This window comes from Natator depressus, chromosome 27, assembly GCF_965152275.1.
Source record: "Natator depressus isolate rNatDep1 chromosome 27, rNatDep2.hap1, whole genome shotgun sequence".
Taxonomy (NCBI): domain Eukaryota; kingdom Metazoa; phylum Chordata; order Testudines; family Cheloniidae; genus Natator; species Natator depressus.
In genome coordinates, this window is record NC_134260.1 from 749,143 (window position 1) to 870,782 (window position 121,640).

A 121,640-nucleotide genomic window follows, 5' to 3' on the forward strand; every position below is an offset into this window, starting at 1 on the left:
CTCGCGCTAAGCGGCTGGGCTTCCTCCTCCCCCCGTCCCTGTCCCGACGGGCACTCGCTCTCCAGATGCCCCATCTCGGTGCCGCCTCTGACACAGATCCCTCCTGCTCTGGCCGCTGGCTAAGTCATGGAGTTGCTTCTCCAGGAGCTGCCCTTTGCCCCTGCTGAACCCCCGACATCTGTCAGCTGGATCACTGTAATGTTCTCCGTCTTGTGCCACTGCTCGGCTGCCTCCCCGGGTGCCCAAACCCCGCTGCTGCTGAGCTCCGGCTCACGCCACGTCATTCCCCCACTGGCTGCCGGTCTCCTCTGACATCACCTCTCAAGCCCCTTGTCCTCAGCTGCAAGGCTCCTGCGTAGTCCCACTGTCCATCTCTCTGCTGCCATTTCTCCCTCTCATTTCCTCCCCCATTCTCGTCTTACAGCTCCCTTTGTCTCCTTCCCCTGTAGCATTGTGCCCTATGTCCCATTGCTCTCTGCCTTGTCCCCCAAGCATCCTTGATCTCCTCCTCGGGTCCGTCTGAACTGGTAACTCCCACAGCCGTCCGTTTCCTGAACTGTTGCTCCATGCCTTGCAATGGGCTTGTCTGTGTCTTCTAACTCAGAGTGTGAACCTTCTAGGGCAGGAGTCTGGGCTTATCTCTGTGTGCGAATTGACTGCACGGTGCACACACGTGTTTTATAATAGCCCATGTCTCTCGTACCTTCCAGTCCACTCTTTCTTGCACTCTTGAGGGTTGTTCATTCCATGGGCAGAGTCCCCCATGGGACCAGGCTGCTCAGCAGCACACCCTAAACTCCACAGCAATGTCAGCGCCACAGACTAGCCTTAATCCTAGACCTCACCCCCACCCCAGCACAGCGGGTGGTCATCAGTGACACGGCATTCATTGCTGATGGAGGAGGTTGTGTCCGTTTGAACCGACAAGTGAGAGATCTGTGAAGTGCCCCATTGCACCCCGGCCTGGTCCGCGTGCAGAGCCCTGGCTTCCCAGGGATTTCATTGCTGCCAATAGCCTTCCACTTGACGTGTCACTCGCTAGGGTTCAATGCGGGGTTCCCACGGAAAACTGGACATGTACAATCCCAAAGTAGCATCTGCCGTGCAGGCATCTGCGCCTGTCCCACAGTAATGTCATGTCCCTAGGAGCTGCACCCCGCTCATTCCTCTGCCAGTGGGAGCTTCTCAGCCAGCGAGGTTTCATACACGCTGGTAGAATAAGTTGTCCTGAATGCCAGCCCTTTCTGCCCAGACCTTGCTGTGGCAGCAGCATTTACAGGGGCTGCAGCCGTGCCATGTGGGCTGTGAGCCAGCATACCCTGACCGGCTGCGCAGGTTGGAGGGGCTCAGTGCAGCAGGGAGGGGTCTGTGGTTATTCAGCAGGCAGAACTTTTCCTTCTGCTCCATGGTGCAGCATGGGCAAGACGGGAAATGGAGCACTAAGCTACCTGCTTTCATTAAGGATCCCATGACACTGTCTGTAAGAATAGACTCGTTAACCATCATACCTTGGCAAAATGCCAGCGAAGGTCATTGTATTCTGCCTAGCGACGTGTCTGGGTGCTTTGGGTTGGATACAGCATCCTCTGGCACTGCCTGTCCTGAGCCCTGCTGGGTAAGGGTGTCCCCCTGCTAGGAAGACAGGATTGTTCCCTACGGTACCTTAGCTGGGGGCTCATCCAGTGTGATTGTTACCATTTAAAAATCTAGTGAATTCTAGTGAGGTCAGTTGGGGCCTGGTCTATTTCCTGGGTTCGGGGGGGAAGCCAGCAGGGGGAACTGTGCCATGAGAAAGGCAAGGCTGGATGGCTGGGAGGAGGCATGGCAGATGGGTTGGAGATGCCCCCTTTCCACCAGGTGCCAGACCTCCCCACTCCCAGGCTAAAAAGCAGCAAGGGACAGGGGTGCCCAGCAGCGGAGTTTCTAGCAAGGAGCCAGGCGACTGCGTGCAGACAGGCCGGCCAGCATGCAGAGATGGGCATGGGGCATGAAGCGCTGCCCGGCAGTAAGGAGGCTCTCTCCATAACGTCTCACTGGAGGTGGGTGGTGGCGGCGTGGGGCTCTGCCGATCAGGTGAACGGGTTTGACTGGTCTCAGTTTGGGTGTGGTCATCACTGTGTATTTGAGTTACTCGGGGGAATGCACAGGGCTGTTTATTGGCTGGGCATTTTATTAAAGCTCTTGTGAGTCTAAATAATAAATCAGACCTGCAGCGGGGCAGGCAAGGGGCAGAGGCAAGACAGAGCTCCTCCTTATTACCTCAATGCACCCAGTTTAGTGTCACAGGAGCCACTCCCCCAGTGGAGGTTATTCCTCACCCTAAGAGCTTTCACTGTTGGGACATTTCCAAATATTCAGCTTAATTGCATCATGCTATTCCCCTTACGAGCCCTCGTTCCACCCTGAGCAGTGCGTCTCCTGGGCGTTTATACCTTCGGTGCTGGAGACGGCAGCATGTTCCTTGTTCACCGAAGTTATGTGTGTGGGCTCCTGTAGTTACTCAGCCCCCTGGTCCTTGTTTCTGACTCTTTGCAGAGCACCCTTCAACTGGTCAAGATCTGGCATAGCTGGTTTGCAGAGCCCCCTGTGCCCAGGGGCTCCGTGATGGGGCCGCTAGTCCGTGCCCTCAAGGGAAGCCCTTGAGACATGGGACAGGTGGTGCTAGCATTAGGCTCCATGCAGACAGGTGCTATGCAGAACTATGAGGCTATTGAGTAAGGGGATCTGCTGGCCTTGGGGGCTGAGCCACGACTTGTTCCATGGTGAGCTAGTCCTGACCCCTCCCTTGGGGGAGTCTGCCCTGCTCCCAGGGCTCTTTAGGGTTTTCAGCTAATGTGGGTGATTTCCCCACTCATGTTACCTGCTGAGACAAGAAGCGCTAAACATCTGGTACCATTTTTCCAGCCATTACTGCAACAGAGCCCTATCCTGTGAAATGTTCACAAGCAGAAGCTCTAGAAAGTGTCCCTTTTTGGAACCGTGCTGCATTGGCTGGTGGGGGTTTCGTATTTAGTGGCTCTCTTCCATCTCTAACTGCTGCAGCTGCTTGGCCGTTCCCCAGAGCCAGGGGGAAGCCCAGACGCCATAGGGATCAGATGCATTCCAGGATGGTTAGATGCTTAGTCACAATTGTGACAAAGTGGGACTGTTCTTAATGGTTCCTCTGCATAGTGTGGGGGTGCCTCGGTTTCCCCTATGCAGTTCTTAAGTATCTAGGGGGTGGGATAAGAGTGTATGATCACTGCAGAGCCCTAGAGGGCAGGGGTGTGCAGGGGTCTGGACACAGAGAATGGCCGACACCCTGTTTCCTGGCAACTGAGGGCCTGGGCCCTTCCCCCCTGCAAGGTGAGAGCTAAAGGGTTGGAGAACAAAGGAATCAGGTGACCTCCTGGCCCCAGGAAAGGGACAAAGCCCAGGGGAGGAGGGGCTGGAGGGAGTTTCAGTTTGGGACTGGCTGGGACATGGAGTGAAGTGCAGATGGGGTTGTCTGGCTCACTGCCCCCCAAAATGGACCCAGCTGAGGGGTCCTGTTCTCTGCACCTACAAGCTCTGTTTTAGACCATGTTCCTGTCATCTAATAAACCTTCTTTTTCACTGGCTGGCTGAGAGTCACGTCTGACTGCGGAGTTGGGGTGCAGGACCCTCTGGCTTCCCCAAGACCCCGCCTGGGCGGACTCACTGAGGGAAACGCACGGAGGGGCAGGGGATGCTGAATGCTCCGAGGTCAGACCCAGCAAGGTGGAAGCCGGGTGAGCTCTGTGCCCTGCAGACAGGCTGCTCACAGAAAGGAGACTTCCCCAGAGTCCTGCCTGGCTTCGTAGGGAGCAGTTCCAGAGCATCGCCCGGGGACTCCGTGACAACTGGTGGCAGAGGTGGGATGTACTGCACCCCGTGGATGGTGCTTCCTGCAGTTAGTGACTGGGGTGCAGTAAAACAAAGGGGGATTGACGAGGACCAGGCATGCTGAAGATTCAGAGAGAGACTGTTTCAGGGGGCGGTTAACCCCTGGGAGTGTGACCAGCGAGAAGGACTGTGCAGTAATGGGGTCCCCCTGGGGACTGCGATGACCAGTCTCAGGGGCGGAGGAGCCTGCGGCTTGGCCCTGGAAGAGAGAAGGACTTTTGCAGTAACAGGGTCCCCCGGGGGATTGCAGTGAGCTGTCCAACGGGCAGAGGAGTCTGCAGCTCGACCCTGGCAAAGAGGTGGTGACCTCGAGAAGGGCTGGCACACTGGGGGTTCTCCCTGGAAACCGTGGGGAGCTGAGAGCACACAGGCCTGTGAGTCCACAACAACTGGGGAAGAGCGGAGTGATGACCTGTCACCGTCTCCTGAAGAAGGACATTGTAACCCTGTACAGAAAGAGAGGGTTGCGCATTGGAAAGTTCACCGAAGCACAGTTCATCGTGCAGCTGGAGGAGGATGACCGCTCTAAGGAACAGATTCCTGACCCCAAATGGGGCTATGGCAGGATCTGGGAGCAGCTGGAGTGGGAGCCAGGCATCCCCAAGACTCCTGTCCCCGACCAGACGGGGGTCTTCACGATCAGGTTCCCCATCGGGGGATCGGAGACGGACGGGATTGGAGCTGAGTCCGAGAGAGCAAGAGGACTGTGAGAGACAGCGAGAGCCTGAGAAAGAGCTGCAGAAGCAGCAGCAGCATGAACTGGGGGTGGTGGAGCGGAGAGGCATAGGGGACCTCCCAGGGGTGAGTGGGGATAGGCCCCGGGGGGGCCAGTTCTGCAGGGAACTTCAAGACTAAATTGCTGCCCCTGGTTAAGGGGGGGGATGTGGATGCCCACCTCACTGCCTTTAAGCAGGCTGGAGATTTGAACCAGGGGGACCCTGCAGAAAAGCTTCGGTGTCTAGCTCCCTTGCTGGGTCCCAAGGCCACAGACTCCGTCAGCCAGATGGGTGGGGAGGTGGACAGGCTCCCACTCCTGGTCCCAGCCTATATGTGTGTGTGGAGTTTCCTGGGCTCGGGCCCCTCAGACCCCCAGTGGGAGCGGAAGGTGATGGTCAATGGGGAGACATTCCTGGGGTGGCGAGATCCTGGGACAGAGAGAACTGGTGTCAGGCCCTGGGTGGTGCAGCCTCAGATGCTGAGGGGCTGGGTGAGGGTCCCAGGGATGAAGCCCCTCGCCCTGCCTATGGCCCAGATCCCTGTGCAGACCCAGGAGGGGTGGGGCTGGCTGGTCGTTGGGGTTCTCCAGGATATCAGCTGTGAGACCCTGTTGTGGGGTGACTGTGTCTTTTTGGGACAGGATCCAGGCCCTGCTCCTGTAATGGCCAAGGGTTTGAATTTGAATCCAGGGAACCAATTGGCGGAGAGGGAAATGGACAGTGAAAATGCAGATGACCTGGCTGGCAGCAGGGAGGAGCTACTAGGCTTAGGCTACCTGCCTGCCTGTAACCAGACCCCTGGGGCTGGGTGGGACAGAGAGATGCACCCCAAGCCCCTTGCACACCGGAGAGGGGGCTCACACTGGCTCTGATGCAGTGAGGAAAGCAGGGAGCTCGCTGCCTACCCCACTGGGACAGCAAGGGCAGCGCTGAGCACAGTGGGAGCTGAGGCCCCAGCTGAGTGGGGGGAGACACAGGCAGGGCAGGGGATCTGTGGGGAGTGGCAAGGTGCTTGGTAAGGAAAGTCTGGATGAGCCTAGGCAGCCTTGTGAGCTGATGGCTGTGTCTCGTCAGCAGGGTGGGAAGGCGAGGAGAGTGGAAGATGAGTGTCCCTGGACCTTACCTGTTAGCTGGGTGGAATCATAGAATCATAGAATATCAGGGTTGGAAGGGACCTCAGGAGGTCATCTAGTCCAACCCCCTGCTCAAAGCAGGACCAATCCCCAATTAAATCATCCCAGCCAGGGCTTTGTCAAGCCTGACCTTAAAAACTTCTAAGGAAGGAGATTCTACCACCTCCCTAGGTAACGCATTCCAGTGTTTCACCACCCTCTTAGTGAAAAAGTTTTTCCTAATATCCAACCTAAACCTCCCCCACTGCAACTTGAGACCATTACTCCTTGTCCTGTCATCTTCTACCACTGAGAACAGTCTAGAACCATCCTCTTTGGAACCACCTCTCAGGTAGTTGAAAGCAGCTATCAAATCCCCCCTCATTCTTCTCTTCTGCAGACTAAACAATCCCAGTTCCCTCAGCCTCTCCTCATAAGTCATGTGTTCCAGACCCCTAATCATTTTTGTTGCCCTTCGCTGGACTCTCTCCAATTTATCCACATCCTTCTTGTAGTGGGGGGCCCAAAACTGGACACAGTACTCCAGATGAGGCCTCACCAATGTCGAATAGAGGGGAACGATCACGTCCCTCGATCTGCTCGCTATGCCCCTACTTATACATCCCAAAATGCCATTGGCCTTCTTGGCAACAAGGGCACACTGCTGACTCATATCCAGCTTCTCGTCCGCTGTCACCCCTAGGTCCTTTTCCGGAGAACTGCTGCCTAGCCATTCGGTCCCTAGTCTGTAGCTGTGCATTGGGTTCTTCCGTCCTAAGTGCAGGACCCTGCATTTATCCTTATTGAACCTCATCAGGTTTCTTTTGGCCCAATCCTCCAATTTGTCTAGGTCCCTCTGTATCCTATCTCTGCCCTCCAACGTATCTACCACTCCTCCCAGTTTAGTATCATCCGCAAATTTGCTAAGAGTGCAATCCACACCATCCTCCAGATCATTTATGAAGATATTGAACAAAACCGGCCCCAGGACCGACCCCAGGGGCACTCCACTTGACACCGGCTGCCAACTAGACATGGAGCCATTGATCACTACCCGTTGAGCCCGACAATCTAGCCAACTTTCTACCCACCTTATAGTACATTCATCCAGCCCATACTTCTTTAACTTGCCGACAAGAATACTGTGGGAGACCGTGTCAAAAGCTTTGCTAAAGTCAAGAAACAATACATCCACTGCTTTCCCTTCATCCACAGAATCAGTAATCTCATCATAGAAGGCGATTAGATTAGTCAGGCATGACCTTCCCTTGGTGAATCCATGCTGACTGTTCCTGATCACTTTCCTCTCGTGTAAGTGCTTCAGGATTGATTCCTTGAGGACCTGCTCCATGATTTTTCCGGGGACTGAGGTGAGGCTGACTGGCCTGTAGTTCCCAGGATCCTCCTTCTTCCCTTTTTTAAAGATTGGCACTACATTAGCCTTTTTCCAGTCATCTGGGACTTCCCCCGTTCGCCACGAGTTTTCAAAGATAATGGCCAATGGCTCTGCAATCACATCCGCCAATTCCTTTAGCACTCTCGGATGCAACTCGTCCGGCCCCATGGACTTGTGCACGTCCAGCTTTTTTAAATAGTCCCTAACCACCTCTTTCTCCACAGAGGGCTGGCCATCTACTCCCCATGTTGCGATGCCCAGCGCAGCAGTCTGGGAGCTGTCCTTGTTAGTGAAGACAGAGGCAAAAAAAGCATTGAGCACATTAGCTTTTTCCACATCCTCTGTCACTAGGTTGCCTCCCTCATTCAGTAAGGGGCCCACACTTTCCTTGGCTTTCTTCTTGTTGCCAACATACCTGAAGAAACCCTTCTTGTTACTCTTGACATCTCTTGCTAGCTGCAGCTCCAGGTGCGATTTGGCCCTCCTGATTTCATTCCTACATGCCCGAGCAATATTTTTATACTCTTCCCTGGTCATATGTCCAACCTTCCACTTCTTGTAAGCTTCTTTTTTATGTTTAAGATCCGCTAGGATTTCACCATTAAGCCAAGCTGGTCGCCTGCCATATTTACTATTCTTTCGACTCATCGGGATGGTTTGTCCCTGTAACCTCAACAGGGATTCCTTGAAATACAGCCAGCTCTCCTGGACTCCCTTCCCCTTCATGTTAGTCCTCCAGGGGATCTTACCCATCTGCTCCCTGAGGGAGTCAAAGTCTGCTTTCCTGAAGTCCAGGGTTCGTATCCTGCTGCTTACCTTTCTTCCCTGTGTCAGGATCCTGAACTCGACTATCTCATGGTCACTGCCTCCCAGATTCCCATCCACTTTTGCTTCCCCCACTAATTCTTCCCTGTTTGTGAGCAGGAGGTCAAGAAAAGCTCCTCCCCTAGTTGGCTCGTCTAGCACTTGCACCAGGAAATTGTCCCCTACGCTTTCCAAAAACTTCCTAGATTGTCTATGCACCGCTTATTGCTCTCCCAGCAAATATCAGGAAAATTAAAGTCACCCATGAGAACCAGGGCGTGCGATCTAGTAGCTTCTGCGAGTTGCCGGAAGAAAGCCTCATCCACCTCATCCCCCTGATCCGGTGGTCTATAGCAGGCTCCCACCACTACATCACTCTTGTTTCTCACACTTCTAAACTTAATCCAGAGACACTCAGGTTTTTCTGCAGTTTCGTACCGGAGCTCTGAGCAGTCATACTGCTCCCTTACATACAGTGCTACTCCCCCGCCTTTTCTGCCCTGCCTGTCCTTCCTGAACAGTTTATAACCATCCATGACAGTACTCCAGTCATGTGAGTTATCCCCCAAGTCTCTGTTATTCCAATCACGTCATAATTCCTTGACATCACCAGGACCTCCAGTTCTCCCTGCTTGTTTCCAAGGCTTTGTGCATTCGTATATAAGCACTTGAGAGAACCTGCTGATCGCCCCTCATTCTCAGTATGAGGCAGGAGCCCTCCCCTCACAGACGTTCCTGCCTGTCCTTCCTCCCGGTATCCCGTTTTCCCACTTACCTCAGGGCTTTGGTCTCCTTCCCCCGGTGAACCTAGTTTAAAGCCCTCCTTACTAGGTTAGCCAGCCTGCTCGCAAAGATGCTCTTCCCTGTCTTCGTAAGATGGAGCCCGTCTCTGCCCAGCACTCCTCCTTCATGGAACACCATCCCATGGTCAAAGAATCCAAAGCCTTCTCTCCGACACCACCTGCGTAGCCATTCGTTGACTTCCACGATTCGACGGTCCCTGCCCTGGCCTTTTCCTTCCACGGGGAGGATGGACGAGAACACCACTTGCGCCTCCAACTCCTTTATCCTTCTTCCCAGAGCCACGTAGTCCGCAGTGATCCGCTCAAGGTCATTCGTGGCAGTATCATTGGTGCCCACGTGGAGAAGCAGGAAGGGGTAGTGATCCGAGGGCTTGATGAGTCTCGCCAGTCTCTCCGTCACATCGCGAATCTTAGCCCCTGGCAAGCAGCAGACTTCTCGGTTTTCCCGGTCAGGGCGGCAGATAGATGACTCAGTCCCCCGGAGGAGAGAGTCCCCGACCACCACCACCCGCCTCCTTCTCTTGGGAGTGGTGGTCGTGGAACCCCCAGCCTCAGGACATCGCATCTCATGCCTTCCAACCAGCGGAGTCTCCTTCTGCTTTCTCCCCCCAGACGTATCGTCTGGTCCACTCTCCACAATGGTACCTGTGGAGAGAACATGAAAGCGGTTAGTTACCTGTGTCTGCGTTGCTGGAACCCGGACATTCCCCCTTCTTCTTCTGGAGGTCACATGTTGCCAAGCTTCTTCACTGGCCTCTTGGCTCCGCTGTGCAACCTGCTCTAAATCTTTAGAGCTTTGCGCCCGTAGAAGCATATCCTGACGTTGGTCCAGAAAATCCTCAGATTCTCGTATGCAATGCAGGGTCGTTATCTGTTGCTCCAGACCTTCAATCTTCTCTTCCAATATGGAGACCAGCTTGCACTTTGTACAGACAAAGTCGCTTCTGTCCTGTGGAAGAAAGACAAACATGGCACATCCAGTGCAGGTCACAACAGCTGAACCCCCCCCTTCCATATCACTTTCCTACTATGAGCTTCCTCAGAGAAGTTGGCAAGATGTAAGCCTCACTGGGCTCACTCCAGGCGAACTCCCAGGCGAACTCCTGCTGTGTGCTGCTCTGCTGTCCCCCGCTGCTCAGCTGGTTCGCGAAGCTGAGAATTGGGACAGTAAAGGAAACGTGCTTGTGTCTGTCAGGGGTATTGACTTGCCTATGGAGGGAGCTACCCTGATCTCCAAGCAGTTGTCTGTGACCAGCCTTGTGTGCTGGGACCAGGGGAAAGAGATCCCAAGCTGTGTGTCTGGGAAAGGAGAAAGTGTGTCCGGCTCTTCTTTGTCTGTGGAGCAGACAGAAGGGGCCTTTCAGCCTGTGATGGTTGAGGGTAGTGCAGTTGTCTCAGAGCTGGTTCTGGATTCAGCTAAAGCCCAGGAAGGGAATGGCCCTAAGTTTGTGTCTGCTCGGGAGAATGGCCCTGTAACTAGGTCGCATCCAGTCAGTGTCTATGTAAAACCCCAGAGCCCAGACAATTCTGGTGCTTGTATTTTGCCTCTTGCTAGTGTGTTGTTGGGAAAGGGTGTCGCAACTCTGTCTAATCAGGGTGAGATCCCAGCCAGGGCACAAGGAGAGCATGGAGGTGTGTGATTGTGTTACCGACTGAGGGTGTGGAAACCTGTCGCAAGAAGGAAGATTCCTGAACTTGTGTGTGGCAAAGGGAAGGAGAATGCTTCTGACCTTTTATCTAGGAAGTCTGTCAGTTTGCCTGAAAGGGGATTGTGTAGGAATCCTCCTGATGGGCCAGAGGTAATTCTGGGTGTAAGGGAGACCCAGAAAGAGTCTGTTGTTGCTCAGGAAAGTGTTCCTCTAGAGCAAGCCCTAGGTGAAGAGGGTAAGGGCAGAATTTCTGTGAGGGGTGAATTGTTGCATAGAAAAGCCCTAGGGAAAGGAATCCTCATGGAGTCTTTGCAAGCAGTTCACTGCAACTGAAGGGTGTGAAAGTGATTTAATCAAGAAAGTTTCAGTTCCTAACAGCCAGAAATTTTCTGTTGTGAATGGATCCAATAACTTTCCTGTTGAAAGATCCAGTGTGGATAGCTTTGAGAAGGTCTCAGATGAAATGAAAGCTGTTAAGAAAGTTAAACAGTCCTATAACCAAGTGGCTGTGTTTGGCCAGCTTGTTGGGGAGAAGACCCAATCCCAGTTTGACCCCCTGGGGTTTTGAGGTGGCCAAAGGGCACGGGCCACATAAACCTTCCCACATGCAGCCTGCGAGTTCTATCGACCGCCCCCGACCTAGGGGAGGGCGTGAAACTGGAAGGGCCTGGTATAACTCCTACCAAGGAATGGGAGAGATGCTGGGGCATCCATGGGAACATTGGTGGCTTCGAACTTCCCCAGGTCACCGGCTAAAGTGACCCCGCTCAGTTTGATCTCGAAGGGGGGAGAGATGTGACAAAGTGGGACTGTTCTTAATGTTTCCTCTGAATAGTGTGGGGGTGCCTCAGTTTCCCCTATGCAGTTCTTAAGTATCTAGGGGGTGGGGTAAGGGTGTATGATCCTTGCAGAGCCCTAGAGGGCAGGTGAGTGCAGGGGCCTGGACACAGAGAATGGCCAACACCCTGTTTCCTGACCACTGATGGCCTGGCCCTTCCCCCCTGCAAGGTGAGAGCTAAAGGGTTGGAGAACAAAGGAATCAGGTGACCACCTGGCCCCGGGAAAGGGACAAAGCCCAGAGGAGGAGGGGCTGGAGGGAGTTTCAGTTTGGGGCTGGCTGGGACATGGAGTGAAGTGCAGATGGGGTTGTCTGGCTCACTGCCCCCCAAAATGGACCCAGCTGAGGGGTCCGGTTCTCTGCACCTACAAGCTCTGTGTTAGACCATGTTCCTGTCATCTAATAAACCTCTGTTGTACTGGCTGGCTGAGAGTCACGTCTGACTGCGAAGTTGGGGTGCAGGACCCTCTGGCTTCCCCAGGAGCCCCGCCTGAGCGGACTCGCTGGAGGAAGCGCACGGAGGGGCAAAGGATGCTGAATGCTCCGAGGTCAGACCCAGGAAGGTGGAAGCTGTGTGAGCTGTGTGTCCTGCAGACAGGCTGCTCACAGAAAGGAGACTTCCCCAGAGTCCTGACTGGCTTCATGGGGAGCAGTTCCAGAGCATCGCCCAGGGACTCCGTGACAACAACACGCTGGAGTTTTCTATTACTTTCTCTGCTGGGTCATGAGCTGTGACCCTAGTTCTTATAGGAGCTGTTTTAACCTCTGGGCTTCTCAACATTCTGCTGTATGGGAAGTCTCTCTTCAGAGCCCCAAGCCCCCATCAGCTTTAGCTCAGCAAACTAGAGCTTCCTCTTTCATTTTTCAAGTGTGATCATGCCGCTTCCCATCTGTAAATAGCAGGGCGGCTTCCAGCTGCAGCAGGCAGGTTTCAGTCTCCTACCGCCACTTCCCTGTACCTGTGATGAGAACCAAATTCTCTTCTGGTCCAAGATTCACAGAACAAAGACCGGTTTCAGAGTAACAGCCGTGTTAGTCTGTATTCGCAAAAAGAACAGGAGGACTTGTGGCACCTTAGAGACTAACCAATTTATTTGAGCGTAAGCTTTCGTGAGCTACAGCTCACTTCATCGGATGCATACTGTGAAAAGTGTAGAAGATGTTTTTATACACACAAAGCATGAAAAAATACCTCCCCCCACCCCACTCTCCTGCTGGTAATAGCTTATCTAAAATGATCACTCTCCTTACAATGTGTATGATAATCAAGGTGGGCCATTTCCAGCACAAATCCAGGTTTTCTCTCTCCCCCCTCCCCCCCGCCCCACAAACGCATTTCTCCAACACATTATTAAGGATCTACAATCCTGAAGGATGACCCAGCACTCTCACAAATCTTGGGAGACAGGCCAGTCCTTGCCTACAGACAGCCCCCCGACCTGAAGCAAATACTCACAAGCAACCACATACCACACAACAGAACCACTAACCCAGGAACCTATCCTTGCAACAAAGCCTGTTGCCAACTGTATCTATTCAGGGGACACCATCACAGGGCCTAATAACATCAGCCACACTATCAGAGGCTCGTTCACCTGCACATCCACCAATGTGATATATGCCATCATGTGCCAGCAATGCCCCTCTGCCATGTACATTGGTCAAACTGGACAGTCTCTACGTAAAAGAATAAATGGACACAAATCAGATGTCAAGAATTATAACATTCATAAACCTGTCGGAGAACACTTCAATCTCTCTGGTCATGCAATTACAGACATGAAAGTTGCAATATTACAACAAAAAAACTTCAAATCCAGACTCCAGGGAGAGACTGCTGAATTGGAATTCATTTGCAAATTGGATACAATTAACTTAGGCTTGAATAGAGACTGGGAGTGGCTAAGTCATTATGCAAGGTAACCTATTTCCCCTTGTTTTTTCCTACCCCCCCCCCCCGACGTTCTTGTTAAACCCTGGATTTGTGCTGGAAATGGCCCACCTTGATTATCATACACATTGTAAGGAGAGTGATCACTTTAGATAAGCTATTACCAGCAGGAGAGTGGGGTTGGGGGAGGTATTTTTTCATGCTTTGTGAGTATAAAAAGACCTTCTACACTTTCCACAGTATGCATCCGATGAAGTGAGCTGTAGCTCACGAAAGCTTATGCTCAAATTAATTGGTTAGTCTCTAAGGTGCCACAAGTACTCCTTTTCTTTTTGAGAACAAAGACCAGAATGACCGTCCTGTGGGTGCGAGGAGCAACAACTGCACCTGGCTCTGACTGGACTGAAGAGTGACTCCATGTTTGCGCTTTCTCTTACCAGGCTGGTTTTGACCCTCTGTGATGGGACCCCCAGGGTACATCCTGGAACTATGGAACAGCTGTGCTCCCCCTTAACTCTCCAGCCTGAGCTATCTCTCACAAAGCTATGCCAGTGACAACAGTAACCCCCTCCAGGCACTGTGATCACTCAGCCATCAGCATGGGAAGACCCACACCCAGCTAAATTGCATGAAGGCTCTGCAAGCCACTCACGAATTGTACAGAGAGTGGCACCAGCCAATCACCCCAGAACTGCACCATCTTCCACGGCTCGAGACTCCCTTGGACAGCGCAAGCTCATCAATTAGTTCGCTGCTCCATTAACGGGTAGTGGACGTGCAGCAGCCCCTGTTAACCTCAGCTGAGATTCTCCAAGCACTGCCACCAACACCGCACTGATTTAGATAAAATATGACACAGATTTGTTGACTGCAGAAAGATGGATTTTAAGTGATTCTAAGGAGCAGGCGCTGAGACCAAAGTTGGTTACATAAGAAATAAATGTAAAAATGCAATCTAAATTCTACAGACTAGGGAAGGCTGGGTCTACACTGTGCTCTTTATCGCCGAGAGAGAGCTCTTCCGGTGACCAAATAAAACCACCCCCAATGAGGGACTTCCACCAACGAAGCGCTGTCCATACCAGCGCTTTTTGTCATTAAAACTTTTGTAGTCAGGGTGTGTTTTTTTCACACCCCCGAGCAACAAAAGTTTTAACAATGAAAGCGCCAGTATAGACATGGCTTAAGGTTTGAATCGAGCAGTTTCTCACCCTAATAGATGTTACAGGCAGCTCACAGTTCTTAATCTCCTGGATTCCCTTTCCGCCTGAGATCAATCTCCCCAGTTCAGTCTTTGTCTTCCAGACGATCTTCCAGGTGTTGAGAAGGGGGAGGAGAGAGGCCAAGTGGTGATGTCCATGCTCACTAACGCTTTCTCTCCAGCTAGAAAGATCCTTGCTGTGACATGTTTGGCCGCCTATGTGCTCTCTGAGGAGTCTGTGGGAGAGTGGATTGTTCTTGATGGGCCATCAATGCCTGTCTGGCCAATGTTAGTTGCTCCTTTGTTGCCACTGAAAGGCCGATTGTGGATGTCTCCCAACCTCATTTCAGTAACACACATCTAGGAAAACTTCCTAACTTCAGATACAAAGATACTACACACAATCCAACAGGATCGTAACACTCAACAGATCATGGCTTCTCAAATGGTACCTCACAAGGCATACTTTGTACAAAACACATCATCATCCTATCACAGTGGTGACTCGGGGGGTCCCAGGTGCTATTTGAGGTACAGAGCGCCATGCCTTCCCCTTGACACCTATAACAACAGATTCCTCCTGCCTGAGATGGTCTCCTGCCAGAGGGCTGTTTTCTTCTGCAGAATTTGAGGTGACTGGGATCGCTGTTCAGTCAGCTTTAAAAATCACCACAGGAAAAGTCTCCTGCTCTCTGTGCTCCTGCATATCTCTGAGTGCCGTGCTGGTTGCATTCGCTCAGAGATCGGCGCACAGGGATGTAATGGGAGACTTCTCAAATCCACGTGAGAAAACAAAGGCTGATTAGAGTTGGCTGGACAATGAAAATAACTTCCCACCCATTTTTTTTTAAATTTGGTCTTGGAAAAAAGATCTCGAATCGGGACAAACTTTCCTGCAGGGAGGAATGCCCTGTCCTCAGCCCTTTCTCCCCCTGAATTACTTCCTCACTGCTCTGGTCCTGTCTCTCCAGCTGCCTCTGGGGCTGCCCCTGCTAGAACTCTGCACTCTGCTGCCCTGTGGGGCTCGGTGGGGGACCAGGAGCCAGCTCCCAGGGGGAGTAGAGAGGTGCGGGGGCGGGGGTCTTGGTTGCCTGCTTAGAAGCCCTAGGAGCCACAGGCTGGAGGGGGGAACTTGGGGAGCCTGCCCCTACTAATGATCCTGTCAGAGAGCGGGTCAGCAGGGCCGGTGTGGGACTGGTGCCCGGCTGGGTGATGCTGTGCGCACCCTCGTCCCTGCTGGCTCAGGACCCCTTTGTTCAAATGGCTTCATGTTCCCCCCACCACCACCCTGAGTTCTGGTGTGAGGTCAATCTGGCTGGGTTGGTGGGTTGCAACAGCTTGGCCGCTGCTGTGCCTATGGGAGCTCCGGTCGGGCAGTGCCCAGGGATCGGGTCCTCAGTGCAACAAGGCAGCAGCCGTGGGTTGGGGGTGGCCATAGAGGCCACGTGGAACAGGGAAGGGATGGTTCCTGGCTCCTCTCTACCTGCACATGGCTCTGGGGACGCTGCCCCTGGGTCACGTGTTCAGTGCTGGGCACCGAGACCGGGGCGGAGCAGTGCAAGGGAACGCTGAGGCTGGCGGGATGGGCCTGACTGGAGCCTGCTGCTCCGGAGCGAGCCCCCACCTCCCCGCCACAGGCTTCCTGCAGCCGGAACCTCTCTTCCCACTGGAATGAAGGGGCTTCCTCTGCTCCTCCCCATGGCTGCTTCTGCGCGGTAAAGGGGCTCAGCTCGGGCAAAGCAAACTTAACCCCTTGTTTTCAAACACCACTGGAAGCAGCATTTGCAGCCCAGACCCTGCAGCATCCATCCTGCTGGTGTGAGCGCTGGCCTGGTTCCTTGTTGCTCACATGGAGCGGAGGGCAAAGGTGGAGAAACAGCACAAACAGTGCAGAGCAAACTGGACTTTCAGGCGGATCTGAGGTCAGCCAGCGCCAGTGTCTGCGGGAACCAGGGGTCCTGGAGCAGTCAGCGAGGGGCCTGCTGGACTGAATTCAGGCAAGCGCCTTACTGGGAAGTTGGGGGCTGAGCCTTGCTGTCTCAATCAAATGGCACAAAACAAGCCAGTGAGGCATTCTGCTGTCCTTCCCTGGCCCTGCCTCCATCCCGTGGGGTGGGGCTTCCTGCACATTACAGCTCCTGCTCCTGGAGGTGGGAAGAGAGAAAATGGCACCAACTTCTCCCCTCCCAGTTAAGCCCTGCACAAATCCTGCAGATATGGGACACAACTTGCTCCCCTGAGGGAACTCCTTCCCTTCCCGACCTCCTCACCCCGGCCCCTCTCCCAGGAGAAGGGAGAAGCTGCAAGATGCCCACCACATGCCAGGAGGGGAAGCAGGAAGGGAAATTCTGGGAGTGGCTGTCCATTGCTGCAAAGGGCTTTTGTTTTCTCCGAGTTACCTGGAGTAAATGTATTGCACACCAGAGGATCAGAGCCATTTTCCCTGTAGTCTGGTGCTGTCCTCAGACCTCATTTCTAATATGGTGTGATCACGTCTAGTTGTGTCGGGAGCTGGAGAGAAACTTGTGCTCCTTAGCAGACGAGGGTCTGATGGGATTCAGAGGAAACCGGCTCTCTTGGGGCTGGCCAGTATCAGTCTCCTAAGGAAGATCCGGGGCTGGGACGGGACAGGCGCGCAGTGTGGCTAAATGAAGAATTTTCTGCATTGCTGTCATCTCCCCCACTCTAACCTACAGATCCTCTTGATGTGAGGAAGTTGGTGAGAATCTTGGTTCTGTGAATTCGCTCTCTGTATTGTTCAACAGGAAACGAGGGAGTGATCAGAAGGCAAGTTGAGACCAGCTTTAGTCACCAACACGCGCAGCCAGAAACAGGTTCCCTGCGCCGCTCCTGCCACGGCAGGCATAGGGGTGGCTGCAAGCTGCTCTCAAGCAGTCGGCAAAGCTGGCACCAGAGTGCCACGGAAATGCAGAAAATGGAAACTGGTGCGACGTAGCTGGAGAGGAGCTAGCAAGATATGAGCCTGCAGGTAAATGCACCAGGCATTTCTGAGTGGGGCTGAGTGATGAACAACCGGGTTGCTGGATGACTCTCGGAAAGTTCCTGGGGTGGGAAGCTCTTTTCCAGAGCCTTGATTTCCCTCACACTCTTGAAAGAGAATCCGAAGTCAGGAAGGGAGTGTAATCTCCAAGGCAGCTGGCGGGGATCACTAGCTGTTGGTGGAGTTGAGACCATAGGGGTGTGTGCTTGTTTCAGCTGGAGTTCCTCTCAGACCTGGCGATCGGTTTCTCATTCGCCCTGCAGCTCCCATGAAAGAGTTTGACACATAGGAGCCGAATGAAGTCTGATGGTTTTCCAGGTCAATGGTCATAAGCCACTGTAGAATTACAGAATTGCAGAGCGGCTAATGCTAAACGACGGCTTCGTGGATAATAGTCTGACTTTACAATGGGGCATGCGCTTGAGTCCATTCAGTGCTACCACGTTCAGGCGTATTTAATCTTGGGCTGTACCTGGAGCTGAGACCCGCGAGTGAATGGCAGGTGCTGTAGCAAACTGGTTTGGAGGCTGCTGCGGGCTCTGGATTTGATCCTAGGATTTTTAAAGGGTTGATGCTTGTGCTCAGCTCCCCAGCCATCAGGGCAATTGTTGAGAGGCCTCCGTGTTGGGCTGGCCTGGGGGCTTCACGTCCGGCACCAGGAGCGGGGGTTTCCAAGGCTCCAGGTGTGGGGCTGACATGGCTCCCCCTTGAGTCACTTCTGAAAATCCCAGACCCGTCCCCTGCTTTGGGGAAGGGCTTTTCGAAGGATGCAGTGAGCCCAGCCTCCTGGGCAGTGTCACTGCAGCCAGCAGGCTGGGGGCGAGGCACAGGGAGGGGGCGAGGGGGTGCGGATTTGGAGCCTGACCCTGCTTCTGCTGGGGTCCGGACAGAACTCCCTCCCACTGAGGGCAGCAGTGCAGGATTGTGCCTCTGAGCAGCAGGTTCTGGAGCTGAGCTCCTGTGGACAAACACAGGCTCGCTGCCGGGGAGCAGGGGCATGTTCCCCGGCCTAGCTCGTGGCGGAGCTCCAATGAGATGATCTATGGTCCCTCCTGTCCCACTGCTTGGATCCACATTCAGCAGGGCTCCGTTAGGTCCAAGCAGCCCCATGCCTGGAGCACGCCCAGGTCGCCATCTCCTGCAGTATCTGGTGAAAAGGAGAACGCGGCGGGGGGGAGCAGAGTAAAGGCAGCTCACCCTGAAGCATCGCGTCTCTCTTGTGCACGTTTTATTGTTCTCCTTGTCGTAAGGAGGCGCTAGTGTGGGCCCTGCTTGCCTGTCTGCCATTCCCGAGCTCCTCAAGGTAGAGAGACAAATAGAGATGGGGCTGTCTTGGAAAACCGTCTCACAGACAGTGTGTGTCTAGTCCCCACAAACACTGCCAGGCTGGGTCAGACCTGAGGTGCCTCCCGCTCAGTGTCCTGTCTCTGACAGTGGACAGCACCAGACACTGCAGAGGAAGGTGCAAGAACCCTGTAGTAGCAGATGGGGGGATAATCTGCCCTCACATGAGTTCTCCTGGGCTCTGATAGTCAGAGATTGCATCTGAGTTTAAGCCAGGAGATTTAATACATCTCCCCAAATGTTAGTTAGCGTTAACTATTCTAACTCTGCGTATTCTTTTATGCAATCTCTTTTTTAATCTTGTTAAGCTTTCGGCTTGAACATCTTCCTGTGGCAGAGAGTTCCACAGTCTAATCACATGTTGTGCATAACAGATATTTCCTTTGATAGGGTTTGAATTTTAGTGGCATTTATTGTCCTCTTGCTCTCGTTCTTATGTGACAGGGAAAACAGATGCTCCAATCTCCCTTCTCTGCCAGTCATTATGCACAGACTTTTATCACGTTCCCTCTTATTTGTCTCCTTTCTAACAACCCCAATTGTTTCAGTCTCTGCACAGAGACTTTTCCCAGGCGCTCGATCATTCTCTGGGTCCCTCCGGTTCTGCAGTACCCCTTGTGAGATGGGCTGACCTGTGCAGCTCACAGCGTCCGGGCTCCCCAGTGAGCCATATCAAGCCATTAAGCTATTCCTTGTTTTATTCTCCATCCCACGGCTGATTCGGCCACATTCCTTGCTGGCTTCCCTGGCAGCGGTCGAGAAGAACATGTAGCTTTATTGTGATGTGGGAGGGAGGAAATGCCGTTTTCCCGTCATGATGGCATTGCCGCAGCGCTCAGAGACCCCGGGCAGGGCCCAGGCCCCACCGTGCAAGGTGCTGGATGAACACAGCAGGAGGCTGGGCTCTTTTCTGACCCCCATTCAAAGCACTAATCACTGTGTCGGCTCCAAAAAAAAACAAGGAGTCCGGTGGCACCTTAAAGACTAACCCATTTATTTGGGCAGAAGCTTTCGTGCGTGGTAAACCACTTCTGGTGCCACCGCACTCCTTGTTGTTTTTGTGGATACAGACTAACACGGCTCCCCCCCGATATGTATCAGCTCCGCAGCTGTTGCGGCCAGTTTGATTCATCGCCTGATTTACATGGCTGCCACTTCTCCCTCCCCTCCCCAGTGATGCCAGAGGCGCATGCCGGCCGTTCTGCAGCACACCGGCACCTTCTGGCACCAACCCAGCTCAGCGTGGGGGGCAGGAAAAGCCGCATTCCCCCATGCCCAGCTCCAGCTGCACCGAACAGCTGGGCCCAGCAGGGACCAAACCTGTAGGCTCTGAGTACCCCCCACACGTAGCTGTAGGAGGTGCAGGGAGGAGCGCTGGCTTAAAGCGAGGGCACGTAGGGATGCCAGCAGCTGTTCTGTGAGCGCCAGCCACAACCTGAAATTGTTTTTCTCTGTGTCCCTCAGCAAACTGTCCTCCAAGCAACAGTCATGTTCCCCATTGTTGCAGTAAGTCCCACGGGTCTGCAAATACGGGAGAATCATGCGGTCTGTATTTGTGGAGTTCATGAGAATGCTGCCAAGCTCTGTGAGCTCCAGGCCTCTGTCAGAGATGTTGGACACCAAAAAGTGCCACACAAGTTTGTGGGATTTTAAAAAAAGCATGACAATTATGGGGTACGGATGGCATTATGGGATGGAGAAAGTTACATGCTGAGAACTTGACCCCGAGCTCCCAGAGATCCCTGGGCGAGTCATTTCAACCCTACACCACAGTGCAAAAGTTCCCCAAAGCTATTGCACTGGACAGCGGTGCATGGCACCCTGGGATACCTACCGGTGGTGCACCACACTTTGCACTGACACAAGCGCTTCTGGTCGGTACACGCAGCGTCGACTCAAGCAGCCAGGTAGGCATGCGCACGAGCAATATACGAACTTTGGCTGCTGGAGGTCGGAGGCTGGAGGCCGACATAACTTGTTGTGACGAAGTGGGACTGTTCTTAATGTTTCCTCCGAATATTGTGGGGGTGCCTCAGTTTCCCCTATGCAGTTCTTAAGTATCTAGGTGGTGGGGTAAGGGTGTATGATCACTGCAGAGCCCTAGAGGGCAGGTGTGTGCAGGGGTCTGGACACAGAGAATGGCCGACACCCTGTTTCCTGGCAACTGATGGCCTGGGCCCTTCCCCCCTGCAAGGTGAGAGCTAAAGGGTTGGAGAACAAAGGAATCAGGTGACCTCCTGGCCCGGGAAAGAAACAAAGCCCAGAGGAGGAGGGGCTGGAGGGAGTTTCAGTTTGGGGCTGGCTAGGACATGGAGTGAAGTGCAGACGTGGTTGTCTGGCTCACTGCCCTCCAAAATGGACCCAGCTGAGGGGTCCTGTTCTCTGGACCTGCAAGCTCTGTTTTAGACCATGTTCCTGTCGTCTAATAAACCTTCTGTTGTACTGGCTGGCTGAGAGTCACGTCTGACTGTGGAGTTGGGGGGCAGGACCCTCTGGCTTCCCCAGGACCCCGCCTGAGCGGACTGGCTGGGGGAAGCACACGGAGGGGCAGAGGAGGCTGAAGGCTCCGAGGTCAGACCCAGGAAGGTGGAAGCCGTGTGAGCTGTTTGCCCTGCGGACAGGCTGCTCACCGGAAGGCGACTGCCCCAGAGTCCTGACTGGCTTCATGGGGAGCAGTTCCAGAGCATCGCCCGGGCACTCCGTGACACTTGTGTTGACCAAAGTTTGTAGCACAGACACAGCCTAATGTGGTGTCTTCATAGCCAAAGCTCATATGTCCAGGGAACTGAGGGCTCAGTCCTGTGCTTTTTGGTTCCATTGGCCCAGGGTGGGTACCGGCATCAAGCCCTTACATGAAAACAGGAAAGGCAAATGTGGAGACAAAGCAGCTCATTTCATATCAGAGACATGCACAAGTGAAACACATCATCAGCACTGCCAGCCTCAGACACTCACCTGTCACAAATCAGGCCTGCAGACGTCATGAGATTGGCTTGAAGATCATGAGTGTTTAAAAAATAATACATTTTGTGTCCTTTTTGTATTTCTTCTGGACTCTGAGTCTTTACAGGGTTCACGGGCCGTGTTTTCAAGCTTTTCTCCACAATTATGAGGACTAAAAAGTCCTTTTTTAAAAAAGCAGAGATTTTTCCCGTAATCCCAGGACTCCGGGAGGTGGGGCTTTAACACCAGACACCATGATACTCAAGATAAAAGTCACAAGAGCAGGCAACCTCTGGATTTTGGGGGAGGTAGTTACTGGCAAGGGACAGAGTTAAGGGGGTTTGAGCAGCTTGTTGAGAAGTGCAGTGCTCTAAGAGAGGAAGGATGATCAAATGGTCACTAGCTGGACTCATATTTAGTTTGTGATCCACTATGACCCCCAGATCCCTTTTCGCAGTACTCCTTCCTAGGCAGTCATTTCCCATTTTGTATGTGTGCAACTGAATGTTCCTTCCTAAGTGAAGTACTTTGCACTTGTCCTTCTTGAATTTCATTCTATATACATCAGACCATTTTTCCAGTTTGTCCAGATCATTTTGAATTTTAATCCTATCCGCCAAAGCACTTGCAACCCGTCCCAGCTTGGTATCATCCGCAAACTTTATAAGCATATTCTCTATGCCATTATCTAAATCATTGATGAAGATATTGACCAGAACCGGATCCAGAAGTGATCCCTGCAGGACCTCACTCGTTATGCCCTTCCAGCATGACTGTGAACCACTGATAACTATTCTCTGGGAATGGTTTTACAACCAGTTTTGCACCCACCTTATAGTAGCTCCATCTAAGTTTTATTTCCCTAGTTTGTTTCTGAGAAGGTCACGTGAGACAATATAAAAAACTAAAGTCAAGATACCACATCTACCATTTCCACCCCTATCCACAAAGCTTGTTACCCTGTCAAATAAAGCATTCAGGTTGGTTTGACACAATTTGTTCTTGACAATCCATGGTGACTGCTATTTATCACCTTATTTTCTTCTAGATGTTTGCAAACTGATTGCTTAGTTATTTGCTCCATTATCTTTCCGGGTACAGAAGTTAAGCTGATTGGTCTGTAATTCCCTGGGTTGTCCTTATTTCCCATTTTATAGATTGGCACTATATTGGCCCTTTTCCAGGCCACTGGAATCTCTCCCATCTTCCATGATTTTGTGAAGATAACTGCTAATGGCTCAGATATCTCCTCAGCCAGCTACTTGAGTATTCTGGGATGCATTCCATCAGGCCCTGGTGATTTGAAGACATCTAACTTATCTAAGTAATTTTTAACTTGTTCTTTCCCTATTTTAGCCTCTGATCCTACCTCCTTTTCACTGGCATTCACTATGTTAGACGTCCGATCGCTACTAATCTTTTTGGTGAAAACCAAAACAAAAAAGACATTTAGCACTTCTGCCATTTCCACGTTTTCTGTTGTTGTTTTCCCCCCTCATTGAGTAACGGACCTACCCTGTCCTTTGTCTTCCTCTTGCTTCTAATGTATTTGTAGAATGTTTTCTTGTTACCCTTTATGTCTCTAGTTAGTTTAATCTCTAAAGTTTGGGTCCTGGACGATTGGAAAAAGGCAAATATAGTACCCACATTTTAAAAAGGGAAGAAGGAGAACCTGGGGAACAACAGACCAGTCAGCCTCACTTCAGTCCCCAGCAAAATCATGGAGCAGGTCCTCAAGGAATCCATTTTTAAGAACTTGGAGAGAGGAAGGTGATCAGGAACTGTCAACATGGATTCACCAAGGGCAAGTCATGCCTGACCAACCTGATTGCCTTCTATGATGAGATAACTGGCTCTGTGGATATGGGGAAAGCGGTGGATGTGATATATCTTGACTTCAGCAAAGCTTTTGATATGGTCTCCTACAGTATTCTTGCCATCAAGTTAAAAAAGTATGGATTGGATTAATGGACTATAAGGTGGATAGCAAGCTGGCTCGATTATTGGGTTCAACGGGTACTGATCAACGGCTCGATGTCTAGTTGGTAGCCGGTATCAAGTGGAGTGCCCCAGGGGTCGGTCCTGGGCCCAGTTTTGTTCAACATCTTTACTAAGGATCTGGATGATGGGATGGATTGCACCCTCAGCAAGTTTGCAGGTGACATTAAGCTGGGGGGGGAGAGAGAGATATGCTGGAGGATAGGGATAGGGTCTAGAGTGACCTAGACAAATTGCAAAAAGAAAAGGAGTACTTGTGGCACCTTAGAGACTAACCAATTTATTTGAGCATAAGCTTTCGTGAGCTACAGCTCACTTCATCGGATGCATCCGATGCACTTAGGATGGTAGAATCCCATGCACCACTACAGGGTGGGGACTAACTGGCTAAGCAGCAGTTCTGCAGAAAAGGACCTTGGGATTACAGTGGATGAGAAGCTGGATATGAGTCAGCAGTGTGCCCTTGTTGCCAAGAAGGCCAACGGCATATTGGGCTGTATTAGTAGGAGCATTGCCAGCAGATCAAGGGAAGTGATTATTCCCCTCTATTCAGCACTGGTGAGGCCACCTGGAGTAATGTGTCCAGTTTTGGTTCCCCCACTACAGAAAGGATGTGGACAAATTGGAGAAAGTCCAGCGGAGGGCAATGAAAATGGTTAGGGGGCTGGGGCACATGATTTACGAGGAGAAGCTAAGGGAACTGGGGTTATTTAGTCTGCAGAAGAGAAGAGTGAGGGGGACGTTGATAGCAGCCTTCAATTACCTGAAGGGGGGAGGTTCCAAAGAGGATGGAGCTCGGCTGTTCTCAGTGGTGGCAGATGACAGAACAAGGAGTAATGGTCTCAAGTTGTAGCAGGCGTTGTCTAGGTTGGGTATTAGGAAACACTATTTCACTAGGAGGGTGGTGAAGCACTGGAATGCGTTACCTAGGGAGGTGGTGGAATCTCCATCCTTAGAGGTTTTTAAGGCCTGGCTGGGATGATTTAGTTGGGGATTGGTCCTGCTTTGAGCAGGGGATTGCACTAGATGACCTTCTGAGGTCTCTTCAAACCCTAATAGTCTATGATTCTATGATTTTTGTGCCTTGGCTTTTCTAATTTTGTCCCTACATACTTATGTTGTTTTTTTATATTCATCCTTTGTAATTTGACCTAGTTTCCACTTTTTGTAACTCTTTTGTTTGTTTGTTTTTGTTTTTGAGTTTCTGATCATGGAATCATAGAAGATCTCCTGGTGAAGCCAGGGTGATCTCTGGCCATACTTCCTGTCTTTCCTACACAGTGGGATAGTTTGCTCTTGTACCTTTAATAAATGTCCCTTTGAAAAACTTCCAAATCTCTTGAACTGTTTTCTCCCTTAGACTTGCTTCCCATGGGATCTTACCTACCGACTCCCTGAGTTTGCTAACATCTGCCTTCTTGAAATCCATTATCTTGATTGTGCTGTTTTTCCTCCTACCATTCCTTAGAATCATGAACTCTGATCACTTTCACCCAAGCTGCCTTCCACTTTCAAATTCTCAGCCAGTTCCTCCCTATTTATCAAAAATAAAATCTAGACCAGCTTCTCCCCTAGTAGCTGTCTCCACCTTCTGAAATAAAAAATTGTCTCCAATACATTTCAATAACTTGTTGGATCTGTGCCCTGCTGGGTTATTTTCCCAGCAGATGTCTGGGTGGTTGAAGTCCCCCATCACCACCAAGTCCTGGGCTTTGGATGATTTTGTTAGTTGTTTAAAAAAAGCCTCATTCACCTCTTCTCCCTGGTTGGATGGTCTGTTGTAGACTCCCAAGCATGGCATCGCCCTTGGTTTTTATCCCCTTTTGTCCTTACCCAGAGACTTTCAACCAGTGTCTCCCCTATTTCTAAGTGTATACATCTTTGATAAATAAGGCAACACCTCCTCCCTTTTCCCCTGCATGTCCTTCCGGAGCAAGCTGTACCTTTCTATACTAATATTCCAGTCATGCGTATTATCCCAGCAAGTCTGTGATGCCAACTATGTCATAGTTGTGTTTATTAACTAGCATTTCTAATATACTGTGACGGGGCTCACTCACTACATTGGCTGCCCTGTCTCACGCCATCTCTGGGTACAGAGGGGAGGGCCCGGATCTGGCACATACAGAGCATCCCAAGAAGGGGCCTGCGGGGGTGGCTTGCCAAGCACCCGGAGCTTGGGGGAGACACAGCAGCCACACACACAGTTTACAGGGAACAACTCGCAGGGGCAGAAACATAGATCAGTCCTCACAATATTTCCGCTAGCCCCCTGCCCCTTCTCTTCCTGGTCCACCATTCCTGGGCGGTGCTAGTAACAGCCCCTTTAGTTACGATTGCCTGATACTTCTCATTCTAAGACCCTGGTTTGGGTTGCTTATAACTTTGCCAAAATTCAGCCATTCAGGCTGAAATCTTCCAGGCTGGGTCTCAGTCTCAGGCTGAATTGTTTTGGAAAGTTTCACTCATTTCCAAAAATGAGATTAAAGGGTAAAAATATGTTGTTTGGCCTATGTTCAAAAAAAGTCTTATAACATTTCACTGAGAAGCTCGAGTGCCCCCGTTCTGTGGTGCCAGGGTATATGCTAAATAATGCATATTTGGGAGCGGTTCTGCAGGTTACACGCTGTGCAGCAGCTCCAGAGAGAGCTGGGCAGTGAATCATGGGTCTGGTACAGCAATGCACACGTACAGCAGCTGTAGGAGGTCATGCTGTATAGAATCATAGAATCATAGACTTTAAGGTCAGAAGGGACCATTATGATCGTCTATTCTGACCTCCTGCACAACGCAGGCCAAAGAATCTCACCCACCCACTCCTGCAAAAAACCTCTCACCTATGTCTGAGCTTTTGAAGTCCTCAAATTGTGGTTTAAAGACTTCAAGGTGCAGTCCAGCAAGTGACCCGCTGCAGAGGAAGGCGAAAAACCCCCAGGGCCTCTGCCAATCTGCCCTGGAGGAAAATTCCTTCCCTACCCCAAATATGGCGATCAGCTAAACCCTGAGCATGTGGGCAAGACTCACCAGCCAGACACCCAGGAAAGAATTCTCTATAGTAACTCAGATCCCATCCCATCACAGGCCATTGGGCATATCTACCTCTAATATTGGTTCACTGCAGTCAATGGCACGATGACAGATTACACCCGCTGCAGATCCGTCTCAGAACCTCAAAGGGCAACTCAGCTGGACTCGCCGGCTTTTATTACCCAAACTCTCAGGCTGGGCCCAAGTTTGCAAACCCCACTGGGGTCACTCTGAAAGCTTTGCACCGCTCCCCAGAGTCCAAAGGGGCTGAGGAGGTGATGCGCAGTCTGCCATCCAGGCTAGATTTGGAGAAGCTGGTGGTTAAGTCTGAGCTGCGTGTGTGGGGACGGATTAGGACACTCAGCTCAAGTTAGATGGTGCTCTTCTAGAGCGCTGTTCTTATGACAGTTTGGCCCCATCTGCCCTGAGTACCAGCAAACAGGCCCTTTCTGGGACAGGCTCTGGCTGACTAAGTTCTGAAACCCCCACCGGAAATTCAAAGGTGAGCTGAAGTTCCACTTTTCACCCAGCTCTGCTGAAAATATGTCCCCCGTCCCTGGTGAGCATCTGATACTGGTGCACCAGGGCTCTGTGCTTCCCTAGGAACAACAGGCAAGTCAGTGGAGCAAGCTCAGCAGCTGGCTCAGGAGGCAGCCAGGTGTGATGGAACAGGTCTGCGCAGCAAAGTGGTCCAGCTCAGCCCACGGGCTCAACTCGACTCCTGGTGACTCAGATAGGAATTGGCGTGGGCCTCAGGAGCTTAGTAGAGCAGTGGGTGGCCCAGAGGTCAGGGCATTAGGCTGGACCTGAGAGAGCTGGGTTCACTTCCCTCTTGTGGACCATTGTGATCATCCAGTATGACCTCCTGGATAACCCAGGCCAGAGACCTGCCCCACAATCATGCCTAGAGCAGAGCTGATAGAGAAACAGCCAGTGATGGAGAATCCACCACGCCCCTCAGTGAATTGCTCCTACATAGGCGGAGTTGGGGGGGGGGGCAATGGGAGGACATTCCCCCCCTCCCCCCCCCCCCCCCCCCCCGCAACTGCAAGCCTCAGGCAGGCAGCCTGAGGGTGCAATGTCATGAGTTCTGCAGAGGAGACAGGAGACTTCTCCCAGTTTGGGCCCCTGAGGTAGGGAGTCAGAATTTTGTTTATAAACAGAGTGATTAACAGGTGATTAAGATAAGAAAGGGCCTTTAGGATGTTTCCTACAGTTAAATGTTCTAAGCTTGATGAACTGCAAAAGGTAAGTAGCCTAAATGCTAGAAAGTAATTGTAGATTTTTCTATTATTGTTGCAATTGTTGGATTCAAGAGGTGGTAACCAAGGCCTTGTCCACATGGGCACTTTACAGCACTGCAAAACTTTCTCACTCGGGTGTGAAAAAAGGCCCCATGAGCGCTGCAAGTTTCAGCGCTGTAAGGCGCCAGTGTAGACGTGCACCAGCGCCGGGAGCTGTGCCCCTCGTGGAGGTGGGTTTTTTACAGCTCTGGGAGAGCTCCCTCCCAGCGCTGTGCCGCGACTACACAGCCACGTGGCAGCGCTTTAACGTTGCTAACGAAGACATACCTAAGTTAGTACTATCTTCTTTGAGAAGAGAACTGATTTTTTAGACAAAGGAAATGTAGTAGATCTAATCTCCCTGAATGTCAGGAAGGCATTTGATACAAATTTTACATGAGAAATTATTAGTTACATTGGAGAAGATGTGGATTAATATGAGAACTGAAAGATGGATAACGAAGTGGTAAAAGGGGAGACAACAATAGGTCACACTGAAAGGTGAACTGTCAGGCTGGAGGGAGGTTACTAGTAGAGTTCCTCAGGGTCAGTCTTGGGACCAACCTTATTTAACATTTTTATTACTGACCTTGGCACAAAAAGTGGGAGTGTTCTAATAAAATTTGCAGATGACACAATGTTGGGAGGTATTGCCAATATGGAGGAGGACCGGAATATCATACAAGAAAATCTGGATGACATTGTAAACTGGAGTAATAGAAATGGGATGATATTTAACAGTGCAAAGTCATGCATTTAGGGACTAACAATAAGAATTTTTGCTATAAGCTGGGGACTCATCAGTTGGAAACGACAGAGGAGGAGAAAGACCTGGGTGTCTTGGTTGATCCCAGAATGACTATGAGTCGTCAATGTGATGTGGCCGTGAAGAGGCTAATGCAGTCCTCGGGTGCATCAGGCGAGGTATTTCCAGTAGGGATAAGGAGGCGTTAGTACCGTTATGCAAGGCACTGGTGAGACCTCACCTGGAATAGTGTGTGCAGTTCTGGTCTCCCATGTTTAAGAAAGATGAATTCACACTGGAACAGGTGAAGAGAAGGGCTACAGGGATGATCTGAGGAATGGAAAACCTACCTTATCCGATGAAGTGAGCTGTAGCTCACGAAAGCTTATGCTCTAATAAATGTGTTAGTCTCTAAGGTGCCACAAGTACTCCTGTTCTTTCTACCTTAGGAGAGGAGACTCAAAGAGCTTGGCTTGGTTAGCCTAACCAAACGAAGGCTGAGGGGAGATCTGATCACTCTCTATAAATACATCAGAGGGATAAATATCAGGAAGTATATATATAAGAAACTGGAGTTCAGTTAAGTGTCAATGTGGACACAAGAACAAATGGCTATAAACTGCTTTAGGCTTGAAACTAGGTGAAGGTTTCTAACCATCAGAGGAGTGAAGTTCTGGAGCAGCCTCCCAAGGGGAGCAGTGGGGGCAAAAACCCTAACTGGCTTCAAGACTGAGCTTGATAAGTTTATGGAGGGATGTTATGACAGGACTGCCTACAATGGCATGTGGCCCATCGGTGACAGCCAGTAGCAAAAATCCCCAATGGCTGGAGATGGGACACTAGATGGGGAGGGCTCTGAGTTACTACAGCGCCCTCCCCAGGTACGGCCCCGTTGGCTTGACTGGAGCCTGCCCCCCAAATATAAAAGTCCAACTACACCTATGCTGGTTAATTCCTCTCCCTGTTAACAGATGATGGTTGGGTTCAGCTGAAATCAGGTCTTTTGGAGTAAAGAGACTGACTGGAAAGAGACTGCATCAGTGAGCAGGGGGAAGCAGGCTCTGACAGGGCTAGCGGGTTGTAAACTTGTTCCCCTGCTTCGTGTCTTTCAGGCGGAGGAAACAGGAACCGTTCACAGGAAGTAGCTCCAAGGTGCAGGGATTCCTCAGCCAGACATGGAACCAGCCGGCGCTCTGGAGGATGTGTGCGTCCTAGTGGAGTACGAGTTTGAGTACGTGGCTAAGGACGGGACGCTCATTTCCATAAAGCCCAACGAGCGGTACGTCCTGTTGAGAAGAACAAATGATCACTGGTGGCATGTTAAAAAAAGCAAGGACGCCCGGCCGTTCTACATCCCGGCAAAGTATGTGAAGGAGCTGCCCCCAGTCACCCGGCCCACCAGTGTGTTTGAGCTTCCTCCAGAGACCCCTGGAGAGCTGGTCTCCAGGGATGCCATGGAGACAACTGTCCTACAGCCAGCCAGAGCTGGCCAGGACCAGCCTTTGGCATACGAGTACAAATTCCTGAGCACTGCTCAGCAGGAAGAGCAGCACAAAGTGGATGCCAATGAATGCGACACTGACTTGGGGGCTAGGTCACTGTGCTCAGGGTCTGGAACTTTGGGGCCTGCTTGCAAAGACGCCAGCTTCGAAGGCGAGACCCTGACTCGAGCTGTAGGAGAGGGGAAAGACTCCCCTCCGGTGCTGAGCTCATTTCACAACCCTCACTATGCAAAGAGGAGCAGCCGCTCTCCGGCGCTGCACATCACCCCCATCGAGCACATGCGCCCGACGCAGTCCCTGGAGGACCTGGCCAGGGTCACCCCCAACCCCCGACTTAGCGTTGGTCACACGGGGTCACGCAGGGCGGGGACCGCAGCGGGCTCTTTGCTTTCCCCGCAGCCTCTCAGCAAGAGCCAATCTGAGGACATTTATGAATCCATCAGGGACCTGGAGAGACAGGAGAAGGCAGGTCCGTGGGCAGAGTCCAGCCGGCCAGCTCAGGTGAGTAGCACAGCTTCCTTCTGGGCTGCAAAACGGAACTCGTGGGTCCCTAGGCTGACTCAGCCACCTGGGGCAAGTGCCCCCCCCCCGCCCCAGGGTTCCCTCATTGACAGGGTGGGGGGGCAAGGAATATGCTGCTAATTTCAGGACTATTACCCACCTGGAGCGCCTCAGAGAAAAGGCGCCGACGACGAGCAAAGTGCTGCCGTGATCACACCTGCTTTGTGCTCCCGTCTGCGGTGCTTCTGCAGGGCGATGAGGAGACCCTTGGAAGGGCTGGTCTGGGGGTTTTAAGGGGCTTTTCTGGCCTTTCTTTATTTTTTTCAGCCCTGTGTCTGTCTGGTCTGTTTAAGGCCCAGTCCTGTAGCTTGTCCTAGGCAATCAGCTTCCTAGCTCCACGCAGCGCCCCGGCTGGCGAGGCTGAATAGCTGAGCTGGAAGGACACCAGCTCAACATGTTCTGCCTGCAGAGCTTGTACCGGGGGGCAGAATATCCTAGTATTTCCCTTCAACATCTCCGAGGAGTGCTCTGCCATTGCGGGGCGCGACCCAGGCCAGCAAGGGGCTACGGCAGCCCTGCCCTGCAACCTGGGGCGCCTCACAGAGCTTCGCTGCCATAGCTCCCACCCGGGCCACTCACAAACAGCGTGCGGGTCACACCCCAAGTGTGTGTCTGTAGCCACAGCCCTGGTCCAGCAGCTCCGGCCTCAGCAGACTGTCAGCAAACACCAGCCACAGTCTGGCTTCCAGCAGCCTTTGGTTACTACTCGCAGGGTGACCCCAACACGCTCCCGGTCCTGAATCCCCCCCCCCCCCAAGTGTTTTCTGCACTGGCCAGCCCTCTCCTGGGTAGTCCAGATACCCTAGGTCTGTTGCGCCTCTAAGGAGATCAGTGCATTGGTCTGCCACCCGAAACGGAGTTACCCCCACAATTCCCATCACTGGCTTCGTGTTAATTAAAGACTAAAACAAGTTGTGTGACTTACACAGAGAGAGACTTGAAGTGAGTGCAGGTCAGAAATAGTCACAAGAAAAACAAAGATAAACCGCTTCTGAAACTGAGCAAACTCGGCCTGGTTCAAGGTGAAGTCCCTTGCCGCGTGTGTCTCGTAGCGCTGCTGACCCAGCTCTCAGGCCGCGATCTGCTCCCAGAGGCCACGGCTGCTTGTTGCGTTGGCTGAGGCGAAAAGAGAGAGATGGGTGGGCTGCAGCTGCCCCTCACTTTTACAGTCACCCTGGGACATGGCTTTTCCCGAGAGTGACCCCTGGATAAAGTTCTTTGCAGCTGAGAGCAAAGAGGCATGGAGCTGGGGGGCGAGAGGGTCCATGCTGCTGCTTGCTAAGATGCAGAGCTGGTGTCCCTGCCCCTCTCCTTGCCAAAGAACGGCCACTTGGCAGGTGATGGCCCATCAGCTCTGATGGCACCTGGCTAGAGGCGTCAGCTTGTGCTTTGTCTTTGAGAAACAGGGTCACCCCTCCCCGGACTCGTCTGGCAAACACCCCTCAGTCCTGATTTCATCGCATGGTCCGAACTTTGCATGTAATGTTGCTGCACACGTTGCACCATGGTGTTACTGGCCAGCGAGTTCTTAATCTTCAAACGATGCCTCCCAACAGTGGCGTAGCTAGGAGTGGAAATGGGGGTGGATGGGCAATGACAGACTGTGCTAACTCACTTTCTCCCCCGATGCCCTCTTCCTCGCCCTGGTGCCCGAGACAGGGCTTCACCTGCCGAGCTGGTCAGGTGCATGGGGCGACTCAGACAACGGCAGGGCAGAGTGGCTGGAGCGTAGCTTTCTGCTGGGCAGGCGCAGAGCTCCATCCTGGCTTTCTGGTGCCCGAGTGATGCTCCAGGCCGCTGTGGGAGTACCACGCCCCTGCTCAGATTTGGGTGGGCCTGGGTGCTCAGTGGGTGGGCTGCAGACCATCCAGGCCCACCCGTGCTACGCCCCTGCCTCACTAGGTGTGTTTTGTACAAAGATCATCACAACAGTGTAGAGCAGTGGTCCACAAACTTTTTACCTCGTGCCCCCCCTTACCCCTGTCTGTGCCCTCCCACCCCCCAGAGCCAGGGCTGCGGCTCCAGGAGGAGGGGACACAGACGGGTAAGGGGGCTGAGGCTGGTGCCACAGCTGGGGTCAGGCACGGAGCCCTGGGCACAGGGCCAGCAGCCAGGGTTGGGAGCAAAGCCCTCAGCGCGTGGCCAGCAACAAAGCCCTGGGTGTGGGGCTGGCAGCCAGGACCCCAGGTGCGGGGCCAGGAGCAGACCTAGGTGGTGCTCCTTCGCCGCCCCCCCATGGGGGCTGGCCCGGGCCCCAGTCACGCCCCCCTGAATGGTCCTCGTAGGACAGCTCCTCAGCCTGGGGCATTCCCAGAGGTTGCTCTGATCTCACAGTCCCAAAACCAAGCAAAGTTGGATAGAAAATAACTTGTTTCAGAGTAACAGCCGTGTTAGTTTGTATTCGCAAAAAGAAAAGGAGGACTTGTGGCACCTTAGAGACTAACCAATTTATTTGAGCATAAGCTTTCGTGAGCTACAGCTCACTTCATCGGATGCATACTGTGGAAAATACAGAAGATGTTTGTTTTTATACACACAAATCATGAAAAAATGGGTGTTTATCACTACAAAAGGTTTTCTCTCCCCCCACCCCACTCTCCTGTTGGTAATAGCTTATCTAAAGTGATCACTCTCCTTGCAATGTGTATGATAATCAAGGTGGGCCATTTCCAGCACAAATCCAGGGTTTAACAAGAACGTCGGGGGGGGGGGGGTGATATTAGGAAAACAAGGGGAAATAGGTTACCTTGCATAATGACTTAGCCACTCCCAGTCTCTATTCAAGCCTAAGTTAATTGTACCCAGTTTGCAAATTAATTCCAATTCAGCAGTCTCTCGTTGGAGTCTGTTTTTGAAGTCTTTTTGTTGTAATACTGAGACTTTTAGGTCTGTAATGGAGTGACCAGAGAGATTGAAGTGTTCTCCGACTGGTTTATGAATGTTATAATTCTTGACATCTGATTTGTGTCCATTTATTCTTTTACATAGAGACTGTCCAGTTTGACCAATGTACATGGCATTGCTAGAGAGATTGAAGTGTAGTCAAACTGGACAGTCTCTATGTAAAAGAATAAATGGACACAAATCGGATGTCAAGAATTATAACATTCATAAACCAGTCGGAGAACACTTCAATCTCTCTGGTCACGCAATTACAGAGCTAAAAGTCTCAGTATTACAACAAAAAGACTTCAAAAACAGACTCCAGCGAGAGACTGCTGAATTGGAATTCATTTGCAAATTGGATACAATTAACTTAGGCTTGAATAGAGACTGGGAGTGGCTAAATCATTATGCAAGGTAACCTATTTCCCCTTGTTTTCCTAATCGCGCCCCCCTCCCCCCCCCCAGACGTTTTTGTTAAACCCTGGATTTGTGCTGGAAATGGCCCACCTTGATTATCATACACATTGTAAGGAGAGTGATCACTTTAGATAAGCTATTACCAGCAGGAGAGTGGGGTGGGGGGAGAGAAAACCTTTTGTAGTGATAAACACCCATTTTTTCATGATTTGTGTGTATAAAAACGAACATCTTCTGTATTTTCCACAGTATGCATCCGATGAAGTGAGCTGTAGCTCACGAAAGCTTATGCTCAAATAAATTGGTTAGTCTCTAAGGTGCCACAAGTCCTCCTTTTCTTTTTAGAAAATAACTTGAGTTCGGAGTCTTCCTACCCCTTTCACAGCAGCATTTCTACTGCCAGTGCTTCACACGCACTAATGCTGAGTGACTGTTGTGGGGAAACCTGAATTTCAGGCCCTGCCTGCCTTTCCAGCGCTGGAATTCTCTGACAACTGTGCTGTGGCATTAATACTTGGGCTTTTGCATTATTGTTTGGGAAGTTAGAGACAGCCCTGATCGGCTGTGACCTTTGGACACGTCACTTCCTTGCCCTGTGGCTCAGTTTCCCCATCGGTAAAGGGAGGTTAATGATACTTTCTGGTGCCTTTGCAAAGTGCTTGGTGATCTCTGGGTGGAAGCCTGGTGTCAGAGCTAGAACCCTCATGCTGCCTTGTTTAGTTATCAAATTCTCTCCGCCTGTCTGTGCTCACAGAGCGGCAAGGGACCAGCAGGGGCCGCTGTGACTCTGAGCGTTCTGCAGCGGGGTCCCTTGGGTTAACGCTCCCCCTCTCCTGCCCCGGGAGCCTGGCTGCCTTTTCAGCTGCAGCTTGTGGCTCATCAAATCAGCAAACGCGTTCAATTCCAGAAACTGCTGCAGCTCGTGGGGCAGTTTGAAGCTGCCGTATTTTCTCCAGACTCTTGCTCTCCTCTTAGTTCTTGAGGAAGTGGCTAGTAGCAACTCCCAGGTCAGCTTTAGAAACTACCCCGGCAGCATTTCCCATGCCAGGCATTCAGAGAGCGACAGCCAGGCTCCAAGCCGCGGGCGAGGGCCGTGAAAGCTGTCCGGTTTGGGTTCCGTTCCTTTGTCTCCCGGTTTCTGAGCTCACAAGCGGCTCAGTGTCCCACTTTTCCCGACAAGGCTAAGAGCTAGGTGCTCACTGTCTGTCTAATGCTGAGATTCTGCAGAATCATCAGGCTCCAGGAGCTGGTGATTTAGTAAAAAATACTAAATATTGTGAGACTGATAAAATCACCAGCAATGGGGGGACACTGGAGAACTAGGGTGACCACCTTTTCAAAAGGCAAAGTGGAACACATGCAGGAGCCCGCCCCACTCAGTGGCCACCCCGCCCTGCTCCTCCTCTTCCCCCTGAGGCCCTGCCCCCCAGCCAGGGCAAAAACCGGTGCTGGGCCATGGTAAGAGCTGCCCAGGGAGCCCGGGCTGCTATGGGGAACCCCAGATGCTTGGTGGCACAGACACCGACTCCATCAGCCACCTGCCAATCAGCTGTTCAGTGGCCCCTGTCGATCAGCTGTTCGGCAGTGGGTGGGAGGGGGCGGAGCAGGGGCGGGAAGAGGTGGAGCGGGGGTGGGGCACTGGAGGGAGGGGGCGGAGCAGGGGCGGGAAGAGGTGGAGTGGGGGTGGGGCACTGGAGGGAGGGGGCGGAGCAGGGGCAGGAAGAGGTGGAGCGGGGGTGGGGCACTGGAGGGAGGGGGCGGAGCAGGGGCGGGAAGAGGTGGAGCCAGGGCAGAGTGCTTTTGGGGAGGGGGTGGAGTGGGAAGAGAGTCAGGGTGATGATGGGGCCTGGGGGGAAGGGGCGGAGAGGGGGCAGGGTGGGGGGTGTGGAGCACTCACCCAGAAAAATGGAAGCTGGCACCTGTGGGTGGAGGGTCTGAGCTCCCCACAGCGGCCCAGGCTCCGTGGGGGGCTCTTACCATGGCCCAGCTCCGGCTTTCAGCCTGGCCAGGGGAAGGGCCTCAGTGGAAGAGGAGGAGAAGGGGCAGGGCCTCGTGGTGAGGGGGGCTAAGGCCACTTAAGCCCCCAACCTGGAAGAGGCTGGTCCCACCCCGGGGCCTCGGAAAGGCACCAAGCGGCGCCCCAAGGAATCCGGGACAAATGCTCTCCTGGAATCATTCCGCCGGGGACCAGGACTTGAACTCCACATTTTTGGAACTGTTCCACCCAATGAGGGGCAGATGGTCAGCCAGGGAGACTCCCATTTTCCAGCCAGCTCTGCCACTTCCCATCATAGTTACGGTGGTGTAACGCTTCCCTGATGACCCTGTGCAGTGCAGCTCTGCAGCCCATTTGCATCAGCTAGCCTGGTGTGAAGGGCTGTGGGGTGGGGGGACCCCCCTGGAATGCCCCCAGCACAGAGACCCTCTAGGCCCAGGCCTGGAACCAGTGCTGGGCTCCCTCCACAACTGACCAAAGTGCAGGGGGCATTGCGGGGATGGGCGGGGATGCCGGGGCAGGGAAGGAGCTGCACCCTCAGAGTCATTGCGGCAGCTGCTGGCTAGGGGACCAGCCTCCCCTTGTCCCAGCACCAGCCAGCGGGTGGATCCAGCTCGGTTTCCAGGGGGTTGTACAGTGTAAGGACGCAGCCAGGCTTGGCTTAGGCCACAGAGTCTGCTGGGGATCGACTGGCCTATCTACTGTCAGCATAACAGTCGCTGCCCTGTCCTGGCGCTCGCCTGCCCCATCTGCTGTCCAAACGCCCAATTCCCCGCCATCGCCTCCTGACGGGGAGCCAGCCAGGGCCCCACCGGCTGCCAGGGAAAGGGGGGCACCCTGCAGTGGCTGAGCGGGGGTGGTTGGGTTGTTGGACTCCACCCCCTGGGCACGCTGGCCCTCTGGGCTGCCAGCTACAGCACATCAGCCCTTGGTGGGACTTGTGCCCCTGCTTCTCTGCTCCTGCTAGAGGGCAGCCCCATAGCGATGGGAGGACCTTGCCTGGGGTACGGCTGGACTCTTAGCGTCTAAGGGCACGTCTTCCCTGGCAACGATAAAGCGCTGCCGTGGCCGCACTTTAACGTGGCTTGTGTCGTTGCGGCAGAGCGCTGGGACAGCTCTCTAAAAAACCACCTCCACGAGGGGAATAGCTACCGGCGCTGGGAGCGCGGCTACCGGCGCTGGGAGCGCGGCGTCCGGCGCTGGAAACACGGCTACCGGCGCTGGGAACGCGGCTACAGGCGCTGGGAACGCGGCTACCGGCGCTGGGAGCGCGGCGTCCGGCACTGGAAACGCGGCTACCGGCGCTGGGAACGCGGCTACCGGCGCTGGGAGCGCGGCGTCCGGCGCTGGGAACGCGGCTACCGGCGCTGGGAGCGCGGCTACCGGCGCTGGGAGCGCGGCGTCCGGCGCTGGAAACGCGGCTACCGGCGCTGGGAGCGCGGCTACCGGCGCTGGGAGCGCGGCGTCCGGCGCTGGAAACGCGGCTACCGACGCTGGGAGCGCGGCGTCCGGCGCTGGGAGCGTGGCTACCGGCGCTGGGAGCGTGGCTACCGGCGCTGGGAACGTGGCTACAGGCGCTGGGAGCGCGGCTACTGGCGCTGGGAGCGCGGCTACAGGTGCTGGTGCACAGTCTATACTGACACGTTACAGCGCTTGCTGCGCTCAGCGGGTGTCTTTTCACACCCCTGAGCGAGACCCTTGCAACACTGTAAAGTGCCCATGCAGACAAGCCCTAAGGCTCGAAGGCATTAGATCATCGTTAGAGCATCGCGTCTGACCTCCTGGAGAGCAAAGGCCTTCACCCCCTTACTCCTGTGCTTGTATTTGGCTAAAGTGGCTTCCAGAAAGGCGTCTAGCCTGGCTTTGGAGACATCAAGAGATGAGGAATCCACTCCCCACCCCGCAGCCCCAGGAGTTTGTTCCAGGGTTTTAATTCCCCTCCCTGGTAAACATTTGTGCCGAATTTCTAATGTGACTTTTTCTGGCTTCAGCTTCCATCCCCAGGGTCTTGTTCTGCCTTTTCCCTGCTCGGATAACGGGCCCTTTACCTCCCTCCTCACTCTGTGGAGGCATTTACACATGGCACCTCGCAATCTGCTTTGCAATGAGCTAAATAGACCAAGCTCCTTATGACTCTTCTGTGAGGCGTCTTCTCTCGCCCGCCAGTCGTCCTGGTGCCTTCTCTCGGCACCAGGGGCGCCGGAACGGGGCGGGCCAGCAGGCCATGGCCCCATCACTTTTAAAAGCCCAGAGTGCCGGGGCTCTGAGCTGCCAGGCCCAGAGGTGCTGGGGCCCCGCCCTGGCACAAATTAAGCCCTGGGTAAAAGACTGATATCACTTAGGTGCCTGCTGGGCACTTGGCTGGGAGACCTGGACTTTGCGGGTGCTGAGACAGTTTCAGTGGCCGAGTTTGGGAGCCACGCAAGTTTGAGTTGCTGGGATCCCTGTGAAGGACTCCGGCTTGGAAAGGTCGTGAGGCCCAGAGGAGGGAGCTGTTTGCTGTGATTCAGGGTGCAGGGCGGGGCGGCTCTCCTTCCCTTTGCTTGCTGCTTGCTGCTCCCGGGGGCAGGTTGGGCGGGGTGGGTGGATGCAGCCTGCCAGATGTTAGGCCATGGTGCTTTTCACATTCAGCCCCTCCCCAAGGCGCTCCGGGACTCTGTGCCTGGCACTGACGCTGCTGGTGGCTGGAGAGACGGGGAGAAATTCCAGCGCCGGTAATGGGGTTTCGGCATTGCTGCTTCACTCGGCCTGCCTGAAAGGGCCATGTCTTCTTCCTGGCCCGAGAGCAAGTCTCCCCCCGCCCCGTGCAGAGGGTCATGCCCATAATGGTCCCTTCTGACCTGCAAATCAATGAGCCGCGAAGGGTCAGGCCATCATTTCCACCTTTCCCTCCCGGGGGCGTTGGCCTAAACGCCACTAACTTGTGCAGCAGCCTCCAGTTCGTCCCTTGCAGCCGCTAACGCAGGTTTCAAACTGGTTCTGTGGCTTGCCGTGAAGCCGTCGTGCGTAAGTCAATAAAGACAAAGCCGGGGACAAGCTGTCCTGCTCTGGAGTAGCGCAGCCGGTGTGGGGAGTGTTATACAAAAGCTGACTAAGCTGGGAGCCAGGCCAGCTTGCCGGACCCTTCTCATTCAAACCCTGTTGTCAGCCACATGGTACTTTCTGACTGTTGTTCCATTCGTTCAGGCCTGGCTGCTCCTGCAGGGGAATGTTCGCTCCTGAGTGTTTCTAGCCGATGGGATTTTTTTTCTTGGTTCCGTGTTTTTTGAGCAGGAGAATGAGGGGGAGATTCTCTCTGTCTCTCCCATAAACAATCAAGTCTCGCAGTGCTCGTTCAAACACCTCTAGCACTGGAGGGCTCGAGGCATGATTGCAGTGCAAATAAATGACTAAACGTATTAAATAATAAAAACATATTTATCTACGGTACTTCTAAGGGCCTCCTCACTGGAGTTATTGCGCCCCTCACAGTCTTTAATGTGTTTATTAGTAGGTATTTATTTGGGCTTCAAAGAAAGAGTTCCAGAATGCTGTTTCATCAAAGCCACATTGTTTAGTGGAAATGTATCAAGCTTGACAGTTTTCAGGGGAAGGTGTCTGGTCAGAGACAGAGAGAGAGAGCCCTGCAGTGCAACCTTGACCCTTTGGATCTGAAAACTCATGTTCTGATACGTGTCCAAGGTTTGGTTCCAAGGCCAAACAAAAACAGATTTTGAACTCTTGAAAACTGTCGTGAAAGGGATTTGTTGGTCTCTGGCCAGCTTTGAGGATTTGTCTTCACACTCCCATGTGGGATGGGACAGGGCTGTTATCGCCATTGTACAGATGGGAAACTGAGGCACAGAGCGACCAAATGCCTGGCCCAGGAAGTCTGTGAGGAGCAGGGATATAAACCCAGCTCTCCCAAGCCTTTGGATAGTGCTCTGACCACTGGGCCATCCTTCCCCTCTCGCAGTTTAATAATAATAATATTAAAAATACTAAAAACACTCCACCGGTGTCTGGTTGGAAGTCAGGCAGTTTGGCCAACCCTGAGCATTCAGAAATCCTGGGTCAGGACCTCACAAATCATGAGGTTGGCTGAAAAGTCATGAGATTTTTAAAAAAATACAATCAAGTTCGGGTTCTCGTTTCTGAGCCGTCAGGGTCACACTCAGATCACGTTCCCAAGCTGTCCTCTGCATGCAGGAGGGTTAAAAACTTACTTAACAAAAAGAAAAGAGAGAAAGCTGGGAGTCTAACAAGCTAACATGACTCCAGGAGCTGGGGCTTTAAGAGCAACACCAAACATTGTGAGGCTCACAGTACATTGCAAGAGCTGGCGATGGTGTGGGGGCTACTTTGTGCTTGCAGGCTGGTTTTGCTCCTCTCTGAAGCCGCACATGGAGGGAGGCTGAGCTCTCCCGGAGCCCGGTTCCATTGAGTGGTCACTGGCTCGAGCTGCCGAAAACGATGCACCTGGAGCACAGGACAGGAAAACTCCCAGGAAGAACGGATGTGCTATCGGGGCAGGTAACAGAGCCAGGATTCCTACCCCCCAGTCAAGGCAGGGTGGAGAGAGACACCGGGTGACATCAGGCACAGCACTCAGCTGCCAGTCCGAGGGGAGGGGACAGGGTCTCACTGATGGGCCACCAGGGCAGTGGCAGATTAGCCACTGGGCCAGCGGGGCCCATGCCCAGGGCCAGGGTTTCCTTAGCACAAAGGGCTGGGAGCAGGGAGAAGCAGCCTGCGTCTGATCTGAGGCCAGGGGAGCGGGTGGCAGCGGGCGGTGACTGGGGCTTTTCTGCTACAGTCAATAGAAATGTCAGAGTAAAACCTACCAGCTTCTCCCTGGGCACCACCGCTACAGAGCACGACTCCTGCTGGGCCCTGCTGCCTCTTCTCCAGCCCACCCTCGGTTACAGAGACCTGCCCCATGCCAGGGATCTCCTGCAATCAGTTTGCTGCAGCATCGGCACAAATATTCCCCAGCCCCACAAGAACCAGGCCTCAGAATTAAGGGGTGCATTGCACAAGGCTGCCGCAGCACCAAGCTCTTCCCACTTCCCCAGCATTTGGGTCGGGGGGCTCTGAGCCCCCAGAAGGGCGCAGTCAGCGGAAGGCCTGTTGTGTGGTGGAGACCCTACCTCACCCTAAAGGCTTAGGAAGTCAGTTACACCAGAGCTCCGGCTCCCTCGTAAGCCCTGCAAGAGTTTGAGAAGTTGGGTTTGACCCAGAAAGCCTGGCACCGACTCATCTGAAAGACCTCTCTCTCTGCAGCTCCAATCAGAGCAGGGGCAGCGGAGTGGAGCCGTAAGCTTTGGCACTCGCTGCAGAGCCCTTGGATAGAAATAGCTGCCACACTGCAAGGCCATGGGGGACCTGAAAGGGGGCCTTGGCTTCTTCTGAGATCCTGTTGCTTGTGGCAGACGTGTCGATTCATGGTCGAGCGAGGTTTCAAGAGCAGTGTTGTTTCATGGGCGTGGATTACAGGCTATGTCCCCACAGCAGCTGGAGGTGGCTGCGCATGGACTAGCTCAATCAGAACTTAAAACAGCAGTGGGGCAACTCAGGCTAGTCACCCGACGACACCACCAGCTGCGAGCCGAGGTGCGTGCTCAGCTGGCCAGCCCAGGCCGCGGCAGCCATGAGGCTAAGTCAGAGCTAATGCACGTACATCTCCTGGCGCTCGGGGGAGGTCCCGGACCACTGGAAAAAGGCTAATGTAGTGCCCATCTTTAAAAAAGGGAAGGAGGAGGATCCTGGGAACTACAGGCCACTCAGCCTCACCTCAGTCCCTGGAAAAATCATGGAGCAGGTCCTCAAGGAATCAATTCTGAAGCACTTAGAGGAGAGGAAAGTGATCAGGAACAGTCAGCATGGATTCACCAAGGGCAAGTCATGCCTGACGAATCTAATTGCCTTCTATGACGAGATAACTGGCTCTGTGGATGAAGGGAAAGCAGTGGACGTGTTGTTCCTTGACTTTAGCAAAGCTTTTGACACGGTCTCCCACAGTATTCTTGCCAGCAAGTTAAAGAAGTATGGGCTGGATGAATGGACTATAAGGTGGAGAGAAAGTTGGCTAGATTGTCTGGCTCAACGGGTAATGATCAATGGCTCCATGTCTAGTTGGCAGCCGGTGTCAAGTGGAGTGCCCCAAGGGTCGGTCCTGGGGCCGGTTTTGTTCAATATCTTCATAAATGATCTGGAGGATGGGGTGGATTGCACCCTCAGCAAGTTTGCAGATGACACTAAACTGGGAGGAGAGGTAGATACGCTGGAGGGTAGAGATAGGATACAGAGGGACCTAGACAAATTAGAGGATTGGGCCAAAAGAAATCTGATGAGGTTCAACAAGGACAAGTGCAGAGTCCTGCACTTAGGACGGAAGAATCCAATGCACTGCTACAGACTAGGGACTGAGTGGCTCAGCAGCAGTTCTGCAGAAAAGGACCTAGGGGTTACAGTGGACGAGAAGCTGGATATGAGTCAGCAGTGTGCCCTTGTTGCCAAGAAGGCCAATGGCATTTTGGGATGTATAAGTAGGGGCATTGCCAGCAGATCGAGGGACGTGATCGTTCCCCTCTATTTGACATTGGTGAGGCCTCATCTGGAGTACTGTGTCCAGTTTTGGGCCCCACACTACAAGAAGGATGTGGAAAAATTGGAGAGAGTCCAGTGGAGGGCAACACAAATGATTAGGGGACTGGAACACATGACTTATGAGGAGAGGCTGAGGGAACTGGGATTATTTAGTCTGCAGAAGAGAAGAATGAGGGGGGATTTGATAGCTGCTTTCAACTACCTGAAAGGGGGTTCCAAAGAGGATGGATCTAGACTGTTCTCAGTGGTAGCAGATGACAGAATGAGGAGTAATAGTCTCAAGTTGCAGTGGGGGAGGTTTAGGTTGGATATTAGGAAAAACTTTTTCACTAGGAGAGTGGTGAAGCACTGGAATGTGTTACCTAGGGAGGTGGTGGAATCTCTTTCCTTTGAGGTTTTTAAGGTCAGGCTTGACAAAGCCCTGGCTGGGATGATTTAGTTGGGGATCGGCCCTGCTTTGAGCAGGGGGTTGGACTAGATGACCTCCTGAGGTCCCTTCCAACCCTGATATTCTATGGTTCTATGAATCTACCCAAGCCAGGAATTGTAGATGTGCCCTACGGGTCATCAGCTGTGTGTACAAACCTAAAGAAGTAAAAACTAGAGCACAAGAGGCCACACTTTTGTATCTGCCTGCAGAAAAAAGTGCGGTGTGGAATTGCACTGGGAAATAGTTGGTGATGTGTAACTAGACTGTCTCTGTATATGCACCGGGGCAGAGTTAATGTGGCACGACTAGACTTTTCTTCGCCATTCCTCTTGATTTCAGCGTCCTTCTTCAGGCAGCCTGGACGTTCCCTGAACCCAGGGTTTTGTTTATAGTGGAAGATGCATAACACGCATGGGACTGTCATGCACTGCCCTTCTTAAGCCAGAAGTGCTCGCCATAGATGGGGAGCTTTTTATTTCTGTGACATTTCAGGCTGGAAGGTGAGTCTGCAAGGCATTCAGCAAACCTGGCTGGAGGCCAAAACTTGGCAGGAAGCCACACGGTGAGGACTAACACCACACACAAAACACATTGACAGGGAGATTGTGAACTTTTTGCCTATGCATGTCTGTTTTCACTCCTAGATGTCACGCCAAAGGCATGCTAGCCTGTTGTTCACCTGTTTGTACTGCAGATTACCCGCTCATGCCAGTTTTACCTCTTGCCTTGCGCTGATCATGTTCAGGCTTGTTATTCGGGCTATGTCCCTCTTTCTAAAAGACCTGCTAGGCCCTAATAGATACATGTACGTCGCCACTGAGCTGGAATGGTCGTAATTCCTGTTGGATTGTTTTAGTATTATGATTTGTATTGTCATGTTAATCCCTGTGTGATGTGAAGGGCAATAAACTCTGCTGATATAAGGCACCTTTTCCCAGTATAACTCTGTCCACACGATGAGTGGTACTGGTCTGGTATAGCAGCCGTAGTTTATACTGGGTCCACATCTGGCCTAAACGCAGTGTTGTAAAATTTCCTTGTTGGCATTACCCCTCCAGCCGGCAGCGCCATGCGATGCTCTCCGCTTGCCCTCTTGCACTGGTGGTTTTGCACTGCGCTGTATTTACTCTAGGACGTGCCCACCCTGCCAAGCCCGCTGATCGCACGGGCAGAGGAAAAGGTTTTGCCTAGCGCAGGTCAACATTTAACAAAACATTGTCCCTGGAAGTGGGGCTGCATGGCAGCCAGTCAGCTTGGATGGCCTCTTTCTGAGGGGCGAGCAGCAGCGCTGCTGAAACGCTTTGACAATTTTGTGTTGGGTTTTCATTTGTTGTTACATTGAAAATTTTCAGTGTTTCCATTTGGTTTGGGGATTTTCAAGGCTTTTTGCCCTACTTTTCCCACTGGAATGAGAACGGGGGTGGGTCAAGGGGAGGTAAATAGGTGTGATAAAATGGGCAAACGCATTTCACACTTTTTTATTGTTTCCAGCGAGAAGGGGCCAACGTGTGGGAGAGTGGGGGTTCCCAGTGGAGAAGGGGGAAGAGCCCGGAAAGTCCTCAGAACCCACTTGGAAAACCAATGGATTTTTGTTGTTGTTTTTGTTTCCAAAAATCCAAACAAAACACAGGTTAGCAGGTTTCAGAGTAGCAGCCGTGTTAGTCTGTATTCGCAAAAAGAAAAGGAGGACTCGTGGCACCTTAGAGACTAACCAGTTTATCTGAGCATAAGCTTTTGTGAGCTACAGCTCACTTCATCGGATGCAACAGGTTAGCAGGATGTTTTCTTCTGACTTTTCCCAACTGAAGTGAAGCCAGTGGTGCTGCAAAGTTTTGATAGTTCAACCTTTCATCTAGCATCAGGACAAAACATGTGGGAATGTTGCAATTTACTGGGGACGAAGATTCCATTTCTCAACTGGCTCTGGTTTATCCCTGTGTCCAGGGAAACCCCGGCTGTTCTTTTGATGGTGGGCTCCAGGTCCAGTGTGGGGCGGTTCCATATGAGACCATACCATGATGGGTGGGATTAGGAAGTAGCACTGGTGGGCCTTGAGGGATTGGGGGACAGGGGAGAGGGGCAATCTCACTTTGATGCCTCTGGCTGGCTGTGAGCTCTCAGGCATGGAGCGAAGCTCGGGCAGTGGGTGAGAAAGCAGAGACTATGGGGGGCAGTGGGACACTAGAAGGGCTGTGCCCTATCCAGCTGCTCCCTGACAGGAGAAGGAGGAACGTCCCCCTGGGGTGTTAGGGAAATGAATCTTCTCTCACTGTGGGAAGGGGGCCAGTGGGTCTCTGCCCCTAGAACAGCTCCTGAGAAGGCAGGAAGAATCCCCAGGGCAGGGAGGTTGTCATCTGTGAGGACAGAAGATTGGAGGCACCTGAGACAGACAGGAGGGGTCTACACTGCAATTGAACACCGCGGCTGTTCAGTTAATAGCGGTGTTGACGTTTGGGCTCAGGCTGGAACTGGGACTCTGGGCCCCCGTGAGAGGGGAGGGTCCCCGAGGACTGGAGAAGGGCAAACGTAATGCCTGTCTTTACATGGGGGAACAAAGAGGAACTATAGACCAGTCAGCCTAACTTTGCTGCCTGGAAAGATACTGCAACAAGTGATTAAACAATCAGTTTGTGAGCACCTAGCAGCTCATAGGGTGCTAGGGAACAGCCAGCATGGATTTGTCGTGGACAGATCATGCCAGACCAACTTAATTTCCTGCTTTGACAGGGTGGCTTGCCTATGGATGGGGGGAAGCAGTAGATGTGAGATATCTTGATTTTAGTAAGCCTTTTGACACTGCCCCACATGACTCTCATAAACAAACTAAAGACATGTGGTCTAGATGAAATCACCATAAGGTGGGTGCACAACTGGTTGAAAGACTGTACTCAGAGTAGTTATCAATGGTTTGCTGTCAAACCGGGAGGGCATATCTAGTGGGGTCCCGGCGGGGGGGAGTGTCAGTCCTGGATCCAGTACTATTCAATATATTCGTTAATGACTTGGAGAGTATGCTTATACAATCTGCAGGTGACACCAAGCTGGCAGGGGTTGTAAGAACTTTAGAGAACAGGATTAGAATTCAAAATGACCTTGACAAATTGGAGAATTGGTCTGAAATCAACAAGATGAAATTCAGTAAAGACAAGTGCAAAATACTGCATTTAGGAAGGAAAAATCACAGGCACAATTTCAAAATCCAGAATAACTGGCTAGATGGTTGTACTGCTGAAAACAATCTGGGGGTGACAGAGGCTCACAAATTGAAGATGAGCCAGCAATCTGATGCAGCTGCAAAGAAGACTAATATCACTCTGAGTTGTATTAAGAGGAATGTCGTGTGTGTAAGACACGGGAGGTAATGGTCCTGCTCTGCTTGGCACTGGTGAGGCCTCAGCTGGTGCATTGTGTTCCGTTCTGGGTGCCACACTAGGAAAAATGTGGACAAAAATGATCAAAGGCTCAGAAAACCTTTGAGGAAAGGTTAAAACAACTGGGCTTGTTTTGTCCTGACAAAAGACAATTGACCTGGGGGCGGGTGGGGAGGACAGGACACCTGATAACTGTCTTCCAATATGTTCAGGGCTGTTATAAAGAGGATGGTGACCAATTGTTTCCATCTCCACTGAAGGTAGGGCAAAGAGTGATGGGTTTGATCTGCAGCAAAGGAAATTTAGGTGAGATATTAGGAAAATCTTTGTGACTCTCAGAGTGGTTAAGCTCTGGAACAGGCTCTGGAGGTTTGGAGTCCCTGTCACTGGTGGTTTTTAAGAACAAGCTGGGCAAATCCCTGTCAGGGAGGGTCGAGGTTTACTTGGTCCTGCCTCAGCGCAGGGGGCTGGACTTGATGACCTCTTGAGGTCCCTTCCAGCCCGAAGCGTCTCTGATTCCCAGGGGAATGGGGTTCCCTACATTTGTCCTAGCTGCAGGAGGGGTATCTAATCCCTCAGCCCCGAACTTAGTTCATCACGCTGAAAAGGCCTCCAGGATGCACAGCCAGTGCTGCCAGGATCCCTAGGGCCCCAGCATGCTGAGAGTAGTGGTCCTGGAAAATCCCAGCAAGTGCTAGCAGACGTGTGACAGCAGTCAGCCCACCAATGCTTCACTTAAGTGCACCGCAGGCTCCCCAAATCAGGGCCCCACTGTTCATCTCAGAAAGGAGAAAGGAGAGGGGACACGCTAAAATAATGACTGGGCTCAAGAAGGGAGCTCGGGAGCCACTGTTCTCCCTCTCTCACAGAACAGGGACAAAGGACTGGTCAATGAAATTAGTCAGTGGGAAATTCAAAACTGATACAAGAAAATGCTTTTTCCACACATAGTGTGATTAGACTGTGGAACTCCCTGCCACATGAAATTGCGGACTCCACGGACTTAAGGAGATTCCGAAAGCGATTGGACATTTCTGTGGATGAGGCTATCCAGCCTTCCAGCATTATCATAACTAATAATCACAAGTTCTGGGAGGGGCATTAAACTGCCAGCTACAAGGCTTCCATCAATCTCTGCCTAGCAGAGAACAGCATGAGACCTGTCAGGGGGGCAGATTATCCCACAGCTGCTACTGTAGGGTTCTTATACCTTCCTGTGGATCCCCCCCTTAGGCTGGGGGGGGGATCTTTTAGCCAGTCAGCGACAGGACACTGGCCTGGCTGACCCTTGGCTTTGATCCAGTCTGGCTGGTCCCATGGCACCGGGTGCTGTACATACACCTCTGCAGTGACTGTCCCTGCCCTCAAGAGTTTATAATCGGAGAGCAGACAAGACAAAGAGCAGGAGTGGAAAGAGGATTTTTTGGGGGTGGGGGATTGATTTGCCGAAGGTCACCCAGAAGTTGTGGCAGATCTGGGACCAGGAGCCAGCTCTCTTGACTCCCCGGCTGGTGCCCTACCCCCTAGACCACACCTGACACAGCTGGTTATCCCATTAAATCAGCCCACTCGCTGCGCTCCGGTGCAAAGGCTGCAGGCGTTCCGCGCGTGCTGCTATAAATAGCACCAGGAGGCGGTGTGTGCCAGATGGCTTGTCAGAGCCTCACCCGCCAAGGCCATCGGCTGCCACAGCCCTGCCAGCCACCCAGAGCCAGCGCGCCGGCTTCCTGCCAACACCGACCGGGCGGCATGAAGCAGCATCTGCAGGAGCCAAGCACGCCTCGGCCCCCTTTCGTGCCAGGCAGAGACCCGTTCAGCCATTCCGCTCGCCCCTAGAGCCAGGACATTCCCAACCATACTGCTGGGAAGCGCACTGCTTTCTGGGACAGCTGGGGAAAAGATCCTTCCAAAAACCCGACCGGGAACTGTGTAAATCAGAACTAAAATCCGCACCGCTCCTGCCCTGCACCACTCCCACCGGGGTCACCGCTCCTCCAGTGTCACTGCTCCTCCCCGCCCCGCTCCCACAGTGTCACCGCTCCCCCAATGTCACCGCTCCTCCCCGCACCACTCCCCCAGTGTCACCACTCCCCCAGTGTCACCGCTCCTCCCGGCACCACTCCCACAGTGTCACCACTCCCCCAGTGTCACCGCTCCCCCAGTGTCACTGCTCCTCCCCGCCCCGCTCCCACAGTGTCACTGCTCCCCCAATGTCACCGCTCCGCCCCGCTCCCCCAGTGTCACCGCTCCTCCCCGCCCCACTCCCACAGTGTCACCGCTCCCCCAATGCCACCGCTCCTCCCCGCACCACTCCCACAGTGTCACCAGTCCCCCAGCGTCACCGCTCCCACCCCGCACCACTCCCCCAGTGTCACCACTCCTCCCCGCCCACTCCCCCAGTGTCACCACTCCTCCTCGCCTGCTCCCCCAGTATCACCGCTCCCCCAGTGTCACCGCTCCTCCCCGCCCACTCCCCCAGTGTCACCGCTCCCCCAGTGTCACCACTCCTCCCCGCCCACTCCCCCAGTGTCACCGCTCCTCCCCGCCCACTCCCCCAGTGTCACCACTCCCCCAGTGTCACCGCTCCTCCCCGCCCACTCCCCCAGTGTCACCACTCCTCCCCGCCCACTCCCCCAGTGTCACCACTCCTCCCCGCCCACTCCCCCAGTGTCACCACTCCCCCAGGGTCACCGCTCCTCCCCGCCCCGCTCCCCCAGTGTCACTGCTCCTCCCCGCCCACTCTCCCAGTGTCACCGCTCCCCCAGTGTCACCGCTCCTCCCCGCCCCGCTCCCCCAGTGTCACTGCTCCTCCCTGCCCACTCTCCCAGTGTCACCGCTCCCCCAGTGTCACCACTCCTCCCCGCCCCGCTCCCCCAGTGTCACCGCTCCCCCAGTGTCACTGCTCCTCCCCGTCCACTCTCCCAGTGTCACCGCTCCCCCAATGTCACCGCTCCGCCCTGCCCACTCCCCCAGTGTCACCGCTCCGCCCCGCATCACTCCCCCAGTGTCACCGCTTCTCCCCGCCCACTCCCCCAGTGTCACCGCTCCTCCCTGCCCGCTCCCCCAGTGTCACCGCTCCCCCAATGTCACCACTACATCCCGCCCACTCCCCCAGTGTCACTGCTCCTCCCCGCCCGCTCCCCCAGTGTCACCGCTCCTCCCCGCACCACTCCCCCAGTGTCACCACTCCCCCAGTGTCACCGCTCCTCCCCGCCCACTCCCCCAGTGTCACCGCTCCCCCAATGTCACCGCTCCTCCCCGCACCACTCCCCCAGTGTCACCACTCCCCCAGTGTCACCGCTCCTCCCGGCACCACTCCCACAGTGTCACCAGTCCCCCAGTGTCACCGCTCCTCCCCGCACCACTCCCCCAGTGTCACCGCTCCTCCAGTGTCACCGCTCCTCCCGGCCCCGCTCCCCCAGTGTCACCGCTCCCCCAGTGTCACTGCTCCTCCCCGCCCCGCTCCCACAGTGTCACCACTCCCCCAGTGTCACCGCTCCTCCAGTGTCACTGCTCCTCCAGTGTCACCGCTCCTCCCCGCCCCACTCCCCCAGTGTCACCGCTCCCCCAATGTCACCGCTCCTCCCCGCCCCACTCCCACAGTGTCACCGCTCCCCCAGTGTCACCGCTCCTCCCCGCACCACTTCCCCAGTGTCACCACTCCCCCAGTGTCACCGCTCCGCCCCGCACCACTCCCCCAGTGTCACCACTCCCCCAGTGTCACCGCTCCTCCCCGCACCACTTTCCCAGGGTCACTGCTCCCCCAATGTCACCACTCCTCCCCGCCCACTCCCCCAGTGTCACCGCTCCTCCCTGCCCGCTCCCCCAGTGTCACCGCTCCCCCAGTGTCACCACTCCTCCCCGCCCACTCCCCCAGTGTCACCACTCCCCCAGGGTCACCACTCCTCCCCGCCCCGCTCCCCCAGTGTCACTGCTCCTCCCTGCCCACTCTCCCAGTGTCACCACTCCTCCCCGCCCCGCTCCCCCAGTGTCACCGCTCCCCCAGTGTCACTGCTCCTCCCCGTCCACTCTCCCAGTGTCACCGCTCCCCCAATGTCACCGCTCCGCCCTGCCCACTCCCCCAGTGTCACCGCTCCGCCCCGCATCACTCCCCCAGTGTCACCGCTTCTCCCCGCCCACTCCCCCAGTGTCACCGCTCCTCCCTGCCCACTCCCCCAGTGTCACCGCTCCGCCCCGCCCCGCTCCCCCAGTGTCACCGCTCCCCCAATGTCACCACTACATCCCGCCCACTCCCCCAGTGTCACTGCTCCTCCCCGCCCGCTCCCCCAGTGTCACCGCTCTGCCCCGCATCGCTCCCCCAGTGTCACCGCTCCTCCCTGCCCACTCCCCCAGTGTCACTGCTCTTCCCTGCCCACTCCCCCAGTGTCACCGCCCCGCACCGCTCCCCCAGTGTCACCGCTCCTCCCTGCCCACTCCCCCAGTGTCACTGCTCCGCCCCGCACCGCTCCCCCAGTGTCACCGCTCCCCCAATGTCACCGCTACATCCCGCCCACTCCCTCAGTGTCACCGCTCCCTTCTGGCCTTAAACTCTATGGCCCAATTCCACAGAGGTATCTGGGCTCCCAACTTCCCTTGATGTCAGTGGACGTTTGGAGCCTAAATGTCCTTGAGGCTGTGGGCCTGTGCCCTAAAGGCCGTTCCATGTCCAGACCTTACAGCCGCAGGGCCCAGATAAGGCCCTAGCAGAGCTACCAGAAGCAGAACAAGGGGCAGGGGTTCAGCAGCTCAGGCTCGGCTTTCGAGGGACCCCAGGTTGCACCTGCTTTTGAAAATCTGGCCTTTGGGACTGGAATCTGCACCACTGATGTCAGCAACAGCTTTACCTCTGGGGCTAAACCCCGGAAGGAAACACAGCTACTCAGCTCATCCTACACCCCCATCCACGGCTAGGAGGAGAAAACACTCCTTGGAACTCCAACTGCCTTCCGCATGGGTCTTCACTCACTGCGTGGCTCCAGGGCGCCATCGGGGTGATGTGTTCCCCGTGAACCTCACACGCGTATTCACAAGGCCAGCTGAACAGCAGGGGAGTGTTAATTAAACAAACCCAAGCTCCAGAGCAGCTCAGAAAACAGGAGCATTTTTCACAAAAAAATAAAATATCTAAAATTGGATCAAAAAGAAAAGGAGGACTTGTGGCACCTTAGAGACTAACCAATTTATTTGAGCATAAGCTTTCATGATGCATCCGATGAAGTGAGCTGTAGCTCATGAAAGCTTATGCTCAGATAAATTGGTTAGTCTCTAAGGTGCCACAAGTCCTCCTTTTCTTTTTGCGGATACAGACTAACACGGCTGCTACTCTGACACCTAAAATTGGATCGTTTTTCACCCACTGCTTAAAAAACACTCAAGCCATGCTGGTGGTGTCTGGCTCTCTGCCCTGGCTCCCACAGTGCAGCAAGAGAGGAGCCTTTAGCACGAGCGTGGGACATCCTGCTTTTAGAACCAACGGTTGCACGTTCAACCTCTGCCAGCAACTGCCTTATTATATTCGTCCAGAAATGGGGGGGGAGGGGGCAGTGGTGATTAGTCAAGCCCCAGCAATTCAGCCAAATTAAAATAGATTCTCAGTAGGGCAGCGTGGGGCACATCTGTGATTTAGGAACCATCCTGCTGCCGCATTTTGATTTAACCCCAAAGCCCTGGTGTGCTCACACTGCTCACAAAAGCTCACACACTTAAACAGTGGCAAGAAGCATATTCCTTCCCTGCCCCGCTCACGCGCCCCCCCCCCATCTTCAATTTCAATTTCTTTAAACAAAAATTCACCCCCAGGAGAAGCCAGAAGTGGATACTGTTGTCCAAAAGGTGAACAACTGGGAAAGATTTAAGCACCCACCGAATCAACTCCCTTTAGGCTCTGCCGGTTTAACAGCCCTATCGCCTAGGTGAGCCGTGTGCTGCGTCACTGGCCACGTGACCCATCGGAGGCAGAGTTTTGAACTTTCATAGCTGACAGGCCAAAGATAGAAAACACCTCGCGTGGTAGCGGCAGGAAGTGGCCGCTCATTGCAGGCCCATAAAGGGATTTCAGGACTCATCAAGCACCTTTGCAATGATGCAGATCTTAGGATGCCTCCTGAGGATTAGCTAATACCCCCGGCCCTCGAGGAGTTGTGCGGCAGTCTGCCGAGGGTGGGGAGTCAGTTCCTAGCTGCTAGGAGCTGGGTCAAAGTCATGCCCCTCCCTGGCTGGGAACTCCTTTCCCCAACCTCTCCCACCCCAGTTCCCAGCAGCAGGGTGCAGTGGGAGGGCAAGCCGGGGTGCAGGGGTGGGGGAAGGTAGCATAGAGCCCAGAGGATCTCTGGAGACAGCACGGTGCCCTGGGTCGGGGGATGTATTGGGTTTATCTTGGAACCGATCTGTTGGTCAGTGAGATGCTGCATGTGTGAGGGCTGGGAATGCCCCATCACTTAGTGGAGGGGGGCAGGGCTGAGACTGAGTTTGGTCACTATCAGCGCTCCCCATGAAGAGCCCATAACCCTCCCCGCTGGCATTGGGGTCCCCCTGTTCTCTGGAGGAGGTCCACTCGTGGCTTAACACATGTTAACAACCAGCACATCTTGGCATCACTAGCAAAAAGATATTTTCACCCCATGCTGACCCGGGCTGCAGCTCCAGCAGCATTAGCATAAACCTGCATTAGCTGGTTCAGGTAACCCCTCCCCGACTGCTTGGGTTTACCTGCTGCACCTACCTTGTGCGCACTAGGAGTGTCACCTCACTTGCATTAGCATGCGCCTGGCACACAGATGCCTTTTTCTCCAGGGCAGACAAGCCTGCTCCCAGCTGTGGTTAGGCATCATGGTAGGAAACATGAAAACAGGATTCAAAGTCCCAGGGCCGAGATCCTCACGGCCTCAGGTTTGGGGTTTTTAACCTGACACCCCGAGAGGGGCCCTGTTAGCAGACAGGGGCCAGGCCCAGCCTTTGAAAGTCAGGGCCCTTTAATGTGCCTCACATTGGGAGCCCGAATTCACTAGTCACTTCTGCAAACGTCAGCCCTTGTGCTGCTGAGCCCCTGCAGGCCAGGCTGTGTCCTCAAGGGGGCGGGGAATGGGGGAATTGAATTGAGGAGAGAGGTTCTGCTTCCTAATGCTTTGGACCCAAACTCCACTAGCAGGTGGGGCCGTGCTGAGAGACTCCCCCCTCCCGCAGGGACAGAGATGCTGCAGGCTCCGCACACCAAGGGCATAAGACAGACCTGATTTCCTCACCTTTCTGGATTTTGCTGAACTGCTCTGGCTAGAACGGCCTCCCCGCCCTACAAACAGATGGCCACAGACTCCAGAGCAGACCTAGCCTCTTGCATTACCAGGAACGTTACCTAGGGAAGGGTCCCGCAGACTCCCTCCAAGGGCTTGGTCTCTTTACAGGTTGAAAGAAAAGGAGTACTTGTGGCACCTTAGAGACTAACAAATTTATTTGAGCATAAGCTTTCGTGAGCTACAGCTCACTTCATCGGATGCAGCTCATGAAAGCTTATGCTCAAATAAATTGGTTAGTCTCTAAGGTGCCACAAGTCCTCCTGTTCTTTTTGCGGACACAGACTAACAGGGCTGCTACTCTGAAACCTGCACAGGTTGAGTTTGTTTAAGCCAGTCCTTTGTGATTAGTCAGAACACGCCCCACCAGCTGGGATGGGGCAACAGAAGGGTTAAACCCAAGGAGGACTAGCCCCTCCCTATGCAAATCAGGGTATGTGTCTTACCTGATCCAGACCAGGATGTGTGAGCAAATGGGAACAAACTGTAAGCAGGGCAGAGAGGTGGCTGTAGAATGGATTCACCCTAGTGCCTTGCAGGTGGGGATCAGAGCCCGGAGCAGCCAGGAGTCTCAGCCAGCCCCACTTGCCTCACTGTGAGTAGGTAGCAACCGGCCTTTTCTTACTGTTGCCCTACATAGGGTGGCGTGCAGAGATTTACAGGAGCAGGGCACAAGTGCAGTGTGGCTGGCTCTGAGCTAGCGATGTCGTTGGGCCTCCCAAGGGGTAAGTGGGGTGTCTGTATGGGCCAGGCAGGGTGGGTGCTGCTGGCTCATGACTTATTTGCCCACTAGTCACAGGTCAGGGCTGTTAAGGGCAGAGTGTTCTCCTTTAACAGCTTTTCTGCAGCCTTGAAGGAGGAAGCGTGGCTGTATGAAATGACTGCCCAGCCCTTTTCCTGTCCGCCAGGCATGTCCAGGTGCCAGCCCCTCGACTAGGGATGGACTCTTTCCCCACCAGCTCAGAGGTCATTCAGCATGCTTAGAGGTGAATTGGTTGGGAAGGCAACGGGTGAGTCCGTTCCCAGTCTTCCCTGATTCTTGTGTCTCTAAGGTGCCACAAGTACTCCTTGTGTGGTGTCTCTCTGTGGGACTATCTCCTCCATCCCTGCCCCACTGGCACAGACAGGAGCTGGGAAGCACATTTACACCCATCTGCACTGACGGGGCAGCTGCAGACATACATGGTACAGTGCGCACAGGAACATGCCTGTGAAAAGGAGAGGTGTGTTCCTAACATCCATGCGTGCTGCATTGTGGTCCCAGAGTCCCCAGCTAAACCGGATTTTATAATCCCAGTCCCGGTGACCTCGCAAACTCAAACCTATCGCCTGGGAACATCACATACCACCGCTCATCCCAAGGTGGAATCCCAGAAAGCTTGGGCCAGTTGCAGAGCAGGGGGGGTCAAAATATCCCCTTCACTCACCTAGGGTGTGATTTTCCGACTGCTTTTATTGCCAGAATAGTAACTCAGCTGCTGAATGCCTGAACAACCTCTGGAAATGTCCCTAGCTAAGAAGCAGCCCCTTTGCAGGACGCATGCAGGAATTCAGCATTCAAAGGGGTCTTCTCAAGAATACAGGGACCCGGAAATCTATTCACTTAAATGTACAGTTTGAGGTGTAAGAATGTCTCTCTTGTGCTTGTCATTGTACGTGCCCCAGTTCCCATGCATAGCACAGATTTTAACGTGTCCATGCATAGAACTCAGTCTGATTCTCTCCACTCACGCCCCATGCTTGGAGGCAGTCACAGCAAAACACCCTCAGGAGAATGTTGTTGTTTCCTTAAAAAAAAGAAAACCAAACCCAAAGACATTTCAAATACCAAGCTCCGTTTTCACAGGTGAGGGTCACTTCACCAGCAGTACCTAGGCACGGAAATGGGCTTCTCCTGCCTTCGTGCCAGCTCAGTAGCATTAAGAGGAGAAGTATCCAAATGTGTTTTTTGTAGTCCCTAAAAAGAGGATCCTGTGTGGTGACTGGAGAAGGATCTCGGGTGTCCAGTGGAGCTCAGGCTGCTGCTATGGGTCAGAGTTAAGGGCATGTCAGGGACCCTCACTAGGCAGATGGATACTTTGGAGTGCATTGTTTGTGTCAAGTAGGTTCATGCGGTGGGATTGGCCCCCTCCTATTTATTACGTGTGCCCCCTTAGGAGTTTTACACTAGCCTGAACACCGGGATTGTCTGGAATATAGCCATGGGGTTTCAAGATGGAACAGACCTGTCAGGGGTACCCTGCCCCCGCAGCTGGCACCAGAGTTACTGTGAGGCCAGGGCTGAATGACCTGGTAATTACAATCCCCCATCCCACAGCCTCCCTGGCACTGCTGCTCCCATAAAAGGGGGGTTGGCGAAAGACCCACTCCCCTAGCCCCAGGAACCGGGGCAGGGGGGGACATGCGGCACTTGAGATGGAAGGGCAGCCCCAGAGTCACCCTGCCCGGAGAAGCAGCATGGGCTGCAGGGAGGGGGGAGCCCTGTAACCCCCCCTTTCCCCTGGGCCAGGCGGAGCAGCAACAGCCTGGGTGGGAAGAGACCCCCAGACTCCCCTGGTCTGGAGGAGCAGTGGGGGGGGGGAGCCCCTTCTCCTTGGTCCTGCTCAGTGGTGGCAGTTGTGAAAGGGCCAGTGGCTCCGGAGCGGGATTCATGCCAGCCTGGGGGCAGGGGCGCTTGCCTGAGGCCTGTGGTCTCACCCCGAGACCGCTCAGGCTCCCTCCTGCAAAGTGGGCCAGGTTGCTTTGCTGAGCTGAGGGGACGCCCTGGGGACAAAGCCCCCCCCCCGCCAGTGCTCAGTCCAGCGTCTCTAGGGCTGGTGCCTCCACCCCTCCTTCGGGCACAGGTCTCGCTGCAGCTGCTCACACCCTAGCACAGTTTGTTCCTTTCCTCCAGGCTCTTTACCTGGCCTCTCTTACTGTAACGTCCGAGCACCTCTGTTCGCACGGCTCTGGCCTCAGGCCCCCTCAGGGCAGGGCTGGTAACCCCACTGCTCAGAGGGGGCTGAGGCTCCGGCACGCCAAGTGACTCACCCAAGGAGTGTGGGGCAGAGCAGGGAATTGAATCCAGGTCTCCCCTGTCCTAGGCCAGAGCCCCAACCACTAGTCCATCCTTCCTGCTCCCCTGGCTCGCCTCACCCACCTCCCAGGAGCCTCGCCAGCTCGCCCGCTGGCCCTTTCCTCGTCTGCTCCTTCCCGCCCTCTGCAGCCTTCGCTCCTCAACAAGGGCAGCCAGGAGCAGCTGCTGGGTCTCTGACGGGGGAGCAGCAGCAGGAGCAGCCACCACCACCGACCTCTTCCTCCTGTAGCAGCCCTCCCTCCTCGCTGCGGGTATAGCATGCCCCGAGCTCTGCCCCTGCCTGTCAGCCCAGGGAGCAGTTGCCTTGCCCCCCAGCATGGGGCACTTGCTCCCCTCTTTCCCTGGAGCTACAGGTCTCCTTGCTGCCCCCAGGAACCTCTCCATCAGGCTGCAAGTGCCTTCGCTTTGGGGCCAGCCCCTCAGGCTCCACCCCAGCTGCCATCTTAGCACTATTCCACCCATCGCTTATCCTGCCAGCCTCCTGCCACCGCCTCTCCTGCCGAGAGGAGCTCTGACTCCCGACAGGCCCCACACCCGCTGGGAGCCACTTATCCCCCTCTCTTCCCTAGCTCTGCTTCTCCATCTGCAGGAAGAGCCCTGTTTATAAAGGGCCCCGGGAGCCATCCTGCCGCAGCCAGAAGGATCAGCCTTCTAAAATGGCCACCTGGCCTGGGCCTGCCTTTCCCAGCCAGCCGAGTGAGAGTGCTGTGCCAAGCCCAAGCAGGCTGGGAATAAATGCCCCTTGATGGCTGGCACTAGGCTCCAGCTGGCAGCTGGCCCACCACAGGTGAGGGGCTATTTGGGGGGTTTGTTCTCTCTCCTTTCCTGGTGGCTCTTTTAGAGGAGCAAACACAGGACATATGGAAGCAGGGGGAGGTTTGGCTGGGTGCTAGGGGGCGAAGGAGGGGCATGGGGGGGAGAGTAAAGGGGACCAACTACTTGGTCAGGCAGCTGTTCCCTTCTGGAATGAAAACCTGGGCCGTGTTACTTAGGGGGTGGCATGGAGACAACGGGTTATCCTGGGTCTCATAGGCTTTCAGATCAGAAGGGACCATTATGATCGTCTAGTCTGACCTCCTGCACAACGCAGGCCACAGAATCTCACGCACCCGCTCCTGCGATAAACCTCTCGCCTATGTCTGAGCTATTGAAGTCCTCAAATCACGGTTTAAAGACTTCAAGGTGCAGAGAATCCTCCAGCAAGTGGCCCGTGCCCCATGCTACAGAGGAAGGTGAGAAAATTCCTTCCCGATCCCAAATATGGCGATCAGCTAAACCCTGAGCATGTGGACAAGACTCACCAGCCAGACACCCAGGAAAGAATTCTCTGTAGTAACTCCAATCCCACCCCCATTTAACATCCCATCACAGGCCATTAGGCATCTTTACTGCTAATAGTCAAAGATCAATTAAATCCCCAAATTAGGCTATCCCATCATAACATCCCCTCCATAAACTTATCAAGCTTAGTCTTGAAGCCAGATATGTCTTTTGCCCCCACTGCTCCCCTTGGAAGGCTGTTCCAGAACTTCACTCCTCTGATGGTTAGAAACCTTGGTCTACTTTCAAGTCTAAACTTCCTGATGGCCAGTTTATATCCATTTGTTCTGGTGTCCACATTGGTACTGAGCTTAAATAATTCCTCTCCCTCCCTGATATTTATCCCTCTGATATGTTTATAGAGAGCAATCATATCTCCCCTCAGCCTTCTTTTGGTTAGGCTAAACAAGGTCACTTTTCCTGCTTCCCTCAGATCCAGCCCACTGAACCAGGCAGCACTGGATTTCCCTACGTGCTAAGTGCCCAGTCTGCCTGGCTCCTTGGGGAACCCGCCCTGGTTGCATGTGCCTCCTACCCAACTGGAGTTAGCTGGGGCCTCATGTGCAGAAGCGCTGGGCGCTCCCAGCTGTAGCTGAAAGCAGTGGGAGCTGTGAGTGCTCAGCGCCTCTGGAAAAACAGGCCCTTGGTGGCTGGAGCTGAGCACCCAGGAACAAAGGCCCCTGCAATTCATGGACACTTTTGCAAAAGTAATCTCCTTGTGTCTCAGTGTACCCATCTGTAAAATTGGGGTAATGCTATCTCGCCTTGTGTTGCTACAGTGAGTTCAGGACTGGTTGTGCAGTACTTGATTCCTGCAGCCATGAGCACTACAGAAAAGCCTAGGAGGAAATGAATAATTCTGAATTCAGTGCAGCATTTGGAGGGTGTGCAGTAAACAAGGCCTGGGGCTGTATATTGAATGAGAAGGCTAAAAAGAAATAATGAACTGCTATCTAATCCACTGGGCACTGAATGAGGCCAGGGTCCTGTGGGGAAAACAATAGTCTGTGATTAAAACTGCATCCTGATGCATGCGGGCCCAAATTAAGGTTGCATGGGCAACCTTTACTCTGGCATTTCCGGTCTTTTGATCAACTGACTGTGCAACTTTAATATTCTTGTTAATGTAGATTTTTGCTTATAATTAAGGCTACGGTTATGTCATAGAGGTCATGGAAGTCACAGAATCTGTGACTTCCATTGACCTCTGTGATATTTTCTGTCCTAGAGCTCCCAGCCGCCCCCCCCCCCCCTTCGCAGCTCCCAGCCCCCACCCTGGTGGGAACCCCCTGCATCTGCCCAGCCATCAGGGGCAGTGGGAGAACCCCCCGCAGCAACCCAGCCATTGCGGGGGACCCCCCTGAGCACCCAGCTGCTCTGGGGAGCAAGGGGACCTTGCAGCAGCCCAGCCCTGCGGGCAGGGGAACCCTGGATCTCCCACTCACCACAGCGATGGGGAACCCTGGACCCTGAGCAGCAGTGGGTGCTGAACCCACCTCCCCATCTTATCAGGGATATTTTTAGTGAAAGTCAGGGACAAGTCACAGGCTTCCGGGAATTTTTGTTTATTACCCGTGACCTGTCCCTGACTTTTACTAAAAATATCCATGACAAAAACTTAGCCTTGTTGATAATATAATATAACCATGCTTCATTTAACTTCTTTGCCATTTCACTGCCACGTGTCATCCAGGAATGGAATGATTTTAGATGCCATTCTAGATGCCTCTTTTTAGGGAGTCTGGAGAAACTGCAGAGTCTGAAGCTGTCTTGTTTGCAAGCATACAGTCAGCTTGGATTCACCAAGGGAAGGTCATGCCTGACTAATCTAATCGCCTTTTATGATGAGATTACTGGTTCTGTGGATGAAGGGAAAGCAGTGGATGTATTGTTTCTTGACTTTAGCAAAGCTTTTGACACTGTCTCCCACAGTATTCTTGTCAGCAAGTTAAGGAAGTATGGGCTAGATGAATGCACTATAAGGTGGGTAGAAAGCTGGCTAGATTGTCGGGCTCAACGGGTAGTGATAAATGGCTCCATGTCTAGTTGGCAGCCGGTGTCAAGTGGAGTGCCCCAGGGGTCGGTCCTGGGGCCGGTTTTGTTCAATATCTTCATAAATGATCTGGAGGATGGTGTGGATTGCACTCTCAGCAAATTTGCAGATGATACTAAACTGGGAGGAGTGGTAGATACGCTGGAGGGGAGGGATAGGATACAGAAGGACCTAGACAAATTGGAGGATTGGGCCAAAAGAAATCTGATGAGGTTCAATAAGGATAAGTGCAGGGTCCTGCACTTAGGATGGAAGAATCCAATGCACCGCTACAGACTAGGGACCGAATGGCTAGGCAGCAGTTCTGCGGAAAAGGACCTAGGGGTGACAGTGGACGAGAAGCTGGATATGAGTCAACAGTGTGCCCTTGTTGCCAAGAAGGCCAATGGCATTTTGGGATGTATAAGTAGGGGCATAGCGAGCAGATCGAGGGACGTGATCGTTCCCCTCTATTCGACACTGGTGAGGCCTCATCTGGAGTACTGTGTCCAGTTTTGGGCCCCCCACTACAAGAAGGATGTGGATAAATTGGAGAGAGTCCAGCGAAGGGCAACAAAAATGATTAGGGGTCTAGAGCACATGACTTATGAGGAGAGGCTGAGGGAGCTGGGATTGTTTAGTCTGCAGAAGAGAAGAATGAGGGGGGATTTGATAGCTGCTTTCAACTACCTGAAAGGGGGTTCCAAAGAGGATGGCTCTAGACTGTTCTCAATGGTAGCAGATGACAGAACGAGGAGTAATGGTCTCAAGTTGCAATGGGGGAGGTTTAGATTGGATATTAGGAAAAACTTTTTCACTAAGAGGGTGGTGAAACACTGGAATGCGTTACCTAGGGAGGTGGTAGAATCTCCTTCCTTAGAGGTTTTTAAGGTCAGGCTTGACAAAGCCCTGGCTGGGATGATTTAACTGGGAATTGGTCCTGCTTCGAGCAGGGGGTTGGACTAGATGACCTTCTGGGGTCCCTTCCAACCCTGATATTCTATGATTCTATGATTCATAGATCAGCTTTAGCATGCTAATGTCTTCAGAGTTTAGTCCATGAGTCAGCCTGCATTTCTCCTCAGAATATTGTGTTCAAAGGTTCTCCTGCAGTGAGGCCTTTGTTTGGCTTAAATCTGGTTTCCCTGTCTTTGCTGCTTAGATGATGTTGCCTTTTACGCTAGTCCTGGCTCTCAGTGCTGTGATTGTGTGGGTCAGCGAAACAACACAGCAGCTATGAAATCTCCTTTCATCATTACTAACAAATTGAACCCTGCACTTTCAGTATGAAACTCTGGAGTGGCCTATGTAGTTAGCTGGTCTGGCCCCAAGGACCTTGTGTGCTGTATTAGCTCTGTTCTATAAAACAACTGCAAGACCGCACAAAACGGTTTAAAAAAGAGATCTTGGCTGCCAGCCCTTTTTAGGGCAAAAGGATAAACAATAATTGGCGTTTCTAGGCCAAGTAGTTTGATGAAGGGACTAATCCGAAAACGATTGCGGACCTGATTCAGCCTGGCCCTGGAGCACATGCTTAACTTGAAACATGTGAGTCATTGAATTCAGTGGGGCTATTCCCATGCTTAACATTAGGCGTGTGCTTAGGTGCCTTGCTGAGTCAGGGCCAAGGAAAGTTCCGCAAAAGTGAAAACTTCCAGCCACATGGTACTTCTCCTCCCCTGACTTCATTTCCCTGTACACCCTCCAGTTTACTGGGTGGAGAAGCTACAGATTTGTGCCTAAATTCTAATCGGAATTTGTCTGCCCCATCCTCAGACTCAGGCAGAGGTTGCTGAATGGGTTGTTGCTCTGCCCATGTTTGACTCTGGAGTAGGTCTCCTCTGGGTCTATTGAGCCACCCCCGGGAGACGCTGTTTCTGAAAATCTAAGGGAGAGCTCTTCAGTGGCTTTTGAGGACTTGTTCAGCGTTTTCAGCTGGTCGCTGACCAGTAAATCAGAGAGCTGGTGTGAACTCATGCCCTTGTACATGCAGCTCCTCTCAAAGAGGCACGATTGTCAGTTTCTTTTTTTAACCAAATCACCACATTGGTGCGACACAAGATGGACTAACGCACAGGCTGAGTTTCCAGTGGGAACTTTAACTCTCCACCGTCACATGGCTGGACTGTTGTAACCCGGCCTCCTGCCAGGCGTGGCTGGGAGTGCGGCAGGTCCAGTTCCCTGGAGAGGTTGGGTAGCGCACTGGGCACACCGGGAACAGAGGTGAGCGTGGCAGGTGCTCCGGGTACTGGGCTTGTTGGTGGATTCCTGCGACCACTCGCACGTTCCGGGTGATGGAGGATTCCTTCAGGAGGGCTGCCAGGAACAAGTGCCATGAGCACTAGGACTGCAACAGCCAACGAATGCCACCCCCGTTCCTAACCCAGCCCCTAAGGGCAGCCCCGTGAAGGGGTCAAGGGTAACTCTGTTCCGTGCAGCTCCCCAGACGTAGTGCTAGGGCCACGCCTCCTCTGGAAGCCATTCCAGCACACACAGCCCATGGCCGGCTCTTTGGTCTGCGCTCTCGCTGCAGCCCATCCATCCACGTTATCCTGCTGTCACACTTGCAGCTGCCCCCATGCCTCCTGTTCCCCGCTAGCCACAGGCTGCTTCCTTGCCTACCACTGACTCCCTGCCGCAGCTGATGCCCCTGGCTGCCCCATGGTAGCCCCTTTTCCTATAGGGTTATGGAGCCCTCTGCAGGCTGGATGCTGAGCTGAGTAATGGCGCCCTCAACTGGCTGCATCCTTTCCCTCCAGCTGAGCATGACGGTATTTTTCAGTCCTTAATATTTGCTATGTTCTTTGCCAGTCCCCGGATGGTGTTTGTGTCACTTTCCTCCCGGGAGGTAGGAATTTAACAGTCCTCTCTGTAGACAAGAGACTGTTCTGGCTCTGGAGGGAATCTTTAGAAAAACAAACCTTTGAAGGTGGGTTAAATGTTGACTCTTTTCTCTCGAGCCGCCCTAGTCCCAGAAGTTACTGCTCAGATTTTCGCCACCAGCGAGCAACTTTGAGAAGCGTGAATATAGCCGCCAGGTCACCAGAAAATGTAAAATGTCAACAAATAACTAATTATGCATAACTTGAAACTTGTGTAACCACGGCAACCCTTCCGCCCCACAAACCCCAACAGGAAACGTGTGAAAGGCTCAGGCCCATATCAGGGCAGGTTTGGGGAAGTCTCTCTCCTCTCTCGATTGGCCTCTCACTACAGGCCAGTTCCCTTTGCTTTGCCGCTGTGACGCTTCTGCCCGCCAAAGTGCCTGCACTCGCTCCTCTTCGTGGTCCCGGAGGCTGGAAGATGGACACCCATGCCCCTAAACCGCTGCCCAGATCTCGGAGCAGGGCCTTGCGTTTGTTCAGCTCATCCCAGGTGCGGAAACATAGATCTTATTCAGCAGGGAACAGTAACTGTCTCTATGAGCTGAGCCGAGGGTGCAGCATCCTTCTGCTCAGCCAGACAAGGCGACTGGAGCACTTGCCATACCCTGGAGTGGGCTTCAGCCGACAGGGGCTCAGGGAATCGCTCTCAGATAGTAAAGTGTCTTGGCTGTAGGTCTGTGACAAAGGGTGACGGAGATGGGAATCGTGTTACGTTGCAAAGGGTTCAGTGAATCGCCCCAGAGACTGATGTTGAGTCTGTACGTAGTTTGTCTCCATCAGTGGTTTGGAAAGGAAGAGGAAGTAGGTAGCATGTTGGTAAATATAGCCGGCAACACTGACGGGGGGGACTGTGGGAAATGGGGCCTGGAGAGGCCTGGGCCTAAAATAATTCAATGAGTGTCAACTGGGCAGAATCAACCCAAGATATGGAGCGCCCAAGAGAGGGGAGAGGCTGGGAAAGCAGTGATTGCTCTGGGGACCTTTAGTGGGGACCTTATGGTCAGGGGCTGCTCTACCTCTAGGCAGCTGCCAGAGGCAGCAGGTTTTTGGGAGGCGTGGATGGGTAGGGTGGTTATTTTGAGTGCTTGGCTGGTGAAATTTGCAGTGGCACCTGAAGGACTGCAACAGTGGGGAGGGGTGGCAACCAGGCCAACTCTGACTGGTATTGTAACGCGGTACATGGGGTCACAGCACTGCTCCAGTTTGGCCCAGCTGCCCTTCCATCATAACGGAGGGGTGGCTGGGCCAAGGTAAGGGGCAACACCTCCCAGCTTCAGTCAGTGGTCAAGGGGGGCACCTGCCCCCCCTTGTCACGCCTCTGCTGAGTTCAGGTTCTCAGATGTGGGGGGCAAAGATTCCGGCACCAAGGAGGGGGCATCACACTGAAGTTCTGCCGAGGGCAGCAGGTTGGCTTGAGCAGCCTCCGAGTTTGGTCTCACGGATGGGGACAGGGTGCCAGGTGAGAGAGGTGACTTCTGTTCCTGGCTCTGCCTGTGTGAGTGTGAGCAAGTCACCTCCCTGCTCAGTGTCTCAGTTTCCTTGCCTTCCTTTTGGCTGGCTTCTCAACTGAGACTGCTGGCTCTGTGTGTGTGTGTATCGTGGGAGATGGGTGGGAGATGCTGCAGGGCAATTGATTCTCTGTGTTTCCGTGTGAAAACTTTGTACCCATTATAGCTCCAATAACATTTACGATCATAGAACTGCAGAGCTCACAAGGAGAAAACAACTTGTCTGTGTCTTATCAGCTCATTTCCTTTGGGCACCTGACAGCAGTTTACCTGAAGCCAGTTAGTTTCCTGGTACAGTCAATAAGCCAGTCTTCCCTCTTGCTCAGATGACATTTAGAAATGCCAACAGGGGCGTGAGGGAAAGCTTTCTATGCTTGTAGTAGGAAAATTTAAAATGTCCTGCAATTGAAATGGGATTTATCAGAAAGCTGACAATGTTCTGAGGTTGTGCATTCCCTGACTTTCCAGAAGGAACGGGACATTGTTCATGTTCCATTAAATTGGGCCAAAAGGCCAAATTTGGATAACTAAATCTAGATATCTAAAGAAGCAGTCTGGTTTTTAGGCTTATTGGCACCAAAAAAGTGACCCTGCTTTAACTACAATTGTGCAGGTTGGTTGGTTGGAATTTTTTTAATCCATTTGCTGAAACCTGTACAAACACAAAAGGATGTTGGTTCCGCCTCAGTCTGCTGCATGGGACCCCTTGCCGGGTTATCTGAGCACCTCACAATGCTCCCCCTCCCCCCGTGAGGCAAAAAGGCTATTCTCCCCCTGCTGCAGGTGGGAGCTGAGAGAGATTAAGTGACTTGCCCAAGATCACACAGTCTATGGCAGGGAAGGGAATTGAACTGAGCTCTCTCAAGTGAGGGCTCTAACCCCTGGGCCATCCTTCCTCTTCTTCCCTTCCTTTTCATGCATAGGAACACAGCCCAATTACAGGAGCGGATGTTGGGTTTTTGTTGTGTGCAATACACTGCTTTTACACAGCCTTACCATGCCACTATTTTTAGACTTCAAGTGCAAGTGTAGCACTGTGTAGTTTTTGCCCTGTGTACTCACAATAATGGATCTCTACCCAGCTGTATCTCTAGTGACTTTATCGATCTTCCTTCTGTAGAAGGGGTTTTGTAGTGTCATTATTTTGTCCCCAGATACGTACAAAGTATGTTGTCAGTGTTAAGGGGCTAGTGTGGGCTCCTCCACCGGCTGCAATGCCCCCAAGGGCGGTTGTGCTAAGCAGGGATAGCCAGACTGCAGCAAGCTTTGGCAATGCCACCTCCACCCTGGGGGGCCGGGAGAAGGTGACGTAGAGCTTGTGATGCCCACTGGGGGGGCAGGCAGGTGGAGGGCTGACTGCTTGGCACTGGGGGGCTGAATGAATGGCTTGGCAGTGTGGGGCTGTGAGTGAAGGCTCCAAAACTGTGGTGTTGGGGCTTTCCTGGGGGAGCCTGGAGAGAGCCTGGTGCAGCAGTGGGGGCGGGGAGCAAAACCTGGCAAGCCCCCGTGAGGATGTGTTACAGAGGTGAGGACGGGACTCTTTCCCACGGGTGGAGTTCGGGATTGCGAAGGCTGAGTTGCCAACGGTTACAATTCCATCATGAGTCTCGTGACGGTGTTTGTTTGGTTTTTAAAGCCCCAGCTCCTGGAGTCATGTGAGATCTCAGCTCTCTGACATTAGAGTGAGTTCCTAGGCAGAGGAAAGCTGGAAAATGTGACCAGATATTTGTTCAATATCTTCATTAATGATCTGAAGGATGGGGTGGATTGCACCCTCAGCAAGTTTGCGGATGACACTAAACTGGGAGGAGTGGTAGATACGCTGGAGGGTAGGGATACGATACAGAGGGATCTAGACAAATTGGAGGATTGGGCCAAAAGAAATCTGATGAGGTTCAACAAGGACAAGTGCAGAGTCCTGCACTTAGGACGGAAGAATCCAACGCACCGCTACAGACTAGGGACCGAATGGCTAGGTAGCAGTTCTGCAGAGAAGGACCTAGGGGTGACAGTGGACAAGAAGCTGGATATGAGTCAACAGTGTGCCCTTGTTGCCAAGAAGGCCAATGGCATTTTGGGGTGTATAAGTAGGGGCATTGCCAGCAGATCGAGGGACGTGATCGTTCCCCTCTATTCGACATTGGTGAGGCCTCATCTGGAGTACTGTGTCCAGTTTTGGGCCCCACACTACAAGAAGGATGTGGAAAAATTGGAGAGAGTCCAGCGAAGGGCAACAAAAATGATTAGGGGACTGGAACACATGAGTTATGAGGAGAGGCTGAGGGAACTGGGATTGTTTAGTCTACAGAAGAGAAGAATGAGGGGGGATTTGAGAGCTGCTTTTAACTACCTGAAAGGTGGATCCAAAGAGGATGGATCTAGACTATTCTCAGTGATAGCAGGTGACAGGACAAGGAGTAATGGTCTCAAGTTGCAATGGGTGAGGTTTAGGTTGGATATTAGGAAAAACTTTTTCACTAGGAGGGTGGTGAAACACAGGAATGCATTACCTAGGGAGGTGGTGGAATCCCCTTCCTTAGAAGTTTTTAAGGTCAGGCTTGACAAAGCCCTGGCTGGGATGATTTAGTTGGGATTGGTCCTGCTCTGGGCAGGGGGTTGGACTAGATGGCCTTCCAACTCTGTTATTCTATGACCTCCAAGGGCTCAAAGCCCAGAAGGTCCTCGGGCTGCAGTATTTATTATCTTTTAAACTCATGACTTTGGGGGCCTGGCTCATGACTTTTGGACAGGTGGGCTTAGCAGCCCTGGGAGGGAGCCTGGCCTGACAGTGCAGCAATGTCCCTCTGGTGGCCAGAGCCCTGCCATGTGTTCCCAGCAACCCTGGCTCCACTGGCAGTTCTCCCCATCGAGGCCAGCGCATTCCTGACAGTCCGACCAGAATGCTCTCGCCATCCCTGCCCAGACCCCTCCCACGTCACCTCCCGCCCGGTGCTGCCATCCCAAATCCAGCCTGACACTGTCAGCTGCCTAATAGACTGTAGTCCCGATCTCTCCCCAGGCCTGCCAGGAGGAGGAGAACCCCACCCCGGTGTATGTGAACATACAGGAGCTCCGGCAGCTATCAGCAGTCACTGACCTCTCCCCACCCCAGCGCTGCCCTAGCAGTGTCCTCGCGGACTGGGAGACCCATACGGACACGGGCAGCGGGCACTTGTTCTACTACAACTCAGTGACGGGCGAGACCACCTGGGATTCCCCGTTCGGGTGCCCAGAAGATGGAGTGAGTCCTGCTCCCTCTCCCTCACCGTCTCTTGTCCCATGCCCCGCGGTGGCCGAATGGGGCCAGTACGTGGATGACGCCAGCGGCCAGGTGTTTTTCTATAATTCAGTAACGGGTGAGACATCGTGGGAGCCGCCCCCGGCTACAGACGAGACCAGCACTCAGGAGATGCAGCCCGCAATTGCACAGTACAGACCCATGGACCAGAGGGTGAGCCAGCAGGAGTGAGAGAAAAGCTGGGTGGTCCAGGAGGGAGGAACAAGGGGGAGCCCGAGCCAGTAGCTCTGGGGAGTGCGGGTGATGGCTGGATTTGGTGAGGTGCAGCATGGAACAGAGCTGACTGGGCGGGGTGGATTCTGGGTGGTGGTCTGGGGAATAAACCAGGGGGAGGTGTTGGGGATCTCCAGGATCCAGGGAACTGCAGGAGAATCCTGCTGGGTTCTCTCCTCTCTGCAAGGAGGTCTGGGGAGCTCACCGAGGTGGGGCACAGGGAGCATGTGGGAGGAGGAAGCGTGCACAGAAGTGATCTCTCTTATGTTCTCAGCCGCCAACTCCAGAAACGGACTATCCGGATCTGTCCCCCGAGGAGCTGGACGGTTACCCGGAGGAGGACTATTCCCCGGTGGGGTCCTACGAGCAGAGCACCTACCCTTACCTTCTGCCGGGGAGATCCCGCAGGCACTCAGCGGAGCTGAGCCCCTCTCCGGGCTGGTGCAGCCAGAACAACCCCGAGGGGCAAGCCTTCTACCCTGACCATTTCACTTCGGACACGGTACGAAGCGTGGCCCTGGCGAGGAGCCGGTGGGGGGGTGGGAGTCATTGGAGGGAGACGAGGGCCAGGCAGGATGTACGGGGTTTGAAAGGAGGAGGAAATGGAGCCTGATGGGTCTTGGGGAGGAGTCGGGGTGGAAGTGGAATGGGGGGAGTGAAGGGGCATTGGGGCAGCACAAGGAAGGGGAGGATGACGTGTGCTGGAGACTCCACCTGCCCTTTGAATGATCTGGCAAGCCCCCGGGCTGCAGAGGTGGTGGAGGGGCACCTGAAGAGAGAGGCTGAGAACAGACTGGCCTGGCGTCCCTGTGGGGCACAGAGCTGTTCCCCTGGGAAGGTGGGCGCAGTCCACCCGAGTGCTGGATTTGCCCAGAGGCGCTCAGCAGTGAGGGGGCAGGAGCAAAGGAAGCAGGTGCTGGGGGGAGTCCGGGTGGGTACCAGTGGCAGGGAGGGGAGTGAGAGAGTTCAGCGGGCTCGGTGGGAGTGAAGGGGTGTCTGTGCAGAGCCGGGGGGGGGAGGGGGAGGAGGGCTGAGCGGAGTCTCGGGGGTGACGACTGGGGAGTTCCCAGCATTAAAGGGCTGATGCTCAGGAGACCCAGAGCTCTGGGGCAGCGGGGCTGGGCGAGGAGAAGGGTGAGCATCTTGTTGCTGCCAAAGGTGTGTTCATGGGCTTCAAGGCCAGAAGGGACCATGCTGACCCTCCCGTCCGTCCTGCATGGCCCAGCCCAGAGAACCTTCCCATGGCAAAGCCAGAACCCCTGATGGAGAGAGAGCAGTGGTGGTGCCCGAGGTCTTGGGCCCCTGTGCTTGGTGCTGTACGTGCACGTACCAAACATGGGTCCTGCCCCAGAGACCACCTATTCTGGGGCTCTACCTAGCCTTGCGTTCCAAGTTTCCCCAGCGCAAGCCCTGTTTCACCCCAGGGCAGCCAGTCCATGCTCTGGGATTACAGCTGTGCCACCCCGCTGCAGGGACCGGGCCTATGAGAGGGCTGGAAAGCAAAGTAACTCCGAGCCCCTCAAGGGTGGGGTGGCTTTAAATAGGCTGGCCAGGCAGAAAAGGCAGCTGCACTCCATGGAAGCTTTGAGGTGGAGCTGGCCCCTGCTCTTGGGGGGGATACAGGGCTCCCTGCAAACACTGATGTTCCCCCGCCCAGGAGGGGGCTGTGCTGAGGCGAGCCTGCCCCACCCCAGCACTGTTCTGCAGTGTCCGCACGGGGCCTGCTCAGCGGAGCTGGTGGCAGACACTTTTAAAGCAAACCCTCCTTCCCCTGCCAGGTGCCTGGCTCGTGGGCCCATGGGGCTGGGCTGGAGAATGGGCTGGCCAGTGATATCGGGGTTTCTGCCTGCTAAGCTCAGGGCAGTCCTATCTCACGCCACAGGCTGTTCCCTGAGCCTCGCAGAAATTCTCACGCTGGCCAGGGACTAGCCTCTGAGCCATCAGGTACTGGCTACGGTATGAAGATGAAGGCTAGGCATGGTGGGTTTGCTTTGCCTGCTGCCACGTTTGGTCAGGGGTGATTCACTCCAGACAGCAGAGTGATGCCAGAGGGCACAGAGGAGGTGCCAGGAAAGTGGAGGACAACATGGTCTTGTGGCCAGGGCACTGGCCTGGCGTGTGGCAGACCTGGGTTCTATTCCCAGCATTGCCCTGCTGGGTGACCTTGGGTGAACCCCTGCTTCTCGGCTGCTTCTGTCCCCTCCCCTCCCAACTTTGGTGTGTTCAGAGGAAGTTCTCTGCTGTCCCTTACTCTGTGTGTACAGCTCCCAGCACAATGGGGTTTGCTGGCTGGAGCTCTCAGCACTAGTGATAAATATGGTTTGTGACTAACTAGTATCCACTTTCAGGTCTCTGTGCCAGGGGGTCACCGGAGAGCGAGCAGCGGGTCCAGCCAGGACAGCAGCCCCTTTGCCAGCTGGCACAACTGCATGCCAGCGATCCTCATCCAGAAAGAGGAGAAGGTGAGGGAGATGGCTGGGCTCATTTTGCTGATGGGGTCATGGGCAGGGCATGCACCTGTGCTGGCTCCTTTGGATCCGTCAGCAGACCTGACTTTAACTCTGGGCTTTGGTGCCGTTCCCCAACAGGTTCTGTTCACCTGCCTGGGTCCCTGTGCGGGTGGCACCTGCATGGCCGGGGCTGGGCAGCTGTTGTAGGGCCCAGGCTGGCTAACTCAAGGGGTACTGTAGCTGTTGAGCGATCGTGACCATAAAGGACATCTGCAGGGATCAGCAGCGCCTGAGTCTGAGAGGGGTGTTCGCTGAAGGCAGCTCCCTAGGCCAGGAACAGCTCCGGGATTTGCTCAGTTAATCAGTCTGTCCCACAACCCTCCTGCTCTCCTCTCCTCTCCTGATCCCACCCCGTCAGCAGGCAGCCACTGGGCCTCGCGTCAGGCAGGTGCTGTAGCATGTGCCTGACTTGAAGCGCGTGGGTCACCTCGTGGATTTCAATGGGCGTGCTCGTGTGGGCTTCCAACTAAGTGTGTGCTCCGAAAACTTCCTGAAATAGGGCCCTGGTGAGCTTGTGATCCAGATGCCCAACTGAAAATCCATGGGTGTTTTCCCAGTGCTTACCGGGCAGGGAGGGAGATGGCACCAGGGCAGGCCCTGTCCCCACTAGAATGGCGCATTGTGGCCACTCCAGCAGTGGTACTGATGATCAGCTGTCTGAAAGCTGGTTTCCCTTGGGAAATGCTCGCGGGGCGGATTTAAACCCTGACTTGTCTTTGATTTCAGTTCAAAAGCCTGGACAAGGCTGGAGTTCTTTACCGGACAAAAACAGTTGATAAAGGAAAGCGATTACGGTAAGAGAGTCTCAGCGTGGCAAGAAGCACCAGGGCAGCCCTCCGACATGCTGGCCTGCCACAGAGCAAACGCTGCTCTCATCCTGTTTGGCTCAGTGCTGGGGAACTCACAGTCCAACTCACTGTAGATCCCAAGGCCAGAAGGGACCAGTGTGATCACCCAGTCTGACCCCTGGATAATGGCCAGAGAACTTCCCCACAATAATTCCCAGAGCAGAGCTTTTAGAGAAACATCCAACCTTGATTTAAAAATTGTGTTAGTGATTCTCCATCACTGACAACCCTCAGTAACTTGTTGCGGTGGCTAATGACCCTCCCTGTTAAACATTTACACCTTATTTCCAGTCTGAATCTGTCTAGCTTCAACTTCCAGCCATTGGCTTGTGATGGACCTTACTCTGCTAGACTGAAAGCCCGTTATTAATTATTTGTTCCCCATGTAGGTACTTGCAGACTGTGATCAAGTCACCCCTTCACCTTCTCCTTGTTAAGCTACATAGATGGAGCACCTTGAGTCTATAACGAGGCTAAACTCTGAGCTCTCGTTCCCCCGGTGCTGGGGCATCCCCAGCACACAGCCCCAGTGCTGGAGGCAGATTGTAAGCCCCCACTTCTTGTTTTCCTGGGAGTGCATATTGTTCAGTCAGAGACTTCTAAAGCCAGAAGAAACCATTGCCATCACCTAGCCTCAATTCTTGCACAACTCAGGCCAGAGCTTTCACCCAGCGACTCGCATGGGCAGCTCCCCGTCTCGTGACATGGCTGCCCATGAATGGTACAGCTGCAGCCCACCCATTCAATCCCATTGTGACCCGGGGGTGAGCTGTGGGGACAAGTGCACAGTGGCGTCTTACTAACCAGGAGGCTGTTCCGCTCCAAGTATCTCATAAGCAACTGATTCAATCTGTTCTGGGAGGGTGTGGCTGGTCCATGGCTGGTCCTAACTGAGGTCCGGTCTGCATTCGCAGCGAAGGCTTACAGAGGAAAAGGATAAAGCTGTAAGTGACCCCATGCTGAGCATACTCATTGGGCAATCTGCTACCACTCTAGCCTCCTGACCAAGCAGGTGACATTGCAGTGGGGCTGAGGGAACAGCGCTTTCCCCCTGCACAGCTTCCCCAGGGCTCTGGCAGGACCAGGGCAGGGCGGCTCCCTGGACAATCTGGGGGTAGGAGAGATTGAATTGAACCCCACGGGGAAGCTGACTTAATTGCCGTGCCCCAGCGCAGCCTTGGCTGTGTTAAGGCAGAAGAGCTTTCCAAACACATGGGCTGCATGAGTCAGATGTGCCGATCTGTTAAGGCGGAGAGTTGAATGAATCCAGGGGACGGTTGCTGCGGGGTATGGTTGGAGATAGGAGCAAAAGCCTCTGGGCGCCTGGCAGTGTTACACTAACAGCGCTGTAGGGCAATATGGAGGTGGCAAGGGATAAAGGAGCCTTTTCCCGTAACTTCTTATTTCCCTGGTTTTAAGGTTTGGGGGGGCTGGGGGTGGTTTTGCTTGTTCTGTCACTAAAGGGAAACATGTCACTAACAAGTTGTTTGTGTTCACGATATTAACCGCTGGGACGGGAGGAGTCCACTCTCACACAGATTTCCTGTGTGATCTTGGGTCAGGTCACTCAGTGTCGCTGTGTTGCAACCAGGGGTGACTGCAGCATGCACAGCCAGAGCCAAGCTAGCCTGGATCTCGCTAGCCCAAGTGCCGAGAGCAACCGAGCCGCAGCAGTGTGTTCTCCAGTGCTGTGAGCCACTCAAGCCGGTGCTCAGGGTACGGGTGGGATTGTACAGGCCGCACAGAAGTCTCTTCTGCCCCGGGCTTCACTGCTGTTGGTACCTGCGCTAGCTAGATTAGAGGTAGCTTGGGTCTGTCTACGCGTGCTGCAGTCACCCCCGCCTGCTGTGTCAACGGGTTCCCTGTGTCTCTCCATGTGTGCAGTGGGCTGACAGCCGTACGCAGTGGTGAGCTGGGCCGGTTTGCACCGGTTCGCTGGAACCAGTTGTTAAATTTAGAAGCCCTTTTAGAACCGGTTGTCCTGTGAGGGCTTCTAAATTTAACAACCGGCCAAAAGCGGCGCCTTAGGCACCAACTCCGTGCAGATTCGCGGGAAGCCTGGGGGAGCAGAGCGGGGCGGCACGTTAGGGGGCAGAGGTGGAGGTGACGCGAGGTGAGCTGGGGCCGGGCATGGGGCGGGGCGGGGAGCTGCCGGTGGGGACTCTGCACCCACCAAATTTCCCCCGTGGGGGCTCCAGCCCCAGAGCACCCATGGAGTCGGTGCCTAAGGCGCCACTTTTGATGTGATCAGTGCGGGGAGCGACCGCTCCCCCTGTTCCCCCCCAGCTACACTACCCTACCCTACCCCAGGAGCCAGAGGGACCTGCCGGATGCTTCCTGGGAACTGCCCCAGGACTCCCCACCTCGCCCCCCAGCAGGTCCCTCTGGCTCTTAGGGGCGGGGCAGGCTGGGCACCCACTACGATGGCTCACGAGACCCTCCTGCCAGGTTCTGGGGGCAATCAGGGAACAGGGGAGGGGGGTGGATGGGGTAGGGGTCCCAGGTGGGGGGGTTGTGTCAAGGAACGTGGGGGGGTTGGATGGGGCAGGAGTCCTGAGGGTGGGCCACGACCCCCTCATGGGGTGAGGCGGGAACCGGTTGTTAACATTTTGGCAGCTCATCCCTGGCCGTACCCCACAGGGCTGTTCAGATACTAGAGTGAGGAGGGCCCTGGACGCACCTGAGCTAGGGAGACTAAACTAGGAAAGTCTCAGCCAGTCCCGGTCTTTGAGGGTGTTGCCACAATTTTTTATGCATTCTGCAAATTTCTCCAAATTTGGCAAGATCCAGCCTCCATTCCAAGACGAGACTGAGGAGGGATTTGCTCTCCAGCTATGGCCCTTATATAGCACTGCACCATCCTCCAGGGGCCAGGACAGTCACGGAGCTGCCTAGGGGACAATTTCCCCCAGTACAAGCTCTGTGCAGGGGTTTGTCTTCAGTGCAGAGTTATCCTGGGCGCTTACCCCTGTCCCATCCCCACACACAACTCCTATGCCCATTGTGGGCCTTGGTTAGATCCCTGGGTCTGCCTTCCCTGGGGCTGGTAACCTGCACACACAGCAGTGAGGACAGAGGCTTAACCACTGCAGCCCTCCAGTGCCTTCCCACAATTCCCTCCTGTGTGCCCACAAGGGTAGAGGATCAGAGAGCAGCTCAGTGTAGTGTGGCACAGAGAACTGGGGGCTGCCCCCCTGAAATCCTAGTGACACACATGGGGGAGCGCAGCACCACTGAGGCCCCCGGTGACACCGGCAGGGCTTTGCAGCCTGGCTGCTCACACCCGGTGCCGATCCCCCAGACTAGCTCTGTGGTGAAGACACCCCAGTTCAGCCTGAGGGCTGCAGTATCCCAGCTCACCAGAGGGCAGTCCTGGGGATGCCAGAACCTAGAACAGCTCCCGGCTATTATGCAGGAGGTCAGACGAGATTATAACGGTCCCTTCTGGCTTTGAAATCTATGCACCTACTGTTGCAAACATTCACGTTTTGAGCAAACTTGCCAAGAGCTCCCTGCCCCTAGCCTGAGCAGCCTGCGGTGGGATGCAGGGTTAGGTAGACAATGTTCATTTAGGTCTAATCTCCCCTCCCCAGCTGGCTCCCCTCCCCTTCCAGACAGCAGAGGGCTGCGTCAGCATCTGGCCACAGACCAGCAAACTCTGCACTTCTCCCTGTGTACAGCTCCAAGTGCGGGGAGGAGGATTTTTACATGGACTCCCAGACCAACCGGCACTGAAGGAACCAGTGTCTCCTTAGGAAGTGAGGAGGCCGTTGATGGAAGGGGCTGTGCCATGCGTAGGGCTGCCCCCCACCTTCCCTTCCTCAGCTGGCAGCATGGGAACAGGGTTCTGCCAGCATAACCGGTATCTGGGTTTAATGCTTTCCTCACCATTCCTCCCCCAGGAAGAACTGGAGCTCGTCCTGGACCGTTCTGGAGGGGGGCATCTTGACCTTCTTTTTTAAGGAGTCAAAACATTTGTCCTCCAGCAGCTTGGTGAGTTGCCAGCCATTGGCTACTGTCCTTGCTAGGCCCAGGTTGGGAGCTGCTGACGGGCTGCAGGCTGCTCACCAGCACAACAATTTTCTGGCCCTTCCCCACGCACCCCCACATTTCCCAGCCCCTGACTTGTACCCTGCCTCCTTCATCACCCTGCAGGAGCTGCTTCCCGGGTACCAAGCAAGCTTTCTGCAAGGAGCAAAGTGTGCAAGCAGCCTCTGGGCCTGGCTGACTTGTCTCCCAGTTGACCCTGAAAATAGTGGGACCATAGAATCCTAGAATCTCAGGGTTGGAAGGGACCTCAGGAGGTATCTAGACCAACCCCCTGCTCAAAGCAGGGCTTTGTCAGTCGATTTGACCAGCTGAATCCTGCTCTGGAATCTGAAATTGGGTGACGTTCCCTAGACTATGTGGCTTGCATTCAAAAAGCCCCTGTTCATGTGGCTCCCAGACCCCTTCTAGGCGCTGGTACTAGTGGAGTGACTCAGCAGGGGCAGAGACAGAGCTGCTCTGCAAGGGCTATTTTCCCCCTCCCAGGTTAGTGTTTATAATAAGAGATGCGAGTAAATTACCACCAGCGACAAAGGAAACCCAGAACTCCCTCGCGTGGCCTTCGAGCTGTGGTCAGAGCCGCTCGAAATAGGGAAGGCTGCTCGCAGCGCTGGTGGGCGTTGTCACACAGCTCAGGGCTGATGTGGGCTTGCAACACTTTTGGTGGCATTTTGCAGCATGGGGAAGAGAATGAGGGCAAGAGAAGAAATGTATCTGCAGGGAGCCCCAAGCAGGCCCCTAGCCAGACGCAGCAACGTCGACATCCACGCGCAGTGCGGGGAACTCTCTAGGGCCCCACGCCTATTCCTGCAAACTCTGTCGCTGAGGGTCAACCAGGGTGGACAGCTGTGCCCATGTGGAGGAGGGGGGGGAATTCAGTCCACTGAAATGCCTGATGCAATTTCCTGACTGGTGGACGATGGGGGCTGGGATTTCAAAGGAACCTCAGGGAATAAGGTGCCAAATCCCCACTGAAATCTAATGGGATTTGGGTCCCTAACTGCCATAGGCAGACAAGCCCTAGGGAAACTGACCAGAAGAGCAATTGTGGAATAGAAATATAACTCTGGAGGTGGATTAAGCTAACCCAGGAAAAGGCCCTCTTCTTCTGGAATAAGAGAGTCCGTACAGGGAGTTAATCAGAAATAAATATTGCTCTTGCAATTCAAACCCTCCCTTATTCCGGATTAGTTCCCGACGTACACTTACTCTGTGGAAAGTCCCAGCCCACAAGGTTGGAGCAGACAGACCCTTTGCTATTCCACAGGGGATTAAAGTGCCTGATCATTTCACTGACATTTCCCAGTGGAAAGCTGTGTTCTATTAGAAAAACCCAGCAAACCACATGCACACCAGAGCCCTGGCCCCCCGACACAAAACCAGTAACCACGTGCCCAGTGCCAGCATTACTGACGCACCAGAGAGAGAATCCAGGAAGGGACGTTCCTCGCCTTTGTGGGAGCATTCTGTGCTGGCCCCTAGTCTGTCGCCCCCTCCTCACCCAGATCGCTTCAGATGCGAGTTCTGCCCCACTAGCTCTAGGCTCCTCTAGCCGCAGTTACAGGGGAGACGCAGCTTCCATCAACAAAAGTGTGGTTTTGCTGGCATAGTTTATACCAGTTCAGAACGAGCTCTCCCAGCAAAAGGACGTTTTGGCCAGTATAACTGTGTCCACGCTAGGGTTTTTGCCCGGATTAAAATGTCATAAAAATATTGCACCCCTGCCTGCTATTGCTATCCAGGCAAAAGTTTCTAGTATTGCCCTAGTCTTAGAAATACTCGTGGCAATCTCGGTGTCCAGTCCAGAGGAGGGTTGAATTACATCTTTAATTATGGCCCATGAGCATCCGTGCACGCAGGTCTCCCAGTGACCTCAGTAGGAGGCACAAATTAAATAGTTAACAATGACAAGTCAGTTGTCCTCACTGAGCTGTACCCCTAGCCCCTCTCCCTGATGTGATTACTAGGCGCCGGCAGAGTTCATTCTTCTCTGAGCTGCTGTTTAAGGCTTTTTGCAGACATCCCTGCAAAGTCACACCCAGCTTATGCTGGGGTGGTTCACTCTGCAACCACGAGCGGTAAACTATGGTTGTTTTGTTTCTAATGAAAGCTGCAATGCTGCAGAGGGTGAGAGAGTTCCGGCACCTCTCGTGGCTTTATCCTAGGTCTCGTGATCTTTGATGTTTTTCTTAAAGCCCCAACTCCTGCAAACGTGATTAGGGTAGGGTGACCAGATGTCCCGTTTTTAAAGGGACAGTCCCGTTTTTTTGGGAGTTTTTCTTATATAGGCACCTATTACCCCCCACCCCCTGTCCCCTTTTTTCACAGTTGCTGTCTGGTCACCCTAATTAGGTGAGAGTTTCAGCTTTCAGTTTTAAAAAAGGAAGTTTCTACTCTCGGGTTGTGGAGAAAAAGCTGGGAACCACAATCCCAAATGGCTCCAGCACCCAGAGGCAAAGGAAAACACCCCGCAGTAGTAGTATTTTAAACTCATGTTTTTAAGCCAGTCAGAGGGTTTTTTTGGAGCCTGACTCATGATCGTTGCCTGCTTGAGCTCGGTGATGCAGCAGATATGCTGCAGGCCTGATCAGCACTCTGAGCCACCAGGGTTTGAATCCTTTGTTCTACGCCAATGGAACGAAACCGTTTTAACCTCTGATCGGCTTGCTTCAGTGCAGCTGCCTCTGGGCGAGGTGTCCTGCGAGAGGCGCTCGGTGGCTGGGAGGCAGAAGGCCTAGATTCTAACCCCTACTCTGTGTTCTCATGGCTTGGCCTGACTCCTGCTGAGCCTGTCTCCATTGGCCCATGGCAATCGGAGTGAGGAGGGGTTGCCCTCTGCCAGTTCAGATGGAACAAGAAGCTGATCAGGGTCCTCTCGTCCAAGGTTCTAGCCAACTTGTGCTGGGTCTGGCACCGGGCTGGGCTTCCCTTGGTACCCGCAGCCACATTGTGTGTAGAGGCCTGTCTCCCTAGCAGGAACCACACCTGAGGGGCGATGGCAGGAAGGCAGAACAGCACTGGCTGTACCTGCCTCAGTCTGCCCACGCCCAGCTCTGAGCCGGTGGAAATGCCACGGACAGACATGGGAGCCCAGCCCAAACGGCTGGTTTTATAGCCCACGTAGAGCAAACATTCTCCACCCTGTGACAACCTCACTGCTCTGATCCTATCTCCCGGGGCATGACCATCCTCTTTCCTTCCCCCAGAAACACCCTGCCATGCTGACCACACCCGAGCATACTGTGGATCTGCGGGGGGCTGCCGTGTCATGGGCTCCCAAAGAGAAATCCAGCAAGAAGAACGTTCTGGAGGTGAGTCCGCTCAATGCAGCGTGGCTTTGGTGGTGTCCCCAGAGCCGGAGGGCTGGGTCGGGGGAGAGATGTGTTGCCTTGGTAAAGAGGCTAAAATGATTGGAAACACCAAGGCCTGGTCTGTGTGCAAACTGGGTTAGTTAAATCAATGCAGACCATGTGTAGATGCTAACTTTGGTTTAAGGGTGGTTTATTTTGGTTTAGCTGAACCCTGTTCCTGAACGACTTATGATTAGTTTGCATTACAAAATCACGTCCCTGCCCCAGCCGACAACTCTGCCAGCAAAGCCCCTGGTGTAGATGCAACAATGCTGACAGAAGAGCATTCAGGGTGGTTGTGTAACCTGGCCAGGTTGCGGGCCGAGCTGGAAGACTCTTGCTGCAGAGATGGCTCAGAGATGCAACTAAATACAGGGGGAGGCCTCAGTGCAGAGCCAGGGCTTAGGTCTGAGGGAGTCTAGTGCAAGGGATCCATCCACCCCTCGAAGCCAGGCATCTTTCCCTCAGGAACTGTGAGCGCCGAAGACAAGGGCTGAGCCTGGGCCGGCTCCTACCTGATCTGAGTCGATGGGAATTTGGGGTGCCCAAGGAGCAGAGACTTGAGCTGTAAAATTGCACAAAAGTCAAGGCCAACAGCAAGGGCCCTGTCACATGTGCATATCTCAGCCCAGCCCACTGGTGCCTGATCGCTGTTGTGTCACGGAGTCCCCGGGCAATGCTCGGGAACTGCTCCCCATGAAGCCAGGCAGGACTCTGGGGAAGTCTCCTCTCTGGGAGCAGCCTGTCTGCAGGACACACAGCTCACCCAGCTTCCACCTTCCTGGGTCTGACCTCGGAGCATTCAGCATCCCCTGCCCCTCCGTGCGCTTCCCCCAGCCAGTCCGCTCAGGCGGGGTCCTGGGGAAGCCAGAGGGTCCTGCCCCCCAACTCCACAGTCAGACGTGACTCTCAGCCAGCCAGTACAACAGAAGGTTTATTAGACGACAGGAACATGGTCTAAAACAGAGCTTGTAGGTGCAGAGAACAGGACCCCTCAGCTGGGTCCATTTTGGGGGGCAGTGAGCCAGACAACCACGTCTGCACTTCACTTCATGTCCCCAGCCAGCCCCAAACTGAAACTCCCTCCAGCCCCTCCTCCCCTGGGCTTTGTTCCTTTCCCGGGCCAGGAGGTCATCTGATTCCTTTGTTCTCCAACCCTTTAGCTCTCACCTTGCAGGGGGGAAGGGCCCAGGCCATCAGTTGCCAGGAAGCAGGGTGTCGGCCATTCTCTGTGTCCAGACCCCTGCACACACCTGCCCTCTAGGGCTCTGCAATGATCATACACCCTTACCCCACCACCTAGATATTTAAAAACTGCATAGGGGAAACTGAGGCACCCCCACACTATTCAGAGGAAACATTAAGAACAGTCCCACTTCGTCACAGAAAGAAACTGCCGTTCTTCCCGTATGGACCCCCTGGAGGGCTGTCACATTGGGAGCTGGTGTGGGGTCAGTTCCCCTTTGGCCGCTCACCCTGGGGGCTGCATGGCACCTGTTTCACCCCAATAACTCCCACCCTGCTTCTTTCAGCTGAAGACTCACGACGGTTCCGAGTTCTTGATCCAGCATGACTCTGAGCCCATTGTGGCCACGTGGCAGAAGGTGATCGCCGACAGCATCAGCAAGCTGGTGAGAGGGGCTTCTCTGGGCATTTTGTTAGAGCTTTCCTGAGGCGCTGGCCCTGGGGGGGGCCTGAACTCGGGACCTCCGGGCCAACCAGCAGGAGCTCTGGGCTAGAGTCCAGGATCAGGCCCCTTTGTTCAGAAGACCTTTTACACAGTCCAGCCCCAGATGGGCACAGAGACCCAGATAGGTGGGTTACGCACCATGCCCCCATCCTCAGCACTGACACTGGCCTCACCCTGACCCCCTTCTCTGGCCCAGCTCTCTGCTCAGCCTCCCTTTCCCTTCCCTGCCCATCTTCTGCTCAGCTCTGTCCCCTCCTGAAGCCCCAACCAGGTTTTGTCTTTAGGATCTGGCATTGCCACCCTGGGACTGTCAGTCAGGCAAGGATCGGCTTTCTCACGAGATTTGCAGCACTCTGGCAGCTAGAAACACCCTAACAGCCGCTGTCCCCCTGGGAGATCAGCATGGCGGGATTGGTTTCTTTCTTACCCCAACCTCAAAAAAATTGGAATTTTGAGCAGTTTCAGGTTGGCTCCTGCTGCTGTCGCATTCTCTGCACTGCAGTAGCCCCAAGGCCTGGGACCTCAGCACGCCAGGTGCTGTACAAACACAGAACAAAAGCCCGTCCCTGCCCCAAAGAGCTGACAGTCCAAGTATCTGTTGTGTCCAGACTGATTTGTGGCCCATCATTTGTGGGGCGGGGGTGGGGGTGGGATTTTGCATTATCCACTGTCTCCCTCCCAACCTACCCAGCCGTGTCTAGCAGGCTCTGGGAAAGCACCGCACCTCCTGCCCTGAGCTACACGCCTCAGAGCTCCTTCGGGGCCTTAATGGGACAAAAGCAATCTGATGCCATGTCTCCCTCAGTCAACAGAATTTCCTACTCATGACGAGAACGGAAATGTTGGGGAATTTGGAGCCAAGGAGAGACTAGGAAACAACAAAGATGAAGATAAAAAGAATCCAGGTGAGTGGGTGAAATCTGAGCGGGGAAGCCTGCTTGGGAACAGCCTGGGGGCCCGCTCTGGTGCAGCCTCCGGGCCGAGCCTGCCTGGGAGCTGCTGGTTGCACTGCCACCGAGCTCGTTGTCTGCTCAGCTCAGTCCAGGCAGAGCTGTGTTAACGACCCGACGTCCCTTGGTATGGTGCAGCTGAGCAGCAGTGTAGATACCCTAGTAGCGTACGGCGAAGGTGGAGGGCCCGATTCTGTGCTGGGAGACAGCCCAGAAGGCACGGGAGTGCTCACCACCTGGAGCCTGGGCCAAACGGCTCCTTGGGCAAGTGAGAGCAGCCTCTACATACAGCAGCCTTTGTGGGGTGGGTGGCTCTGCAGCCCCTGATCTCAGGAACCCCAAGTTCTATGGCTGTTCCCAACCCCCACTTGCCCAGGCCTTGCAGTGGGGTAGTGTAGGGTGGTTGTAACTCAGAGAAATTCTCCCCTTGCCTTGGAGGCTTGCGTACAGTCCATATGTGCTGCCAAAGCAGGCTGCAGCCTCGGCCCCATAGCGTGCCCCACGCTGCATTGCAGGGCAAGCTGGCTGAAGGGCACAGATGGCAACACGAATGCAAGCTGGGTCCCTACGGCTGGCACCAGCTTTCTAAGCAGGTGCTTGGGGCGGCATTCAGAGTCCATGTCCCGCGGTGGCGAGTCGGCGGCGACTGCTTGGGGCGGCAAAATTGGTAGAGCCGCCCCATGGGTCCCCCACCTGCCCCTGGCTGGTGTTCTCAAGGCCAGGTCACGTCTGGCCCTTTGGCACGTCCTGTCGTGGGAGGGGGACTAGGATGGGGTTCAGTAAGCAGGGATGGTGCTGGAGAAGCTGGGGGACAATGTGCAGTGACACCGGGCACCTGGCAGCACCAGTCTTGGGGTGGTAACATCCCCCCAACAGGACTCTCTCTAGCATGGAGTTTTCTTTCTGGTATAAAGCAAAGAGGGGCAGTGCAGCTGGTCACCCAGGCAGACTGAGACCAGAGGGGGGAGCTGGCAGGGGCTGGAACCAGCTGAGGTGGACTAGACGGAAAATTGGGGGGGCTGCACAGAACTGCAGAAGTAAGGGTGGCAATGCCATACCATGCCACTCTTACTTCTGTGTAATGTTTGGCCTTTGCGCTGGGAGGGAGCCTACGGGGAGGGCTAAGGCAAATATTGGGGTGGCTATAGTCGTCGTCCCCACCCCAGCACTGCCCCGGGAGCTGGTCAGCTGTGGTGGCCGTGGGGTGGCGATGCAGAAGGATGGCGCTAGTAGGGGTGCGGGGAGGCCCCAAGAAGCAGCGAATGGGGGGTGAAGGACGAGTCCATTTGCCAGGAGTTTCTCTCCCCCAGCAGGCAGGTGAGCGCAGAGAGAAGCCACGCCCCTGGGGCACCCACCCCTGCTCATGGGATTCAGATCCCCAAGTGACAAGGGCCAGATTAGCACCCGAGGCAGGAACAAGCTCACGTAGCAGGGCCTGGGTGTTCGTCCTGAAGGGCTCCGAGATCCCTGCCGCAATCTCCTGCATTCAGAAATGGGGGCACTTCAGCAGAGAGGTGCTGTGCAGACGCCACAGAGCCGGACCGTGCGGGTGTGAAGTCCCCTACTCCTAGGCCCTTGGCACAAGGGATCAGGCTTCCCCCAGGGGAGAGCAGGAAATAGGGGACACCCTCTTCTTCCCCTGCTGCTCCACCCGCTGCCCAGAAACTCTCAGCCAGACCCCAGCTCTCCCTGCCTGGGGACTCAGCGCGGGGAGCTCCAGGGAAAGGTGGTCCCTAAGCCAGGGTGGCTGGGAGTGGAGGGGAAATGCGCCTTCGTTTAGCTGTGTTGCATCCGGGCATCCTGTCTGCAGCCCATTTAGGGGCTGCAGGGGGAGGCTCCTTGTCTTTGCCCAGAACCATGCCTGTCTCTTCCCTGCTGGGGCCTCTCCGGGTCTCGCGGTGAAACGCTCTCCCTTGTCTCCCGCAGCCTCCGGGCCGGCGATCGGTAGCCTGGGCTCTGAGAGCGACACCAGCAAAGTTCGGAACAAGTTGCGAAAGCTCCTCCAGAAACGGCCCCCTCTGCAGTTCCTGCGGGAGCGAGGGTACATTAAAGGTACAGGCTGGGCAGGGCTTTTTGGGGGGCGGGTGCTTGCGAGGAGAACAAACCCTTCTTCCTAGCCAGGAAACCCAAAATTTGCAGCCACAAGCAAAGCTCATCCCCCAGCACGGTTGTTTGGGGGGGGTTCCCAAACCAGTGATCCAGGGGGCGAATCATCCTGATCCCCTAGCAGAGCCCCTAGTTAACTGCCTAAATGTCTGGGTTTGTTGGTTTGTTTTTCAGACCAAGTGTTTGGCTGCTCCTTGCAAGCGCTGTGCGAGCGGGAGCACGGCACGGTACCGGGGTTTGTGCAGCAGTGCATCCAGACGGTGGAACAAAGAGGTACCTTCTCCAAACCCTCCAGTAAAGAGCAGGGGGCCAAGAGAGCCCCTAGCCAGCCCCTTCCATGCTCCAGGGCTCCCTGCCCTCAGGGGAGAGCAGCCCCTTCTGTGCTGAGTAACCAGCCCTGACTACGCCATCTCTGGCACTGCAGCCCCCAGGCCCACATGGGCTACGAGAAGGGGCTGCAGGCTCAGGGGGTTTAGCTTCCCAAGAAGCATCCCACAAACCGACTAATGGAGCAGCTAATTGCTATTAGCATCTGGCTCCTGAATTCTTCATCTCGAGGCGTGGTTCAATCTGGGTTTGTAAAGCAAGCTGTTGGGATGTGTCTGCACGTACCCTCCCACCGTAAAAAGTAGTCCCGAGGAGAAACAGAACAGAAAGCAGCACAGAAGTTTCTAAACCGCTTTTCTCGACTCTTTCGAATCTGCGTGGCCCTGTTCCCCTCTCGGTTTCTGCCGCCGCCACTGCAGACCTGGACCTACCCTGCTGCATCCCAATGCATTGCTCCCTCCCCCAAGGCAGGCTGCAAGTGTGAGCCATGTCTGGGGCATGGAGGGCCCCTGCTGCTCAAGTACCCCACTGCATTCCACTTTGTAAGGAACAGGGCAGAGGTCCAAAAGAGCTTGGGGCCAGACTTCCAAGTGCTTAGCCCCTGCAGCCTGGGCCAGGTTTCCCAAGCAGTTTGGGTGCTAAGCACCCCTGGAATGCAGCACTAGGTATCAGCACCCAGTCCACTGAGCGCTTGTGCAAATCTGTCATATCCTTTTGAGAATGCTGGCTCTCCTAGTGCCTATGGAGCATGAGGCTCTCTTCACACTGGGCTTGCTTTATGTGCGAATCTCTGTTGCAACATCTCTCCAGCTCCTTGTTGGCATGTTCCCATTGTCCAGCTGCAGGGTGACTAACGGGTAGTTTTGGTCCCTGGTCTAATAGGTTTGGACATTGATGGACTTTATCGAATAAGTGGAAATCTGGCAACTATACAGAAACTGCGCTACAAAGTGGACCACGGTAGGCCTGCTTTCAGTGGGTTAGCTGTAGCTTTTTTACCCTCTAATGTCTTTAAGTAAACATGCCTTCGACTTTTTAAAATCTTTTTCTAATTTAGAAAGATGAGAAAATACAGGATCAGGTAACCTAGTAATGCTTTGAGAGCCTGTCAGTCATTTGTCACCCGACTAGTGTGTCCCCATGGTAAAAAGGATGTTGAAAAATTGGAGAGAGTTCAGAGAAGAGTTACAAGGATCATTCAAGAGCAGCCGTTTGGGAGTTTTCCAGTGAAACAGGAGAGTCCCTGGAGATCTCTCTTCCAGTTCACTTTTTCCAAAATGAAAATGTTCATTTACCTTCCATGGAAACTCTGAAAATTCAAGTGTTCATTCCAGGTTGGAATTAACTTAAAAAGTGTCAGAATTTCCCACAAAACAGAAATTCCAAGTTTTAATGGCTCTAGATTCAAACTCTGGAAAACCTGCCTCCTGGAGAGCGAGCTCCTTTAGCCTCTCTACCTAGCTTCCGAAAGAGAAGGCTAAGAGGGGCTATTTTACTCCCAGCCTCCAAGGGCCGGCTCCCATTGAGACACCACAAGACATGGTCCCATTTTAGAAGAGCTCTGCACATTGAGCTTCTCCCGAAAGGACTGAAGGTTTCTGAGAGCCAAGGGCTCTTTAATCCTGCAGACAAAAGTATAGCAAGGCTCAGTGGGTGGAAGCTTAAGCTAGAAAACCCAAACTGGAAATTGGGTGCCCATTGTTAACAGCAAAGGTAAATAACCATTGGAACAACCGCCCTAAGGGTGTGATGGGTTCCTCCTCGCTTGGAGTGTTGGGGGTTGGAGTCTCTCTCTCTCTCTCTCAGCGAGAAGTTAACAGGCTCAATGCAGGAATCTCTGAGGTTTTCTGATTGTGTTACACAGGAGATCAGACTAGATCTTTGTGGTCCCTTCTAGTCTTAAAATCTGTGACTGAGATCCTGTGCCCATTAAAGCCAATGGGAGTTTTGTCATTGACTTCAGTGGGGGCAGGATTTTGCCCGATGAGTCTCTGTTGGTTGTAAGAAATGCCAAGTAGACTGTGGGATAGATTCTGGGCCTCACACCTCAAAGCCTGTGTTTTGTTCAAACGCACAAAGTGAGGCCCTAAGTGAGCCAGTCTCCACTGGGGGCTGTTAGTGATCTCACAGCAGTTCCTGCCAACTGGGTACAAAAGGGTTTGGCCAGACTAATATGAGAGAAGCAGCTTGTTCCTGCTCTGTCCCCTTTTCTCTTCCCTCCCTCTTAGATGCCCAAGGGTTATCATTTGAGGGGGAGGGAGGTGGTCCCTTAGCTGTCTCTTAGCAGAGGCAGATGCACCCCACAAGCACTGTGGAACCAGCGGGACCCTCCTTCAGTTGGGTTTGTAAGAATTGGGGTAAAAATCTGTGTCAAGAGTATTGCAGCAGTGATGGTAGCAATAGCATCTCCCTAGCCCTGTTCATCCGGAGGTCGTCCGCCGTGGATTACAGCAGCGCCCAGAACATCAGGACCTGACTGCGCTAGGTGCTGTACAAACACAGAATGAGGCACTTTTTAGATAATTTGCCCACAACACTTAAGCTATCATTGAATTGCAGCCACCTCTGGGGTCACTTGCTTAGTTTTACTACTGCCCAACAGTTTAGGGGCAGGAAGTGAAGAAGAAATTATCTAATGGAAACTCCGGGAGGAATTTAAAGAGACAGTGTGATTACAGGAGTTAGCGATCCCTGTTCACCCTCTTCCTCCTAACGAAAAAGCTGTGAGGCTAACACATGGTGGGAAGATTGGTTTTATATCTCACCTGAAAAGCATAGCACTCCCAGAGCACCGCACCCTTTGCACACCCCGATACTAGGACGGTACCGGCTCAGGGTGTGTCTACACGGCAGTCCCAGGTGTGAGTGCAACATTGGTAGACGTAACTGCGCTGGCACAGCTAAGTACAGCCATGTAGATATGGTGGCACAGGCTGTCTAAGCGGACAGGGGACCCTACGTACGGACTTGCATTGCTAGTCTCTGCAGAAGCCTGTGCCGTCATGGTCACACTGCTGTTTTCAGCTGTGCTAGAGCAGGTAAAGCTGGAGTGTGTATGTTTACCCATGCGGCAACAGCACCTCCGATGCAGTGTAGACACACCCTCCGAGGGAGGTCGGTCTGCTGCTGGATCACCAACATCCCCTGCAGTTTCTCTAGAGATCTCCTGTCCAAGTGCTGAGCAGACCCAGCCTGGCTTCATTTGAGAGCTGACAGGACTGCAGGTAGTAAATTGTACATTTAATCCTCCTCTGTTAAACTCTGCGAGGTCTCCAGTGATGCAGAGACAACTTCCAGAAACTGGGCTTCACCAGAGAGGGCCAGCATTCTACTTCTGGTTCGATTCACAGAGATTAAGGCCAAAAGGGGCCATTTGTTCATCCAGGCTGACCCCCTGCCTAGCACAGGCCAGAGACCCTTGCCCCGTCACCCCACGTTGAGCCCAGTAACTTGTGTGTGGCTAAAGCATCTTCCCAAAAGGCTCCAGTCTGGAGCTGCAGACTTCAAGAGCCGGAGACTCTTCCCCCTTCCTTCAGTAGCTTGTTCCAATGGCTAATCCCCTCACTGGTAGAAATATGTATCTGACACTTCCATCCCCCTTTGGACTACCGAAGAGCACGCTCACCTCTGTGCCCTGAGCTTGCGCACACGTGTGCACACGCTTTACTTCAATGTGATCAGAGCCCAGGACTGCCTGACTTGACACAGATCCATACATGGCATGGAGCAAGCCCCTCCCAGCCCAGAGTATTGGCTAATCTACCTTCCTCCTTCCTGCAGATGAACATCTGGACCTGGATGACGGCCGGTGGGAGGATGTCCACGTCATCACGGGGGCTTTGAAGCTCTTCTTTCGGGAGCTGCCAGAGCCGCTCTTCCCATTCAGCTACTTTGACAAATTCATCACTGCGATAAGTAAGGGACAAGAGAAGCCACAGCTCTGTCTGACACCTGCAGTGTGGGTGGCGGCCACTCCTCTCCCCAGCAGGACCATGCTCATTTGGATTTCCCGAGCCCCTTCACGTCGCAATTCAGCCCCAAAGCCTGGCCCCATCTCCCCAGCCAAGACACAAGAGCAGACTCTGAAGGGATCTCTCCTATTATCATGAAGGGCACAGCTATGCTGTGAATGGAAGGTGTGATATCCAGTGTGGGTAGATAGACACGCACTAGCTCTCCGAGAGCTAGCACCTAAAACTAGCAGCATGGACAGAGGCATGAGTGGCAGCTCAGGCTAGCAATCCCCCCGGGTACGTACATGGGCAGCTAGCATGAGCCAGCACGGCAAACTGGCTCTTTTCAGCACATGTGTGTGTACCTGAGCTGGGCAGGGAATTACACCGGCCTCGTGCAGACGCATGCTAAGACATCATGGGTTTCGACTGAGAATGCTGGGGCCCGCTCAGCATAGACCGCCGTTCTGGACACTTGTTTAGAGTCTGGTGCCATTCTGAAAATGGCTCCGTATTATGGAGCCATCCAACCAGCTCTGCTTTCACAGCCAAGCTGTGATTTGTTGAAGAGGATGCACGAGAAACACATGGAAGGTTAAACCCCTCCACAGTCTCTGTTTGAGGTACAAGGCCAGAGAGGTAGGCCTGGCTGGTTTGGACGTGGGCCAACAGACCCAGCCTGTGTTCTGGGCCTGGTCCCAGAGCAGTGGGCTGAGAATCCAGGCAAGGTTTGAATTGCGGTTCATGGGAGTATCTTGGGACAGTCACAGGCTTTCATGGGCTGCAGGGCAAACCCAGAGCCACACCAGAGATAAATGATTTCTGGCCCACAGGCTGTCCTGGGCCAGGATATAGCGCCAGCCAACTTGGGGGAAGATGTGATTTCTGTATCTAGTTACTTGTCAGACGGTCCCACCCCCCTAATATCTGAGCACAGGAAGGGCATGGGTGGATTTATCCTTGTAACTCTGAGAGGTGGTGGTGTCCCTGGGTTAGTGCTGGGCAAATCACGTGGGGGCAGGTCCTCACCCAACGGGAATCGCTATAGCTCCAGCAATGTCAATGGAGCTGTGACAACTTGCACCAGCCCCACATCTCTCCTGGAGGTCACATGGCCAGTCGGTGGCGGAGCCAGGCGAGAGCCCAGATCTCCTGAGTCCTAGTCCAGGGCCTCCCACCCACGCTCTCTGACAACCAGTCCTGCCGAGGTGGAATGACCTGGTTTTCCATCTGGTTGTAGAAACATACGACCAGGCGAAGCGCAGCAAGTACATCCGTGACCTGGTGTGTTCCCTACCTGAGGCCAACCACGACACCATGAAGGCTCTCTTCCACCACCTCTGCTGGTGAGTGCTTGCCCGGTACCCAGGCCTCCCCATGTGCACGGATCTTTGTGCTTTGATCTGCACAGTCCCCAGCCATTCGTGTAATTCTCCTCTATGTCTGAACACAGCCATCAGGAGCAAGGGAGGCCAGAGATCACTGCTCCTGCCTGAGCACTAATCCTGTCGGTCTGTGCCACTTCCTTTCCCTTGACTCTCATCAGCAGTGTTATGAGGTGCTCCTACCAGCCTGTGCCACCCTGTACCATGGTGCTGGACTGGAGTAGGGGAGAGAAGGCCGCACAGTGCTGACGGCCACAGGGGCCTGGTGCTACTCTTGGCAGGTATATAGGGGCAGATCTTCCAGGGCACGGTGCAGTCTGTGAGAGAGCCAAATCTAGTGGCAGGACCTTGGAAGGGGAGAAGGAAATTAAGCTACCGCTGGCTTCCTTTGTACTCATGTGCCTTTCCCTGCTAGTCTCCTCAAGGGAGGGTGGTGATTTTCACCCCTGGTCTTAACCTTGGCTCCTGGAAGATCATTCAAAACTCCCCTGGCCATGCCCCTTGCAGGGTTCTTCCTCAGCTCGATTGTTGTGTTTGGAGCACCCATATCCTGTGGGACTCTGCAGACCGCTCCCACCCTGCTGAGTTTTAACAGCTCCTCCCACTGCAGGATGCTCAACCAGAGTTGGGTAGAAAGCGGGGGCAGGGGGGAATTTTACTTCAAGCGAAAACAAAAAAACAATTGTTGTCACGAAATGTTCCGTGGAAAATGTTGATATTCTTCTTTTTCAGTGAAAATTTGAATGGCAAAAAATTATGTCCAAAACCAAAAATATTTTGTGCCTCATGGAGTTATAATTTGGGTGTCTCATGTTCCCGTTCTCTTCTGTGGGTAGGGGTCTACTTAAATCATGGAGAAATCACACATTTTTCGCAGGTTTGTCATGGCATAAATAGGAAATTTTGCAGATGTGTCACACGTCCACAAAATTTGCTATGTATGCCGTGACCAGCTCAAAAATGTGATTTCTCTGCAGCATTTCTCAAACTGGGAGTCCTGACCCAAAAGGGGGTTGCAAGCCTGTTTCAGGGGGGCCGCGGTATTGCCACCCTTACTTCTGTGCTGCTGGCGGCGACGCTGCCTTCAGAGATGGGAGCCCAGCCAGCAGCCGAGGCTCTCTGGCCACCCAGCTCTTAAGGCAGCTCAGACGTAAGGGTGACAATAGCCTACCAAGCCACCCTTACTTCTACCTGCTGCTGGCAGTGGTGCGGCCTATAATATAGGGTACAAAGCACACAAAAGACCAGATTTCCCAGGGAAGACCAGATTTCACCATTTGTGATGTGATTTTCATGGCTGCAAATTTGGTAGACCCCTATCTATAGGCCAAGCTCCCTGGTTGGACTACATCTCCCACAACGCATCATGGTCTGCCCTCTTGAACAGGAGAGGCAGTCCATCATGGGAGTCCCCAGCTGTGATGCATCATGGGAGTTGTAGTCTGGCTGAGGCACCCAGCCACAGGAGGAGAATGGGGTCTTGAGGCAACTAAACTACAACTCCCATGAGACATCGCAGCAGAATTTTTGAACTGAAATATTTTGGTTTTCAGGCGTTCAGTTTCCTGTGGAAGCAGACATGTCCTGTGAAAAAATTCATTTAGTCAAAAACCCAACTTCCCACCAGAAAACAGTTTAGATGGAAACCTTTGGATGAGCCCTGGGATCACTGGGTTCCTCCCTTTGCTTGTTGAGCCCTGGTCCCCTGGCACGGCCATGCTGTGCTGGATTCACGCCAGGCGTGGTTCTGGTGTCAGCCCATTCCTGTCAGTAACATGTAGGTGCAGCACCTGTCAGCATGAGAGACGCCCCTGGAAGTTTCCCAGTGACTGACTGTCCTTTCTCCCTCCAGCGTCATCGACTACAAGGAGCAGAACCGGATGTCTGTGCAAAGCGTGGCGATTGTGTTTGGGCCCACTCTCCTGAGACCAGAGACCGAGGAAGTAAACATGGCAATGCACATGGTCTTCCAGAACCAGATAGTGGAGCACATCTTAAATCAGTACAGCTACATCTTCCCAGACAGCTAAGCCCAGCGGTGAGCCAGAGCCGACAGTGAAAGCAAGGAGCAGAGTCCCTGGGACAGACCGTGGCGGCTGCTAGTGTGTGACGCTGAATTGTCCCAGCCTGGACTACAGACAATGGTGGCGACAATCCTTAATAAACTGTCAGTGCTGATGCTGGGCTGCAGCTACCTGGGATGACTTTGTGCCATTGGCCACCGGAGCCATGTGACCAGTGGGCCTCCTTTAGAGATGGGGAAACAGAGTCAGAGAAAACAGTCACCAGATTGGTCATTCTGCACAACACTCCTGCTCGCCGGGGTTGGTACCAGGCTGTACCCCGGGAGAACAGCCCCAGGAGAGCACAGGGCCTCTGAGCTTTCGGCTGTCCAGCTGCTGAGAAGGGAGGGTCCACCGTGGGGCTGTGCACGTTCACTTCGCTGCAGGTGAAAGCAGCCCAGGCAGGTACCGGAGAAGGGGCTGGACAGCCTACCAGACAGTGAAGTGGGGACCGTGCTTACCAGCATCAGCTGTCCGCCCCATGCCTGCACTGCTGGAACTGCCAGCAAGAGCTGTGCCAGGGCCCCTCCCCCACACAGCTCACGCCACCCCCTGAGACCTGGTGCTGCAGCATCCACCTCTGCGTGCACATCTGCCCCTCAGCCAAAGCAGCCCCCGGGAGCACCGCCAAATCCCCTCCCGCGACCAGAACAGCATGTTAAGCACGCTGCACTGCAGCACCTCCGGCTGGGCTCCAGCCCAGGTGTCCCGCAGCCCGCCTCCCTGACCCTGCAGCCACTGGGGGTGGACCCTGAACACCCCCGAGGCTGTTATAGCGCTGAGAGGCCGAGACAGGCTTTCAAAAGAGCTCAGCTTCCAGGAAGAGCAAGAGCAGCCCGCGCCCCCCGTGGGAGTGGCTGAGCACTCCCCATAAGCGCTTTGCTCCAGGCCCCCGAGCAGCAGCGTAGACCAGGTCTCCGCAGTCCCACTCCAGGGCCGTGTCACCCCCAGCCTCGGCTGCGTTACTGAGATGGGAGTGGGCTCTGGTGCTAAGACAGCTTGGAGCCAGCGCATGCCAAGGAGGGGGCTGAAATCAACCAACCAACCAACCCCCCTTGAAAACTCCCCTTTTGGAATTAAAAGGAGACTTCCCCCCACCCCTCGCAGCTCCCTCTCCTCCAGGGGAACGGCTCCAGTTCTGCCTGGTGAGGGGCTTAGTTCAAACTCCTCCGGGCATCTAGCTGTTGGTGGCTGCAGAGGCCTTGGGCTGTGAGTTTAAATGGCTCACAGGCTGGTTTAGTGCATTGCCTGAACCTGCCCTGGTCTCCCTGCAAACCTGTGCATGAGGTAAGGGCCTGGGGCCTCTGAGCCCCACCTGGGCCAGGTCCTGCACAGCCATGGGGCGGGCAAGTATTTCTGAGCTGAATATCCATGAGCCTGGCCTAGGTCTCTGACTCCTCCTGCCTCCCTTTCTCTGCCTCCATTGCCAAGAGCATGTCCCTGATGGAGCAGGGCTCCCCCAGCTGCTGCCTCAGGACAAGGCCTGGACTTGTCTCCCACTCCTCCTGCCCTCTCAGACCCCCCTTCTCTTCTCCCTCTCCCCACCTGAGTCACGCTAACATCTTCCCCTCTCCCAAGCCACCCTTCAGCACCCATCCCCCACAGGCACTGCTGCCTTCCTCCCCACAAGCTTGCCCCCTCGCCACTGGAGAATCATGGGAGTATGCAAGAGTCACGTTCGTTCCCAGGCAAGTCCTCAAGGCACAACTCCTGTCAATGCCATGTCTGTTGTTTGTGTTACAGTCACGCCCTGTTCTACTAGGCCCTATACAAACACAGTGCAGGCAGGGCTAGTGGGGAAATGGCCATTATTTTCTGTGAAACAAGTTCAAAATGTGAGGGATTCTTTTTGTCAGCGTTTTGTTTCCATTGGAATTAAAACATAATATGTTTGGTTAGGGGCTTTTTTGCGTTCCTGCCCCCCCAAAACACAAAGAAGGGGAGAGGAAAGGGGGGGGGGCCCAAACACTGACAAGGTGGTGTTTTCACTTGAATTAAACTGAATGAAAGATTTTTTGGTTTGAACTGAAGAGTTTTCATTGGCCAGTGTCAAAGGATACCAGTTTTCTGGGTGTAAATGTGCAGATTGTTCAATGAGCTGCATTTCACTGAGAAAACACTGTCACAATAATCTTTCACCCAGCTGCAATTCTCTGAGCCTGTCCCTGCCCCAAAGCGTTCACAGTGTGAACAGGAAGAGAAACAAAGGGGATTTGCCCAAGGTCCTTGGCAGGGTCAGGAAGAGAAGCCAGGTCTCCGGAGTAGCTGCCTGCATGGAAGGTGGAGAGAGGAGCCCAGGGTGCAGGAGGAAAGATGGAATGCCAGTTGCAGCCACTCAGCACCCAGTTAAGAAAGAGCCAGTTTTGATTTTTAGAAACCAGGAGCCCTCTCCTGTTATTACCCAGCATGGGGGACATGAAACAGGATCTAATAAAATGGCATTGAGGTGAGGGTCAGGAGCCATGGGTGCCATGCCCAGCAAAGTCACTTGCCCACTCTCTGCCCAAGGTCAGACTAGATGATGATAATGATCCCGTGGGGCCGCACAATGCCTGACTCTCCCTGAAGGAATTGCCCCTGCTGGGCAAAGGCCTTTCTCTAACAGTGGATCTGCTGGTTCTCTTCCAAATGTCAGGTTTTGCATATGAATGAAATCTGGATTGCCCATTAGTTTGTCTGGCTGTTCCTGTGTTTGGCGTGGTTCCTGGTTTTATTGATTAGCCAGCCCTGGTTGAAACCCAGCCAAGTACATGGTGTGACAGCGAGGAGAGCCACTAGTTTCTCTGGAGAACAGGAAGAGAGCATGAGAATACCAGCCAAGGGCAGGGTGCCACCCAAGACCCAGTCAAGCAATATGGTACTGCCAAATGACAGCATGCCCCCAACCACGCCTCCCCACCAACACATGCACAGAAGGAAAATCTCTGGAGTTTCTGTGATGCACATGGGTGGGCCCAAATCCCTCTGTTTCTTTAGATGGAGCTACGGCAGGGCTGTCTGTGTGGAGGGCAGTGTAGCTCACTGGATAGAGTGTTGTACTGGGATTTGGGTGACCTGGGTTCCAGCCCAGCTTTGCCAGTGGCCTGCTGGCTCACCTTGGGCAAATCACATCACTGCTCTGTGCCTCAGTTTCTCCATTGGCCTAATTGGGCTAATAATAAGGGGCAAGATTTTTAAAGGTGTTTAGGCACCCACATACCTTTAAAAGCCTGGCCCAAAGTGTTTTGAAAGCTGCAGCTCAGCAGAAGGGAGAGAGCAGAATGCTCTCAGGCTCCCAAATCCAGCGCCCCGGGTGAGAGTGAGTCTTGCAGCAGCTGGTCAAAAAGCAAAAGGGAAAAAAATCATGCAGAAAAGGTCAAAATCCGTTTAGTTTCAGTTTTGGCATTTGACGTGCTTTGTGAAATTTTTTTTATCGGCAATTTGTATTGAAATATTTCATTGACTGTTGACCAGTTCTGAAATAAGGAAGCGTTTGGTTGGTTCACCCCCAGGGTGGGCTTTCCCTCCCCTTGGCCTCACCACCCAAAACAAAGGGAAACATCGGCGTTTTTTAAAAAATCGTTCTGGAAATTTTTTTCTTTCAAAACCAGAAAACGAGCAAAGGAAAATTGTTGATTAAAAAAGTGAAAATGTTCACGAAAAATGTCCCTGTAGAACAAAGAGGCTGGTGATGGGAACACCTTTGCCAGCTGCACCCAACGAAAGCCGAGAGGTGGGTGTTTTAAAAATACAATTTGCCAAGGGGAAGTAATACTTTCCAAAGCTATGTCTGGGTGGTGGGAGGGGAAGTGCACATCACATGATCTGCCAATATTAGCAACCCAAGCGGGAAATCTGGACAGAACACTTTGCGAAAGCAGCCTCTCTTCATCCAATATTACCACAATACTGTAATAAGTCGCAATATTACAACAAAAGGACTTCAGAACCAGACTCCAATGAGAGACTGCTGAATTGGAATTAATTTGCAAACTGGATACAATTAACTTAGGCTTGAATTGAGTCTGGGAGTGGATGGGTCATTACACAAAATAAAACTATTTCCCCATGTTTATCTCCCCCTCCCCCCAACTGTTGCTCAGACGTTCTTGTCAACTGCTGGAAATGGCCCACCTTGATTATCACTACAAAAGGTTTTCTCCCCCCCACCCCACGGTCTCCTGCTGGTATTAGCTTATCTTAAGTGATCACTCTCCTTACAGTGTGTATGATAAACACCCATGGTTTCATGTTCTCTGTGTATACAAATCTCTTCACTGTATTTTCAACTGAATGCATCCGATGAAGTGAGCTGTAGCTCACGAAAGCTTATGCTCAAATAAATTGGTTAGTCTCTAAGGTGCCACAAGTCCTCCTGTTCTTTTTGCGAATACAGACTAACACGGCTGCTGCTCTGAAACTCTTCATCCTATGTTATTGGCATGAACACATCTAACCCACTCTTCCTCAGTGTGGTGCTCTGCAAGCATTTGCCCTTATATTAGCCACTTGGAGCGAGCACATGGCCTGGCCTGCATCCTCAACATCAGTGTTATAAATGCTAACTAGCTGAATTCAAGCATGGCTCTGAAACACCTGGATACAGTGAGGCTGGCTGGCTGACTGCCTCCAGGCATAAGGGATGGTGCAAGGGGAGAATGGGGCTGAGGGACGGGATCTACCAGTGAATGCTGATCCTAATTACCTAGGGTCATTCATAGATTTAAAGGCCAGAACAGCTCACTGTGATGGTCTAGTCCAGAGGTGGGCAAACTACGGCCCACTGGCCACATCTGGCCCACGGGACCATCCTGCCCGGCCCTTGAGCTCCCGGCCTGGGAGGCTAGTCCCGGCGCCTCCCCTGCTGTCCCCCATCCCCTGCAGCCTCAGCTCGCCGGGTCGCCAGCGCTCTGGCCTGTCGCTCCTGCCGGGCAGCGCGGGCGGTGTGGCTGGCTCCGGCTGGGCGGCAAGGCTGCGAGCTCCTGCTGCTCTGAGCAGCATGGTAAGGGAGCGGGGGGGGGGGGGAGGGGGGGTTGGATAAGGGGCACGGGATTCCAGGGGGGCGGCAGGGGACAGAGAGCGGAGGGGGTTGGATAGGGGGTGGGGTCCCGGGGGGCCTGTCAGGGGACGGGGTGTGGATAGGGGTCGGAGCAGTCAGGGGACAGGGAGCAGGGGGGGTTGGATAAGGGGTAGGGTGCCGGGGAGGTGGTTAGGGGTGGGGGTCAGTCAGGGGACAAGGAGCAGGGGGGGTTGGATGGGTTGGGGATTCTGAGAGGGGCAGTCGGGGACGGGAAGTGGAAGGGGGCAGATTGGGGGCGGGGGCCAGGTTGTTTGGGGAGGCACAGCCTTCCCTCCCCAGCCCTCCATACAGTTTCGCAACCCCGATGTGGCCCTCGGGCCAAAAAGTTTGCCCACCCCTGGTCTACTCTGACCCCCTGCATATCACGGGCTGGAAAGCCTCGCCCAGGGCAGGCTGCAGCAAGCCCAGAGGTTCAGGTTGCGCTCGAGAGCATTTTACCTCAGCCTCCTCTGAGGGCTCTGGAAATCAGGGGCAGGAGGAGCTGTGGCACAGGGCGTCCCTGGCCCCGGGGTCCTCTACCACACCCTGCCCCAGGGAAGGCTCCGCTAAAAGGCGTTGCAGGGCCCTAGGAGGTCAGTGCCTGGCGGGGCCCAGTGAGACGGTGCGCCTCCCCACTCTCTCCATCTGGCCGCAGGCGCTTGAGGGATAAGCGCGCGGCTCCGGCTGTATTTGCAGAGGAGGGGGAGAGGCGGAGACCGTTAGCCCTGAGCTAAGGGGTGATGAAAAAGGGGCCGGGTGGCAGAGGCCCAGGGTTGCAGCGAGGGCTCGGCTGCTGCGGGCAGCGTCCCTGGGCTGGAGCCCGGAGCAGTGGCAGGCCTGGGTCCCTGCACCAGCCACTGGTGAAGTGGTGTGAGCCCTGAGAAGGAGACATGGTTCCTTGGAAGCCCGCAAAAAGGGCTGAATTTAAAGGGCAGGCGCAGGGGCTGAAGATGCCAGTGGGGGGCAGCCAAAGAGTTTTGTTGGACTCTTGCTACCCCGGCAGGGGGCTGTGCTGGTGTGTGACCCAGCCGGTAGCCCGAGCCGCTGATGACCTGCTGAACAAGGGCAGCACCCCGGCTGGCGCCCGGAGCAGGAGGCGCTCGAGCGGTGAGAGCAGCCCCCCCGACAGGCTGTCAGCTGCAGAGAGGGTTTGTCCCGTGGGCAGCGGGACACGACGGCACCTCACCGAGCAGGCAGAGGCAGGTCACTGCCGGCTGGTTTGACAGGTGAGGCCCAAATCACTCCATCGCAGCCTGGTGTACGCCCGACCAGCTGGTAAAGAGTGAAGAAGACACAGGCCGCTGTCAGCTCCTCGCACACACACCCCAGCCCCACCCCAGGAAAGGAGGCCATGGGGGCACAGGGCACAGGCCCCATCCCCACCCCCTGCAAACTGCCTGCAGTCCGGGCGTCCCTGCAGCCATCCTGCTGTGGCCTGACCAAGCCGTGGTTACTACAGCAACGCCTGGAGAAAGGGACTCCCGGGGTAGTCAGTTGTTGTCAAGGCTGAATCCCCACTCTGTCACTCCGAGGGCGGGAAGTGGGGGCCCGCAAGGACTCTAACCGTTAATACTGGCCACTCCAGGCTTGTATTAAACTCCCGAGGTTACAGCTTTTCTCTGACCTTGGCTTGGTAAACGCTGCCACCACCCAAATGCAAAAAAAACCCCTTGGACCCAGGAAGGAGCACTTGGGAATTCCTCCCTCTGGGGTACCCGCAAGCCCTTTCACCGCCCCCCTCCGGAGAAGAGCTGAGAAAGAAAACAAAGGAAATTAGCTGTTGCCCCCAGCTAATCAAACAGCATATGTACAAACCTCTTAGGACACCGAAAATCCAATCCTGATGTAAGCAGTGTCAGGATGAGCTCCACCCTGACATCTGGTGGTGAGGTGTGGCAAGTTGTGGAAAAGAACTTCAGGGGCCGATCTCATTTGCATAGGCACACCCACCCCGCCTAGAATGAGGCCATAGCTGCCCAAATGGTCACTTTGGCTGCTGTGGGATCCCCAGTGTCTCTGTTATTGGGGCAGGAAGAATAAATTGTTATTACCCTGATTATGGGAACTGTGCTTGGAACTGTGCTTGGCCTTTTGTTATGATGGAGGGACTCACCATCAACTAAGTGGCACTCGCTAGGCAAGGGTCATGGGTTCCAAAACTGTGCGAATGGAGAGAGGGTGGGGATAAGTATTAATACCTGGTGGCATGGGCCCCTTGGTGAGGGCCTTGCATGCTAATTGCACTTCCTCCTCTCTCCGCTGTGGAATATCAGAGCTAATTTTGATTTCATTAGAAGTCTAGTTACAGGCTGCTGAGCTCACTTTGGGCTAATGGTGCACCAGCACTGAGGCTCCCCTACTACAAGCTGAATTCACCAAAGAGCTGAAATCCCTGAGCGTGGTGTTAAGTAGTGGGGGAGCCTGAAGATATATTGTAGAGCAGTTTGCAGGCCGGCTGGAGTGCCTTGTGGACAGGCTGGTGGAGCAGTTCGTAGGATGGTGGGAGCTGCGGGTGGGATGTGGAGCAGTTCGTGGGATGGTGGGAGCTGCTTGTGGGCTGCGGAGCGGAGCTGAGCAAAGGAGTTTGTGTGGCGGCTGGTGGAGCAGAGCGGAACGGAGCGAAGGCCTATGGAGCTGTGGGGCGGTCAGCTTCAGATCATGTAAGGTGCCTCTTACCCCCGTCCCATCTCCACCCAGGTTGGGAGGTAAAGCTTCGCAGATAAACTTTCGAACTCTGGGGCTCCCCTGACCAGGGACAGAGACTTTTGGGTCATTGGACTTTTGGGACTTTGGGTGATTTGGGGTTGCTGGACTCAAAAACCAAAGGGAAAGGGGCATGCCCCAATTTGCTTGGGGTGGGTTTTTTTGCTCATGGGTTGTGTTATGAATCCTGTTGGTGGTGTTTCCCCAACATAATGCCACATTGTTTCTCTCTGTTATTAAAAGGCTTTTTGCTACACTCAGACTATGTGCTTGCGAGAGGGGAAGTATTGCCTCTTGGAGGCGCCCAGCGGGGTGGTATATATTTGTCCCAGGTCACTGGGTGGGGGCTCGAGCCAGTTTGCATTGTGTTATTGGAATGGATCCCCTAGATATTGAACCCGGCCCTTGTTTCTGCCAACTCTGACGGGCAGAAGGGTTACACTGTTCTTAAAAAAAGGTAAATTTTATTAAAAACAAAAAGGGGTTTTTTGGGCTGGGCTGGGCTGGGCGCACGGCTGGGTGCACAGCATCACACACTGACCACTGGTGGCAGAAATGCAGTGACAGCCCAAGTCTACTCTGCTAGCATTGCCCTACAATCAGTGTGCGGCCTTCCCCCCGTGCACACCCACTGTGCACACGAGCTGCCTGAGCACTGACTGCCCGCTGCCTTGCAGCGTGTGTGTCAGTCGCAGGTGTGCAAAGTCCGACACGGGGTATCTAAACCACAGCTGGCCTGACCCAGGACCGGTCACGTGAGCACAACACATGGTAATAGCGACCAGAGCGGCATTACAGTCAACATCCTGGGGAGCAGGAAGGTACCAGAAACCAGCAGAGTGACACCAGTGTGGAAATGGAGTGTGTAGGCTGGGGGGGGCAGGGGAGGGAGCTTGTAAAAATGTTGGCAACAGCTTAAAAAAAAAGCCTAAATAAAGGGATTAAACTGCTTAGCTTGACAACAATGGGCAACAGCGGTAGCCATCTTTACTAGGGGCAGCGTCACTCCCCCGCGGCACGTGGTGTGCTCAGGTGTGCTGGCGGGTGGCTGGCTCAGGAGCTCAGCAAGCTGGCATGGAGCAAGCCCTCCTCCGCCCGCTGCCCTGAGTGCAGAGGAAGGGCTGTTGGGCTTGGAGCACGGGCAGGCAAATTTCAGCTTGTCCATGCAATGCTGCATGACCTGGATTACGGAGCAACACCGCACTTCCCTCACTGAGATACAGGCAAGTATCACCCTAGCCCTGTTTTATAACCACTAAACCAGAGCAGCTGGATAGCACCTCTGCAGGTAGCACTGGGCCCAGAACCCTGCCCGCTCGTGAAAAGAGAGCGAATTCCCGCAGCCACTCAGTGACACAGAAAGGCCACCCCCATGTACGTGTGTATGTAATCTGTAGCCATGGTTCTAACCACAGGCACCCCCAAAGGCCAGTCCCCCCCAAGGGCCAGGAACGTAAGCCAGGAGTCCTACAGCTTTACAGCAAAGAGTTGTGCAAATCAGTGGCAAAGTCGCCCTGTACTGGCCACACCACAGTCTGGGTAGCGACCCTTTTGTTCACACAGGAGCGGTCTGTCCTGTGGTACTGAGTGGCCAGGGTTCAAGACCTGCCAATGAGCCCATCCTTATGGCTGTACCTATTGGCAGTTTTCTTTTTTAAAAACCTGGATGATTTAGTTGCCCCAGTGAGCAAGCGTCGCTTAAAGCAGCTTAACTATGGCACTAATTAGTGCCTGATGGGCTGCATCCGGCCCATTGCCAGTTATGGGATGGGGCAGCCATTCTGAGTGGCTAGGGAACTAGGGAAAAGCAAAGATGGGGGGACCCAGTCTCTAATAACTGTTTTTCATTCATTCTCACTCGTAAACTAACTAACAGATTTACTTTAAAATGGCCAGAAAGCCCACAGATTGTGGGCTGGCCGTGTGAGGGCACATTGTATTCTGCTTACACAACACAGAGTTCAAAGCTCTGCTTGGAGTGAAAAACTGGCCCCAACATTACGCCACCTATATATATAAAGGCACCTGGGTAACAGATGAGCTCGAACAGGACGTGAATTGTGGGTGGCAAAATTTGCAGATGATGCATCATCACTTTACTTAATCCCTACAGGCAGTCTCATAATGCCATTGTGAAAATCAACAGGATGCCCGCCCAGGGACACTGTGTGCAGCTCTGAGCACTCCTTAAGGGAACATCAGAATGGCCACACTGGGTCAGAGCAAAGGTCCCTCTCGCCCAGTATCCTGTCTTCCGATAGTGGCCAATGTCAGATGCCCCAGAGAGAATGAACACAACAGGGAATCATCAAGTGATCCATCTCCTGCCCCCATTCCCAGCTTCTGGTAAACAGAGGCTAGGGACACCATCCCTACCCATCCTGGCTAATAGCCATTGATAGACCTATCCTCCATGAATTTATCTAGTTCTTTTTTGAACCCAGTTATAGTCTTGGCCTTCACAACATCCTCTGTCAAGGAGTTCCACAGGTTAACTGTGTATTGTGTGAAGAAATACTTCCTTTGGTTTGTTTTAAACCTGCTGCCTATTCATTTCATTTGGTGACCCCTAGTTCTTGTGTTATGAGAAGTAGTAAACAATACTTCCTTACCTACTTTCTCTACACCAGTCATGATTTTATAGACGTCTATTATATCCCCCCCTTAGTGGTCTCTTTTCCAAGCTGAAAAATCCCAGTTTTATTAATCTCTCCTCATATGGCAGCTGTTCCATACCCCTAATCATTTTTGTTGCCCTTTTCTGTATCTTTTCCAATACCAATATCTCTTTTTTGAGATGGGGGCAACCAGGTTGCACGCAGTATTCAAGATGTGGGCGTACCATGGATTTATATAGCGGCAAAATGATATTTTCTGTCTTATTATGTATTCCTTTCTTAATGATTCCAAACATTCTCTTTGCTTTTTTGACTGCCGGTGAACACTGAGTGGATGTTTTCAGAGAACTAGGTATCCAAACTAATTAGTAGCATGTCAGTACAGAAGCGGTAGATTGGGAGCATCTGGTCACCATTGTAGCAGAAAGCCATATTAAAACACATACTGTTTGTTTGCACCTACTTTACCAAAGCAATCCTGATTGCTCTGAATCAGTGACCTGTCCTCTTCATTATTACCACTCCCCCAACTTCTGTGTCATCTGCAAACTTTATCAGTGATTTTGTTTTCTTCCAGATCATTGATAAAATCAGTAAATAGCGTAGGGCCAATACCTGCTCCTTGCAGAACATTCACCGTTTACAGTTACATTTTGGGACCTATCAGTTAGCCAGTTTTTAATCCATTTAATGTGTGCCATGTTAATTTTATATCATTCTAGTTTTTTAATCAAACTATCATGCAGCACCAAGTTGAAGTATATTACCTCAACACTATTACCTTCATCAACCAAACTTGTAACCTCATCAAAAAAAGATATTCAGTTAGTTTGACAGGCTGTATTTGTCATAAACCCATGTTGATTTGCATTAATTACATTATCCTTCTGAAGTTCTTTATTAATTAAGAGCCATTCTATTATCTTGCCCAGGATTGAAGTCAGGCTGACAGGCGTATAATTACCCAGGTCATCCCATTTACCTTTTTAAAAATTGGGACACCACTAGCTGTCTTCCAGTCTTCTGGAACTTCTCTGGTGCTCCAAGACTTATTGAAAATCAACATTGACAGTCCAGCAAGCTCCTCAGCCAGCTCTTTTAAAATTCTTGGATGTAAGGTATCTGGACCCGCTGATTTAAAAATGTCTGACTTTAGTACCATCTGTTTAACATGCTCCAGAGCAGTGGTTCTCAACTTATTTACCATTATGGGCCACATATGCAGCTCTCTATGTGGTATGTGGGCTGTATCCACAAAATATATATACTACCTGTATGGCCCTGAGGATGTCACGTGGGCCGCAGCTGTGTGCTGACTGGGCCACAAGTGGCTCACGGGCCGTGGATTGAGAACCACTGCTCCAGAGATACTAGTGGAACGGAAAGAGGCTAGCATCACCATATGGCAAATCTGTGTTCTCTTGTCTCTAATGTAGGTGACATATGAGGCAATGGAGACTCGGGCCTGGAGTCTTTGCTGCTGAACAGTCTTTAGGCAGGAAAGGCCTGTAGGATGATGGGATGACACCAAAACGAGCTCACGGTGGTTCTGGGAGGTTTGGGAGCAGCGTGTCAGATTCTTCTCTGGCTTACGGGGTTTTAGGTCACTAGAACTCTGACACTGCCACATTTACTCCTGGTTTATGCTGCGATGAGGGAGAAGAGACTCAGGCCCAGAGAGTCACCAATGGCTATCTGGAAGTTGACATAAAAATGCCCTTATTTTAGCCAAGTTTCACAGCTTTCATATCTTTTCAAGCACCAAAACCGGGCTAGGGATAAGCTCCTTTCCCTGCAAACTGGCTTGTGGGTCTACAGTTATTACGATCATTCCCTGCTTGTCGGAGCTCTGCCTGAAGTGTGCCCTAGATTCCTTGGCACCTTAGCCCTCTGAGCTGGGACCCTGCTGCAGCCTTTCACGCGATCTGTGTCACCTGATCCAGAGGGTAAGTTTGAGGTCAAATGCTGGGTTTGCAGCCTTGAGAGTGTGTCTTGAAGATGCCAAGCTCCAGGGATCCTTGTTAATTTCCCTCCTAATTTCAATTGTTGGTGAGCCTCTTGCTGTAATGGAGTGAATGTCAGGATGGGTGTTAATTGGTGCCCGTGCAATGTTTGAAGTTCGCGTGAGCATGCGGTGCATGGCTTACGGACTGCCTGTGTGCCCGTGGTCTCTCCGGGTCTCAGTTCCCCAGCGGCACAATAGGGAGCACAGCCCTGCCCTACCTCACAGGGGTGTGTGACGAGAAAACCTTGAATGAGGTTCTCAGCTCTGCGGTGATTGGGGCCAGCCAGACGGACAGATGTGTATGGGGCAGATAGGGAGGTAATTCAGTACAGAGATTCGAAGGTGACATTTAGGGTTTGGATTAGGAGTTTCCTGCTAGCTAGCCATGAAGCATCTGCTCAGTTGTTGTGGTTCTTTGTGTCTTTTTTAAATTATATCTGATTTATATTTCACAGAATATCAGAGTTGGAAGGGACCTCAGGAGGTCATCTAGTCCAACCCCCTGCTCAAAGCAGGACCAATTCCTAATTTTTGCCGCACATCCCTAAATGGCCCCCTCAAGGACTGAACTCTCAATCCTGGGTTTAGCAGGCCAATGCTCAAACCACTGAGCTATCTCTCCTCCTGAGAGGGCTCCCGGAATGCCTGTGCAGTGTGAGAGCAGCTGACCAGCAGAGAGCTCTCAGCCCCCAGTTGAGTCACTACCCTGTCAGGTTCGAGTCTGTTCAGTTTTACTCCTAGCACACATCAGCACACCAGCCAGGAATGCACCCAAGCCAGAGCACACGGTGCGGATAACGGAGTGGGCATGCCTCCACATTTAAGTAGCTGGGAGAGAGTCCATCTTGGTTGAAGGGAAAGCAAATTGTTTAACCAGCGCTGGCAAGTTGGACCCTTTTGTCTGACACAAAATATTTCCAGGTAACTGCACAGTGATCCAGGACTGAGGGCAGCCGGCAGCCTTGCTTCCAAAGGGGAAGGATCAGTTTGGTATGTGATCTGCATTGTTCTTTCCAGGGCTGTGTTTGAGCTGGGCTTGCTCATGAGAAAACACATTTTAAGGAACTTTCATGCAACTTAGCTTTAGTCCTTTAAAGCAAACTATTCAGCAAGTAAATGGCTAACCCTGAGCACTGCTTTGTTTTCACTCTGTGAGCAGTTTGGTAGCAGAAAAGACATTCAAACTGTAGCATTAATCCTATTAAAGAATTCAGACATTCCTAGGGGAGGCTGCACTTTGTCGATTGCTCTTTTCCCTCCTGGGAGTTAGAGAAGCCATCATGAAATCGAAATTCCTTTGCAATAAGTTATAAATTCACTCGAAAGGCCAGGCTGTTCTTTCCTTTCTCGTCGGGTCTCTAGCATGACTTTATAGGAAGGCTTTTGCTGATGATAGTGACAAGCAATTTTTGTTGCGGGGGAGGAGGGTGCTCTCTAAAATAAACTTAAAATGAGCCGAAGGCAGAATATGGAGTTAATATGTGAGACATCCCTTTCACAATACACTGAGAGGGAAATGTTTGTGGGCCAGGTTCTCAGTGTAAATCAGGACAGTTGCATTGTGGACGCACATTAGTTTCCACCAGCTGAGGATCTGGTCCAGTATGTTTAGAGCTTGGAGATCAGCTACAGTAAAACACAAAAATGACGGCTGGTCTCGGGGGTTTATTTGCAGTCTGTAGGTAGAATTCTGTTTGGAATTTCTTAGAGGTAGGCCCAACCCTGGGAAAATCAGTAGTGATTTCATTCTCGTGAGTAGCCACATTGTGTTTGCAGGGTGGGGCCTGAAATGTGCATCGTGAACCTGAATTACTCTCTGCAGCCATTTATCCAGGCCACCAGGCCAGACACATGGTTCCACCATCTAAATGGGAATATTACAACAGTGAAACTAGACCAGAAAAAACTTGCAACAGTAAGAGGGAGATTGCATTCACCCCAAAGCCGGGAAGTGGGGCGAGGTCCAGCCCCAGGCAGGGGACCCTAACTGTACTCCCTTTTACCACACTGTTGTTATATTTCATATGAGATGAGCACCCAGTGCTGGGCAGTAGAATATGGCAAATTGCGCTATGTAATTCCAGGCAGAAAATGACATGGTCAAAAGTGACCGTTACATATTTAAGCAGGGAGGACATCAAATGTTAAAGACAGAAATCTCAGCTGAGCCCAGAGCCCCACTGCACTCAGTGCTGAACAAACACAGAGCAAGAGACAGTATGGGACAGTATTACAAGCTAAATCGACAAAGCATGGGAGGGGGAAACTGAGGCATAGAAGGGTGACATGACTAACTTAAGCAGCTCACTGAAGGAGCCAGGTTAGAACTCAGATTTCTGAAAGCCCTGGACCACACTGCCTGCAAGTGCAGGTAAGCGCCTTTCTGTGCAGACCTTACAATGCAGCCTTTAACTGTGAGCTCACTGTCTTAACTTTCTGTCCTGGATAGCCCCATTGACTCCCATGCCTTTAATACTGAGCTAGCTTTAAAAAAACAAGGGATCAGGTGTCATCCCATGGTGCTTGTGAGCGCAGCAGGAGCCCAGGGGTTCAGTTCAGGATCGGCGCTTGTGCTGAGCTCTGCCTCAGCAGAAAGTTTTCTCCATTGTCCATTTCTTATTTCAGGATGGCCTAAATGGTTTCACGTTGCCACTACTGCCCTGGCTGCCAACGGGGGCGGGGGCGTGCACAGGAATACAAATTTGGCCGCTTTTGGAGGGGCACTTTCTGTGCCCCCTATGGCCGGAGGAGCTGGTTCTCCCCCACTGCCCCGTGGCCCCAGGGCTGGTGGAGCTCACTCTCCCCTGGCAGCTGGAGGAGCTGTCATCTCCCGCCCTGGGGCCCAGGGCCAGAGGATCTCGCTTTCCCTGCCCCGACCCTGGAGGAGTTCTGTGCCCCCGCTGATTGGGGGGGAGGCGCATGCCCCTGCTTGCCGCCCCACGCAAGCCCCTGAACATGGAACCATGCAGAGTGCTTTGTTAAACAGGCTCTGGATTCATTTGTTGTGGGTTTCTGAATTTCTCACCCGAATCAGTGAAAACAGCAGGTGAGTGTGGAAACCAGGTGTGCGGCCTGAAAGCTAGCGGTGACACCAGCTACTGCAACGGGGCGTTGATCCGCCTGGCATTGCTGGGGAGGATTTTTTAAAATAACAAGGGTTTTATGGGAGTGGGGGAGATTTGGCTTCTGGTGTTGGAGCACAGGAGGTGAGGGGCATGTGTTCAGCTTTGCTCCACAACCAGGAGACCTAGAAACTTTCTTTCTTTGCAAGGAATGCGCCTCTCATGATCACCTGACTCCGGCAGCTGGGGCTTGAGAGAACACCAAATGCTGATGATTTAACCACATGGGGAGGGGGGCAATGCTGGCAGGAGAAAGCAAGTGGTGAGCTCCCCAAAGGGAAGAACTAGGGGCTGTGGGCCCTGCCAGGGACAGGCCAGAGGGAGCAGGTGGGGGGGCCGATGTAGCAATAGGCCTGGGGCTCCTCTCTGAGCAGTCCCTCCCCCCATTCGCTGCAGTGCGGGTGACAGGCTGGTGGAGGTGCGCCCCTGCCGCCCCAGCCCTCCCAGCCAGGCAGCACCATCCCCGCTGGGTTTCCAGCAGCTGGGATATTAATCACTGGGGTAAAGGTCAGGCCGAGCTGCGGGTGTTTGCTCCATTTCCCGGCCCTGCGGAAGTGCTGGCGGCTGGCTGGCTGTGCTCCTCAGCAGTCAGGTAGGAAAACTTGGAGCTTTACTCCAGTTTATAGGATCGGACCATCCTTCTGAGCTCACCCTATGACCCTCCTTGCTCCCCCCATCCCGGCCTGCCCAGGTTCCCCAGGGCAGAGACCCCAAGGGCAGGCACCGGCCCTGCGAGAGCAGCAATAACCTGCTCTGCTCAAGGGCTCTGGGCTTGCAAACCAGATTGCCCAAACTCAGCTCGGCAGCTTGCCGAGCTCCCTACCCCTTTCGTGGGTCCCTCTGCCTGCAGGGCTGGGACTTGTCACTCTCTGTGCAGCTTGGAGGGAACCCACAGCACTTTGCACCTGGCGCTCCTGGGCTAGGCCTGGGTATCCCACGGTTTCTGGGCCATCTGGGCTGAGCCTGGGTATCCTGCAGTCCCTGGGCCGTCTGGGCCGGGCCTGGGTGGGGTCGGGGCTACCAGATCTCTGTGTGGTCTGGACCGGGAGTGGGTATGGGCGCTCCTGGATCCCTCGGCTGTCTGGGCCCCTGTGTAAATGTCTTTTTCTAACACACAACAAGGAACTCTGTTTGAATAGTGAACAGGACTCTTCCCCATGCTGCACTCCCCCTCCCAGCTCCCTGGTGCCCCAGCGTCTTTCTATACCTCTCAAAGAACAGTGCACATCCCCTCCCCGCCAGCCGGGGTGCTCAGGGATTCCCATGAAGCGTGTGCTCACGGGGTCAGGGACCTGTGCTATTTGGGCCCAAGCCAGGTCCAGACACTGATGGGCTCTGTGTGCTTGGGGCCTGGCCACAATACAGGTACTTCCACGGGCCTGTGCTGGGTGGGCCTGTCCCAGGGTCTGGGTGCTCCTGTGTCCCTGTGAAGCAGGCCCAGCGCTGGGCAAACAACAGTGGGAAGGCTGAGGGATGCCAGACAGAGACAATAAAGATACAATAATAACACAATCCTGATTTACCTGGGTTAAGGACTCCAGGATCTTCCCCTGACAAAGACCTGGGGCAATTTTCTGCAGCTTAGCAGATTCTAAACTAAGATTTTTGGAAAAGAAGCTGAAAACAAATCAACCAATAAAAAGAAGCCCCCTTGCAATTGCTCTGGGAGTTTCAAATATCTGGGGCAGGGCCACGGACAGAGCGACATGGAGCCGAACTTGGACTGAGGGCAGAAGCAGACAGAGGAAACAGAGCGGGGTTGGGGGGCCAGCCAGGACCAGTGAGGGAGAGGGACTGGGGTGACGAAGGCAGCCCCGCAAGTGTTCAGAAATCATGAGTCAGGCCTCAAAAGTTACAAGATTGGCTTAAAAATCACGAGATTTTAAAAAGCAACAAGTTTTGGCCAAGTCACCCAGCAAACAGAATGAGTTTTGCAGTGCCAGGAGTCTCCTCACAGTGCCAGCGTGACTGCTGCCCGCAGCTGGCTGGCAATTCGTTAGGCTGGCACTGGCCAAGTGCAAACAACGTCATATGGCCTTGGCAGACAGGTGATCATGAGTGAGAGCTGGCCAGGGGTCCAGTAACATCACCACGTCTGGCCTTGTCTCCGGAGCCTTTCTCTCTCCTCTGGCTCGTTCCGTCACAATACAAGCATGCTCTAGTCTCTCCCACCTTCAGAGAACCCACACTGGACCCCGTTTGCTCTCCACCTACCTTCCATCTCTACGCATGCCACTGAAACTGTTATGCCAACGTCTTTAATTACCTCTTCCAAGGCAAAGCTCAAAGCCTATGCTCCATCCTCATCAGCTGCCTTTGACACCATCAACCATGAAATCTTGTCCTCCCTTAGCTGCCAGGGCTCTGTCCTCTCCTTGTTCTCTTCATACCTCTCTAATTGCTCCTTCCATTTTTCCTTCGGTGGATCTTCCTCATCGCCTCTCCAGTTTCTGGGGGTTTCCACAGGGCTCCGTCCTTGGTCCCACACTTTATCTGTGGGCAGTCGCCCCCGCAAACAAATTCAGCAACTACCTTGGGGCTGGTGACTGATTCCCAGATCTACCTCTATGCTCCAGCCCTGTCCCCAGCCCAAACTGTCTCTCTGACGGCGTCTAGTGAATGGCTAGACATCAGCCCAAGCTCAACATGGCTAAACTCAGCTCTTAGTCTCCCCCCAGTTTTTCCCCATTACCTCCTTTCCCCATCACAGAAGACAGCACCACAATCCTTTCAATCTTTGAAAACTCGTGGCGAACGGGGGAAGTCCCGGATGACTGGAAAAAGGCTAATGTAGTGCCAATCTTTAAAAAAGGGAAGAAGGAGGATCCTGGGAACTACAGGCCAGTCAGCCTCACCTCAGTCCCTGGAAAAATCATGGAGCAGGTCCTCAAAGAATCAATCCTGAAGCACTTACATGAGAGGAAAGTGATCAGGAACAGTCAGCATGGATTCACCAAGGGAAGGTCATGCCTGACTAATCTAATCGCCTTTTATGATGAGATTACTGGTTCTGTGGATGAAGGGAAAGCAGTGGATGTATTGTTTCTTGACTTTAGCAAAGCTTTTGACACGGTCTCCCACAGTATTCTTGTCAGCAAGTTAAGGAAGTATGGGCTGGATGAATGCACTATAAGGTGGGTAGAAAGCTGGCTAGATTGTCGGGCTCAACGGGTAGTGATCAATGGCTCCATGTCTAGTTGGCAGCCGGTGTCAAGTGGAGTGCCCCAGGGGTCGGTCCTGGGGCCGGTTTTGTTCAATATCTTCATAAATGATCTAGAGGATGGTGTGGATTGCACTCTCAGCAAATTTGCGGATGATACTAAACTGGGAGGAGTGGTAGATAGGATACAGAAGGACCTAGACAAATTGGAGGATTGGGCCAAAAGAAATCTGATGAGGTTCAATAAGGATAAGTGCAGGGTCCTGCACTTAGGATGGAAGAACCCAATGCACCGCTACAGACTAGGGACCGAATGGCTAGGCAGCAGTTCTGCAGAAAAGGACCTAGGGGTGACAGTGGACGAGAAGCTGGATATGAGTCAGCAGTGTGCCCTTGTTGCCAAGAAGGCCAATGGCATTTTGGGCTGTATAAGTAGGGGCATAGCGAGCAGATCGAGGGACGTGATCGTTCCCCTCTATTCGACACTGGTGAGGCCTCATCTGGAGTACTGTGTCCAGTTTTGGGCCCCACACTACAAGAAGGATGTGGATAAATTGGAGAGAGTCCAGCGAAGGGCAACAAAAATGATTAGGGGTCTAGAGCACATGACTTATGAAGAGAGGCTGAGGGAGCTGGGATTGTTTAGTCTTCAGAAGAGAAGAATGAGGGGGGATTTGATAGCTGCTTTCAACTACCTGAAAGGGGGTTCCAAAGAGGATGGCTCTAGACTGTTCTCAATGGTAGCAGATGACAGAACGAGGAGTAATGGTCTCAAGTTGCAATGGGGGAGGTTTAGATTGGATATTAGGAAAAACTTTTTCACTAAGAGGGTGGTGAAACGCTGGAATGCGTTACCTAGGGAGGTGGTAGAATCTCCTTCCTTTGAGGTTTTTAAGGTCAGGCTTGACAAAGCCCTGGCTGGGATGATTTAACTGGGAATTGGTCCTGCTTCGAGCAGGGGGTTGGACTAGATGACCTTCTGGGGTCCCTTCCAACCCTGATATTCTATGATTCTATGATTCTAATCCTGCCCGTCACTCAGGCCTGGAAACTGGGCGTCCCTTGATTCAGCCCTTTCTCTCTCTAGGTCCTCACATCAGTCTGTCTAAATCTTACTGGCTCTTTCTGCAGAACATTTCTCAGCTCCGGCCTTCCCTGTCCCCAGAGCTGGAGCGCTGGTCCAGGCTCCCATCCTATGGCATCCTGCTCACCACAACATCTTCTTGGCTGGCCTTGGCGCGTGCCGTCCTGCCCCGCTCATGTCCGTTCAGAAAGCTGCTGCAGAGTTCATTTCTCAAGCCTATTGCTGTGATCGCATCTCCTTCCCCGTCGCATCCAGCATAAGCCGCTTGCCTTCATTCAAGTCCCCAGTCCCCACTATACCTAGCATCTCTCGTTCGCTATCACAATGGCAACCCTCGCCTCTGAGCAGCCCAGGAGCCCAGCCTCCATCACCCCTGCTGCTCCTTGTGCTTGGGAGGGCCCCCCCGAGTGCCTGCTAAGCCGCCCCGTTGGTCAGGCCCTCCTCAAAACTCTCCTTTGCTATGATGCCTGCAAAAGACTTGACCTGCACTAGGCTGACGGTGATCTTGGACCACTGCCCGACCTGCTGACCAGGACTGCCTCATTGTTCCCCTGTGCCCCCTTGTCTGTCTGTCTCCATCTGTTGCTTTGTGTCTCATACTGAGATTGTCAGCCCCGTGGGGCAGAGCCCACCTTGTGTACAGCGCCTGGCACAGCCAGGCCCTGAGCTGCTCCTGGGTGCTGCCCGAACCATAACAGTCACGCTGGGGAAACGTGTGAGGCGGAGACCAGGCCTGAGGTGCCCGACTGCACACATAGGGCTGCTTCAGCCGAGCTGGCTCAATGCCAGGGTACAGGGCTTTGGGAACTCTGCCCTGGCACTCTGCTGGCGCCGTGACAATTGTGCTGGTTACGCTCGGAGCGGGGCGTCTCTGTGACTGGCTGGGGAAGACCTGACCCTGTCCTAACTAAGTGGTTTGTAACGAATGCTCCTGCGAGGCAGCGTTTAGCCAGGTCACTGGGAGGTGTCGCAACCTGAGCTTCACCTTTACAGACCTTGTGTCTGTGGCAGGCAGTGTGGTCTAGAGGGTAGGGCCCTGGCATGGGAGTCAGGGAACCTGGCTTCTATTTGTGCTCTGCCGGTGACCTCGGGCAAGTCCCTGCCCTTTCAATTGTCAGTTCTCTGGGGCAGGGGCTGTCTCAGGGGGTGTTAGCGCCTGCACAATGGGGCCCTGCGCTTGGGTGAGGTCTGCAGGTCCCTTCATAGAATAAGTAATAACCATGCTTGTGGGTTACTCGGTTAGCTGCCATGCTCGGTGTTCCGGCGCGAAGGTGGGCGCCAGTCACTCTGGCCCTGATTAGAGCTCACAGGTCACCAGGTCTGACCCAGTTGTTCGTAGAGTTTAAGGCCAGAAGGGGCCATCAGAGCCTCCAGTCTGAGCCCCTATGCAGCACCGGTCACCAAACCCCACCCAGTTGCCTCTGCACTGAGTCCAATGCTATGGATTAGACGAAAGCATTACAGCCCTCCAGAGAGTGAACTGCAGTGTGCCACAGGCAGAGAACGGGGACACCGAGGTGCCAGCATGCCAAGGCCTCTGCAGTGGCAGGGAATTGATTAGTGGGGTGTGAACAGATGATCCGAGCAGGTGAACCATGCCCCACACTGCAGAGGAAGGTGAATCCCTCCCTTCCCCCAGGTCCTGCCAATCTGATCTGGGGGAAAATTCTTCCCGAGCCTGAAGAAGATGATCAATTAGACCCTGAGCATGTGAGCAAGACACACCAGCCAGGCATCTGAGAGAGAGGATTCTCTGTACCATCTCAGAACCCGTCTCCAGCAGCATCCATCTCTGATGCTTCAGAGGAAAGAAGAAAAAATAACCCAGACTGCATCAGGGGAAAAAAATTTCCCTCCTGACCCCAGCAGGCGACAGGCTGAAGCCCTGAAGCATGAAATTGAGAACATAAGACATAGAACTGGAATGAACCCCCTGGGCCACTGAGCCCAGCCTCACACCACAGGCCACTGCGTCATACAGTCCCACTGGTCAGTTCCTGGCCAGCTGCTCTCCTCTCGCTGTGTAACTTGACCTGACGCATTAGAGCTCCCAGAAATGTTTCCAATTTTGACATTTCTACGAAGTTTGGAATTTTGAACAATTGAAAAATATATGGGAAATTTGGGTGAGAATCCCTCTCTCCCCTGCCCCATTCATTCTTTGGCCCGCTATAGACGGATCCTATCGAGTCGTAAGGAGCTTGGAGTGTTCCATTCTGAAATTGGAAACAATGGGGGGAAAGTCTCAGAAATGGTTGTGAAATGTTTCCCCATGTTTCCCTGGCCAGCCATCTCTCTACGGAGACATTTGCTTCTTTAGAGGTTTCCAGATCATCGGAGCAGCGGTGGGTCATGACGCTTGCTCTCTGGGCGCTCACTCCGTGCTGCTTTGTTCCAGATCCAGCGTTTCTGGAGGTGCCTTACGGGATGGAACTGCACATCTGACTGCGCCCAGGAGAGCAGCTTGTCAGCAATGGAAACCGTGGTGATAGTTGCCATCGGCGTGCTGGCTACTATCTTCCTGGCGTCCTTCGTGGCGCTTGTGGTGGTTTGCAGGCAGCGCTACTGCCGGCCCAAGGATCTGCTGAACCATTACGATACCAAGTAAGTGTCCAGCCCCCTCCTCCACTCGCACCAAATTAATAGGGAGGAAGCAAAAAGAATGTTGGAAAAGCGGAAGGAAGGGCCGAGTGCCTGCAGATTTCAGAGCTGCTGGTACGGATGAGCCAGTGCTCTGTGCACCAGAGATGCCCTGCAGAACCTTCCACGGCCAGGTCAGGCTGTCTACCCAGCTTGACAGCCACAGCAGTGAGCGCCTCTGCCGGCAGCAGTGTGCCGGGGCCGGGGGAGTGATCTGGTGTCTGACAACGGACACAGAAATGGCCAGAGAACTAAGGCAGAGAGCGTGACGGCAGAGAAAAGCCTTGTCCTCATTAGAAAACTGTATGGCTTTGACTGCACTGCTGGCCTAAGGCAGTGCACCCCGGGGTGCGGATGTGGTTGCCTGGAGATCAAAGTGCTTTACGAAGTGGGAAGGGGAATAGATACAAGGCACCTTTATCCCAGTGTAACCACATCCAGGCCAGTGGGGTGCATTGCCTTTGGCCAGGGATCCGCTCCCCCGAACCGCCAGCGTTATATAAACCTGGGGGTCGGACAGGTGTAAGGAGAAACTCAGATCCCATTGAAAATCAATCAGAGCAGAGCGCCCGTCTCCCTTACGCTCCTTTGAAAACCAGCATAGATGGTTTCTTTGCATTTCTGGTCCCCGCCCGGCAGGCGGAGGAGGAGAGAGAGAACAAAGCACAGGAGACAGATGTGCAGTCCCGTCACTTTGTGCATGACCGGAAGGTGCTCAGATGCTGGGGTGGTGAGGAACGTACAGAGACTAGACTAGACTCAACTAACATTTGTATGTGGCAAGGAGACTATTCCCCAGTGGACGAGTCTGCGCACGATGAGAACAACAGGCTGCCACCGGCATTGAGCACACTTTGGGGCAGGAATCTGAACTGACCACTGACCCCGTCCCGCTCTGTCAGCTCAGCCTGTGCAGACTCAGGGACGCTCAGTCGGTTCTGAGTGTCCCAGGTGGCGGTTATCCCCGGGGTAACAGAACGGAAAATCCAGGTGGGTCAGTAATAGTGTTTCTAACGTTTCCAAGAGAGAATTTCTTGCAGAACCCGAAGGGCCACACCCGCCAGAGCCCAGCACCTTGGGACATCATTTACACCCAGGCAGCATGCTGCGTGCCCACCTTCTGAAAAGCAGGACCCATGGGGCAGTCTCAAGTTGGGCCCCCAAAATCACAGGTCACTTTTGAAAATCTTGGCCAGATGCAGCTGAAAGTAGAGGGCTCTAACAGCTCAAACTCTGCCATTGACAAAGGGAGTTAGGCACCTAAATGTCTTTGAGGCTCTGGGCGTTAGGCACTCTTGGATATTGTCCCCTCAGGCTCTTCGGTCACTTTGGGCCAGACTTACAAAGATGGTCGGGCACCCAAAGCTGAAACTAGGAGCTGGGCAGGATTTTCAAAAGCACCTAGGCAAGTTAGGTGCTAACTTGTATTGAAATCCATGGGGCTTGGGCACCAACCTGTTTGGGCACTGCCCCTAGGTGCCTACAGTCCTTTTTAAATCTGGCCCTTGGGTGCTTAGAAAACGTGCCCCTTAGTTATTGCCATCACGACTGCCCCCCTGTGCCAGGTGCTGAATGACCCATTCCTGTTTGTTCCAGACCGATCGTCGACCTTATTGGGGCGATGGAGACGCAGTCGGAGCCCTCGGAGCTGGAGCTGGACGACGTCGTGATAACAAACCCCCACATCGAGGCCATTCTAGAGAATGAGGACTGGATTGAAGATGCTTCGTAAGAATTTCAAAGCTGCCTCTTGGGTGATCTTTAGAACGGGCTCCCGAGCTCTGCCTAGTTACCTGCCTTGGCTCCAGGATGGTCGCCTGCTGCCTGGGCCAAAGCCTGCCTTGGAAGCATGCTTTTATCAAGAGCAAAATCATTTACTGTAGGCAGCAGGATGGTCTAGTGGAGCAGCCTTGGCCTAGGTATCAGGAGACCCAGGTTCTAGCCCCAGCCCTCCCCCTCTGGCTGAGTAGATTGTAAACTCCTTGGGGCAAAGCCCGGTCCCCAGGCGCTGCTCTAATACAATGCACAGTCATTCAGGGCCCCACTGCCTAAAGGCAGAGCCTGCATATCTCTTGAGCTATGAGTGCAGCTGTGCAAAGCCAGGTGTGTTCAGGGCCCTAATTTGCAACTCCAGATACTTGTGGTACAAAGCCCTGGCCACAATGTTTGTGCCCAGGTGCAAAAATGGAAGCCAGGTCTGGAGTCTCTGACTTGGTTCCAAGTGCTCTGAGCCGTTCCTTGTCAGGGTGGTTGGTGGGGTTTAGTGTGAGGAATTTTCCTTGGTGTGGGTGTGATTCTTCTTCGAAACACAGACCCTAGAGGTGGGGGGTTAACAAGCTAGTAAAGATTCAGAGACTTGAAGGCCAGAAAGGACCCTCCTCTAGTCCAGGGTCCTGCCTAGCCCAGAGGATCACAGAGGCTGAGGTTAAGGCCAGAAGGGGCCACCAGACCATCCAACCCAGTGGTTCCTGTGTTAGGTGCGAGACTCACCAAGGGACTTAGGCTCTGATCTGTCTCTTTAAGCATCTACATCCAGCATCTGAGCACTGCTGACGCTCAGACACGCTGCTCAGCTGCTACCTCGCCCTGGAGGCACCTTGATCCCCACAGGAGTCTCAGGCGATGTCTCCATGATGGGGGCGGTAGGAGCAGAGTCCGGTGCCATAGCTTCGCCAGCATAACCCTGTAGTGCAGATGCAGCCTGCAGCTCTGGAAGGGGGTTTTCCATCCACCTCCCTGAGCGACGGGAGCTAGGGGGTTAGGCTGGCATAGCTCCGGCTATGCACTAAGCTGCCTGTGTCCTGACGTTGTCCCCCCCGACCGACATGTGCCCCATGCCTACGCCTCAGCGTGATTCTCAGACCATGAGAGGTGTCCATGCAGCAGGTGTGCTGGGAGCACGCCGACCCCCATGCAGACTGCTAAGAAGTAATGGAGAGGAGGAGGATGCGTGTGGTGGGAACACACAGCCCCGAGGGTGGGGTGCTCACAGGGGAGTGGGAGACCCATGTTTGCACTCTGGCTCTGCCTGTCAGGTAACAGGGATCTGAACTCTGGCACTCACACCGTCTGTGCCCTCGGACCAGGCGAGAGAGTCCAGGGCGTGCTCCCTCCCTCGTGATACATTGAGTTAGGTGTTCAAAATGGAAGGGCTCCGACGGGAGAGACTGAGAGAACCTCACCCAGCATGTGCAATAGCCTGGTGGTCAGGGCACTCCCCTGAAACGTGGCAGGGCTGAAAGCAAGTCCCTGTCCCCAGGCAGAGTAGGGTTTGGAAACGGGTCTGCACACCTCAGGGGAATGCACTGATCCTGGGCTGCTGGCTGTAGCCAGGCAGAGTCTCTCGCTCTCTCTGGTTTAGCATAAGAAAGGGCTGGCCTGGCTCGGGCACACACTCCAGGACAGCCAGGGTCCACGCTGTGAATCCCGAGGGAAGGGAGGCATCTCCCTCTGGCCTGTCAGGCAGACACCACAGCACAGAACTATAGGGACCGATTTGCCCAAGTAAGCTGGTGGATCTGGGCCCTAAGCCCTGCACCTGTCCTCTGCATCCACTCCCTGCTCTGCTGGCTGGCCACTGAGAATCCCAGTCTTAGGTGCCGAGCCTTCCCTTTGCATTGTATGGGGCCCATGGGCACTTAGCTTGGGGCTGTGGATTCCGCTGGGTGGCAGGGCACCTCCAGCCGATGCTCCGGTGCTGAGCAGAGCAGCATCCGAAGGCCCTCGGTGACATTAGCCGCACGCTCAGAACACCTCCGCTGGGAAGAGAGCTCCAGCCTTGGGTGAAAGAGTCACGTGAGGGAGAACCCACCTCCTCCCTCAGCAGGCGGTTACATGACCCGCGCTGCAGCAACACGCGCTACAGCGACAGAAGCGGGTTTTCCACCCCCTCGAGAGGCACTGGCTTGGGAGGTGGAAGAATTCCACTGGCAACTTAGCCGTGTCCACACTGGGCTTAGTGTGGTTTAACTGCGTCTCTCAGGGGGTGAATTTTTCACATTGCTCAGTCACGTAGGCAGGTTGACCTCAGTTTTAGGTGAGGACCAGGCCTTCCCACCCTGTTAGACAAGTGCACCCTGCTTCCAGCCGGATCGCTAAGGGCTAGGTTGTGAAGTAACATTGTGATGATACCTGAGTGAGGTCTGCGATGAGTTCTGCTCTGTGGAGCCCATGGTAAATGCTTAGCTGATGAAGTTTCGGCTGGTGGACAGAAGAAGAGCTGGTAACAAGACAGACAGCTTTCCTGACCAAAGACGTTCTCTTTCTTCACAGGGGCCTGGTCTCTCACTGCATCGCCATCCTAAAGGTAAGTCTCCCACAGAACTGCCTCCCCCACGTATTAACCCATGCTGCTGTGCAGGGAATCAGCGCCAGGAAATAAGCAAGGGGCCTGGAGGATTCTCTGAGAGGCTTTGGGCTCGATCCACACAGGAGATTTACCCTCCAGCGTGGCAGCTCTTAAGGAATCCACAGCCCCGGGCCAGGCCCCCAGGCTCCCTGTACGATGCATGGGCAGAGCTGGGCACCTTAGAATGGGCTTCTCAGAAGCCAGAGAGATGATCAGGGAGCCACCTACACTAGCCAGCAGGAAATGCTGAGGGGAGAGATGGGGCCTAAGCCCTACCCCCTAAGGGATTTGGGCACCCATCTCTCTGCTTGGGATTCTCAGCTGAGACCCCTCTCCTGGGGCCAGCTCAGCCCGGCGTAGTCACTGTGCCCTTATGCCAAATACCCACTGGTTAGCTCCCCTGGGATGTAGGAAACCCAGGTTGCAGTCCCCACTCCGCCTGGCTGGGAGCAGGGACTCAAACCCAAGTCTCCCCTCCCACAAGGAGGTGTTTGGGGGTGGGAGTCCCACCAGCTCTCCTGCTGAAGTTGTTCTACGGCGTATGAAATTTGTAAATAGTCATTGGCCTGAGAGCTGTGTCTCCCAGGGAAGCACCCTAACCACTTGGCTGCCAAGTCCTTCCCTCTCGCTGGCCTCTAATGAGCCAAGCTGATCACTTCTCGCACTCTCAACAGATTTGTCACACTTTGACAGAGAAGCTCGTTGCAATGACAATGGGCTCTGGGGCCAGAATGAAATCCCCCGCGAGCCTGAGTGACATTATTGTGGTCGCAAAGCGGATCAGCCCCAGGTAAGTGGAGGGGATTGGCAGTCTGTTTCGGCTGGGGGCATACAGCTTGAACTTGATCTGCAGTTCCAAAGGGCCGGCAACTCCTGGAAACATCAGGCATTTGCAATAGCCCCTGAATGACAGCATGGGCAAATTCACAGTAGTGCTGACCCCAAACATTCAAAACTCATGTGAGGTTTCAAATCTCATGAGATCTTAACAATAATAAATGGCTTTTGATTTGCTGTTTGGTCTTTGAGCCATTGGGGTCCCATTCCCAAGCCTTTCTCCACAGCCACAGGGGCTAGAACCTTCCTTGTTTTTTTTTTTAAATGCAAGCTGAGAGTCTCACCTAATCACAGGACTCCAGGAGCTGGGGCTTTAAGAAAAACACCAATTATCAATGAGACTTGGCAATGCTGTGTGGCTCTTCCTGTCACTTGTCACTTTAAGGATCAAAACCAACACTTTGCGTTTCAGCCAGAAAGCAAGCTGGAAGCCAGTGCCATCTGTGACAGGGCTCAAGATCCGATTTCCCAGGGCTCAGCACCCACAACTGGGGCCAGATTCTCAAAAGAGCTCTGCTCCAGTTAGGCACCTCAATAAGTGTCTGGTTTGGCTGGGGATTGGCATATGAGTCTAAAAGCCAAGCTCCCGTTGGCCTCCAGTGGGCCTTGTGCTCCTAAATCACTTAGACACTTTTGAAATGGTCACCCTTTGATCTCAGTGGGGGCCGCTGGGCAAGAGGCACTTTTGCAGATCTGGGCACTACTCCCTTGAGCTGCCAAATGGGAGCTGGACTCTTATGAAATCAGCCCCCCCCCTTGTGGGAACTCCTGCGACGCTGACTCTAGGTGCCTTTCTGCACTGTAGGGGTTCACAGCCAGAGGGAGAGATGCCAGGCTCTAAAATGTGCTTGCTGAGGGAAAAAGCCAAACCACTACCAGGGCACTTGCAAAATACGGTGAGAAACAAGCAACGCTCGCTCTCTCTTCCCCCTAGGGTGGATGATGTTGTGAGGTCAATGTACCCGCCTCTGGATCCCAAGCTTCTGGATGCACGGTAAGCTCTGGGTGAGGTTCCCAAAGACACTGGCTCTTAGGGTGTCATTCTTTAGCCACAGGAGAACAGCATCAAGGGACACATCCCCACAAGAATGCCCCATAGCCCAGTGGTGAGGATACTTCCCTGGGGGGTGGCTGATTCCTGTTCAAATCCCTTCTCAGCAGGCAGAGCGGGACTTGAACTGGGGTCTTCCCCACATCCCTGGGGAGCAGCCTAATCCCTTGGCTAGAAATGATGAGGGGGGTCTTCCTGCCAGCTCCTCTCCCACTGCCATTGTACATCAGTTCTTTAGGGCCCCGAGCAAGAAGGCACACTCCGAGCACGCCTGCCGGCTTGGGTCCCACAGGAAGTTAGGCGGAGGGTCGCCTGCCTTCCTGCAGTTCACACGTCCCGCTGGGACGTCTGGATGCCGAGTGGGGGCTGCAGTGCATACGCACGCAGGCAGAAACATGGGCACCCAGACAGCTGGTACTGCAAAAATGTGGTGCCTAGAGGGTTTAGGCACTTACAGAGTTTGACAGCTGCTGAGCGGGGGACTCGTGAATCCCAGTTAGGCCTGATTCTGGGACTTAGGTACCTACCCTGGCAGTTAGGTGCCCGCGTCCTGTTGCGGACAAGCTCCGTATGATTATTTATATTCCTACGTTGCTGCCCTGGTGGAGTTTACGCCTTGCTCTGGCACACACATTCCTTCCCAGCGCTCCAGGAGAAGCTAATGCTATGGAAACATGCTGTTTGCATCCATCCTGAGGGCCCGATCCTGGCCTTTCCCAGACTTCCCCCAAGAGCGAGGAGCAGCTGGGTCATGGGAGTGAATTAGTGTGTGGGCTGTGGGAAGGTGCTCACGCCCCAGGAGATGAGTAAGGTCTGCCGCACTTGCATGCAGGGCTCTGGCATGTTACCACCACTGACCCACGATCAGGGTCAGTGCCCCACTCTGAGAGTCACAGCTTGGCCCTTGCCTCCCCCTTGCTCGAAGGAGATGTTTCCTGGGCCAGCCCCTCCCCTATGGCAGGTGCCGGCTCCTCCAGCACAGCTGAGCCTGGGTTGGGGATGGAGTCCCAGCTCCAGCCGCTCCCCGCCCGCCTGCCCGCTCCTCACCCACATGTGAGGCCCATATTGGCTGCACTCTGCGGCATGTTGGTGATGCAGGTGGAGCGCACAGTGGGATACAGGGTCCCATTCACCTCCATAGCCCCCTGCGTGGGCACAGGCCGCGGGTCGTAATTTAATGACCTCGAGGTGATCAGCTTGGGCTGGAGAAAAGGGGAAGGATCCAAAGAGACACTTGACATGTACAGAGGGCCGCGGCCCTACAGGCACCACCAGGATGGAAGCAGCGTCCTGGTGTAACGCACACTCATCCTGGGTGTGGGTTACACTGGCAGACGGGCACATCTCTGCACGGCCATCTGCAGCCAAGAGACAACTGCTGTCCTCTGGGCCATTGTCAGGAGCTGGGCCGAGCATGCTGGGTATAGAGCCATCGGCGGCAGCCATCTTTACGAGTGAGATAGCGGCCATCTTTGCTGAGGGCAGGAGCAGCTTTGTGCCCATGGGGCAGCTCCTGGCCCATTGTAACTTGTGGGAAACAGCAACCATTGGGAGGGATGGTTTAATGGCCAAGAGAGAAATGAACAGCATTAATGGCCTGTCTTAACTGCAACTAGTGCCCTCCTAGGTGCATTTGTCACTCGTCTGCAGCGAGCTTAACTGCATGGAAAGTGGGCAGGACACAGATGGGCCGTTTATTAGCAAAAGAGGTGGGAGAAGGTGAGACGCTGCAGACGTTTCTTTTCTTAGAGTTGATTGAAAATCTCTCCCCGCTAATAC

General features: G+C 53.8%; 2 protein-coding genes across 4 annotated transcripts in view; both read left to right on the top strand.

Annotated features, from left to right (window-relative positions):
• Nucleotides 1-15,850: 15,850 nt before the first annotated feature.
• ARHGAP27 (Rho GTPase activating protein 27) lies at nt 15,851-95,465 on the top strand. Of its 2 annotated transcripts, XM_074940418.1 has the most exons (16): nt 15,851-17,302; nt 29,767-30,657; nt 67,535-67,966; nt 68,301-68,528; nt 70,375-70,488; nt 71,263-71,330; nt 75,287-75,377; nt 78,638-78,742; nt 80,314-80,412; nt 81,277-81,376; nt 83,348-83,473; nt 83,702-83,800; nt 84,737-84,814; nt 87,635-87,769; nt 89,048-89,153; nt 91,045-95,465. In XM_074940418.1, exons 2-16 carry the CDS (start codon nt 29,830-29,832, stop codon nt 91,220-91,222), a joined length of 2,787 nt encoding a protein of 928 aa, XP_074796519.1. In that variant the 5' UTR covers nt 15,851-17,302; nt 29,767-29,829; the 3' UTR covers nt 91,223-95,465. The 2 variants fall into 2 exon arrangements, with proteins under 2 accessions (XP_074796519.1, XP_074796520.1); XM_074940419.1 differs by lacking the exons at nt 15,851-17,302; nt 29,767-30,657 and adding an exon at nt 63,396-63,497 and having other exon boundaries at nt 91,045-95,463.
• An 8,872-nt stretch (nt 95,466-104,337) lies between these two features.
• Nucleotides 104,338-121,640, top strand: part of TMEM98 (transmembrane protein 98) — a 19,474-nt gene continuing 2,171 nt past the window's right edge. Inside the window, exons 1-6 of one of the 2 annotated variants that reach the window (XM_074940381.1) lie at nt 104,338-104,609; nt 113,384-113,589; nt 115,222-115,353; nt 117,898-117,931; nt 118,648-118,763; nt 119,745-119,804. In XM_074940381.1, the coding sequence (XP_074796482.1) occupies nt 113,459-113,589; nt 115,222-115,353; nt 117,898-117,931; nt 118,648-118,763; nt 119,745-119,804 (473 nt within the window). In that variant the 5' untranslated portion in view covers nt 104,338-104,609; nt 113,384-113,458. The remainder of the gene's footprint in view (nt 104,610-113,383; nt 113,590-115,221; nt 115,354-117,897; nt 117,932-118,647; nt 118,764-119,744; nt 119,805-121,640) is intronic. The other variant, XM_074940382.1, reaches the window with a different exon arrangement.

Coding starts and splice junctions, on each gene's coding strand:
- ARHGAP27 (XM_074940418.1), top strand. CDS start 29,830: ATGGAACCAGCCGGCGCTCTGGAGGATGTGTGCGTCCTAGTGGAGTAC. Junction 83,474..83,701: donor GGAGCGAGGGTACATTAAAG/GTACAGGCTGGG, acceptor TTTGTTTTTCAG/ACCAAGTGTTTGGCTGCTCC. Junction 84,815..87,634: donor GCGCTACAAAGTGGACCACG/GTAGGCCTGCTT, acceptor TCCTTCCTGCAG/ATGAACATCTGGACCTGGAT.